The sequence below is a fragment of the Symphalangus syndactylus genome, chromosome 7 (genome assembly GCF_028878055.3).
Source record: "Symphalangus syndactylus isolate Jambi chromosome 7, NHGRI_mSymSyn1-v2.1_pri, whole genome shotgun sequence".
Taxonomy (NCBI): domain Eukaryota; kingdom Metazoa; phylum Chordata; class Mammalia; order Primates; family Hylobatidae; genus Symphalangus; species Symphalangus syndactylus.
Window position 1 is genome coordinate 64,811,624 of NC_072429.2, and position 144,179 is coordinate 64,955,802.

Sequence of the window (144,179 nt, forward strand, 5' to 3'; positions counted from 1 at the left end):
TATTTTATTATTATTATTTTTTTGCTAGTCCTTGATTCAGGAGAAAAATCAATTGACTTTAAACTTAGTTCATTTCTGGACTTTTTTTTTTTTTTTTTTTTTTTTTGAGACGGAGTCTTGCTCTGTCCCCCAGGCTGGAGTGCAGTGGCGCAATCTCGGCTCACTGCAAGCTCTGCCTCCCGGGTTCACGCCATTCTCCTGCCTCAGCCTCCTGAGTAGCTGGGACTACAGGCGCCCGCCAACACGCCCGGCTAATTTTTTGTATTTTTAGTAGAGACGGGGTTTCACCGTGTTAGCCAGGATGGTCTCGATCTCCTGACCTCGTGATCCGCCCGCCTCAGCCTCCCAAAGTGCTGGGATTACAGGTTTGAGCCACCGCGCCCGGCCTGGACTTTCAATTCTATTCCATCTGTCTGATCTTATGCCAGTACTACACTATCTTGATTACTGTGACTTTGTAGCAAGTTTTGAAATTGGGAAGAGAATGTTTCACAGATTTTTTTTTTTTTTTTTGAGATGGAGTCTTACTGTGTTGCCCAGGCTGGAGTGCAATGGTGCAATCTCAGCTCACTGCAACCTCCGCCTCCCGGGTTCAAGTGATTCTCATGCTACTCAGCCTCCCGAGTAGCTGAGATCACAGATGCCTGCCACCACGCCCAGCTAATTTTTGTATTTTTGGTAGAGACAGGGTTTCACCATGTTGGCCAGGCTGGTCTCGAACTCCTGACCTCAAGTGATCTGCTTGCCTTGGCCTCCCAAAGTGTTGGGATTACAGGCATGAACCACTGCGCCTGGCTTCTCTCAATTGCATTTTAATTGTTTATTGCTATTGTACAGAAATACAACAAAATAATTTCAAGTAAAAACAATACTTCTGAAGCAGTTATATGAAATAGGAAAAAGATAATTTTTTAAAGTCACTTAATGTGGACTTTAATATTTTTACTTATTTTGAATCTGTACTACCCACTGTGTTGAGGACATATCGTTTTTTTGTTGTTGTTGTTGTTTTTTTTTGAGACGGAGTCTCGCTCTGTCACCCAGGTTGGAGCACAGTGGCGCAATCTCGGCTCACTGCACCCTCCGATTCCCTGGTTCACGCAATTCTCCTGCCTCAGCCTCCCAAGTAGCTGAGATTACAGGCATGCAGCACTACGCCCAACTAATTTTTGTATTTTTAGTAGAGATGGGGTTTCACCATGTTGGCCAGGATGGTCTTGATCTCCTGACTTCGTGATCCACCCATCTCGGCCTCCCAGAGTGCTGGGATTACAGGCGTGAGCCACCGCACCTGGCCTCATAACTTCTTAATAAAGCCTAGCTGAACCTCCTTCCAGAAAACCTGTCATTTTCAGTTCATTCCTTGGTGATATTGAATATTTTTTTTTAAAAAAATCTTCTTAAAACAGGAGTATAAAATTGCTCTTGAGAGCCTTAAATATGGTAGGGAAAATACAAGCATTTCACACAAATATCTCTTTGGTCAGCTTCCAGAACTCTGGGAGTAGAAAAAAATGAAAGGAGAGGAGAGAAAAAGTCTGTAACATGAATGTAAATGATAAGAAAGATGTAAACTTTAAAAATATTTTATGGCAATTCTTTTTACAAAATGTTTTAAATGTAACTAGATGTTTGTACTAAAATACAAGCACTTTATACATTTTAAAAACTACTGGAGTTAGATTTTTCAAAAAGTGTTGATTGGCTAATGTATACTTTCTGTAGGGACCGTACAAATGTCAGAGCTACAGTATGTTTTACATGCAATTTTTCATTTTAACCTATAGAGCAATGTGAGGTAGCTAAAGTAGATATTGCCAACACAGTTTCAAAATGAGGAACTTGAATTTATAGACGTTAATTTTCCAAATCCAAATGAGGTCCCAGATTTTCCAACTCCTAAATGCAGCCAACTTATGATGTATGTGTATAAACTATATACACATATTTTTAAAATTAAGGCACATCTGAGAATGATATGAGTTCAAATTAATCCATAATAAGCATACAAACACATGGAAAGCTTTGTGTGTAGATTAGGATTTTTCTGAAGAGCTTATTTCAAGGGAGGGGTGACATCTACTGACAGAAAGAAGATTTGAGCAGGACTGTGAGGATTTTTAGAAATTTAGTCTTGTTTCTCAAAGCCATTCCTTGTATTAGAATTCCCCCTAGAACTCATTAAAAATTGAAGAGCCCTGAGCCCTGCCAGTGGTGAAGTGTATTTGACACTCAGAGTACATAATTTTTTAACAGCCCATTCCTCTATAGTTTCAGTAACAATGGAACAACAACAATAATAACGGTTAGAACAGAAATTGACAGCAAAATTTTTTTAATTGAAACTTTAATCAAGGCAGTCAAAAATCTAAAAGTTAAAAAAAGCCACACAAATATTACAAAACCAAAAAGAACAAATCTATACTACTTGATAGTTTTGAGATCTGCCTAGGAGTTTTAACTTTGATCCTTTGTTAAAAAGTCATTTTATGTAAACAATTGTCCGGCAACTAATAAGTGAATTTCAATAAGATAACATCTACAAGATATAATTTGTTTCTACTAAATCATATTGATGATACAGTGTTTTACTTCTTGATTTTTAATTTTAAATGAATAAACAATGAGGATAAATTTCAATTTTAAAGATATTTAAGTTTTGTAAGGTATGTCACACATGAACTAAATTTTGTACTTAGTAAGTGGTTCCACAGAATGACAGAATGAGATGGTAAAATGGGATGGAGTCAAAAACCCACGACTACCTTAAATAGAAGGGACAGAATAGTGATTGTTGGAGAGAATTTGTGGATGCAAATAGGTTTGCAGATTTCAGGGCAGAAGAGGAAGTTCTTTTCTCATGGCTTCTATTTCCTCAGTGTTGTAGGAGGTGAGATTATTTACCAAGGAGAGAACTGGGAAGGGGTGGGAATTAGGGATTCAAGAATAGTGCAGACAATCTGATGGAGAGTAGGAAGAGTGAACTACCAGGGAAACAACACAGAAGGCTGAGGTAGAATTGGAACCCACGTTTCCAGACATTCAGTTCAGTGGTCCTTTTAATACATCATACTGAAAAGGAATGACTATTGGGAAAAGTATTTTGCACGAATAGATAGCAAGTAGGGTTGATTAAAACAAAGGGATCATTTGAGGAAGAAGGCAAAAAACCAAATGGTGTTATTAAAATAAATGGACTTCAGAGAATTGGAAAAAAAGCATTCATTTTATATGATAAACAACAGAGAACTCGTTTTAAGTTACAAAAGACTAATGGTACATTTTTCAAAAATGTGTAGTCTGGGAAATGAAGAAAAATATACACACAGAAAGTAAAAATCACTTAGAATTTGATTTTGTACTTACTTAAAAAGCTTTCTTAGACTTCATTAGACACATTTTTATTATATTGCCCATACATAAAAATGAAAATACAAGCAAATTACATTGGTAAAGGTATTTCTAAAATTTCATCACTTTTGAAATATTACTTCCGACTCAGAGATTGTCTGGGTTTTTCCACAGAATTTATCCTTTGCAGCACTGAAAGCACCGGCAACAAGCATTTCCTTACAGAATCCATAAAAGAACTAAAGCTGTGGTGCTAGGTACCTAAGCTGTCTTTGGGAATGTTGTACAACGTATCTTATTCATCACTTCTCTCACCATTATAGTTAGGATTTTTTTCCAATCTAGTGTTTTTGATGTCTTATAGTAAGCACAGGAAATGGATGGCATTGATTGACAAGCTTGGAGGACCACTATCCATCCACTGTTAAATGGACCCAGATTTCAGAGATGTTAAAATACGAAACATAGTAAAATAGAGTAGCTTGCTAATTTGTTTTCCTTTGTCTTCAAATATTTTTTGGTTGGGCAGAGTGGCTCACGCCTGTAATCCCAACATTTTGGGAGGCTAAGGTGAAAGGACAGCCTGAACCCAGGAGTTTGAGACCAACCTGGGCAACATGGTGAAACCCTGTCTCTACAAAAAATACAAAAATTAGCCAGGCGTGGTGGCGGGCATCTGTAGTTACAGCTATTAGGGACAGTGAGGTGTAAAGATTGCTTGAGCCTGGGAGGTTGAGGCTGCAACGAGCCGTGGGTGTGCCAATGCATTACAGCCTGGGTGAGAGAGTGAGACCCTATCTCAAAACAAACAAATAAATAAATACATATTTTTATAATTTTTTAAGAATAGCGTCTCACTTTGTTGCCCAGGATGGAGTACAGTGGTGTGGTCATGGCTCACTGTAGCCTCAAACTCCTCAGCTCAAGCAATCCTCCCACCTCAGCCTCCCAAGTAGCTGAGACTAGAGGAGTGCACCACCACACCAAGCTATATTTTTACTTTTATTTTTTTTTGATTCTCACTCTGTCGCCCAGGCTGGAATGCAGTGGTGCGATCTCGGCTCACTGCAAGCTCCGCCTCCTGGGTTCACGCCATCCTCCTGCCTCAGCCTCCTGAGCACGCCCAGCTAACTTATTTTTGTACTTTTAGTAGGGACAGGGTTTCACCATGTTAGCCAGGATGGTCTCGATCTCCTGACCTCGTGATCCACCTGCCTTGGCCTCCCAAAGTGCTGGGATTACAGGCGTGAGCCACCGTGCCCGGCCTATATTTTTACTTTTATTTTATTTTTGTAGAGACAGGGTTACGCTATGTTGTCCAGGCTGGTCTCAAACTCCTGGCCTCAAGTGATTCTCCTACCTCAGCCTACCAAAGTGCTGAAATTACAGGTGTGAGCCACCACGCCAGGCCTGTCTTAAATATTCTTCTAAAATATAATATTAATGGCTGCATAGTATTTCATTATATAGATGTACCACACTTTTTCCTTGAATTCTGAGAAAGGGGTTGATTTTGTCCCTCTGGGAACATTACAAATGTCCGGAGGCATTTTTGATTGTCATAACTGGGGTGCTACTGGCATCTAGTGGCAGAAGCCAAGGAGGTTCAACATGCTAAAATGTACAGGACAGCCCCTTATAACAAAGAATTAACTGGTAGGTATGAGATTGAGAAACTCTGTAGCCTGTTGCTAGACATTTTTCTTTTTTTGTTTTTGAGACAGGGTCTCACCTTGTTGCCCAGGCTGGAATTCAATAGTGCAATCTTAGCTCACTGCAACCTCTGCCTCCCAGGCTCAAGCAATCTTCCCACCTCAGCTTCCCAAGTAGCTGGAACTACAGGCGTATGCCACCACATGCGTGGCTATTTTTTTTTTTTTGTATTCTTGGTAGAGATGGGGTTTTGCCACATTGTATAGGCAGGTCTAGAACTTCTGAACTCAGGGCTATCCGCCTGCCTTGGCCTCCCCAAATGCTGGGATTACAGGTGTAAGCTGGGAGCCACCTTGCTCAGCCAACCTTTTTTTTTTTCTAACCCCTGCAGGACTGGCACCAAATTAAGGGGTAGCATAGGACATGTATGCATAGGATATATAGGATATAGCCTGTACAACTGGATTACCTGGGTTCAAATCCTGGCCCTGACAGTTACTAATCTAAGAACACTAACTAGAAGGAAGTACATTGAATTAGTAACTTAATCGCTCCATGCCTTATTTCCCCATCTGTAAAATCAGAGAAAATTTACAGAAACTGCATAGGGCTGCTAAGGCAACTAAACAGGTTGATAAATGTAAAACCCATGTCTGGCATCTAAGATACACCCATAAGTGTTGCATGAGCTTCAGTTAGGTTATGCTTTTTAAAAAATACATTTATTGACCAGGCGCGGTGGCTCACGCCTGTAATCCTAGCACTTTGGGAGGCCGAGGCGGGCAGATCACCTGAGGTCACGAGTTCGAGACCGGCCTGACCAACATGGAGAAACCCCATCTCTATTAAAAATATAAAATTAGCCGGGTGTGGTGGTGCATGCCTGTAATCCCAGCTACTTGGGAGGCTGAGGCAGGAAAATCACTTGAATCCGGGAGGTGGAGGTTGCAGTGAGCTGAGATCGCGCTATTGTACTCCAGCCTGCGCGATAAGAGTGAAACTCCCATCTCAAAAAAAAAGAAACATTTATTTATAAACACTATTGAGGCACTGACAGAAATAGGAAGGCACTGACAGAAAAATCAGGAACAAAGAATCTCAAGGTTTGGGGCCTAAGTCATTGAATCTAATGTCTCCGAAACCATTGAATGGTAGTAAAATCAATGTAATGTGTAAGACTAGCAAGAGGAAAAAAAAAGAATAGAAGGTATCAGAGTATATCACAAGCAGCAAGTACTTTTTCCTATATGTATACCAGGTCACAATGTGAAACTGTATTTCTTAATGTGGATCACAGTAAAAGTTAGAAAGTCACCACCTGAAGTCCAACTACCACTTGACATTTGAATCAGTTCTGTATCTGTGTCTACATGACTGATTAATTTCTGCCTTAAGGCATTTTATAAACAGTGCCAGGTCTATTTTTGGACATTTTGCTAGGCAGCTCTTCAAAATAATGAAAGACAAGAACCTAATAAAATATGATGCAAAAAGATATCTCTTTCAATCTGAAAAATGACTACAAATGTTTTATCTTAATCTATTGGTTTAAATCTTTCAGGAAATTAAGCATTCTAGAAGTGTTTTCTTGACTATGTTGCTGCAGCATTGGAAACAGTGTTGCTTATGAGCTCATCAAGTCATCACTAGCTTTGAAGATGGTCATTCATAAGTTAGCCATCATCATTATTACCAGTAGCATGTGTGAGTACCCACAGACCAGCTGAGGAGGGCAGCTTTCAGGTCTGTAAGTAGTACTGAAAACATTACCTTAATCATCATAGTGCCAGCAGCCTCTAAATAGTACATAATCATATACACCAAATTAGTTACAGTTTTAAAAACAAAGCCCAAAACATACATCTTTTTAACCCTTTTAAAAATGAACAATAATTGTGCCTCATACTTTGAAGAAAGCCAAATTATGTGAATTGTGGTTGCTGGTTGTTTGAACATCGCCTAAAAGAAAATTAGGGTAATGACACTAAGTTGTTTGAGAAATATTTAATACATGTGCTGAATGCCTCAGGCAGAGTTGACAAAATTAAGATGTTTACCATGATCTTCCCAATAAACTGAATGTACTTTGGTAAAGAATTAATATCATATAAATTTGTTACTGCAATTATATTTATTTATTTATTTTTTCTTTTTTTGAGACGGAGTTTCGCTCTTGTTGCCCAGGCTGGAATGCAATGGTGTGATCTCGGCTCTCCGCGACCTCCGCCTCCTGGGTTCAAGCAATTCTCCTGTCTCAGCCTACTGAGTAGCTGGGATTACAGGCATGCGCCACTGGCTAATGTTGTATTTTTAGTAGAGACGGGGTTTCTCTATGTTGGTCAGGCTGGTCTCGAACTCCTGACCTCAGGTGATCCACCCACCTCAGCCTCCCAAAGTGTTGGAATTACAGGCGTGAGGTGTGAGCCACTGCACCCAGCCTGCAATTATTATTATTATTCTTTTTTGAGATGGAGTCTCATCCTGTCTCCCAGGCTGGAGTGCAGTAGCATGATCTTGGCTCATGGCAACCTCTGTTCCCAGGTTCAATCGATCCTCCCACCTTAGCCTCCTGAGTAGCTGGGACTACAGTTGGGCACCACCATGCCTGGCTAATTTTTGTATTTTTAGTAGAGACGGGGTTTCACCATGTTGTCCAGGCTGGTCTCAAACTCCTGAGCTCAAGCAATTTGCCCGCCTCAGCTGGTATTACAGGCGTGAGCCACTGCACCCTGCCTTTGTTACTGCAATTGTTTTGAATGGTCCCCTTTACAAGCCTATGAGATATTTGATGGCAGAAATCTTCCACAGTGACTTTCTAGTCAACCATCAATACAAATATAAAAATTTGCAGTATTTATTACATACAGCAAATCTTGTATTAATTGCTGACTGCCAAGCTCTCCATAAAGTTCCAGGAATTTAAAAATTAATAATGCATAGTTCTTAATCTTAAGAGTTTCACAGACTAAGAGGGGAGAGAAAAATTTACAGTTGTGAGATACAGAGCAAAGCTAATAGAAGAGTGGAGACTCTAGAAGTTAGAAGCTGCTAACATCCAAGCTGTGCTTTAAGGGATGACTTTGAAAGGTGAACAAGTGAGGAAGAACATTCCTGGATGAGGAAACTCATATAAAGCACGTATAAAGGGGAGAAAGTGCTGGGAGATACAGCTGGAGAGATGGGTTGGTACCTTATCATGGAGAGACTTTCATGCTAGGTTAAGAAGTTTACCCATGCCCAGGGCTGGGCGCAGTGGCTCATGCCTGTAATCCTAGCACTTTGGGAGGCCAAGACGGGTGGATCACGAGGTCAGGAGATCGAGACCATCCTGCCTAACATGGTGAAACCCCGTCTCTACAAAAAATACAAAAAATTAGCCGGGCGTGGTGGCAGGTGCCTGTAGTGCCAGCTACTTGGGAGGCTGAGGCAGGTGCATGGTGTGAACCCGGGAGGTGGAGCTTGCAGTGAGCCGAGATCGCGCCACTGCACTCCAGCCTGGGCGACAGAACGAGACTCCATCTCAAAAAAAAAAAAAAAAAGTTTAAATTGTATCTAGTATACAAAACAAAACCAGTGAAAGTTGTTAGGCAGGGAAGAGATGTGATTAGACTGGTCTTGAATGGAGTAAATAATGGAGACGGATAGGAGGTCAATTCAGGTATAAATTGAGGACCTGAACAAGCTGTGGGGTACTGTCAAATGTTTGTTGAGTGCATACCATTGTATACCAGGTACAGTACATCTTTTAAAAAGGAGCTTATAGTCAGCAGGTTAGATGACACTGAAAGATACAATGTGAGAATCTAAAGAAATTACAAGCATGTGGCCAGGTGCTGTGACTCACTCCTGCAATCCCAGCACTTTGTGGGAGGCTGAAGCGGGTGGATCACTTGAGATCAGGAGTTCGAGACCAGCCTGGCCAACATGGTGAAACCCCATCTACTAAAAGTACGAAAAGTAGCCGGGAGTGGTGGCGAGTGACTGTAATCCCAGCTACTAGGGAGGCTGAGACAAGAGAATCGTTTGAACCTGGGAGGTAGAGGCTGCAGTGAGCAGAGATCGTGTCACTGCACTCCAGCTTGGGCAACAGAGTGAGACTCTGTCTCAAAACAAACAAAGAAACAAACAAACATGGTAGGGAATGACTCCCAGAGTAGGTGATATTGAAGTTGAAAAGTGAAGGAAAAATAGGATTTTAAAGATCTGAACTTATTTGAAGTACTTAGGGTATTTATTGTACATCCTGTATAATCCCTCCATACTCCTAAAGAAAACCATTTTCTTTTGCCCTCACTGTAAATCTACTGAAGCACCTAAAATAGTTATTAAATTTAAAAAAACAATAATGTGATGAGGCCAGAATTAGGTTTCTCTCTTCTGTTCTCCCACGGCACATTACCTTTGCATCATTTGCACACTATTATAATTACTTGAAAATTTGAAAGAGGTCCAAAGAAAGGACAGATATTTAGGAGCGCCAGGAAGGAGACAGCACAAAAGAGAAGGAGGAGTATAAAAGTTAAATAATTTAAAATGGCAAATGCTTTAGAAAGTTCAAATAAAATCTCAGTACTGTAATTTACTGTAATTTGGAGGCCCTTGTTAATGATCTGTTTGCAAGTTAAGTAAGAAATGCACAGTAGGCCAAAAATGAGATTGGACTGAGGACTTCCTATCAGAAAGCTTGGTTGAGAAGTGATGCTACAGAATTTTTTTTGTTCTTTTTTTTTGTTTTATTAAGGAAGGGAGAATAGAGGGTGTCTAATAGGCAACAAAGGTAACTTTTCAAGACTTACTACCATGGATACATGTATTAGTAACTTATAAACAGTATTTCCTCTAGATATTTGCATATATATAATAGAATTAATGTTAGTACATTTTCACTTATCCCTAGAAAAGAATTACTGATGCATACAGACTCTTAACATTTACACTGGAGGTGTATAAGGTATGAACCAGTCGTTTCTGGTAATTTATTGCAACCTGTGATTAAGAGAGAAGGTTAGGACTGAATTAAATCATTTTCCAGCAATTTTTTTTTTTTTTTTTTTTTGAGACAGGGCAACACTCTGTTGCCCGGGCTGGGAGTGCAGTGGTGCCATGATGGTTCACTGCAGCCTCGACCTCCTGGGCTCAACTGATTCTCCCACCTCAGCCTTCTGAGTAACTGGGACTACAGGTCTGCACCACCACGCCCAGCTAAGTTTTGTATTTTTTGTAGATTAGGGGTTTCACTACATTGCCCAGGCTGGTCTCGAACTCCTGGGCTCGAGCAGTCCTCCTGCCTCGGCCTCCCATAAGTGCTGGGATTACAGGTGTGAGCCACTGCACCGAGCTCCAGCAAGATTTTTACATTCTAAATTGGGTTATATTTGTAATAATGAATGTCACTAATAAGAGGAAGTGCAAGTACCAATATGTTCTTTACAGGCCTCATACTGCTGTTTTTCTTTTCTTTCTTTTTCTTTTCATTCTTGGTCATACTGCTGTTTTTCTTAGCCAATTTTCTGGCCAAACTCCTCCTCACCACTTATTTTCTGTGTGCTGATGACTATGCTCTACTACTAAATTCGGCTCTTTTGTCTTGCCAGTTCACACCTTCCCCTAAGGCATAACCATTTACTGCTTAATTTTTGCTTTTCTCCTCTATCTTGCTGGAGTGGTGTAATAAAATTCCAGCTTAACCAATAAGTAAAATGGCTTGCCAATGATGATAAAGACCAGATTTGTTTGGGATATGTAGCAGCACAAATTTAAAAGTAAATAAATAAAACAAGCCCATCTCAATCCTAACTTTCAGATACTGGTGTGACTGAAAACTTAAATTGTTCATGCTAACCAACGTTTTTCAGTTTCCACCTAACATTTTGTTCAGTTTGGTGCCCTCTTGTGCCTCTTATTTTTACAAACACAACTCGGAAGTCCTGGTGACTTTAGAGAAGGCACCTCCAAGTTTTTACTCATACCAGATATTCCTGGATATAACAGGAATTTGAAAACTATTATGTAATTATTCTACGTGTAACATCTGCTCATCAGATTTTAATATTCAAGCCTTGTGGCTTCAAGTCATTGCCTGTGACTGATCATCTTCACAAATGCAAGAGTCCCCTGAAACTGTCTCCCAACCACTAGGGTGCTCATGCTAACCCCTAACCCACTAGACCCACTACAAGATTCAGTATTTGTAAAGCTGAAAACGTGGTTGTGGCGTTTACATTTTCATTCCGATCGGCCTAACCTTCCCTCTCTTCTCTCTTGGATGTTTTCTTGCCTTACCTGGTCTGAGAAATTGTGCCGCCCTACCCTTGCAGAGTTAACAGGGGGACGCTTGCCAGCTGCGTGCAGTCCCGGCGGTCCGGATATGCGGGGAGGTGGCAGCAGGAACGCCTGGGCCAGGCGCTGGTACGTTATCCTGTTACAGACCTTGGCCTAGTCCGTAGGTTGCCCCTGGAGAGGCGACGGGGACACCAGACCCTCGACTGGTTCCGCTCCTCCGCGACAGGCTGAGGGGCACAAGCTCTCTTTCGCCTGGGGACGATCCAATGTTTGGTGGGTCGACCTTAGTCAGGGCCTACTCGCTGTCGCAAAGAAGGTCAAACTCACCTTGGGAAAGTACGCACCGGGACGCAGCTAGCACCATAACAGGCGGTCCCAGCGGAGTCTTCCAGGGTCAGGCCAGGACAGCCAACATGCCCGGCAGGCCGAGAGCCGGAGGCGGGGCCGCCCCCTTCCCGGCAGGCTGCCGACTTCCGGACCTGCGTAGATGCCTCTCTGCGCCTCCAGGCGCGCCCCTCCCCCGGCAGGCCGTTTCCCGGCATGCGCCGCGGAGGAAGAGACGGAGTCGACAAAAACAAACCAAGCCGCGGCGGTGTCCGCGGCCCTGCCGAGCCCTCGGCGTTGCCTCAGGGTCCCCCAGTCGCCTGGGCCCCTCGGCTCTGACAGGCCGCGGCCTTCTGTCCCCCGGCCCCAGACCCAGAGCCGAGGGGCCTGCCTGCGTCCTTCTCCGCCCGGACCCCTCCCTGCCTCCTAGAGTTCGGGGCCGCGGCGGGCGGGCGGCCGGGACGCCGGCGGTTGTGTCGGCTTAGCGGTGCCGAATGGGCGGTTGGTAGCCGCCGCCAAGGACTGGGCGGCGGCGGAAGATGGTGCCGGGGGTCGCTGGCTCTGCTGCTGCCGCCGGGGAAGGAGGAGGCGCTGCCGGGTAAGTGTCGCCGCCGCCCGTGTCCCCTTCCCCCATCTGGCACAGCGGTCGCGCGGCGGGCCCTGACACGGTGGGCCGGGGTCGCAGGGTCCAGAGTTCCGGCCGGCCTGAGCTCGGCCCACGCGCAGGTGTGTGCACCGGGGGGCCCCGGCGCCTCCCGCCCCGGCAGGTGTTGCCCACTGGCCGCCTTCCCGGCGCGACAGCCCCTGTGGAGACAAAAGCGGTTCGAGTCGATGCTCCACCAGGCTGCGGGAGGTGTGAGTCGGATCCTCTCGCTGCGGGGCTGCCTGCGGCTTCCTCGGCCGGAGCCTTGGGATCCCTCCCTTTGCGCTGCCGGTCAGCACCCGGCCTAGTTGCGGGAGTGGCCGAGGGCGCGGGACCTCCGAACCCCCCGAGACGCATCTTGACTTGTGCTCATCGCTGCCAGGGATCAGCCCTTAATTCTGTGTTGGACTTGAGAAACGGGAGAGTGGAGTTTGGCCGAGGCCGAACGAAGCTTACCGAGTGGGAGGAACGGAGAGATGATGTCTTTGTCCCGACCCCAGAGTGCGAGGATTCTACGGTATAAAGTTACTCCTAGGAATGACTCAGCCTGCGCCCGCCCCACGGATAGATTTGGGATGGGTGTGCACGCGGATTTCACAGCTTCCTTGGTAGAAACAAAAATACATTAACCAACAGTAGAAATGGCAGCTTCTGAATGGAATCTCTCTATAGTTTCTTCCACCGCCTGGTGGATGTGCTGTGTTTACTGTTTATGGTTTCGTAATCTAGTCGTTTCCATCATGACTCTTTAAAGTGTGGTCATACCTTGAAGTAGTGTAGACCTGGCTGCCAAGGAAGACTCGTGCTCACTGTTGATAAAGAGTCACGTTACTACGAGACATTCAGCCAGATGGGAATGTTCTCAAGTCTGCTGCAAACATTTAAAGTGTACCTATTTGCAAACCATTTTATTGTGTAGTTTCTTAAGTTTTTGTGTTTTGGTGAAGCTTGTATGATTTATACATAGGTTTGGGCAGTTAGCAATTTAGGAAGAGACTTAAGTAGACCTAATTGTGTGTTTAATCAAGAATGTATTACATTGTGATAGACGATAAAAAGAGGGTCCTTCCACTTATGATCAGATAAAACGGAGAAACCAAGGGACTACTGAGGGAGGTGGCTGAATTTATTTTTTGTATTATTGGATTTATAAGCAGACCATTGCTAGGAATGTGAAAATATGTTCACTTTTTATATTTGTTGTAACAGAATTTGTCCCTAATGAAGATACTTTCTCAATAACATTCCTGTCATGTCTTTTAATGTTTGTGATTGTGTTCAAAACCTGGATAAAGTTTTATGTCAGGGATGCTTTATGTGCTTTATAAGCACATAATGCTTATGTTGAGAAACCTCTGTTGATGGAAAGTGGATATTGACGTAGTTCGTTTTTAAAGTAATTTTATTTAGTCTATTTTGAACTTTTTATGATAATCAAGATATGATTGTTTATGTACTTAATCCTTTATATGTTTGTTATTGGACGACAGGGAAGACAATGAAGCGGTACTTTTGTCCCTGAGTTTTTTTTTTTTTTGGCTCTTGCTGCCAAACACAAGATCAGGATGCGTGGCAGATTTACTTTTAGCAAATCAAGTTCATAAAGGCAGAGGACACAAGACTTTTGTTTTTCGAAATTTTGAACCTAAATTTTGATTATGTTAGCCTGAGAAAAGTTTTTAGACTCTATATAAAGATTAACTTAAAATTTTAAATCATACATTCAGCAAATATTTGAGCATCTACATACTTTACTTTTCAGATGTGTATGTCTTATGAATATCTTTTTAAAAGAATGGCTGATAAAATTTTCTCATTCAGGTAATGATGTTTTCTAACTCCAGTTACACTTTTCTTTTGTAGTAATACTGGCCTAAGACACTTAGGTGAAAATCTAGCAGTCCCTTTCAACACACTTTCATGATTCTTTTATTATCTTTTTACCACTGTGAGGTTTTTGAACTAGTTACATGAGGAACATAAAAATGTTTAAGTAATTGTTCTTGAGTAGAGACTGGGTTTTACTATGTTGGCCAGGCTGGTCTTGAACTCCTGACCTCAGGTGATCTGCCTGTCTCGGACTCCTAAAGCCCGGCCACTGATTGACTTTTGAATAAAGGCCCAAGAGAAGTAAGGGGTCTAAGTGTGTGACTCTCGAAAGGAATTTTTGGCGGAAGAAACAGTAAATGGAAAGGCTCTGATATATATGGCATATACCAAGAAAAATGAAGCTGGACTAGTATGAGAGAGGGGGTAGTAATGGTAGATTGTGGGGCTCTATGTATCCAGATTTGGAAGCCATAGTAAGGAAACTAATGTGCTGTAACTCACAAAGGTCTGCAGATGAATTCAAGTAAACCCAGCATGGCTGGAAAGCAGTTGAAGCCAAATTCACCTCATTTATTCCTGAAATGCTAATTGAACCCCTGCAGCATACTCTTTTAGCTTCAACAATGCAACAATGAACAAGAAAGACATATATGTCTATGTGTGTATATTTATTTATAGGAAATGGGCAACCACTGGAAATTTTCATGGAGGTAAATGACAAATGCAGATTACGTTGAGGATGTAGAATAGATAAAAGGCTAGCCAAGCCGATTGTATAGTGCTAGGTTGATGAGTTTTTGCTTAACTCACATAGATAAAAGGATGTAAAGATTACTTGTCTCTGATTCTTTATTTATTATGGACCGAATCAACTTAATTTGACTGTAAACTGTACCCCCATCATTTAGGGTCCTGAGAGGATGGCATTTCTTTCCATCCCTTTGTAAAGTTCCAGTTCTGTTGGATTACTTTTTGTAAGTTTGCCTCCAAGTACCCTCGTTCCTTGGTTAATTTGTTTCTGCTTTCATAGCTGTTTAGTGAGTGCTCTGAGGATTGTGGAATAACAATCCTCACCCATTTTTTTCATCCATGATTTTTTTCCACCCGTCAGTTTGCTCTTTTGAATTCTCATATTTTATTGGCTTGTAATTGTGCTAGGAGATGAAAATAATTGTGATCCATTTCCTTTTTTTGTCACTGATTTGAGACTGTCCACTCATTTTTTCCTTCACATTGCACACATTATACTTGTTTAGTAACTGTCCAGCATACCTGTTGAAATATTAATTCACTACCATATTATTAATATTACAGTAATATAACGGCTTTTAGTAATTGTTTTACTGCAAATGCCAGATTTGGGCAAGCTGGTTTAATAATTTGGTTGTATGTTTATAGATAATCTTGGTTTAATAGAATGCAGCTAATTCTACATTTTCTTTTGTTTCCCCATCTTCCCTGTCTTATATAATTCTATATTTGCTATATAGATAATTTTGGTTTTACTCTTAGTTTCCATTATAAAATAAAACGCAACTAGAAAATTTTCACTAAAATCATGCATTTTATATAGTTTTTATAAACGATAGGGACACCAAAATGTGTAATGCATTTATATGTACTGATACAGAAAGATTTCTGTTATTTTATGCCGTTCAAGCAAAGTCCATAGAAGTAGGTAGGGTGTTACCTCATTTTTATAAAACCATATTGCCTGAATATACACATATTTCCTGTACACCTAGGGAAAAAACTTGAAGGGTGTGCTCCAAAGTATTTTTCATTTTTGTTTTAAAAGTATTCCTGTTCTGCTATTTTTACCTCGTTTGCTGTCTTTGGGCACTACGTTTCTAAATGCTCGCTTCATTCTTTTGGTGAAGTTGCTTGTCTAGTTTGTAGACAAGGTGTATATTTAGGAAGTCTGAACTTTTATGAAAAAGGTTTTCTTTCAGGGAAATGTGAGGAAAATGCCTGACCTACTCATCTTTCATTCTTTTTCTTGGCAGAGAAGTGGTAGGATCAGATTAGAATATATCTGATTTGGGGAGACTGATGCCCAGTTTTCAGTCCCTGGGCAACGTAGACACTCCATTTGTGGTGGACATTATCTCCATTGATGCAGTAGCCCATGACCCCTCAATGAGGGAGAATTGCTAATAATTGCAGTTTACAGAACTAGAGATCAGGCAAAATTATTTCCAATCATCTTTTCTCTCTGAAGCTTTTAGTCCACTTTAGGGTTATCTAAGTCTCATGTCTTCTATTCAGCTGGAAAGCATCTTGAAGATATTTGTATTCCAGGCACCTAGCAGTGTCTGGCTTATGTTTAGATGCCCCCAAAATAGTGGATGAATAATGAATGTGTCCAGTTTTGAAGGTCAGAGATTGTCATTGGGGTGTCCCCCTTTCACCTTATCATATAAGGAAGCGAATTCTGTTTTGTTTGTTTGTTTTTGTTTTTTTTAGGCAGAGTCTTACCTTGTCGCCCAGGCAGGAGTGCAATGCTGTGATCTAGGCTCACTACAACCACTGCCTCCTGGGCTCAGATGATCCTCCCACCTCAGCCTCCCAGTAGGTGGGATTACAGGCATGCACTACCACTGCCAACTAATTCTTGTATTCTTAGTAGAGACGGGGTTTCACCATGTTGCCCAGGCTGGTCTTGAACTCCTGGCCTGAAGTGAGCCACCCACCTTGGACTCCCAAAGTGCTGGGATTACAGGCATGAGCCACTGTGTCTGGCCTAATTCTAAGTTTTGACTTAGTATTAGAATAGTTGACAGTAGGGCTGGGATAATTGACTTTATCATCATGGTGGTAATCTCTCAAGAGAAAATTGTAAATTAATCTCCAGTTGATAAGTTGGATAGATATTAATGAGTATGTGAGATACTTTCTGGTTCTTTTCCTCAAATATGGGTATATATGGATTCAATTGTTATCTCTGTACATCTGGAAACAAATGCAGTGGGATCAATATATTTTTATTTATTTTTTTGAGATGGTTTCACTCTTGTTGCCCAGGCTGGAGTGCAATGGCACGATCTCAGCTGACCGCAACCTCTGACTCCCGGGTTCAAGCGAGTCTCCTGCCTCAGCCTCCCGAGTAGCTGGAATTACAGGCATGTGCTACCACACTCAGATAATTTCATGTTTTTAGTAGAGATGGGGTTTCTCCATGTTGGTCAGGCTGGTCTCGAACTCCCGACCTCAGGTGATCTGCCCACCTCGGCCTCCCAAAGTGCTGGGTGGCATATAAAGTGGACTAAAAGCTTCAGAGAGAAAAGATGATTGGAAATAATTTTGCCTGATCTCTAGTTCTGTAAACTGCAATTAGCAATTCTCCCTTATTGAGGGGTCACAGGCTACTGCATCAATGGAGATAATGTCCACCACCCTGTCGGATCAATATTTTTTAAAATACAGCTCTCTTCTCCCCTTCATTTATAGCTGACTGTATCCCAGGAGGATTTAGGAGGAACAGATGTCCTCATAATGAGAGATAGGTTTTTTCCCCCCAGATAAGAGAATTCCTGCTACCTTATATTAACTACTTAAGAGTTCTGTAAATTCAGAGAAAGGAGAAAGAATAGGCCACCTGTGGTAAGGGAAGACTTCCCAGAAGTGGTAATAGGACAATACTTGGACTTTGTTTGTTTGTTTGTTTTTGAGACAGAGTCTCGCTCTGTCGCCCAGGATGGAGTGCAGTGGTGTGATCTCAACTCACTGTGAGCTCCGCCTCCTGTGTTCATGCCATTTTCCCACCTCAGCCTCCCAAGTAGCTGGGACTATAGGCACCCGCCACCATGCCAAGCTAATTTTTTTGTATTTTTAGTAGAGACGGGGTTTCACTGTGTTAGCCAGGATGGTCTCGATCTCCTTACCTCGTGATCCACCCGCCTCGGCCTCCCAAGGTGCTGGGATTACAGGCGTGAGCCACCGCACCCGGCAATACTTTGACTTCTGAAGATGAATAAAATTCAGATAAGCAAAGTTGGGGGTATTTTACCTGGCAGGAGTATGTAAAGTGAGGGTATAGGTTTGTCATGTAAGGGAGTAGTTGATGATACTGCCACAAAAATAAACTGGGGTTAATTATGAAGTTCTTGAGTGCTGGAGTTTAATTAAAGTCATAATTGCCACCATTTTTAAAGCTTTTAGAATATTCCTAGCACCGTAAAGGACTCTGAAGTACATTATTGCTATCCTTCTCATTTCTGTGAAAGGTATCGTTGCAATTTATAGATTGTCAACTGATACGTAGAGGTTACCTGAGCCTCAGTGAGTTTGATGGTATTCAAATACAAGTAAATTTTGTTCCTAAGTCTGCCATTTTTATGTTAATCTAGCCTATATCAAGTTGGCAAATTCACATGCTAAGAGGGGTGGGCAGATAGTACAATTAAGTGAAACTGAGTACTGAACCAGAGGTGACAAGGAGAGTGTAGCTGTAAAGAAACCACAGATTTGTGCTCTGCTGTAGGCAACAGTAAGGTGCTAGGGAAGATATTTGAGGGAAGCAGCCTGACTACGTTGGTTGTAACTGGTAGGGAGTATTTAGGAAGGACTGAAGCTGGATAGAGATTTAAAGGCAGAGAGAAGAGGTTGCAGGCTCCTAAGTAAGGGTTATGTCATCGGAAAATGAGGGGTTGGATTAGAAAGGAAAAAATGGGTAGGACTTGGACAGAAATAACTGAAGCCTGGTCCATTGTCACTTTGGAAAGTTTGTAAAAAAGGAAAAAGAGAAATAACTGAAGTTTGGGGCAGTAGTAGAATGATAGTTTATTGACAATGAATAAATTAGGGAATAGATTTAAAGGAAAAGCACCGAATTTAAATTTAGACATGTTGAGTTTGAGGTAACAGTAGGATTTCCAGTAGGAAATATGTAGCATCAGTTACTGCTAGCTCTGAACTCAGAACAGAGATCTGGATTAGTTAATAACAGTAACTGATGTTTGTATTTCACTTTATGGTTTGCATAACTTCCATATATGTATAGATTATTCGTTAGATCCTGACCACAACCCTGCAAGACAGGCACTTTTTCCTTTTTGTAATCAAATGAAAAAACTTGTTAGGTGAAGTCAATTCAGGTCACATTGGGCTAGAACTTGAATATACTTCTTTTGATTCCAAATCTCATGTTCTCTTCACAGTTCTATTCTCCCTCTTAGGTTTACATAAAGATAACAATTGGGGCGTGGTGACTCATGCCTGTATTCCCAGAACTTTGGGAGGCTGAGGCAGACAGATCACTTGGGGTCAGGAGTTTGAGACCAGCCTGGCCAGCATGGCGAAACCCTGTCTTTACTAAAAATACAAAAAAAATTAGCTGGGTGTGGCGGTGGTGCCTATAATCCCAGCCACTCTGGAGGCTGGAATTTTTTTTTTTCAGACGGAGTCTTACTCTGTAGCCCAGGTTGGAGTGCGGTGGCGCGATCTCGGCTCACTGCAAGCTCTGCCTCCTGAGTTCACGCCATTCTCCTGCCTCAGCCTCCCAAGTAGCTGGGACTACAGGTGCCTGCCGTGCCCGGCTAATTTTTTGTATTTTTAGTAGAGACGGGGTTTCACTGTATTAGCCAGGATGGTCTCGATCTCCTGACCTCGTGATCCGCCCCCCTCGGCCTCCCAAAGGAGAATCTCTTGAACCTGGGAGGCGGAGGCTACAACGAGCTGAAGGCTGCAGTGAGCAGAGATCGCGCCACTGCACCCAGCCCCTGGGTGGCTGAGTGAAAGTCCATCTATTTAGAATGAGAGTGGGGCAGAACTCCCCTAGGACCTCAGATTGGGACTGAAATAGGGAAAGCAGGTGGGAATCTTTGTCTTGCTCTCTTGGTGGGACTAACTCTTTTGGGGCAACAAATTCAGGTTCTTTATTTCTTTGTAATGTATAGGGTGTCATCTTTTTTTTTTTTTTTTTAAATGAATATAAGTGTTTTTCCCCTCTAATTATAAAATGTGATTTTTAAAAGAACTGGGAGAAAGTAAAAGTCTGGCATCCAGAGATAGCCAGTGTTAAAAAGATTGCTATTAAATTGATCCAGACTTTCTAAGTGCTTGCATATACGTATGTCCTCCTGCATTAGTTGTAAAAATAAAATCCACAAACAGAATCACATAATATATACTGTAAATTGCTTTTCTTACTGATCAATATGTATAGATCAAAACATTTTTAAATGTCTAAAATTTGATACCTTATGGGGTTGTGTCATAATTTATTTTTTTTTAGAGAGAGGATCTTGCTGGGTCACCCAGGCTGGAGTGCAGTGATGCCATCATAGCTCACTGTAGCCTCCAGCTCCCAGGCTCAAGCAAGCCATATCCTCCTGCCTCAGCCTTCTGAGTAGCTAGGACTATAGGCATAATTTATTTAACCAACCTCCATTGATAGTTTTTAAATTTATCATTTTAAAAAGTAATGGTATAATGAAAATCATTGCATGTGTATACCTTTGTACACTTGTTTCATTCTTTGCTCCCAGCAGTAGAATTGCTGGTTTGTACATTTTAAATTTTGATACATAGTGCCAGATTAAATTTCCTTAAAAGTTGTACCAGTTTGTATTTTTGTCAGAAATGTGCCAGTGGACCCACACTGTTAATCTTGTCAACACTTAGCACTCATTTTAATCATCAGTAGTAATCTGAAGGGTAAAAAGTGGTACCTTGTTGATGTTTTAGTTCTCATTAGTGAATATGTACTTCCAGATAGTTTTATTTTTCTTCATGCTATGGATAGCCATTTGTCATAATACCATTGCATGAAAAGTTGATCCTTTCTCCGCAATTTGAAATCCCACTATTATTGTATAGATATACATGTGCATGTATGCATGTATAAAGATCAATTTGGATCTGTTCAGTTTCATGCATTATGTTTATTAATGTACCATGATTCCTACTAACTTGTTAACTACCGTGTGAGTTATGAGTATGTTTGACATGTTTTGACAATTGTTCTATCCTACAAAGTCAATATATATGGTAGGCAGTTTATAGTAATTCTTAGTGGGCAGAAACTAAAGACTGTTTAAGCAGAGGGTCAAATAATTTAAGAAAATCTTGTGTCAGTTGTTGAGTTACTAACCTGTTACTTTTAATTTAGAATTGGCTTGTGTTAACTTGTATAGTATTAAATATGGTTTCATTTTATAAAAGTTAAGAAAGGACTTTGTATAAAACGAGCATCAAGTCAAATTTTAGGAAATCGTGACTATTTGGTGAAAAGTAATACTTATGTACTAGGCTTATTTATATAAGGCTTATAAAGTTACTTTATAATTCCTTGAATAGCAGTTCATTTCTATGCTTGTACCTTACTTAACAATTACATGCAATAACTTTAGTTCTAGATCATAGAGATTCAACCCACTTACAGGATTTAATGGATTTTACGTAAATTAGGGGGACATGTACATAATAAGCATTCCGAAAGTTGCAAGTTAATAAAAGAATTAGCTCCTTTTAATGATTGTTTTCTTAAAAGAAATCATTGGTTTATTAAGTTTATCCTCTTAAGTTTTAGTAATGTGATCAGTGAGGGTAAACTGTCAGTTTCTAGTTGGAACTTGATTTTACATATACTTTTGTGTTGGGTTTTTTTTTTTTTTTCAATGTCACCTCTGTGTGAATTCTTGTCCATTCTTTCTCAGTCTAACATTTGCAGACCTCTCTTCATATTAGTATTATTGAACTTTTTGGAAGACAGGTAATATGCTTTTTATTACTCTTCAGCACTAGCACACAATAAGTTTCTTAAAATTAGTATTTGTTCAGTGTGTTAGACTCATGTTTAATGTATGATTTGACTATTTATAGAAGATCAGAAGAATAATCTAGTGTACCCGTTTATGTTTTAAGATGAGGAAACTGAGTTTCAGAGAAATTGGTTAACTCCTCAAAATCACAGGAGTAAAGATGTGAAGCTAGGACTAAAAACCAGATCTCTTATTTCTTTCCAAGTATTTTTTATTTCGGGGTGACCAAATATGTACTTGATTGCTAATGTCCCTTTTTGCTGAATGTTTTTTAACAATTGTGACATACAAAGGAGAGAATTCAGTTTCATGGGATCATGTTATTTTGATAGCATATAGGAGTATGTAACAAAGTATACAGTCTTGTGAATAGAGACAGTGTTCCTGTGGATTCTCTTTGAGCAACTTTCTGATTTCGCAGTTTTGGTTGCCGTACTCCTTATCCATGGTTTTGACCTCAAACATGTATTGACTGTTCACTGTCTCTAGGTAGTATGTTAGGTATTGAGGTATAATATGTCGTGACCAAAATTTTTTTTAGCCATTTACAATACAGCTTGGGCGATGTAAGTTATTTGGCAAGTGGCAAAAAAGTGTAGCAGGGCATTTATATATGTTCTGAATACCAACAGTTACTTGAAAGTTGGAATTTGAAGTATGGGCTGTCAGTACTTCAGGAACAAGACCACTGACAGCCAGTACATTGAGGAAGACTTCACGACAGAATATTTGTGAGTTCTTGGTTACATAATGGAAGCTGTGGAATGACATGAGTAGAGGCATGAAAATCCATTTATCCATGCACCTCATTTCAGGAGATCAGCCTAAATGGTAGGGAGCTTCATGTAGGGACCCAAATAAAGGAAATAGTGGAGTGTCAGTCTAAGGAATTTATACTTGAGTAGAAGTTATGAAGCATTTTTAGTTTGGGGAGAAGTAAACATTAAAAGAATCTAAGATTATGTAGTTGGTGGTGCCATCTTAGATGGAATCCGCAGGTAGTAGGTGCTCAGATAGGTAATTGTTAGAGCCCGATATGCAGTAGGAAGATCTGAATTAGATAGCTTAATGGGAATAAAGTGGAAGAGAGGATACACATACTTAGTAACTGTTTATGTGGAACCAAGGAGTACTTATTAATATATGATGTTAAAACATATTAAACCAAGCTGATTACTTTTCTTTTCTTTTTTTTTTAATATAAGATACTGGGAACACATTGGCTGATAAAGAAACTGCTGAAAATTAGCTACCTGCATGTGATCTCTCTCTGTTACTAAGTTACTATTTGGATTCTGCTTTGTCATTTGCTTAGAGTACTGCTACTAGAACCCCAAGAGTACATTTGCTTATGAAACCCTGTTTATTCAACTGATGCTTTTGAGTGCTTTTTGTTATGTCACAGAGTTATTTCCTGTCCCTAGAGAATATTTTGGGAATATTTACTGTGATTTCTTTTTCTTTCTGCAATAGCCGTATGAGGTAGGTATGATAAATATCCACATTTACAGATTAGAGAATGGAAATTTAGACAGACGTGTATTGATGAAGAAAGTTGTTTTATTGTTTTATCTACATTTTTTCTTCTTTTTTTGTTTTTGAGATGGAGTCTCACTCTGCCAACCAGCTGGAATGCAGTGGCATGATCTCGGCTCACTGTAACCTCCACCTTCCGGGTTCAAGTGATCCTCCTGCCTCAACCTCCTGAGTAGCTGGGATTACAGGCGAGAGCCACCACGCCCAGCTAATTTTTGTATTTTCAGTAGAGATGGGGTTTCACCATGTTGGCCAGGCAGTCTCGAACTCCTGACCTCAAGTGATCCACCTGCCTTGGCCTCCCAAAGTGCTGGAATTACAGGCATGAACCACTGTGCCTGGCCTGTTTTATCTACATTTCTTTTCCTGATAATAAAGCCATGCAGCTCGTGGATCTTCTGGAGAAGATTCATTCAGTAGAATTTTATAACTTTGACTTAGATTACACAAAATTGGTCTATATAGGTCATATGATATTTCTTTTAATAAGAGAATTTAAAACATTAGCATGAATAGGTATATTTTATTCATCCTGGTACCCATACAGAATATTTAACTAATTTTATAAACCATACATTTCGATTAAAATCTGACCAGCTTTATTACATGGCCACATAAAGATTAATAATCCAGGGTTGAAATAACAGCTCAAGATAGAAATAGATTTTTTGGCTGCACAGGGTGGCTCACGCCTGTAATCTCAGCACTTTGGGAGGCCGAGGCGGGTGGATCACCTAAGGTCAAGAGTTTGAGACCAGCCTGGCCAACATTGTGAAACTCCATCTCTACTAAAAATACAAAAAGGAGCTGGGTGTGGTGGCAGGTGCCTGTAATCCCAGCTATTCGGGAGGCTGAGGCAGGGAGAATTGCTTGAACCCAGGAGGCGGAGGTTGCAGTGAGCTGAGATTGTGCCACTGCACTACATCCAGCCTTGGGCAACAGAGTGAGACTCCATCTCAAAAGAAAAAAAAAAAGAAAAAGAAAAGTGATGATCTGGCCAAGCATGGTGAGTCACACCTGTAATCCCAGCACTTGGAGAAGCCAAGGTGGGAGGATCACTTGAGAGGGCTGGAATTCATGACCAGCCTGAGCAACATAGAGAGACCCCATCTCTTAAAGAAAAAGAAAAGAAGAAAAGGAAGTAATGATCCTTGTGAGGAAAAATAGGTCAGTGTCCTCTTGTTTTGACTGGATCAGAGTGTTCAGGCAAAGGAGTAATCGAACTCCTTTACCATTTACTGTTGTATAGATCTGGTCCTTTGGCTGGTGGCAGTGGCTCAAGCCTGTAATCTCAACACTTGGGGAGGCTGAGACGGGTGAATTACCTTACCTGAGGTCAGGAGTTTGAGACCAGCCTGGCCAACGTGGTGAAACCCTTTCTCTACTAAAAAATACAAAGAATTAGCTGGGCGTGGTGGTGGGTGCGTGTAATCACAGCTACTTGGGAGGCTGAAGCAAGAGAATTCCTTGAACCCAGGAGGCAGAGGTTGCAGTGAGCTGAGATCATGCCATTGCATTCTAGCCTGGGCAACAAGAGCAAAACTCCATTTCAAAAAAAAAGAAAAAAAGATCTGGTCCTTCACACATTGTTATATACATAAGATTGTACAGCCCTTTGAGAAAGAGACCAGTTATGTCTGTTTCCCTAAACAACTGGCTTGAGAGTCCAATTTATACAACTTACTTGTAGAATGTTTAGTAATTAGGCACTTTGCGTGTCACCTAGGTCAGCCTCCCTCTTAATGCAGTGACAGGTCCGGGGAAATTCAATTCAAGTAAAGATTTCATGTTTCATGCCTGTAGTGATTGTTGTTAAACATTAAGATTGAGAGTGTAGTCTGAGAATAAGAAAACCTTGAATATCCTTTATATTGGTTAGATGTTGGTGCAGTTTGTTTTCGTGTATACGTGTTTACTTATAGGAAACTGTAATTTTCATTATTGGCAATTGTTTCTGTGTTCCCTTTATTTAGTAAAGCATATTTAGTGTTTATGCCTTGCCATGGATTACAGAGTGGTCACTCTGTGTATTAGACATTGTTTGTATGTTCTGCTCGTGTTAATGGATTGGCTGCAAATAAGATATGCCAATGACCAATAGGATATGCTTAGTCCACACTTAATTAAGAACATGTGCCCTTGCTAAAACCTACAGTATAATAATAAAAAATAAAAAAAAAAGAAGAAAGATTAAAAAAAAAAAGAACATGTGGCTGATTTTTCTTTTCTTTTTGTTTTTTCTAAAGATAGTCTTGGCTCTGTTGCCTAGGCTGGAGTGCTGTGGCACAATCTCTGCTTGCTGCAGCCTCAACCTCCCAGGTTCAAGCCATCCTCCTGCCTCAGTGCCCCCACCCCACCCTGCCGTAACTGAGACTACAGGTGTGCGTCACCACACCTGGATAATTTTTGTATATTTGTAGATATGGAGTCTCACCATGTTGCCCAGGTTGGTCTGGAACTCTTGATCTCAAGTAATCCACCTGCCTTGGCCTCCCAAGGGTGCTGCCAGTGCACCCAGTATGTTGCTGATTTTCTTTGAGACATAATGGGAAAGAAAATTTTCTCAGCTCTGTCTTACCACAGTGAAAGACTGCCTTCAGAGTGTTTCAGTTACCTCTTCCCATCAATATGAGAAAAGATGAGTGTGAGGAATAGGTAGAGGGAAAAATTAAAGTTTTTTGTGTAGCATGAATTATGGGAGGGGATTATATAGGTAATTTCGAGCATGCACATAGCTCTTGTATAGGCACTGTGCCAGTAGGTAGGTATTAGAGTAGACATGGTTCTTTATAGTAGCCTTATATAAAATGGACTTGCTTTGGTGAAACAGCTCCTGGCATCATTCAGACATTTTTATCCTGTTGTGTGGGTGCGGAAACACTGGGATTGTTCTATGAACTTTCTTTTGTTTTTGTATTTTTATAATTTTTTTTTTTTTTTTTTTGAGACGGAGATTCACTGGAGTGCAGTGGCGGAATCTCGGCTCACTGCAACCTCTGCCTCCCGGGTTCAAGTGATTCTCCTGCCTCAGCCTTCCAGGTAGCTGGGATTACAGGCATGCACCGCCATGCCCAGCTAATTTTGTATCTTTTCTTTTTCACTACAGACGGGGTTTCACCATGTTGGCCAGGCTGGTCTTGAACTCCTGACCTCAAGTGATCCACCTGCCTTTCCCTTCCAAAGTGCTGTGATTACAGGCGTGAGCCACCATGCCCGGCTGTATCTTTATAATTCTTACAGAAATCAAAAACACAGAAAGATAGGCAATAGAAGAATGAGCTATGATGTACCCATTGTTTTGATTCGGTTGTTATCACCTCATGGCCAATCTTGTTTTAGCTATACTTCCATCTGCTTCTCATTCTCTTGTTACTTTAGACCTGTAAATTTTGAAGAACAGATATCCCCTACAATAGCCCTGTGAGGAAGATGTCATCCCTACTTTTGAGATAAGAAAATTGAATGCTAGGATAAATTTCTTTTCTAAAATCACCCAGCTTGTAAGTGGCAGAATAAGAATTTTAACCAGGTCTGTTAAGTTCTTCCTCTGCAGTCAGTTGTTTTTTCTTCTGTTTAGGTCAGATTATAACCAAGGAGTGTGGTGTATTCTGACAGCAGCTAAATGTTTTACTGGAGTATTACCAATTCAGTACCTACAGACACTTGTTATTAATTGTTTTGGGTTAGGGTTAGCTTAGAGTTAGATTTTTTTCCTTTCCTCTGCATTCTTTTTGACCATCTAAAAAATCATATTGAAGGCCGGGTGCAGTGGTTCATGCCTGTAATCCCAGCACTTTGGGAGGCTGAGGCAGACAGATCACCTGAGGTGAGGAGTTCCAGACCAGCCTAGCCAACATGGCGAAACCCTGCCTTACTAAAAATACAAAACAATTAGCTGGGCGTGGTGGCAGGTGCCTGTAGTCTCAGCTACTCCCGAGGCTGAGGCAGGAGAATCACTTGAATTCGGGAAGGGGAGGTTGCTGTGCACTCCAGCCTGGGAGACAGACCGAGACTCTGTCTCCAAAAAAACAAACAAAAAAAAACCATTACATATACTGTTTTTATTAATACTGTAAGCTTTATTAAAAGTTATTCTCTGGCCGGGCACGGTGGCTCACGCCTGTAATCCCAGCACTTTGGGAGGCTGAGGCGGGCGGACCACAAGGTCAGGAGATCGAGACCATCCTGGCTAACACAGCGAAACCCCGTCTCTACTAAAAAATACAAAATATTAGCTGGGCGTGGTGGCGGGCGCCTGTAGTCGCAGCTACTTGGGAGGCTGAGGCAAGAGAATGGCGTGAACCTGGGAGGCAGAGCTTCCGGTGAGCCAAGATGGCGCCACTGTACTCCAGCCTGGGCCACAGAGCGAGACTCTGTCTAAAAAAAAATAAAATAAAATTATTCTCTCATATTTTAAAATTTCTATTCAAGACAACCCTGGGCAACATGGAGAAACCCCGTCTCTACAAAAAATTAGCTGGGCATGGTGATGCATGCCTGTAGTCCCAGTTACTTGGGAGGCTTAAGTGGGAGAATTGCTTGAGCCAGGGGGGGTTGTGAGGTGCTGTGAGCTGTGATCCCGCCACTATACTCTAGCCTGGGTGACAGGACGAGATCCTGTCTTAAAAAATGTATAAATCAAATTTTTAATTTTTATCCATAACATTTTAAATCCTGTCTTATAATATGAATAACAAAAGAATGAGTAGGCAAATATTTGTTACTAATAAATGTAGGAAAGTGTCTTGTGTATGCTTTAACTATTTCAAATTTTTTCCCTAAAATTGAGTTCATGGTACAGTTATTGGCTTAAGGAAATGTGATTTTATAAAACCTTTGCTTATCTACCTCCACACACACAGTTGCTTTCCAGAAACATCATAATTATTTAAAGTACATTCCGACCTGCAATATGAATGTTGAATGTGATTAAAATAATACGTTTTCTAGTGTTTTATTAAGGAAATTTGCAAACATATACAAAAGTAGAGAGAATGTTACAGTGAACCTAATATAACCATCTCACTTGGTTTAATAAATACCAACATATTGCCAATCTCACCTTTCTACTGCCCAGCTAATTCTGTTCTTTCCTTCCAGCCTTCCTTCCTTCACTTATTTTTGCTGGACTAGTTTAAAGTAAGACTTAGGCATCATTTTACACACTAATTTTTCAGAGTTCATTTTCTGTTACTACAATGCCATTATCATCCAAACAAAAGTAATCGTAATTCATAATCTGATACCCTGTCCATATTTAGATTTGCACATTTATCCCAAAAATGTTTTTATACAGTTGTTTTGAGTCGGGATCCAGGATCCAAACAAGTTCACACATGGCATTTGTTTATTTTGTCTCTTCCATCTTTTTTAGTTTATAAAAGTCTTCTCTCTCTTTTTTTTTTTTTTAAGAAACCATTTGTTGAAGAAACAGAGTCATTGTTCTGTGGAATGCTTATTCTGAATTTAGCTGTTGATCATAATGTTTGTCTTTGTCTTTATACTCCATGTTTCCTAGAAACTGGAAACCGTAGGTACATATAGATGCTTGGTTAAATTCAGGTTTACTTTTTCAGAGGTGGTCTGGGGTGGAAAGAAAACTTTATACTTGGTCTGTGCCCAGTTGAATCACTGTTAGCTGGAGGTTTTCCATATAAATGGACTGAAATACCTATCTTTTTTGTTTTGTTTTGTTTTGTTTTGTTTTGAGACGGTCTCTGCCTTGCCCAGGCTGAAGTGCAGTGGTGTGATCTTGGCTCACTGCATCCTCTATCCCCCAGGCTGAAACAATCCTCCCACCTCAGCCCCGCAAGTAGCTGGGAGTACAGGTGTGCACCATCATACCTGGCTAATTTTTGTATATTTTGTAGAGACAGGGTTTTGCCATGTTACCCAGGCTGGTCTTGAACTCCCGAGCTCAAGTGATCAGCCTGCTTCGGCCTCCCAAAGTGCTGGGATTACAGGCGTGAGCCACTGTGCCCAGCTATCCAAAATACATTTCATATAGGAAAGACAGTGCTTAATTTCTTTGCTTTTTAATTTTTTATCATGGGTTCTATCTTAGCTCACTGAGGTTTTTTGTTTTTGTTTTTTTGAGTATCATTATGCAACATGGATTTTTACGGGTTTTTGCCATTCAGTTATTTGTACTCATTCTTTTGATGCTCAGAATGTCCCATCATAGCCAGTAGAAGCCTTTTTAAAGTTGTTTTCCTTGCCTTTTTGACCTAATCTCTTTAGTCTTTGATAGCTGTCTTGCTTTATGGCATATTAAGATGTTCCAAGCTTATGTGATTGGTACATTTTCTACTTTAGACATTTAGCATTAGCCACTTCTCCAAAGGTTCTTTCTAGAAACCATAGTAGGCCGGGCGTGGTGGCTTACACCTGTAATCCCAGCACTTTGGGAGGCCGAGGTGGGTGGAACATGAGGTCAGGAGTTCGAGACCATCCTGACCAACATGGCAAAACTCTCTCTCTCTAAAAATACAAAAATTAGCCAGGCATGGTGGTGGGTGCCTGTAATCCCAGCTACTTGGGAGGCTGAGGCAGGAGAATCGCTTGAACCCAGGAGGCAGAGGTTGCAGTGAGCCCAGATTGTGTCATTGCACTCCAGTCTGGGCGACAAGAGCAAGACTCCGTCTCAAAAACAAAACAAAACAAAAAAACCATAGTATGAGTGTGCAATGAGGTTAGCCAACTCTATAGTTAGAAGGAACAGTCCCACAAAACTGCCCTCATTTCGGATACTAGCAGCAAGTTCGGCGGTACCCAGAACCCACCCTCACTTCAAACCAGCTGACTACAAACTCACAGGTTCCCCATATCCACCCTCTCTTTGGAGAATTCACTGGAACAGGTCAGGGAACGAAGGAAAGCACTATACTCACAATTACACTTTTATTATAAGAGGATACAAAAATTAAAATGAGGCAAAAAAAAAAAATAGGCAGAGAGCAGAATCTGGAAGGGGTCCAAACTCAGAGCTTCTGGCCATCATTGCTGGTGGAGTCATAGACAGCATTACCTTCTCTTGGCCACAATATGTGGCAATATACACAAGAGTATTGCTCACTAGGGAAGCTCACGTGAGTCTTTGGTGTCCAGAGTTTTTATTAGTGCTTGATCCTGTGCTGTCCACGTGACTGACCTTTAGTCTCTAGCCCTTTCTGGAGGTCAGACCAATGTCTTTAGTCAGTAGTTCCTCTGGAGGTCAGAACTGAACTGACACATGAGTCACATTGCTATACTGACGTGACTGAAGCCCTGAGGCAAACAAAGATAGTTCTATCTGTCAGGACATTACAGGGCCTAGATATCACCTCCCAGTAGCGAAGGGCAAAGGCCAGACCTTTCTTTGGTTAATGTTAATTTTTCACCGCCTGTTGTGCTATGGGTACTTTTGGCTCTAGGTCTGTCAATGCCTTTTTTTCAGTGGAGCTATGGAATAAATGTTTTATGGAAAGAGAAAAATTCTTGTTTATACTAGTATTTCTAAAGTAGTTTTTACTTTATACATTTTATTTCTTTTCTCTTGGGTTGAAAACCTTGGAATCTTAGGTCGAAAATCTTGTTTGCTTGGTAGGTGAAAAATACTGTCTTCTTTTTAGATTTGTATTTCTTTGATTACTGAAGAGGCCTCAAATACTTTCCACATTTGTTAACCACTTGATAACCTACTCATGCCCTTTGCCTATTTATCTATTGTGAGTCTTTGTGATTTTCTTATTAATTTATAGGAACTCTTACTAAAAAGCTAATAGTAACCCTTAGTCACTTGTTATTGTCATTCTCACCAGCAATCACATCTTTGGATATTTGAATTAAATGATGGGTGGCAGGTATGGAAAATAACTTCCTCTTTTTGGTTTTCTACCCTTTCCTCTCCCCCTAAGCTAGAATACCAGTCATTCTGTGATCAGTCCTGGGTCTGTCATCTGCTAGAAAGAAAACTGGGAAATTGGGCTTGTCTCCGGGCAGGACTTCTTTGTATTGTTGCTGTCACTTCCATATGATGGAAGTGCCGCTTACCAGGAGGTTCAGTCCTTCACTAGTAGATGCCTGGTATTAACTAAGGTATGTGCAGCTCTCCCTGAAGTGGCTGTAGTTGCTTAAGCTTTGGAGGAAGAGGCACACACTTTCTCTCAAAAGGACCAGATAGTTAAGTATTTTAGGTTTTACTCTCCAAGAGGCAAAATTGAGGCTATGATGTGTAGATGTTTAATGTAATAAGAGAGAAAACTCCTGCTGCATCCCATTTGTCCGGGATGAGCCATCCAGGATGGTGGGCCTGTTTTATGCCCAGTTGGCATCAGTTCGAGACTATCTCTGGATCCACAGGGGACTACCTGAGGGGGATGAGCCTGGGAGTAGAGGCCAACACCATGTTACTTTCTGCTTTGAGAGCAGATCCTGAATTACCCTCCTCTTCTTCCGGAAAGCCTGGTGGGAGACCACGTGACCTGTTGGGTCTTCCACTCTAGAGCCAAGATTATACTCCTCACTGCCCTGCGGTTGCCAGCAGTAGCAGTGGAGTTCCCTATTTGAAGGTGGCCCCAGTGTGTGCCCTGGGAGTGAAGTGTGTAAGGATGCAAAGAGGTAGCTGTGTGTGTTAAACACTCAGCTCTGTTCTTGGCTACGATAGGTAGGTTCTCCTCTATATGTTTCTTTAGCTATGAAGTGTTCAGTATGCACATTTCTAGAGAATTCCACACTGCCAGGATGACCAGGTATGGAAAAATTTCTCTCTGCTACATGCCGAGATCACCTTTTCTTTTCTTAAATTTTAAGTTATAGGGTACATGTGCGGGATATATGAGTTTGTTACATGGGTAAACATGTGCCACAGTGGTTTGCTGCACGGATCATCCCATCACCTAAGTATTAAGCCCAGCATCCATTAGCGATTCTTCCTGATGCTGTCCCTCCTCCCACCCCTTACCCTCTGACAGGCCCCAGTGAGTGTTGTTTCCCCATCCTACGCCCGTGTGTCTATATGTTCTCATCAGTAACAGGATTGCTGGGTTAAATGGTATTTCTGCCTCAAGGTCTTTGAGGAATCGCCACACTGTCTTCCACAATGGTTAAACTAATTTACACTCCCACCAACAGTGTAAAAGCATTCCTTTTACTCCACAACCTTGCCAGCATCTGTCTTTTTCTTTGACTTTTTAATAATGTCCATTCTGACTAGTGTAAGATGATATACCATTATGGTTTTGCTTTACATTTCTCTAATGATCTTTGATGTTGAGCTTTTTTTCATGTTTGTTGGCTGCATGTATGTTTTCTTTTTCTTGTAAAATTTGTTTAAGTTCCTTGGAGATGCTGGATATTACCTTTGTCAGATGGATAGATTGCAAAAATTTTCTTCCATCTTGTAGGTTGTCTCTTCACTCTGATGATAGTTTATTTTGCTGTGCAGAAGCTCTTTAGTTTAATTAGATTCGATTTGTCAATTTTTGCTTTTGTTGCAATTGCTTTTGGCTTTTTTGTCATGAAATCTTTGCGGTGCCTATGTCCTGAATGGTATTGCCTAGGTATTCTTCTAGGGTTTCATAGTTTTGAGTTTTACATTTAAGTCTTTAATCCATCTTGAGCTGATTTTTGTATGTGGTGTAAGGAAGGAATTCCGTTTCAGTTTTCTGCGTATGGCTAGCCAAGGCTCCAAGCACCGTTTATTAAATAGGGAATCCTTTCCCCATTGCTTGTTTCTGTCAGGTTTGTGAAAGATCAGGTGGTTGTAGGTGAAGATCACCTTTTCATTTATGGACACAAGGAAATCTTGTTCTCTCAGGATCTGGGTCCATGCCATTTCTTGGATGATGACTTTGCTTTTCGTTGAAAACCTTACCTTGTCACATTTAAAGTGTTCTATTATTCCACTCTTCTTACTTCATATTGAAAGAGGTTTTTTTTGTATTATATTTAGTAAAGGAAATTTTTTAAAGGGTCATATAAAGGAGAAAATCTGCAAGGGGGAACAAGTGTTCCTATTTCTAAAGGAACAGTAAAGTCCCAAGTCATAGAATATGCTTACTATATGTAGTCTTATATAAGGGATTTTAATGTAGTATGTTCATGTTCTTTTTTTCCTCGTGATCCAGCTATGGATTTTAAGTTTTTACGACTTTCTGTCTATGTGACTTTAGGAAACAACTTCTTTGAGCCATAGTTTTGTCATTTGAATGATGCGGATAATTCTTAACCTCTCTCACTATAGGATTTGTGAGAATATCATATACTTCATACAGTTCTTGCTCATGTTTCCAGTCAATGGAAGCTATTGCTATGCCAACAGTATCATTATCTCTAAAGAATAAAAGCAAAGTGGAAGTATGTATTTTGGAATTTCAGGTTTGTTTTTACTTTAAAAAATGAATTTTTGTAGCTTTTTCCCACCTGGAAGTAGGTATCATGGAGTTTTATATAAATATAAAATTTTCATGTTGCTCACTATGATATTAAAATTCATGAGAGCAGATAGTTTTATTATTTTGTATTTTATTCCCAAAGTTAAGAAAATGCCTGGTACCTAACTAGATTCTCAGGTGATATTTTTATTGAATTAATGAATTTATTGACCTGTGTTCACACCCCTGGCTAAGTTTACTTTTGTTTTGGTTTACTAAGTTGATTCCTTTAGAAAAGTTTAATCTGAATTGTAATTTCTCATCTGCAAATGGAAACCCTAATGATATGAATGTATTACATGTAATGATAAATGAGGTCATGCATGTAAAACTACTTAGCATGAGTGGTATACAATGAATAACTCGATAAGTATTAGCAATGATTATGATTATGATTTTATGTGCCATATACTTAGGACATGTGGAGAAAAGAAGAGCATTTGTAGCCATGAAAGCAATGAGAGTCACATTTCCTCACAGGTTACCAGTACTGGTAGACCCATGGGAAATGATGCCTTGTGTTAGTAGTTGGATTTTTCTCCGCTGTTCTTGGGTAGACTTTTGGTAGCTGACAGTTAGTGAGGATGTAGAGAGTGAAAATGTTTAGAAGAAGCTTCTAATTAAAGATGCCAGTGTTAGGACTGTACACAATGGATGAAAACATGGGAAAATGATATTGTCATTAACATCCACTTAGGAGCCGTTAGAAATTTGTATACTACAAATTTACAAGAAAAAACAACCCCATCAAAAAGTGGGCGAAGGACATGAACAGACACTTCTCAAAAGAAGACATTTATGCAGTCAAAAAACACATGAAAAAATGCTCATCATCACTGGCCATCAGAGAAATGCAAATCAAAACCACAGTGAGATACCATCTCACACCAGTTAGAATGGCCATCATTAAAAAGTCAGGAAACAACAGGTGCTGGACAGGATGTGGAGAAATAGGAACACTTTTACACTGTTGGTGGGACTGTAAACTAGTTCAACCATTGTGGAAGTCAGTGTGGCGATTCCTCAGGGATCTAGAACTAGAAATACCATTTGACCCAGCCGTCCCATTACTGAGTATATACCCAAAGGACTATAGATCATGCTGCTATAAAGACACATGCACACGTATGTTTATTGCGGCACTATTCACAATAGCAAAAAGTTGGAACCAACCCAAATGTCCAACAGTGATAGACTGGATTAAGAAAATGTGGCACATATACACCATGGAATACTATGCAGCCATAAAAAATGATGAGTTCATGTCCTTTGTAGGGACATGGATGAAACTGGAAAACATCATTCTCAGTAAACTATCGCAAGGACAAAAAACCAAACACCGCATGTTCTCACTCATAGGTGGGAACTGAACAATGAGAACTCATGGACACAGGAAGGGGAACATCACACTCTGGGGACTGTTGTGGGGTGGGGGGAGGGGGGAGGGACAGCATTAGGAGATATACCTAATGCTAAATGACGAGTTAATGGGGGCAGCACACCAACATGGCACATGTATACATATGTAACAAACCTGCACATTGTGCACATGTACCCTAAAACCTAAAGTATAATAATAAAAAATAAAAAAAAAAGGAAATTTGTATATTGGAGTCAAATTTTAGGTTCTAGAGTCACAGTTATCAAAACTATCCTTGAAGTAGTTTAAATTAATTTTAACCTAGGTTCTGGAGCCAGTGTAATCAAAACTATCCTTAAAATAGTTTTAAATTGTTCATCAAGTATGTAGACAAACTGATTCTCAAGTAGGTTTATTTCTTTCAGCTTTTTTTGGTCAGCATTGTTGATGATTGTGGTTTTTTAGGGTGAGGTGTGTGCATGTCAAATGAAGAGATTAGCATTTGTTTAAAGGCACACAGCTGCTACAGCTTATTGGAGTTTCCCTCCATTTGCTTTAAGTATCATGGAAGAGGAGAATGGAACTGAGGTCATCTTTACTCTTTAATGATTTCTAAAGCTTCTGATTGAAAGCAATGTATTGGCTGTAGATCATGCAAAGGAAAAGCTGAACTGTCCCAGATTGGAGGAGATTAAATAGATATTATAGCTAAAAGCAATATGATGATCCTAAAATAAATCCTGGATCTGAGGGGGGGGAAAATACAAAGGATATTATTGAGGCAGTAGTTTGAATATGGACTATAGATTAGATAATAATAGTGCATCAGTGTTAAATTTTATGATAAATGTACTTTGGTTATGTAGGAGAAAGTTCTTGCTGTTAGGTAAGACATTCTGAAGTATTTATGGATAAAGGGAAATTCTGTCTGCAAATTACTCACAGTAGTTCAGGAAAAAATATATCTCTGTGTGTATACGTATGTGGAGAGAGAGCATGTATGGAGTGTGCACTGACACAAGTGATAAATAGAACACAAGTGTTCACAGTTGGCGATCTGAGTAAGGGGGACAGGGGAGTTCTTTGTACTATTCTTGTAATTTTTCTCTAACTGTGGAATTATATCAAAACAGAAGATAATATTCAAAGGAAAACAAGAAAAGAAAAAACAATACAGTGATTATTACTGAAGATTTTGTGTTTAGTCTCACAAAAATGGTGTGTCTCCTTGTACTGCTTTACATCTTCTCATTTCAGGCCTTGTCTTATCCCAACAATACCATTTAAATGTAACCCACATAGAGGCCTCCTTTGATCACGTAAATCTGAAGTAAGTCCTTCTTCCTACCCACTCTTTTGTGTGTTTATTACAACTTATATCATGTTTACTTTGTTCTTGTTTAATGCTGCTTTCTCCTTCAAGACTGTGAACTCCATGAGGACAAAGATTATGTCTGTTTTTTTTCCCCATAGAATACCCAGTCCTGGCACATAATACATGTGTTTTGGATTTGGATGAATGAATGAATGAATGAATATTCCTTCCACTTTAGTCAGCATCCCTTAGCTATCTAATCTCTGAGAAAACAAAATGCCTCCTTTTAAGCTGTAAGATAAAGCCTATGTTTTTGGATTTGGTATTCATTCACTCATTCATTCAGCAAATCTTTATTTAATACAGTCATCTGATTCCTGCTTATCTCTAGCTTCCTTTTGTTAACATCTCTCAGATCTGCATGACTTTTCTAGGTCTGCACCTTCTGGCCAGTCTTCTGTCAATCTGTTAAGTGCCTTTCATAGTTCCCTGTTACTCTCCACATATTTCTTAGAAAGTATCACATTTATGATAATTATGCCTACTTTCCCTGGCTGTAGGTACTGCCTTTTTTTTTTCTTTTGAGAAAGAGTCTGGCTCTGTCGCCTAGGCTGGAGTGCAGTGGTGGGATCCCAGCTCATTGCAACCTCCACCTGCCAGTTCAAGCAATTCTCCCGAGTCTGAAAGAAGATATGTGTGAGGGTAGGGCAGGTAGAAGGGATGATCATAGCAAGCAGGGCAAATACAATCCTAAGCGTGGAGAACTGCCCCATGAAGACTCAGAGACTTTAGCAGCTCGATTTGTTTAGGGAGTTTAAGCAGTGTGATATTTGGGACGGATAAGTTGGGGGAGAGGTAGAGAATGAAGGTAAAAAGTTGTGGTGGAAAGGAAGAGCATATTATATTTGCTGTCTTGGGTGTTATTGTCATTTAATAAAGCATTTAGAATACTTTCCTGGAGGTTGACAGACTAGTGATTGAGGAAATCAGTGCAGGTTGAAAACAGCGTCTGGTTTAAGGCAGTAGGGATAGAAATAGGGATATCGTGTCATTAAGTATTTAAATGTTAGAATTTACAGGACAGATTTGCTGATGTTTATATGTCTCTTAGGAGGAAGACAAATCTAGGATAATATGTGAGAGATTGGATGAATCTAGACTTCAACAAAGAGAAATGAAAAATTAAAGTAAGATTTAAGGGGCAGAGCTCAGTTTTAGAAACAATAATGTTGAAGAAATGCATATAGGAGATTGATGTGGATTTGTTGAGTTTGAGAGGGATTGGATAGATAGTTTAGGAGAGATTTGGGAGTCAACAATCAACAGTGGTGGTAGCAGCAGCTATGGGAGTAAGTGAGCTCTACTACAAAGGTAAGGCGGCTGAGATCCCTCCCAAACTTTGGAGAGTGCCAAATACCACATTTTTTCTTTGACATCCTATTGGGGGAACCCACCCCCAATATTTCAGTGTAGGTTCTATTTTCCATTAGTGTCAGCCAGCTGAGAAATAAAGAGAGACAGTATAAAGAGAGGAATTTTACAGCTGGGCCGCCGGGGGTGACATCACATATCAGTAGGACAGTGATGCCCACATGAGCCTTAAAACCAGCAAGTTTTTATTAAGGGTTTCAAAAAGGGAGGGAGTGTAAGAACAGGGAATAGGTACAAGATCACATGCTTCAAAGGGCAAAAAGCAGAACTAATAAGGGTCTAACAAAGATCACATGCTTCTGAGGGAACAGGACAAAAGACAAAAGCAGAACTATTGATAAGGGTCTATGTTCACCCGTTCATGTATTGTCTTGATAAACATTTTAAACAACACAAAACAGGGTTTGAGAGCAGAGAACCAATCTGACCACAAATTTACTAGGACAGAGTTTTTCCCCACCCTAGTAAGCCTGAGGGTACTGCAGGAGACCAGGGTGTATCTCAGTCCTTGCGGCCGTTTATAGACCTCCCCCCAGGAATGGATTCCTTTCCCAGGGTATTAATATTCCTTGCTAGGAAAAGAATTTAGCAATATCTCTCCTACTTGCACATACGTTTATAGGCTCTCTGCAAGAAGAAAAATATGGCTCTTTTTGCCTGACCCCGCAGGCAGTCAGACCTTATGGTTGTCTTCCCTTGTTCCCTAAAAATCGCTGTTACTGTGTTCTTTTTCAAGGTGCACTGATTTCATATTGTTCAAACACACGTTTTACAATAATTTATACAGTTAACACAATTATCACAGTGGTCCTGAGATGACATGCCTCCTCAGCTTACGAAGATAACAGGATTAAGAGATTAAAGACAGGCATAAATTATAAAAGTATTATTTGGCAACTGATAAATGTCCATGAAATCTTCACAATTTATGTTCCTCTGCTGTGGCTCCAGCTGGTCGCTCTGTTTGGGGTCCCTGAATTCCCACAGCAACATCCTCCTAATATCCCTGTGATATGGTTGTTATATTAATCATCTATTGTTGAATGAGAAATTACCATAAACTTGGTTGTTTGAAGCAGCATAAATCTATTATTTTATAGATTCTGGGTATGACTTCACTGGGCCCTTTTGGGTCTCTGCAAGACTTCAGTCAAAGTGTTGGCCAGGGCTGAGGTCTTGTCTGAGGCTCAACTAGGAAAGGATCTGCTTATGGGCTTGTGGTGGTTGTCAATATTCAGTTCCTTGAGAGTTGTCAGACTGAGACCTTAGCTTCTTACTAGCTGGCCATCTTCAATTCCTTATCAGGTAGGCCTGTCTATATTGCAGCTTACTTCATCAAAGCTGGCAAGAGAGAGAGAGTCAGCTGTCAAGATGGGAGTTATAATCTTAAGTAACAATTACCTACATGATATCACATCACTTTTGCAATATTTTTTTGGTTAGAAACAGATCACAGGCCCTGCCTACACTTGCGGGTGGGGATTTCACTGGAGTATGAATACAGTAGGTGGATGTGGTACCGATACTTGCTGCTGTCTTAGAGGCTGTCTGCTACAGGTGCCATTTTTATTCCTATTTACAAAAGAGGAAGCCGAAAGTTGTCCAAGATCATATAATTGCAAGTAATGGGCCCCAAACCAAACCCAAGCTTTCTAACTCCACTGCCTGGATACTTCTTTACCATAATATTTTAAGGAATGAGAAATTGTTGTGGAAATGGCAGTTTTGAGGAATTTATTGGTGACTTTTGTTTGATGCCACGGAGTGATATGGGTTGAATTCATGTGGTAGGTATTATAGTGAATGTGCAGGTAGAAGGGCCTGAGTAGAGATTATTCTTACAGATGGTAGTTTTAAAAGGAAGAAAGGAACAATAGCCATATGTTGTTTCATACTAAATTGTTTCTCTTTATAACCAGAAATTTTTCTTTTCCAGTTCTCTGAGTTTAACCAGTAATGCCATTCAGTTGCCAATCTCAAGCAAAGCAAATATAAGCCAGTTTTAATCTACTTTTTAAGAAAAGTGGTAGTCCTTTTCACAGTGCCTGACGGTAAGTCACAGTTTCTACCTGTATAGCAGAGTTTTATCTATTGCCTTTAAAATAATGATTCTGGAAATCTTAATTTTAAAACCTTATTTGCATTTTCCTTCTCTAATAATTCTCTAAGGCTTATGTGGAAAGAGCATAAGTAAAGGTACCTACTACTTTCTGGGAATTTATTTATAGTTATCGTTCACCAGTTTCATTAATCTTATGGATCTTTTCCTCCATTTGTTGAAAATAAAACGTTAGGCCGGGCGCGGTGGCTCACGCTTGTAATCCCAGCACTTTGGGAGGCCGAGGCGGGTGGATCACGAGGTCAGGAGATCGAGACCACGGTGAAACCCCGTCTCTACTAAAAATTACAAAAAATTAGCCGGGCGTGGTGGCGGGCGCCTGTAGTCCCAGCTACTAGGAGAGGCTGAGGCAGGAGAATGGCGTGAACCCGGGAGGCGGAGCTTGCAGTGAGCCGAGATCGCGCCACTGCACTCCAGCCTGGGTGCCTGGGTGACAGAGCGAGACTCCGTCTCAAAAAAAAAAAAAAAAAAAAAAAAAAAAAGAAAAGAAAACGTTAGACCATGAAATCTGTCCCCTTTATATGTCATTATTGTAAGTTTTTTTCCTTTCTCTTTTTCTTTTGAGACAGGACCTTTCTCTGTTGCCCAGGCTGGAGTGCAGTGGCACAATCGTAGCTCACTGCAGTCTTGAACTCCTTGGCTCAAGCCATCCTCCTGCCTCAGCCTCCCAAGTAGCTGGGACCACAGGCATGCACCACCAAGTATGGCTAATTTTTTTTAAACATTTTGTGCAGACAGGGTGTTGCTGTGTTGCCCAGGCGAGTCTTGAACTCCTGGCCTCAAGTGATCCTCCTGCCTTGACCTCCCAAAGTTCTGGGATTGCAAGCATGAGCCACTGTGCCTGGTTGTGTATGTCATCCTCATTTTATAGATGAAGAAGCTTTATTTTCTAGTTGAGGTTTTTCCTTGGGCATGTTAATCGCAGAGTTTTAAATATTCTGATTTCCAGACCTGTACACTTGCTACTGTTATACAAAGTGATGGAACTATTAAGGAGTTTCTTATGGAGGATTTCTAGCTCAGTGTAGAGATGAAACACAGATCAACAGGCAGCTGATGGAAGGAATTGGGATTCATTTCCCCTAATTTGCAAGTAATGGCTACTCTTAATTTGCGATTAGTAAGTTTAACCTTAATACTAATCTGTTTTTTATTATGTTGAGGAAGAAGTGGGGGGAAAACTCTCAGGGATAAGATGTTTGACCAACTGTTTTATTCTTAATGTAAAACACTGAGTGAAATATGCACATAGCAACCTTTACTCTAGCTACTGGCCTTTTACTTCTTGAAAAATCAAACTTTTTTTCCTATGGCAGAACAGTTACACTTTTCTTTTCACTAAACTCATTACTATTTATTTTTATTTTTTTTAAGCATTTTTACTGAACTATCCAGTTAGCCATCCTAGACATCAAAGCCCATTTTGATATTTTTGTTATTTATATAGTAATACTGTACTGTGTCATAATGATGATAGTATTTGTGATTGTAGTTGCATTTGTAAAATTGATCACTTTTCTTGTTTCTTCTAGTAACCGTATCAGAGGGTGAGGTATAAGCTCACAGAATTCAGATAAATCATCATGAAGTTATATGTATTTCTGGTTAACACTGGAACTACTCTAACATTTGACACTGAACTTACAGTGCAAACGTGAGTTGTATTTCATTTATTTTTTTTTTGCATTCTGTCTGCATGCAGAAATTTTAAGAAATATTATTCTACCGTTTAAAAAGTAGCATAATGGTGGCCGGGTGCGGTACCTCACGCCTGTAATCCCAGCACTTTGGGAGGCCGAGGCGGGTGGATCACAAGGTCAAGAGATCAAGACCATCCTGGCCAACATGGTGAAACCCTGTTCCTACTAAAAATACAAAAATTAGCTGGGTGTGGTGGCACGTGCCTGTAGTCCCAGCTAATCCAGAGGCTGAGGCAGGAGAATCACTTGAACTCTGGGGGCAGAGGTTGCAGTGAGTCAAAATCGCACCACTGCACTCCAGCCTGGCAACTGAGCGGGACTCTGTCTCCAAAAAAAAAAAAAAAAAAAAAAAGTCACATAATGGCAAGTCTTAAATCTTTTATCCCAACATATTTTATATATAATTGTTATCTTTCTCTAAAATACTAGTTACATTCTTTAAATTGTGCTTTGTCCTGTTGGCATGAATATAATATTCATGTAAACAGTAAACAGATCAGTAAACAGATCTACCCACACAAAACAAACTGATTTCCATTGTTGTAAGTACCTATAGTCAATTGCTGTTCTATGTTTCATAGGCCATTGTTAAGGGAATTATTGGAAGCTTCATAAAACAATGTATATCACTTCCCTGATTTTTGGTCATTTGTTTTTATTCAGTTTATGAAGAAATGTCAATAGGTTTATTTTGTTTGTTAAGGAGAGAAAAAATAAATTTAATATTTTCAGCCAAATTTAGTGGGACTCAGGTATCTAATAATTCTCTAGCTTGACAGGAAGGAAATAGAAGTAGTAAATATTATTTCCAACGCTGTTTATATTTTTGTAGTGGCCATAATAGCAAAGACTTGATGGCAATGCAGAATAGATCTGACACTGGAATTATTATAAATAATGTGTGAAATAATAGTTTTTGTTGTAAAATTTGAATTATGGATTTTTTTTTCAGAATTAGTTTTCATTAAACTTGATTTTACCCTTACATGAATGATTTTTTGGAAGATAGGGATAGGAAGGAATCTTCACGTGTTAGACTTAATGTAGTTTCTAAAACGTGTGGAGATTTTAACAAAAATTACATAGCCTGAGGATTTTAATAGACATGATAACCAGTTTGAGCATATTCTTTTGCTATGTTACATAGATAACTCAAAAATAAATGTGTCTACTGCCTCCATTTCATAGACTCACTTCTAGATACGACACATGGGTGAATTATTTACCCAAGATCAGCCAGTTGTTATGGCATCCTGTTCATTAAATAGGAAGCTTATATTTTTTATTACTGTTTTTGGGGAAAGTTTTAGAGTGAAATTCATTAACCTCTAAAGTGTTTTTATATAGTACTACTTGGAAAATAAAGTCATTGGGCAAATATAAACAACTGATTTATTTCATTTTTTGAAGTGTGGCAGACCTTAAGCATGCCATTCAAAGCAAATACAAGATTGCTATTCAACACCAGGTGCTGGTGGTCAATGGAGGAGAATGCATGGCTGCAGATCGAAGAGTGTGTACCTACAGTGCTGGGACGGTAGGTATTCAAGAGTCCTTTCACACAAGAATGCACCACCTTTACATCACATTGGGAACTCAGTGTTCAAAAGTAAGGTTTATTTGCTTCATATATTGAAGGCAATGTGCACGTTCAGTATTTATAACATTTTATTTTGGTTATTTCTCCTTTTTTAAAAAATATAGGATACAAATCCAATTTTTCTTTTTAACAAAGAAATGATCTTAAGTGATCGTCCACCTGCTATTCCTAAAACTACCTTTTCGACAGAAAATGACATGGAAATAAAAGTTGAAGAATCTCTTATGATGCCTGCAGTTTTTCATACTGTTGCTTCAAGGACACAGCTTGCATTGGTAAGATATAAACAATTATTTTAACTAACTGATTGCTTCTAAAAGCATTCGGATCTAAATAGCACAGTAGTCTAAATTGCATAGGAAGTATGCAAAAAGTTTGACAAACTTTAAAAATATTTTCTGGTTAATATATCTAGTTTTAAAATTTCTGGGTCATACATTGCTAGTTATTCTACTTTGATAATGACAGTATTTTAGAGTGGAAAAGCTGTCTTAACATGATTTGGTCACCTTCTTTCCTAGATAATGGTATATAAATAGTTATTTTTGAACATTAATTAATAGAGGACCTATGTTAGAGTAGATATTAACAAAGAGAACTTAAATAGCTCTAAAAATGTATTTATTTTTTCCATATTTATGGTTAGTTCCTGGAGGAGAATCAGGCTTCTTTCTAATATATAGTTCTTAACACTGCTACTTGCAGTTCCCACAGATTGTTTCCCAGTCATTTGATTTTCCTTTTTAATTTGCTATTTACCTTCTAGTAATATCATTGACATTAAGCTATCAGTAGTAAGCTACATTTTTCTTTTAATAATGGAAAAAATGTGTTAGAACCAATGAAATAATAGTATTTTCCTTTTGTAAAAATAAATAAGATTACTGAACATTAGCTTTAATTAGTAAAACTCTTAGAGATTTGTTTTAAGCAGTATATACATTTGTACAGATACCCCCATTTTTCACATAGGATGCAACATTAAAAGGAAATAACCTCATCTGTGTGAAACATATTTAATAAACATTTAAGAGTCCAAAAATGCTTTGAGAGGACAAAATTTTAAAAAATATACTTCTGTAAACTGAATTTACATAATAGAATCTTTTAGAGTTTTTTTGATTTGGTTGAAAAGTATACATACTACATTTTGATAGAGAAAGTATTAAACATGATAATAAGTTAAAAGATTTGTAGGATATGTAATTTTCAAGTGATTAGAAAGAGCAATTAAAACTATATTCAACTATATTAAAACTATATTCATTCAAAGAATGAAAACAAGAAAGTAAAAAGAAAAGAAAATGTCAGGAATATGTATATCAGGAATTAAATATAAGCTGGCATTATTTCTCTTTTAATGCATCATATTTAAAATATTTTTTAAATACATAAATGAAATGAGAAAGATGATTATTGCTGTTGAGATCCTGAATTAGTAATCTGAGATTCAAATACCAAGCATTCTATATCAGTCTGTTTTCATGCTGCTGATAAAGACATATCCGAGCCTGGGACAAAAAAGAGGTTTAATTGGACTTACAGTTCCTCATGGCTGGAGAGGCCTTGGAATTATGGCAGGAGGCGAAAGGCGAAATTGGCCAAAACAAAGGGGTTACAGGGTCCCATGCAAGTTTGAAAACCAGCATGGCAGCCAAATTTTAAAGCTCCAAAATGATCTCCGTTGAGACTCCAGGTCTCACATCCAGCTCTTACTAATACAAGAGGTGGGTTCCCATGAACTTGGGGCAGCTCTGTCCCTGTGGCTTTGCAGGATGCAGCCTCCCTCCCGGCTGCTTTCACGAGCTGGCAATGTGTCTGTGGCTTTTCCAGGTGCACAGTGCAAGCTGTTGGTGGGTCTTCCATTCTGGGGTCTAGAGGATGGTGACCCTCTTCTCAGAGCTCCACTAGGCAGTGTCCCCAGTAGGGACTCTGTGTGGTGGCTCCGACCCCACATTTTCCTTTTACACTGCCCTAACAGGTTCTCCATGAGGGCCCTGCCCCTGCAGCAAACTTGCCTGGGCATCTAGGCGTTTCTATACATCTTCTGAAATGTAAGCGGTGGTTCCCCAACATCAACTCGTCATTTACATTAGGTATTTTATTGACTTATTATATAGAGACAGGATCTCACTATATTGCCGACGTTGGTGGCAAACTCCTGGGCTCAAATAATCCTCCTGTCTTGGCCTCCCTAAGTGCTGGGATTATAGGCGTGAGCCAGCATACCTGGCCTCTTTTCAGATTTATAAAATACCTTGAGCCACCATGCCTGCCCTCTTTTCAGATTTATAAAACAAATTCTAAAGCTGCTATAACCAAAACAGTAACATAGGTCTAATCCATTCATTATGTGAGGAATTAGAGGTGGTATTTCTTCATGGTCTGGGATGTGGTCTCTAAAGTCAGATTTTCTGATTACTTCATTTACCTGTGGTGTGACCTTCTATTCATTTACCTTATTGGTAAATTTAAGAACAGATTTTTGTTTATTGAGATATATACATATTGAAAAATGCACAGACCGTAATTGTACATCCATTCTTAGTGAATTTTCACAATGAACACATAAAAAAAAATAGTTTCAGCCAGGTGCGGTGGCTTATGCCTGTAATCCCAGCACTTTGGGAGGCCAAGGCAGGTGGATCATGAGGTCACGAGTTTGAGACCAGCCTGACCAATATGGTGAAACCCTGTCTCCACTTAAAAAAAAAAAATGCAAAAATTAACCGGGCGTGGAGGCATGTGCCTGTAGTCCCAGCAACTCAGGAGGCTGAGGTAGGAGAATTGCTTGAACCCAGGAGGCAGAGGTTGCTTAGGACTTTCTCCCCATCAGTTTTCATCCTCCCTGTTCATTAATGCTAACGAGTATCCTGACTTCTAAACCAAGATTACTTGGTCTCTTTTTGAATGTAAATAAATGGAATAATGTAGTTTCTGTTCTTTTGTGTCTAGCCTCTTTTATGCAACACAATGTTCCTGAGAATGATTCATGCTGTTGCATGTATCGGTGGTTTGTATTCATTGCTGCATTGTATTCTATATTGTACAAATATACCACAGTTTTTTTTTTAAATCTGTTCTGCTACTAGTGGGTATTGAGATTGTTTCCAGTGTTCAACTATTGTGACTAAACCTGCTGTGAATACCCTAGTACATTCTTTTGACTGCTGTAGTGTAAAGAAATCAGAACACTTTGACAATGTTAAATCTGTCTTGTCTTCTACTTCTGCAATCTCTTCTGTACCGAAATGTCCATAGTTCTTTCAGATTTCATCTTGAAATGGATTCAGTGCACACTGTCTTTTTTCTTCCATATATTAGCTATCATTTACATGGTAATTCTATTTATTTCACTTGGTTGTTAAAGCTTGATTTAGACTTCTCTGTTTTCAGCAGTGTCTTCTTCCAGTGTAGCCTTCAATCAGTGATATGTTTCTTTTTAATTTATTTCCTGAGCTAAATGTCTGTGTTGAGTTCTTTTTTGTAAAGCAAAATTAGACCAAGTTCTTAGGAAAAGAATTTCGTTATAATTTCCATTTGCTCTTGGAGAAAGTTTTTCTGCATTTAGTTTTTTTTTTACTTTTAATTCTTTTTTTTTCTTAGGGTAATTTAGTGTAGATTTCATATGTTAAAATTTTTGCTTGTGTTTGAATGAGTAGAATTATTCCTCTACAAAACAGTGTAGGAAAGGGTATAAGATAGCACTTCCTGGTGAGCAGGAAGCTGCCCTGGGTCACAGGGGATCCCCAGTTAGAAGCAGAATCTGTATGTGTAAGAGAGGGACAGAGATAACTTATTTTGTCCTTCTCCTTAGACAAAATTTAGCAGTTCTAGGGCTTTTTCTCAGTTTTTCCTTTGGCTTTTTGCAAGTATGTAATATAAATAGGTATTATTTCTTCTGCTACTCTCTAATTTCAGATAGGGCCCCAAGAGGTTCTTGCTCTCCACCCAAGCTTCCCACAAGGAGTATTCGGTTCTCCCAAGTTTTGCTAACTGTCTGCAACAGTGGTGTGAACCTAAATTATCGTGCGAGAGGTCACAATCAATTTAGAAAATTTATTTTGTCAAGGTTAAGAACACACCCAAGACATAGCTTCAGGGGGTCCTGATGACATGTGCCTAAGGTGGTCAGGGTACAGCTTGCTTTTATACATTTTAGGGAGACATGAGACATGAATATGTGTAAGAAGTACATTGGTTTGGTTCAGAAGGGCAGGATAACTCGAAGTGGGGTCTTTGGAGTCCTTGATCAGCCTTTCACTCAATACATAATTTAGTCTGGCTCAATGCATCTGCATTTTTACATAAACAATAAACAGTAAGACAGAGGAAGCAGATAGGCCTTTGTTTCAGGTGAGCAGAGGTGTGACTTTCTGTCCCGCACATGTGAAGATATGCTGTCAGTTTACATTGCCAACGTGAAATTTAGCAGAACTGTTTTAGGTTAAAGATCTTGAAGCCCACAAGAAATTTCCTTGTGGCAAAATTGTGAGGGAGGTATGTAGCTTTCTTATATTCGTAGCCATCTTATTTAGGAATAAAATTGGAGGCAGGTTTGCCTGACATAGTTCCCAGCTTGGCTTTTCTGTTGGCTTAGTGATTTTGGGTTCCCGAGATTTGTTACTCTTTCACAGTGGGTGCCCTTTTTATTTGACCCAAGTTGATCAGTTTTCGTATTCTTCACAGGTTTGCTGCATATATTGTATGTGTGGTGGTGGTAGTTGTTTCCTGGTTTCATCAAGATGGTGTCTTGTTTCCCTTTTGTATTTGGTTGGTTTCATGAAGGAGAAGCAGGCAAAGACATCTTTACTTGATTATCTTACAACTGAAACTATTAGCCCTTTCTTATATACATATGGAATTAAGAACAGGTGAAGATAAGTAATTTCTTCAAGGCCAGATAGCCAGGGAGAAGAAGAACCTCTTTTCTCCAAGGCCAGTGCTGTTTACATTCATATCATTGTACTTCCAGAAAGTAAACTTTCCTATTTTACCTGTAAAGATATTTCTTTTCACCTAAATTTGTTCATTAACAGTATTATCTTCTAAAACAGAATGGTCATAATTTTGGCATGCTTATCAGCAAAATATATAGAGAAAATACTTCCTTTTTCGTTGCATCCCCCACTCCATCTTAACGATGGTAGAACATTTGATTTGCATTTTCCTAGACTTTGATATACACACAAAATGCATTTCTATCTCATACCTGTATTGTTTCCCATTTCTAACTGACCTTAGCCTCCCCAAATAAATGAAAGCGTACTATACTTTTTTTTGTTTGTTTTTGAGATGGAGTTTCGCTCTTGTCACCCAGGCTGGAATTCAGTTGTGCGATCTTGGCTCACTGTAACCTCTGCCTCCTGGGTTCAAGTGATTCCCCTGCCTCAGCTTCCCCAGTAGCTGGGATTACAGGTACGTGCCACCACGCCCAGCTAATTTTTGTATTTTTGGTAGAGATGGGTTTCACCATGTTGGCCAGGCTGGCCTCAAACTCCTGACCACAGGTGATCCGCCCGCCTCAGCCTCCCAAAGTACTAGGATTACACTGCACCCAGCCCATACTATATATATTATTCCTTTTTCATTGTTGCAAGGTACTCCCGTTTTTGAAATATCATAAGTTTATTTTCCTAGTAAACAGTGCTACAGTTCAACTTATTTTACATTTATAAATTTTAACAATTCAAAAAATTGAAACATTTGAATATTTTATATCCTCCATCTTTTGTGTGTTTAAGAATCTTCTTCCTACATTTTCTACATGCGCTGTGAGAACTTCTTGCTTTAATGTACCCAACAACTCTTTTACTCATCATTTCAAGGGTGTCACCTCTTTCATCTGTTTAAAAAAATCTGAAAACATTTTATTACTGGTAGTTCATAATTCCAGAGTTTTTTCCCACTCTATTTTAGTGGCAGCGTGATTGATTAATTGACATGGCACATAATCATTTTACTGACATTCCTACCCCATAAAGACCATCTTACTTCTTATTTACTTTGGTAACTAGATAACTTACAGTAGCTTTTTTACAGTTTGCCTGGACAACTTAAAAATAATCATTTTACATCCATTCTTTCAGGTGCCTTCCTGTTCCACCTTATAACATTTTCCGTATTATCAGTCTTCTTAAAGCTTCTATTTGATTACATTCTTCATGTTAAAGAATTCTTTAGGAGGTCTTTTCTGAGTAAACTCCAATTCCTCCTTCCTTACCTTAGTATTTTCTGGGTCTTTGATCATCTGGCCCTCTTTCTCTCGCTTTTTCCTCCAGACCATTTGTTCTTAACCAGTAGCGCTTTATATTTCCTGTCTTTGCCACTTCATCATGTTCCACTCTTTTGGAGTACTTCTTTCCCTATCTTTGTTCATATTCTTTTCACACCTTGATACTTAAATGCCTTCAGTTAGCTTTGACTTCTCATTTCCTGTCTCTTTTGTGACTTTTATATCTGTCTCATACCAGTTAACAAAGGTAGAATGATCTGTCTTATTTCCTTGCCAACTAAAATATTTTGTAACAGTGGACTTCTTTATATATCTCCATATATAAAGCAATCTACATTGCTGTCTTGTAATTTATCCTTAATAAATATTTTTGTACTTCATTATTTGGAACTGAATGTCAGATGTCTATTTTCTGAAGGTATTTTCACTGCTTAAATAAATATTTTCTAGAATCTCATTTAGGGTTACTAAATGTGTTATAGTTACACTAATCTAGAAGTAGATGATGTATTTTAGCTTTGCCTTCACCAAAAAATTGTTTTTAACATGTATGTCTTGAGATAATACCAGAGGACAGTGACATTTGAGATGACAGATGTTGATCATTAGTCAAATAATTGAAAGCCCTACTCCTTTGTCTTTCAGAGGTAGCATCTTATGGATTCTTCTTTTGACTATCTCTTAGGATGCCTGCTCGGAAACACCTTACTTATGTTATAGGTTATAACACCTCTTTTATATTAAACACCTCACTTATGTTTAGGCTGTCTTTTACAGAAGTGAACAGAGATAAACTAAAACAGTCCTTTGAAATACTTTGTTAAATGTGCTCTACGGCGCATTTACACATACGTGTTTGTAAACATATGCAAACTTCTGCAAACAAACCATTGCCTTCTTTTACTTTCTTTTGTATTCTTTTTCAATATAGGAAATGTATGAAGTTGCCAAGAAACTTTGTTCTTTTTGTGAAGGTCTTGTACATGATGAACATCTTCAACACCAAGGCTGGGCTGCAATCATGGCCAACCTGGAGGACTGTTCAAATTCATACCAAAAGCTACTTTTCAAGTTTGAAAGTATTTATTCAAATTATCTGCAATCCATAGAAGACATCAAGTTAAAACTTACTCAGTATGTTTGCCATTAAAATGGATAATATTTCTTTAAAATGCCTTTGAAATTTTTCAGTAGGTTTAATTATTGCAAATTTGTTTCTTATAGGCCGTATATTTATTATAACTGAGGTTTATTCTTTGAGCCTTTTCTGATAGTGCTTTGTAGGTTATAGTTTTTAACTTAAAAAATGATAATTATGTTTACATGTATGAGTCTCCCACATTTCTTTCTCTTGGGTTGTTTTACTTGTAAGAAGGTCCCAAATACTTTTGAAATCATTTATAAAACCAAGAATCTTTGCTTATGTCTTGTCCACTAAACAAAAGGCAAGATGTGAAAAATAACATCTAACAGAAATAGGCACATTACCAAACACTGGACAATGGAGGAAAATTTTAAGTTCTATGTAAATATTGCCATCCTGATACAGGTTTGATGAGGTGGGAAAAAAAGCCCTTGTGTTTTCTGTTTTCTTTTCTTTTCTTTTTTTTTTTTTTTCTGAGACGGAGGCTCGCTCTGTTGCCCAAGCTGGAGTACAGTGGTGTGATCTCAGCTCACTGCAACCTCCGCCTCCCAGGTTGACTCCGTTCTCCTGCCTCAGCCTCCCGAGTAGCTGGGACTGCAGGTGCCCGCCACCACGCTTGGCTAATTTTTTTGTTGTTGTTGTATTTTTAGTAGAGACGGGGTTTCACCGTGTTAGGCAGGATGCTCTTGATCTCCTGACCTCATGATCCACCCACCTCGGCCTTCCAAAGTGCTGGGATTACAGGCGTGAGCCACTGCACCCAGCCAGCCCATGTGTTTTCAATGCTCATTAAAATGGCAAGTTTTAGTTCTTTGCATAGAAGTACATTTAATACACATTGATTCTTTTTTTTAAAGGGCTATAGTTAACGTGCAAATATAATGGTAATTCAGCATGAAACTAACCCTTATTGTGTGTGTGTGCATATGCTTTTAGCATTTTGTGTTCAGGTTTTTCGTTTTGGATCTGTAGATTTTTTTTCTTTTAATTATCTTGACCTTGAATTAGAGGCAAGTAGCATGTTCTGGTTTTGATCTTTGTCTTTTCTTTTTGTTTCTTTAAATTTGGGTAACCTTTTAAATTCAGATTTCTCTGTTTTGTGTTATGAATATTAGATAGATTTTGGCCTTAAAAATGGAAAAATCTTGAGAGGAAAGAGAAGGATTCATTAAGAATAGAAAGATCTTTTTAAAGTTTAAATGAGAACCTTTTCAAGTAACTTTTTCTAAGGGTTCTATTAGCTATATCAATTTGAAGTAGGGACCTACATCATATTGTGTATGATTTTATAGAAGTTAAATCACCAAGATTTCATATTTTCCCCATGCTTTTGACAACATAAACCTGTTTTCAGGGTGTTACAAGTACAAGAGTTATCTTCATTAGGACTGTTATTTTTATCCTGTGCTTTGAATATATCAAATATATTTGATTTACTTAAGGCCATAAGGTTATATTCTAAGATACTGCTATGGTGAATCTTTTTGTAAATTTAAATTTGTTACGTCTTTAAGGTTTTATAAAAGCCCAGTGTTCACTTGTTTAGTACAGCTAGCTTTACTTTAGAGTGTTTTTTTATTTGTTTGTTTTTTTGAGACGGAGCCTTGCTCTGTCGCCCAGGCGGCTGGAGTGCAGTGGCGCCATCTCAGCTCACTGCAGCCTCCGCCTCCCAGGTTGAAGCGATTCTTGTGCCTCAGCCTCCTGAGTAGCTGGGATTACAGGTGCCTGCCACCACACCCGGCTAATTTTTGTATGTTTAGTAGAAATGGATTTTGCTGTGTTGGCCAGGCTGGTCTCGAACTCCTGACCTCAAATGATTTGCTGGCCTCCACCTCCCAAAGGGCTGGCATTACAGGTGTGAGCCACCACGCCCAGCCCTAGAGTGATATTTTAATGTGTTAACAATAGCCTCTGTCTGCTAAACTAGACTTTTAGTGAATAGCTAGCTCATAGACTAGTTTATGTATGTATAATGTTACAGAGAAGTGGTGAGATTTGTGTATATAATAATATGTGAATTCATTCAAACATGCGAATTCCTAATTAGAGCTGTCTCATAGTTTTACTGACAGATCTTTTGTATTTTAAGTTTAGGAACTGCAGTTTCAGTAATGGCCAAGATTCCACTCTTGGAGTGCCTAACCAGACATAGTTACAGAGAATGTTTGGGAAGACTGGATTCTTTACCTGAACATGAAGGCTCAGAAAAGGCTGAGATGAAAAGATCCACTGAACTGGTGCTCTCTCCTGATATGCCTAGAACAACTAATGAATCTTTGTTAACCTCATTTCCCAAGTCAGTGGAACATGTGTCCCCAGATACCACAGATGCTGAAAGTGGCAAAGAAATTAGGGAATCTTGTCAAAGTACTGTTCATCAGCAAGATGAAACTACGATAGACACTAAAGATGGTGATCTGCCCTTTTTTAATGTTTCTTTGTTAGACTGGATAAATGTTCAAGATAGACCTAATGATGTAGAATCTTTGGTCAGGAAGTGCTTTGATTCTATGAGCAGGGTAAGTAACGTTAATTTGATGTTTGTTTTGTCATTTTACTACTTTATATTATTTATCCTAAATATTTTATGTACTGAGAGAATGGGTATTACCTTTTAGTAGTAATAAATAAGCCTTGGAGTGAAACTTTTAACATAGGTTGAATCAATTTAATTCATAATTTTATTTATGAATTGATTGTAAATTTGTGAAGATTATTTGAGATAGAAAAAATTTCTAGTGCAATAAGAATAATTTACATACAGTAAACTACACAGGTCTTGAGTGGTTCATGCAAGGAGTAACCACCACACAAATTAAGATAATGAAAATTTTATTGCCCAGAAAGTCCCCTTATGCCTCTTTCCAGTCACTATTTCCTTACTGTCAACCTCTTTCTGACTTTTAAAGAAGAAATTTTAAATGCTGCATCTGCCTGAGATCTTTAAAATTCGAAACGTAGACACTGTGTTTTTTAGTTGTATTTTATAGTTGTAGTGAGCTTGTATTTTGGATTAAGGTCTTCTCTGGCACACCTGAAAACCTTTTAAACCTGAGGAATAAATACCCCTTCATATCTGATCTGTAAACTGATGCAAAATCTTTGACACCAGGAAGGAAGTTGATGGGGCATGTTTCATTGTTTTGTCTGGGATGCATAAAAAAGAATACATACATTGCTCTTAAAGTTATAGGATATAGTAAAATGGAAAACTAAAAATCTAGGTTTTATCATTCTTTCAGTGTCCAGTTTTTTGATGACATTCTGTAGGCTAAGCATTTCTTTCAGTTAAGACATGTTTGCCAGAGAAGTATGTAATATGTTATACAAAGATTGATCACTGCCAAAAATGAATGAAAGTTAGTGTTCCTGCTTAAACTGTTGACATTGTAGTGGCCTGAAAATTCCATTTATGATTGTAGATAATTTCTTATATGATTGTGATCAGAATAAGTGAGGTATTTTGTTCTGTTTTGTTTTTTGAGATTGGGTCTCACTGTGTCGCCCAGGCTGGAGTGCAGTGGCATGATTATAGCTCATTGCTCCTCTACCTCCCAGGCTCAGGCAACCCTCCCACCTCAGCCTCCCGAGTAGCTGGGACCACAGGCACACACCACCATGTCCAGCTAATTTTTTCATTGTTTGCACAGACGGGGTCTTCTTCCTATGTTGCTCAGCCTGGTCTCAGACTCCTGGGCTCAAGCAATTCTCTTGCCTCAGCCTTCCAAAGTGCTGGGATTACAGGCATGAGCCACTGCACCTGGCCTATCATTTTTTCTATAATTAAGCTGTGCCAGATATCAGAACAGAGTTATATATATGAAGAGAACCTGAAATCGGCTTTGTATTTCCATGTTTATTGTGAAATTTCACAGAGTCTTAGATTTTTTTCACTTTGTATGACTAAAGGAAAGGAACAATGATTCTCTGACTTAATGAAAAGTCAGCCAGGCACAGTGGCCTGTACCAGTAATTCCAGTGACTTGGGAGGCTGAGGTGAGAGGATCACGTGAAGTAAGAAGTTCAAGACCAGCTTAGGCAACCTAGTGAGACTCCATCTCTAAATAATGAATGAATAAATGTCAGAAATATTTATACCTTCAGAAAATAGAAGGTAGCTATAGTGTTATTACTAAGCAATCACTTTTTTCTTTTTAGAGGTTAATGCTACTTTGAATAGGGTATAGCAACAACATCTGAAGTCTTTGTGATATTTTACATGACCATTATATTACAAAAGCAAAATGCAAACTTTTATTTGGTTATTCTTGTTTGTTATAAAATTAGCTAACGTGACTTTATAAAATAGTGCCTATAATATAGTATTCACTAGTTGCATATGCCCATTAGATTTTTTTTTTTCACTTGCTCTATCAGGAGGAGTAGCTATTGGATGCTGGGCTTAATACCTAGGTGCTGGGATGATCTGTGCAGCAAACCACCATGGCATACATTTACACGTTTATGTAACAAACCAGCACATGCTGCACATGTATGCCAGAATTTAAATGTTTGAAATCAAAAAATATATTTGTTCTAAAGCAGTTAAAATCCAATTTGGAAAAATTTATTTATATTTTACAAAGTATATGACCTGTAAATGTGATGTATTGCATAACGAATGGCACTTTGCCATAATGTTTTTATTAGATCAGTATTTTTCTCCTCTCAGACGTACTATTCTTTTTCTTGATAACACTAGTGGCATTTCTGAAGATGAACCGAGTATGAGATTTCTCTCTGATTGGAGATGGTATTTTATTCTCATTTTACTAAACAGTTGTCCAAAACAGCTAACCTACCTGATATCTGATCACAGTAGCACTGTTTGCCAATGAAGTAATAAAAACATATGCCAAGATTTTTTTTCCATGAAAGGAAATTCAGTTTAAATCTATCATTTTTGTGGATTAATTCCAATTGTAACAGTATTTGTAACATGTACTTTCAACTGGCAAATTAAAATGTCTTTCTCGGGAAATTAGTCAAGACATAGGTATTTTGGAAATTAGGATTTGGAATTGGAATAGCAGGGGCTCAAATCTGGGCATTGACATTCATTTACTATTTCTGTCATCCATAAGTCACTTAACATGGGATTCCTAGTTTTATATTTTTGTGGATTAAGAGATGCTAGTTTTATAAATTATTGTTTTTCCCCCCATTTTATCTATCAGAAAAAATTTAGAATTGTTGCTGCATTTTTGTAGACTCACATTTTTAAATTTTATTGTATTCTTGCTGAAAAGACTTTTTTTTTTTTTTTTTTTTTGAGATGTAGTCTTGCTCTGTCACCCAGGCTAGAGTGCAGTGGCACAATCTCGGCTCACTGCACCCTTCACCTCCCAGGTAGCTGGGACTACAGGCACCCGCCACCACACCCGGCAAATTTTTGTGTTTTTTTTTTAGTAGAGATAGGGTTTGGCCATGTTGGCCAGGATGGCTTTGAACTCCTGACCTCAGGTGATTCGCCTGGCTCTGCCTCCCAAAGTGCTGGGATTACAGGTGTGAGCCACTGCACCCGACCTTAAGATGACTGTTGAGTGTTCTGTTTCAGATTATACTACAAAAGGCACACTGATTTGTGTTTCTAACAATTAATAACTGGAAGCGTCTGCATTTAGCACATTTCTAAACTGTCCAGGTTAATGCCAGCATAATTTATTGAGCTTTAGCATTTCTTTCAGACAACTTGTGATCTTAAGAAATCTATACAGGGGAGTGGGTTTAAAGGTGGGAGGTTTAAGAATAGAAAGTGTAAGAAACTTTGTTTTATAGTTTTTTTCTCAGTTAAAAATAATGTTAGCCTTTTAGATGCCAAAGAGCCCGAGAGTAAAAATTAAGTATCACTGACTGTTAATTATTGAAAATTGCGTAAATAATTACTAATGAGATTCTGTGGTTTCAATATATGTAATTTAAAACATTTCTTCAAAGATTTTTATTATCTGTGGACAAATGGAATAAAATATTAAGTGCAGTGAGATTTTAGGAAGTCAGCTGGGCACGGTGACTCATGCCTATAATCCTAGCACTTTGGGAGGCCAAGGTGGAAGTCCATTGCCTGAGCCCCAGAGTTTGAGACCAGCCTAGGTAACAGGGCGAGACCCATGTCTACAAAAAATTAGTTGATTGTGGTGGCACATGCCTGTAGTCCCAGCAGTTAGGGATGCTGAGGCCGTAGGATCGCTTGAGCCTATAGTGAGCTGTGATCATGCCACTGCACTCTATCTTGGGCAACAGAGCCAGAACCTGGCTCAAAAAAAATTTTTTTTAGGAAGTTGTGTAAACTATTTAGTGAATCATAAAATACTCTCCTATGTTTGTCAGTGCATTTATACTTTCAATGAATTATTAAATTCGATACGTTGTATTCAGGAGCTCTTGTTTTTGGTTTAAGTTGTTGCTATGTTAAGTTTATGTATAATTGTAATTTTGTGCAGGTTGAACGTTTGAACCAGTTTTCATCTTTATCATTCTAATAATTTGTAACCAGGCTTTGATGTGCATAGTACTCTGGTGTAGAAATATATACACATTGGACTCAGTTACCACAAAATTGAGAAAAGTGAGAAAATGTTCACAAATGTACAACTTGCAGTTGAGACAACATTGTGCAAAACTAGTGGTGCCTATTCTGAAATAATGGTTTTGTTAATTTTTTCGGTGGTGTTAGACATGCACCCTCTTATTTAACTACACTGGATTCTTGATAATAATAAAATAGTTTAGTTTTAATTGCTTTTGTATGTTCTCTGTGTACAAGACTCTATGCATTAATCAGTTTTTTTCAGTTGTAGAGAAGGCAGCATGAAGGAGGTAGTATTTGACTAGGATCTTTAAATAGAGGGAGAGGTTGACTTAAACAGTTAGTATAAGAATTGTGAACAAAGATCAGAGATAGAAAAACGTGGTTTATCTTGAAATGATAGACATTTCAGCTTGAAAAGATGAGAGGCTTGAAAGGTTTTCTCTGATATCAGATTAATGAAGCCTTTATTATATTCTACATTTATTGGATATTATCTGTGGGCAGAAGAAAGTCATTTGGGGGTTTTGTTAGAAACAAGCATAGTAAGTCAATAATAGAAGGTTTCATGGTTGCTACCCACATGTAGATACTAGTAAACAGTCAGAAACACAGTTTGAGAATCTGTGAGACTGATCAGTGATTGAAGTAGACTTGGGAGTTATCTCCAGAAAAGTTATACTTAATGCTGAAATCATATTGAGAACAGTAAAAATGGGCTAAGGACAAAATCCTTCTGAATCATCTATTTTAGAAAGATTAGACAGAGCAAAAGGAGCCAGAAAAGGATGCTATGAAGGAACCAGTAGAAGTAACTTCCCAGAGCCTGTAAGGTTGGGAAAAGGTTATCTGCCATGCTAACTGTTGAAGAGCCTCAAGTGAAGCAAAGTCATTGGTAGTTTTTGGCTGAGCAGTTTTTATGGAAAACGCAGACAGAAAGGCTGCCAGGTAAAATATTTTTTTAAGGGACCAGGAGCATTATTGGAAAATTTTATAGGTTCCATGAATTTCAGCAAATGTGTATAATTACAGCCAGGGAACAGGAGAGATGGAAGAGTGAGAAAGCAAAATTGAGCAAGCAGATTTGTTGAGGAGATAGAGATAGAGAATAAGGAAGTTTTATCTTCTGTCTCCAGGAGGGAGATAAGTTTGCCGAAGAAGTTTATATGTTTTAAAGAGAAGTTGCATTGATAAGATAATTAATGATATTATGCTGACATTGAAAATACCTTTTTCTGAGAGATACTGACAAGTGATTAAATTGTAGCACTGATTGAAATGTGTGATTCCTGAAACTGTATTCCTAATTATGTATTCTAGTGTAAATTCAGTGTTGTCTAGGATGATATTTATCCTCTACTTGACCTTCTCATGAAAGTATAACTTAGAGTTCCCATGCTTTTGCTTTTTTATATCTTTTATCACTTATTTTCTGTCTTAAGCTGTATGTCAGAATAGCATGCAATACATTTTAAACTGTTTGCTGAAAATTGTATTCATATGTGTTTCCTTGTCATTTAGCTTGATCCAAGGATTATTCGACCATTTATAGCAGAATGCCGTCAAACTATTGCCAAACTTGATAATCAGAATATGAAAGCCATTAAAGGGCTTGAAGATCGGCTCTATGCCCTGGACCAGATGATTGCTAGCTGTGGCCGACTGGTGAATGAACAGAAAGAGCTTGCTCAGGTACCTATTTTAGACTTTTCTCAGGAAAAGGAATTTGTAGTTTTTCTGTACACGTTTTATGTGCAATATCAATTTGGTGTGCACCGTATTTTCACTTTATCCTTGAATATTTTTAATGTATTAATATTGTTTGCTTGTAATAAAGCAGAAAGGCATGTTCTTAATGATTGAATTTCCTATAGGTAAACCATGAAACCGCTACTTGAAGCTGGGGGTAGAAATCAACATTTTTTGATATGTTGAAAGCATATGATCGTATCAGTTATTGTGCTAAAAATTTCAGTGCTTCCTACTACACCCCATAGGACAAAGGATAAGAAATGAAATTTTTTAAGAATAGAAGGAGAATACGAAATCTTGAAGAATTTACTAATACTTCTAATAGTAATACCTAGGTTTTAGATCTGATTTAATGGCATAGTCCTAGAACTGTTGAAAAAGTGGATTTTAAACCAAAGGATGGTGATGGAATGGCTAAGTAAGAGTGGTAAATGTGGACGTTTCTAAGCAAACCAGCGCCTCTCTTAAATTCATGATTGCCTGTCCTTCACCCACCATGGCTAGCATTGTGGCAAAACCACCCATAGCTGAATAGTTGAATGTCATAATCAGATTCTGACAGCTGTTTTTCTAGTTTAATTTTCCTTGCCAATATTTTTCCTCTAATTGTGTTCTTTCATTGGAACATATAAATAATTGCATCCCCCATATTAACTTTTCCTTTTTTTTAAGGCAAAACGTACTTCCTTGATGTTATAGTTAAGGCTGATGTAAATTAGAATGTCCTTTAGTATTCCCTTTTTGTGATAAGTTCAATTTTGTTGTTTGAAAATCTCTTTAAATCACCTTGATTTCTGGATGATATTTTTACCTGGTTCATTTAAAATGCTAAGTTGTTAGTATTTTACTTTTGGTCTTTTCTTTGCCTTTTAGCAATTTTAGTATGAGGTGCCAAGATGTGGCATTCTTTGTATTTATCCTTTGGGCTTGTAGTGCATCTTGAATCTGTGGCTTAATGACTTACACCATTTGGGAAAAATCTGAGTCAGTTTCTCTTCAGATCTTGCTTTTCCCTCACTTGCTTTTCCTTCTCTTTCAGTGATTCCAGTTAGACGTGTTAGACCTTTCACCATATCCATTTCATTTACACTTGTTTCCTGTATTTTCTGTCTTTTTATCTATCTGTGCTTCATTCTAGATATTTACCTTTAACCTACATTTTAACTTTTTCTCTTTTTTAGTGGCTAACTGTAGCTAACCATTTGCTCATTTCTTATTTTTGTTCATTTTTCAGCTCTACAATTTCAGTTTGATTCTTTTGTATATAGTTTCATATTCTCTACCCAAATATTTAGTCTTAGCCATTCATCATCTCTTTGATCACATTAAGCACATAGCAATTCGAAAGTCTTTATCTGTTGACTGTATTGCCTGTTCCTGTGTGTCTGTTTATATTTGGTGGTGTTTCTTTTTTGAGAGGAAGTTTCGCTCTTGTAGCCCAGACTGGAGTGCAGTGGCACTATCTCATCTCACTGCAATGTCTGCCTCCTGGGTGCAAGCAATTCTCTTGCCTCAGTCTCCGAAATAGCTGGGATTACAGGCATGCACCACCACGCCTAGTTAATTTTGTATTTTTAGTAGAGACAGGGTTTTTCCATGTTGGTCAGGCTGGTCTCAAATTCCTGACCTCAGGCCTGCCTCGGCCTCCAAAAGTGCTGGGATTACAGATGTGAGCCATGGTGCCCAGCCATATATTTGGTGGTGTTTCTTATAATTCTCACTCTTACGGTCTTGGCTTTTCATGTACCTGATTTTTTTTTTTTAATAAGAAAAATCAAAGAAATATTATGAGGCCCAGGATAACATTTTCTTCTGCAGATAATTTATGTTTGCTTTTGGTATGTGCTTTGGGCAGTTACCATCATAAATTACTTTAGTTCAGTTTCAGAGATTTGGATGATTGGAAGTTGGTATTCTGGTTCTTGGGATGGCCATTGTACTTTTAGTTTACCCTTAATCATAGGATATAGGTTTTAGGGATCTGAACGCAAACAAACTCTGTTCCGTTGTACTTTCCCTTGGCTGGCTCTGGTCTTCAACTTTTAATTTTCTAGCTCTTCAGGGAAGTCAGGACTGCTGACTACTTATTTTTAATTTTGGACTCCTCTTCAAGAATCAGCAGAATTCCTCAGAGCAAAGCATTCCTAGTCACCTAACTTCTCTCTCTCGGTTTCGTTCTTCTCGTGGATCCTAGCCCTTTCACTGTGCCTGACTTCTTCACTGCCTTCCTAGATCTCCCATCCCTAAAGCCACAGGGAGCTTGTTGACATTACAGGCTACCATTACTAGAGACAGAACTCTGCATTCCTGATCTTTTGCTTCTTCTGCAGTGTAGTTGTTTTTTAACTTCCATAGAATGAATCAAACAAAATTTATGTAAGCATACTTCTTTTGGTGATTATTTAGTTTCAGTTTTTCCATATTAGAAATATTCATTGAGTATCTCAATACACCCATTTTTACATGCATGTTCTAGTATTTCTTTAGGCACAATCTCCAATAATGGGATTGTTGGATTAAGGTGTTTGTTCATTTTAAATATTAATTAATAATGTTCTAATGCCTGCCGTAGAAGCAAAACCGGTCAACACTTCCAGTAAGTAAGAAGAGTAATTTCTCTATTATCAGTGTTTGCCGTGTATTTACTCTGAATTGTCATTCGCCACATTTTCTTTTTCATGTTTTTGTTAGAATTTATCATATATTGTCTAGATAGTTCTTTGTCTATTATAGATCATACAGATATTGTCTGTGTTGATAATTTATATGGATCGAAAAACAGAAGCTTTAAATTTTGATGCAGTCAAATTCATTCCTATATTTATTCGTATTAAATTTTATGAACCCATCATTCTATAAAATCGTCTAGATTTCTTTATACCTGTTTCTCAGATTGAATAAACCAGGGCTTTCAATTCTCTTACCTTAGACACTCTATTTTTCTGTCTCTACTTTTTCTTTGCTCCCCTTAATCTCTCAGTATTTTAAAATATTGCTACTAGTCCTCCTGCTTTATATCACTTGAACAATCAGGCAGGTACATTGGATGGTTTTATATTTGTTAGTAATATAAAAAGATATTTATTGCTGATATTGCCCCCAAGTCTACTTGGTTTCAGCAAATGAAGTTTTGTCATACAAGGAAAAGTCTTTTTCTGGGAGTATGGTTGGGGTGATAATACTATTTTCTCAAAATAGAAGAATGCATTATTTGCATATTTGAGCTTTTCTTGTTTGCTTTCTAAATCTGACCATTTAACCTCCTTGAATCCAAACTGAAGTAAAATTCAGTGAAAATTTCTTACGCTGTTCCTATGAAAATTACAGAATTAGTTTTTTTTGTCTTATGCTCATAGAGCATCCTGTTTCAACATCTTCATTCCGTCTAATTTATTTGTAGTATTTTGCTATTGTTTTAAACTATGGTAGCTCATGGAATATAAAGAACACCAAATGAATACTACAGGTAATACTGCTACTTTTAGAAAATATCTTTTCTTTCTTTGATACCTGAGTGGTATAGTCCTTTTAAACATTTCGAGGCAATTAAATATTTAATTATTTAAGTTCTCCAATGGATATTTTTTGGTACTCCTCAGTATTCATAAGAAGTCATCTACATTGTCTGGTTGTATATTGGGAGCAAAATTGTAAGACAGAAATGTTGTCCCCAAGGTAGACAGTTTTCAATTGAGTTTGCCTGAGTGAATCTGAATGTGAGAGGATTCAGTTTAATAAGATTATTTTCAGTAAGCGCACGAGAGAAAAGTGATACCCAGTTGAAGCTAGGAGGTATATGGTGAGTGAGACAACTTTTCACACCTATATTGTCATGTATTTGGCTGCCAAGGGATGTACAGAGTCAAGGTTTTAGCAGAAGCATCACTTCCTCAGCCAAACTTTTCTGATCTTGAATTCTTGGTCACATCATCAGGTTTATTTTCTCTTAGTATGCTGTACTTATCCTGTACCACAGTTGTAATTATTAATTACGTGCTTTTTAGTACAGTCTCTTCCCAGAATATAAGCTCCAAGGAGGCAGGACACTAGTCTGTCTTCCATTGCTCTATCTACAAGGCCTTACCACACATTCCTGATACGTACATAGTAGGAACACATCAATACTTAATAAAATGAGAATTTGAATTTGTGTTTTTTTTGAATTTGAGAAATGTTACAATTCTATCTAGTCTCTGGCTGGTCTGGAATTTTTATTTACAGATGTCTCATCAGTTGCTTTTGTTGCTGCTAATGGTATTTCCTTGTTGCAGATAGTTTGTCAGTACTTCCTTTAGAATGTGTTTGGTGAAAAGTAGATAAATTCAGATTATCCAGTTTTAGGAGTTGATTTTACATCTTGCTAAACACATTTACAACGTAGTATAATACATTCTAGCTACATAGCAATTAAAACTTAAAACCACTCCCGATTAAAAGGGAAAAGAAATTGTGGAAAGGGATTTATTATTTATCACCTGAACATCTCATAAGATAGAGACCATCTCAAATGCCTTTGAAGGAGTAATTTCTTAAAACCACAACATTTATGAGGATTGTTGTAGACCCTTCTACATGGTTTTGGCAAAAAAAAACCTCACTCACCAAACCTATGAAGCTCTGTAACACTGGAGCCCTGAATATTCATTCTCTAGCCATTCGTTTCCTTGAGGGTTATCAGCAAAATTAGGAAATATGAGGGAGTTTTCTTCCTGAACTAAATTTGGCAGAATGCATCTGGAACAGGATTGTGAATACTATAGTGCTATCATGTAGCTCGTGTAGCTGTGAAAACCTTATTTGCGTGTATAAAAATATTAGTAATAAATTAGTACTAGATGATTTGTGAAGATTTTTTCTGTTTAGTCTGAATTATATTGAAGATGGGTGAGCAAATATGGAATTCAATTTATTGAAAAACTGTATTTTTTCCTTCTTTTAGCAATACAGTACTTACATGCTTTTGGTGTCAGGAAATCCTTTACTAGTGGTATAGAATTTAGATATGGGATTGATTCTATATTTTTCATGGATTCAATAAAAAGTAATTGAGGCCAGGTGCGGTGGCTCACGCCTGTAATCCCAGCACTTTGGGAGGCCGAGGCGGGCGGATCACGAGGTCAGGAGATCGAGACCATCCTGGCTAACACAGTGAAACACCATCTCTACTAAAAATACAAAAAATTAGCCGGGTGGGGTGGTGGGCGCCTGTAGTCCCAGCTACTCGGGAGGCTGAGGCAGGAGAATGGCATGAACCCCGGGGGGCGGAGCCTGCAGTGAGCCGAGATTGCGCCATTGCACTCCAGCCTGGGCGACAGCGAGACTCTGTCTCAAAAAAAAAAAAAAAAAAAAAAAGTAATTGAAAACCCAACTTTGCGAAAGGAGATAAAAGTAGCAAATTGTTTTTTAATAGATTACATTATAGAAAAATTATAGTTGCAGTTAACCAAAGAGTATATTGAAAGGGAAAAAAAAGGCATACAGTTACTATGAAAATTGTCTTCCTTTCAGATATTGAACCAGTTTGACTTTAATATACATCATTCAAATCTAAATGTCACGATATTTAGGAACACATGAAACAGAGAACTACCAGAAAATTGGAAGACACACTTGTCCTTTAGCTGGTCATAAAGTTAAGTTCCTAGGAGGATAATGATTTATTTACAGTATCAATACAGCAATCAGATGGATGTACAAAACCTAAAACATTATTACATATAAGCCACTTAGTATATAGCATAGGAAAAAACTTTGTGGTAGCAGTAAAGTATGTAGTAATAATCTTATTATCTTTGGACCACATATAAAGAAAACTAAATATACTTGAGAGATAAATGAAGGAAGATTATGGCAGATCTATCTAAATTAATTAGTAACTTAAACAATCCCTACTTGACAGACACACTGTTCACCTACAAAAACAACTGAGTAAGGACAGCTAAGAAAAACAGAAAAAAGGTTTTTCTACCAAATAATAAAGTATAAACTGTGTGCAAAATCACACAATTCAGTCATTGTCATAGCGATGGGAGCACAGATCAGTGGAACAAAATATAGTTAGGAGATAACTGGAGAGGGCAGTGACTTTTCGATACATATTTTAAGGGCATTTTATTATTTTTATATTTGGGAAAGTGTCTAATATACTATTGTATGATGTTTGCTAGATTAAATCCCTCATTGTTTTTCAGTGACCTTGTTTTGTTTGTGCTGTGACTGACCGATAGTGTTATAGGATTCTAGAAAAATAGCTTCTAGTTCTCATCGACTATTAAGTATGTCCTTGGCTAAGTGGCTTTATCTTTCCAGCCTTTGTTTTCTTCTAGTTTGAAAAATGAAAGATGAGCATAGGATTCTTAAAAATTCTAGGTCTTGTGCCATTTATGCGTCTACTACATTCAAGAAAAATAGAGGATTTAAAAATACTGTTAGAAGGCGCAAAACAGGTTGTGTTTAGCATAAAGATTTTCCACTTAACTGAATGTCCATACCTTACATGAAACAAAATTAATGTCCTCTGAAACATTTTTTTTCTCAAAGGGATTTTTAGCTAATCAGAAGAGAGCTGAAAACTTAAAGGATGCATCCGTATTACCTGATTTATGCCTGAGTCACGCAAATCAGTTGATGATTATGTTGCAAAATCATAGAAAACTGTTAGATATTAAGCAGAAGTGTACCACTGCCAAACAAGAACTAGCAAATAACCTACATGTCAGACTGAAGTAAGTGATTCATTTATATCTGTTTTAAGATGTTTAGAGTTGGTGTTTATATTTATTTCTCCCAAATGATGGAGTGATTTTTCCCTCCCATTTTATTGAAATACCTTATTGATGAACTATGGAATTAGACTATTTTTGTAGAACTTATATATCTTGATTTCTTTGGCTTAACTAAGTTAGTAAACTTACTAAGTAAGTAACTAAGTTAGTACAAGTTTTGTGAATGTTGAAAATAATGGATTTTATTCTCTAGGTGGTGTTGCTTTGTAATGCTTCATGCTGATCAAGATGGAGAGAAGTTACAAGCTTTGCTCCGCCTCGTAATAGAGCTGTTAGAAAGAGTCAAAATTGTTGAAGCTCTTAGTACAGTTCCTCAGATGTACTGCTTAGCTGTTGTTGAGGTTGTAAGAAGAAAAATGTTCATAAAACACTACAGGGAGGTATGCAAGTTGAATTCTGTTTTAACTATGTATGAACTTTTAACGAATTGGTGTATGTTTATATTTAACATAAGCTTTCCTGTTCTAGTGGGCTGGTGCTTTAGTCAAAGATGGAAAGAGATTATATGAAGCAGAAAAATCAAAAAGGGAATCCTTTGGGAAATTATTTAGTAAGTGTTCATTAATAATTTTAATTACTTTTGTAAAGGATAAAAGTTTTTATAAGCTTGGATTTTCTGTAGCATACTTCATGTATATGCTGTTAATTACCATTGATGTCTAGGAAATATTCCTTTTAAAGTGTATAGAATTGAATCCATTGTTAAATTTTAAACTTGAAGTACTGTCAACTTTTTATTTACTTTTTCAAAAACCAGAGATATTTTTTTGCCTTAAATAAAGCTCTAAAATAACCATATTGTTAATTTCTTTATACAGGAAAGTCTTTTTTAAGAAATCGTCTGTTTAGGGGACTGGACTCCTGGCCCCCTTCCTTTTGTGTATGTATTTATTTTCTAACCATGACTAAATTCCGTTATGTTTTAAAACCTTTTTTCCAGAAGTAGAGGCATTTATCAGAAACTTGCAGAAATTGTTGTGGTTTAAAAAAAAATCAAAATAAAAGTGTTTTTGGCTTTAAAAGCCAGTTAGCATAAAGCTTTAAGATTGATACTTGTATTCATAATTTTTTGTAAAGAATCTTCATAATGCAGGAAGATACCTTATACTGCACTGTTAGGATTGGTAGAAATAGATTCACTTGGTTTTTTTGGTTTCTTGTCTCTTCCTTTTTTTCTTTCCCCCCTTCCCTCTTCTTTATTCCACTGCTCTTCTCCCTCCCTCCTCCTTTACAGCCTCCACCTCCTCCTTGCCCTTCTATATTTCTTTTCACACCACCCCTCTTTATATTTTGACAAATCAGAATAATATAGCCTCAGTTAGACTTCACTGGAATTAAATGTTAGTTTGGTATATTTCTAAACCATTATCTGGGGTCATTAATTTTATTACATGAGAAGAAATGTTTCCATGATCAAAGCAATATGGGGGCTTTTACCCCCATCAGATGTACTGCTTAGCTGTGTTTGTTGTTTTTTTTTGGAGACAGAGCCTTGCTCTGTTGTCCAGGCTGGAGTGCAGTGGCACAATCTCATCTCACTGCAACCCCTGCCTCCTGGGTTCAAGCTATTCTTGTGCCTCAGCCTCCCAAGTAGCTGGGACTAGAAGTGCCTGCCACCACAAACAGCTAAGTTTTTGTATTTTAGTAGAGACGGGGTTTCACCGTGTTGGCCAGCTGGTCTCAAACTCCTGGCCCCAAGTGTTCTGCGCATCTTGGCCTCCCAAATTGTTCAGGTTACAGGCGTGAGCCACCACGCCCAGCCGTGCTTAGCTGTTAAACATGTTTCTGTACTGCAGGATTTCTTAGTGTTTTAAATGTATGCATTTCTTAATATCTAAGAATTGGTGACATAGCGATTCCCATACTTATTTATCCGAGAACTCTTTTTTATGAAGAGCATTTTGGCATCTCCACATCTGCTTGAGTAATGATTTAAAACAATTGAAGTTTTTTTTTAATGCAACTCTTGGCAATTTTATAAATAATGAATTGGTAGGATTTACCAGTTAATATTTTTTATAGAAGCTAAAATTGACCAAAACTTTGTCTTTTGCAAAATGTAATGGAAAGGTCAAGGCAACAGCAAATAAGAAAGTGTTACATGGAAAAAAAATACATGTGTGTATTTTAATATATTAGTGGCTTTAACATGGTGTGTGTGTGTGTATGTGTGTATATATATATATATACACACACACACATATATATATACTTACATATGTATTTACCATATGTATATATACATACATACACATACAGGATAGGAATACTGTAATTCCCATAAAATGATGCTAAAAGCAGAGAAGGGGAGGAACAAGTGCATCCCTTGATCACTAGCAGTTCATGTCCCAGTTTACTAAAGGCTCAGAAAAATAATATGCCATGTCTTTATTGAATGGTCTTTTTTGCTTTCTTAATCATTTAAAGCACTTTAGTTTGTTTGGTATAGTAAATTTAATTATAATAAGAAGTCATAAATTTGGCCTCTATGTTTTTGATTGAAAAAAATTTTTTAATTAATTTATTTTTTGGTACAGACTCAGAAGCCTCGAAAGTTTGACTGTGAACTTCCAGATATTTCATTAAAAGATTTACAGTTTCTGCAATCATTTTGTCCTTCGGAAGTTCAGCCATTCCTCAGGTAAATGTCATTAGTATTTTAAATTAATTTATAACCTTAAAGTGTTTTTATTATTCTGGAGTTGTGCCAGGTAGTATCAGTAATCTTAAGAGGTGCCAAGATAAGAAATATTTAAGATGGACTGGCTTTCCTGTGACTGCTTTGAGAAATTTCTGGGGAATAAAAAATGATCGAAAATGAAGGTAAAGTAAAGGAAGGTATGCCTTACATGTAATTATTTTTTTCTAGTAGTTACTTTTTGCATGCTGTTGGGAAATTTCTGACTTTTTACATTTTTTTTTTCTTGAGACGGAGTCTCGCTCTGTCACCCAGGCTGGAGTGCAATGGCATGATACCGGCTCATTGCAACCTTCACCTCCCATGTTCCAGCAGTTCTCCTGCCTCAGCCTCCTGAGTAGCTGGGATTACAGGAGCCCACCACCACGCCCTGCAAATTTTTGTTTTTTTAGTAGAGACGCGGTTTCACCATGTTGGCCAGGCTGGTCTCAAACTCCTGACCTCGTGATCCACCTGCCTAGGCCTCCCAAGGTGCTTGGATTACAGGTGTGATCCACCACACCCGGCCCTAAGTTCTTACTTCACTGATTATGACACAAACTTCTTAAAATACTTCTGGTATTAATTTAAAAAGGAATGATAAGGCTCTTGTTATTTTTGACATATCAAAATATTTGGTAGCAGTTATCTACTATTTCATTAAAAAATCAGAAGTCTAATTTCATTGCATTCCGTTTCAGGGTTCCCTTACTTTGTGACTTTGAACCTCTACACCAGCATGTACTTGCTCTACATAATTTGGTAAAAGCAGCACAAAGTTTGGATGAAATGTCACAGACCATTACAGATCTACTGAGTGAACAAAAGGCAAATTCAATTCTTTCAAACAGTTTTCTTCATTAGTGTAAAATGTTTGTGTTGCTGCAGCTCTTTAAGCCTTTCTTTCTGTTTTCCAGGCATCTGTGAGTCAGACATCCCCACAGTCTGCTTCTTCACCAAGGATGGAAAGTACAGCAGGAATTACAACTACTACCTCACCGAGAACTCCTCCACCACTGACTGTTCAGGATCCCTTATGTCCTGCAGTTTGTCCCTTAGAAGAATTATCTCCAGATAGCATTGATGCACATACGTTTGATTTTGAAACTATTCCCCATCCAAACATAGAACAGACTATTCACCAAGTTTCTTTAGACTTGGATTCATTAGCAGAAAGTCCTGAATCAGATTTTATGTCTGCTGTGAATGAGTTTGTAATAGAAGAAAATTTGTCATCTCCTAATCCTATAAGTGATCCACAAAGCCCAGAAATGATGGTGGAATCACTTTATTCATCAGTTATCAATGCGATAGACAGTAGACGAATGCAGGATACAAATGTATGTGGTAAGGAGGATTTTGGAGATCATACTTCTCTGAATGTCCAGTTGGAAAGATGTAGAGTTGTTGCCCAAGACTCTCACTTCAGTATACAAACCATTAAGGAAGACCTTTGCCACTTTAGAACATTTGTACAAAAAGAACAGTGTGACTTCTCAAATTCATTAAAATGTACAGCAGTAGAAATAAGAAACATTATTGAAAAAGTAAAATGTTCTCTGGAAATAACACTAAAAGAAAAACATCAAAAAGAACTACTGTCTTTAAAAGATGAATATGAAGGTAAACTTGACGGACTAATAAAGGAAACTGAAGAGAATGAAAACAAAATTAAAAAACTGAAGGGAGAGTTAGTATGCCTTGAGGAGGTTTTACAAAATAAAGATAATGAATTTGCTTTGGTTAAACATGAAAAAGAAGCTGTAATCTGCCTGCAGAATGAAAAGGATCAGAAGTTGTTAGAGATGGAAAATATAATGCACTCTCAAAATTGTGAAATTAAAGAACTGAAGCAGTCACGAGAAATAGTGTTAGAAGACTTAAAAAAGCTACATGTTGAAAATGATGAGAAGTTACAGTTATTGAGGGCAGAACTTCAGTCCTTGGAGCAAAGTCATCTAAAGGAATTAGAGGACACACTTCAGGTTAGGCACATACAAGAGTTTGAGAAGGTTATGACAGACCACAGAGTTTCTTTGGAGGAATTAAAAAAGGAAAACCAACAAATAATTAATCAAATACAAGAATCTCATGCTGCAATTATCCAGGAAAAAGAAAAACAGTTACAGGAATTAAAACTCAAGGTTTCTGATTTGTCAGACATGAGATGCAAGTTAGAGGTTGAACTTGCATTGAAGGAAGCAGAAACTGATGAAATAAAAATTTTGCTGGAAGAAAGCAGAGCCCAGCAGAAGGAGACCTTGAAATCTCTTCTTGAACAAGAGACAGAAAGTTTGAGAACAGAAATTAGTAAACTCAACCAAAAGATTCAGGATAATAATGAAAATTATCAGGTGGGCTTAGCAGAGCTAAGAACTTTAATGACAATTGAAAAAGATCAGTGTATTTCCGAGTTAATTAGTAGACATGAAGAGGAATCTAATATACTTAAAGCTGAATTAAACAAAGTAACATCTTTGCATCACCAAGCATTTGAAATAGAAAAAAACCTAAAAGAACAAATAATTGAACTGCAGAATAAATTGGATTCAGAATTGAGTGCTCTTGAAAAACAAAAAGATGAAAAAATTACCCAACAAGAAGAGAAATACGAAGCTATTATCCAGAACCTTGAGAAAGACAAACAAAAATTGGTCAGCAGCCAGGAGCAAGACAGAGAACAGTTAATTCAGAAGCTTAATTGTGAAAAAGATGAAGCTATTCAGACTGCCCTAAAAGAATTTAAATTGGAGAGAGAAGTTGTTGAGAAAGAGTTATTAGAAAAAGTTAAACATCTTGAGAATCAAATAGCAAAAAGGTAAGAATTAAGTTTAGTCTGTAATTGTAAAATTAAAATATCAGTGATTCATGTGTGTGTGTGTGTGTGTGTAAGTGTGTGTAATCATAGTACCTTGATTTACTCATTTACCTTGGGTAAATGTAGCAACTAGAGTATTTTCATGAAGTAAAAACTTACTTTTTAGTCAATGTTTCTTGCAAACAGAAATAACAGACTAAATCCATGAGTGGCTTTTAAAAAATGAATCAGCAGTTTGGATTTTCAGAGAAATGTTTTGTTGAAAGTTTGAAATGTTTTAAAGAGCTCTTTGTTTTTCCTTAATTCATAAGTTTCTCTCTTGATTTATTTGCAGTTTTTTTCTAAACTCTTCAGTAGAAAATTATATTCTCTTTAAATTTAGTATATATATTAAAGACTACAATTTTCTTCTGTATATTGTTTACTAAAGGCTAAATCATAGATAGGAACATGTGGAGTGTTCCTTATTGTTATTTTCTTAATACAGTTTCAGTTATTTCCTCTGTGTTTGAAAGATGTTTTTAAACTGCAGGTTTGATACTGTGGTTGTGGATTGGTGTTATTGTTACATTTTTTTTATTGTTACTGTCTGATGTTACTGCCGTTTGATCACAGAAGATGGTTTTTAGTATTTTTACTTTTAATCTTTGAAGGGGGTTTTGTGACCCAATAAACAGTTTCTAGAACATAATTAATATGTCAATTCATTCTATCATTAATTCTCCAAGTGAATACATATATATTTCAACCTGTGTCTTGCCTTATCACTTTTATACAATCTCTTGTGATTGTCTGCTATATAATACTCATATGTTGGTATACTGTTAAACCTCCCATTTTGGCTTGAAAGTAGAAGCTCTTTAGGTATTCTGGGGGGATTAGAGGGTTTAATAGAGGAATTAGGGTTTGCATGTATGTTTAAAGGCTGGGTGAGAGAAGGTTAACAGAGTCACTGCCAAAGGCCAGGAGAGCTTGTCAAAGAGAATCAGAGATGGACAGTACTTAAAGCAGTAAAAACAGATTATTTTCAGACACTACTGCAGTATGGAAAATAGACCTCATTATAGAACTAGGCTCAGTTCTAAATACAGCATGAACAAGTTGAGATTTATAGCCACGGAGGGTAGGGGTCAGTGGATGGAAAATGACTAAGAGGAAATACAAGGAGTAAGGGGAATTTTGGTTAAATTGATCTAACAGGGTTCTTACTGATGGCAGGCCAGGGCAATAAAATACCAAGGGTGGGGACGACAATTTGTTCAGATATTGATGGAGAGATGCTCTCTAAACTGAGTTAGCAAGACTCTTGCTACAGCTGGGCAGTGTAGGCCCAAGAAGAATGGATGTCAAGGTCGAAGCCTAGAGGAGCCTGAGTGAAGTTTAGTTCAACAGAGCCCTTTTCAAGCTCAAAGTGAAATAAGAGGAAAACAGAGGCTGAAGCACCCACCAAAGCTGATGGTTCTCCATGGCTCACTGGGAAGCTGCTACAAGATTCAAGAATCTCTTCAAAGCACCAGTCTGACTCAATCTGCATCACAAAATGGATAGTTCTCAGTTACTTGCCAGGAAGCTACTGTGAAACTGCATCTGGCTACAACCACCTCTGGAGAATAAGCCTGTGCTGCTTTTCTGCCTTCCAAAACCGTCCAGATCTTCTTTTCATTGGCAAACTGGAAGCTATACCTGGGAGTTTGGGCAATGTAGGATCTCTGTATTGCAGCACATGTGAGATCATAAAAGAGGGGCAAGGGCAATGCCTATGGAATCCTAGACAGTCCAGCACTTTATACCCCATTTAAAACTCAGCAGTCAGACAGATAAATGCCTTTTGCCCATATTGAGCTTCCAAATAAAGACACTTAGAAACCTCCCTCCCCTGTGTCATGTGAAGTGAGAGTTTTAGGAATTTTACTTGGCCTTTTCTACCATAATAGTCCTTGTTCCACAAGTAAGGGAAGCAACATGGGGATTCTGCCAGTTTCTTCTGTCTATTTCAGTAAAGATTCTGGATCTAAAGGATGTACCGGGTGAGTATCCCAAATCCAGCATGCTCCAAAATCTGAAACTTTTTGAGCCCTGACATGATGCTTAAAGGAAATGCTCATTGGAGCATTTTGGATTTTGCATTTTCACATTTGGGATACTCAGCTGGTAAATATAATGCAAATATTCCAGAATCTGAAATTCAGAACACTTCTGCTCCCAAGCATTTCCAATAAGGGTTATTCAGCTTGTTCCTGTCTCGATGAGGGAACCACTGGGCCCAAACTCTTATCACATGAGCACCAATAATCTCCTCCTCCTAGTGGACCACAGTCACTTCAGTCTTCTCAGAGCCAGTATTTGGGTGAAGGTTAGAATTCTCTTGGTAAGTTAAGCCTCTGATTACTAGATTTAGAGTTTTCTGTTTTGTCTTGTTTTTATAGTTTTAGTAGGTCTTTAACCCGTTCATTCTATTAGGGCCTACGGACAACCACTACCACAGATTTCTCTGGGTCAAAACCTTCTAATTACTGCCCTGGCTCTGTTGCCTGTGATAGAGCCACATTATGTTTCTGGTGGTGAAGTGCCACTAATTGGCCTCTGCCACTCCAGAAGCCTGTCATTCCCATTAAATTCATTGAATTTCAGTGTTCTCATCTCCCTCTGCTGTTTCCTGCAGAGCACCACTACAAAGCGTTTTAAGCTTGTATTTTGCAAAGCCTTGGTAAAGAACATATTCTCTGGGCCCTCTGAGGGTATAAGTAATAAATCCCTTCCAGTATACCTGCCTTTGGATGCCTTCCTTGTAGATCAGGAGTCAGCAAACTTGTTTTTTTGTTTGTTTGTTTGTTTGTTTTTGAGACAGAGTTTCGCTCTTGTTACCCAGGCTGGAGTGCAGTGGCGTGATCTCTCTTCACCGTAACCTCCGCCTCCCAAGTTCAAGCAATTCTCCTGCCTCAGCCTCCCGAGTAGCTGGGATTATAGGCATGTACCACCACGCCTGGCTAATTTTGTATTTTTAGTAGAGACAGGGTTTCTCCATGTTGGTCAGGCTGGTCTCGAACTCCTGACCTCAGGTGATCCACCTGCCTCAGCCTCCCCAAGTGCTGGGATTACAGGTGTGAGCCACCACGCCTGGCCAGCAAACTTTTTTTTTAAAGGTCCAGATAGTAAAAATGTTAGCATTTGCAGGTCACACACAGACTTATTCATATAATCCTGTGTGCATGTGTGTTTACCATCTTTTAAATATGTGAAAAACAGGAACAGTGGCTCTCTAACTTCTGTCACAGTATCTTTTTACACTCTCAAAAATTGACTCTAAACTGATTTTGTTTATAGGGATTATGTCAGTATTTCTGTACTAAAAATTAATGCCAAGAAATTGAAACTTAGTCATTTTCAAATAGCCTCATTACATGTTGGCATACATAAGACTTTTTTTTTTTTTTTGAGACAGAGTCTTGCTCTGATGCCCAGGCTGGAGTGCAGTGGTGCCGTCTCGGCTCACTGCAACCTCCGGTGTTGAAGTGATTCTCCTGCCTCAGCCTTCCGAGTAGCTGGGACTACAGGCGCGCGACACCACGCCCAGCTAATTTTTTGTATTTTTAGTAGAGACAGGGTTTCACCATGTTAGCCAGTATGGTCTCGATCTCCTGACCTTGTGATCTGCCCACTTCGGCCTCCCAAAGTGCTGGGATTACAGGCATGAGCCACCATGCCTGGCCATACATAAGATTTTTTAATAAAAACTTTTCTGAAATGAAAACTAGTTAGAAGAGTACCATTGTTCTATGTATTTGCAAATCTCTAAAGTTTTGGTTGAAGTATATGAAAAAAAATCCAACCTTATGCTGAATGCAATTGGAAAAAGAAAGGAATATTTAAATAGCCTTTTCAGATGATTGTCGATATTCTTCTTTGCTACTAAATCAAAATTCAGCAAGTGGTAATTTCTGAACATTAGTTTTTATTGTGGAATATGATGCTATTAGTGGATTTTCTCATAATCTTAACATTTATTGGTACATCTCTTGTACTTGACTCTTTTACTCATGCATGATTTTATAGTATCATGAGTTGGTCATTTGGAAAACACGAGTTCACTGAGTTAATGCAGATCTTCCAAATGTTAACATATGATTTTTGATATGTTAATTTTTACTATATCAAGAATATTCTAAGAAAAAACAGCCTCCCCTTTTTCCTCCCCACTTTGAGTGCCTTGTGGTGAAAGATAAAATGACTACAAGTGAAGTTTGGTGCTCATGTCTTTGTGTTCAGGTGCCAGCAGTTTGATCATCAGTGCCAATATCAACAAGGTGAAAAAGACAACACTTGGTGTTACTATGAAAACAGTTCTGACTTCACTTGTTCTCTGAATGTGTTTGGTTAACCCCAGGCTTCTGTGGATCACTCTTTGGGAATCATTAGCCTAAAGAAATGGTTGGCAAATTTTATAAAGGCCCAGATAGTAAATATTTTAAGTTTTGTGGGCCGAATGGCCTCTATCCAAACTACCCAACTGTACCATTTTAGCAAGACAGCAGTGAGACTGTATATATGAACAATTTGGCTGTGTTACAGTAAGACTTTAATTATAAAAAAAAGCGGATTGGATTTACCTGCCCTTGGTGTAGAGTATCTCATTTTGCCATCTCATTTTCATTTAATGTTGGTTATTCTTAAGTCTACTTTCCAGGCAGTCAACTTAGCAAAGTATTAATAGCCAATACTGAGTCTGGAATCTGTTCATTGCACCCGTATAAATAATTTTTGCCTCACTCCACATTGTCCCTCCTCTTGTAACTCTTATTAGATCTATTCCCATACGTATGTTCCATTTTTCTGCCAGAATATATTAAAGATTCTGTAATTGCTTTGCAATTCCTTCTTTGTTAGATTTTTAACTCTCCAGAGATCTGGCACTTTGAGTGTAGCAATGAGTATGGAAGTAATTAAAAGGTTGAAAAGGATCATCTCATTGAGAAGAGGACTACCTCAAGTGAAGGGACACTGATTTCCTCAGACAAAGTAGAAAAAGGCTGTTGCTTCCAGGAAGGAAGGTTTGGTAGGATTTGGAGGCACAGCTGGGACATGTCTCAAAGCCTTGCCCTCCTTAGTCACTGGTTTTTCAAACAACTACAAGTGTCTGCTGATCTGCCATGTACTGCCCTGGTTTTCCATTGTTCTATTTTGCACTGGCAGTGAGGTCATTACTGCTTTCAGATCAGAGAATTAATCTCAGATTTCCAGGTTTTATGGGATTTTTTTTTTCCCCCTAGAGTCATTTTTTGTGTCAGGATTGAGCTTATAAAACAACCACTTTTAAATATTTCAGGATTAAAGGGATTAATACTAGATTTAGAGTTTACATGAATGTTGGGAGAACTAGGAGACAGGATAGTCATCTGGTGAACGCCAAGAGATCTATAATAGAAAGTCATCTGAAGCACCAAAGTTGGTGGCATAGGAAACTCATACAGTTCTTTGAAGACTTTCGTCAGTTGTCTACCAAGACCCCCAAACAGGTGGTTTACTTGGAAGTCTCTTATGAATCTCACATTGCCCACATGTTTGGCTAGAACCACCTCCAGAGTCTCTCTCTTAAGCATCCCAGGTCAGGTGTGGGTATCTTCCATTGGCAATCTCAAACATAGAACCTACTGAGGAGGGAATTCTGGATAATATCCCTGGCTTCTCTGTCATGCAGAGGAAACCTTTGAAGAAGAAAGATGCTTATGTGAGGACACACAGTCCGGCACATTTCCCTTTCACCACTTGGTTTTACATATGCCAGAAGCAACATTGAGAGGCCAGCTGCCAAGGAGAAACATTTCTAAGATATGAATACGTATATTAGCTATGTCTGTAGCTCCCACAGTAAGTCAGTAAGAAAAAGCCACACAATATGTTAGAAAAATGGACAGAGGATATGAAGACAAAGAAGAAATACAAATGGCCAACATGTAGATACTGTTCGGTCCACTTGTGATTAAGGAAATGCAAGATCAGAATATCTTCTATTTAATTTGGAATTATTAATAGTTTATATTAGTTTTGAAATGTTTAGTTTTGAAAATATAGGAGAAAGCTTTGTCCTGTACCTTTGTACAAAGAAATGAGAGTGGAACATGTGTATGTGGTTTTTGTGGGTCGGGAAATCTACCTACTACATGAATGATGGCCTTGCTCCCAGGAAGTAGTGATGTGGATCTGAGTGAGTATGGGTGGGAGCATTTTAATTTTGTAATTCTAATTTCAAAAGAGATTTTTATTTTATTTATTTTATTTTTTTGAGACGGAGTCTCGCTCTGTTGCTCAGGCTGGAGTGCAGTGGCACGATCTCGGCTCACTGCCACCTCTGCCTCCACGGTTCAAGCGATAGAAGAGATTTTTTTGAAAAAACAGTGAACTAATTGTTTACTAGGCCCCATTTTAATTTAGTCAGTGTTAAGAATTCAAGCATCAAGACAATCTAGTTTATGTTCAATGTAAATTTTCTAGTTGCTAGAAATATTTGGATATAATACAGTCCTTTGCTAGAACTGACATTTTAATGGTGGGAAAAACTGTCAGCCTTTAGAGATGCTTTTTTTCAAGTTTCCGTGATATTAAAGTTCCCAGCTGATAATGAATGTATCTGCTTCCTTGAGTTTCAATGTCCAGGCCTCTTTAAAGTATTCAGGTATGCAAAGACAGGATTATGCAAGTTTCTTTTACGTGGACAACCTTTATTGATGAATTTCTTAGGTTTCTGTGGTAGTGTTGTTAGATTAAATACAGTCATTCCCTCTTCTCTAGTTTCGTTTTATGTGATTTCACTCTTATGGTTTCACTTACCCCATGGTTCGAAAGTATTAAATGAAATAAACAATTCCTGAGTTTTAAATTGGACACCGTTTTGAGTAGCATCATTTGTCCAGTGTATCCACACTGTGGGCACTCTCCACACATAAGTCACTTGTTAGCCATCTGGGTTATCAGTATCGCAGTACTTGTGTTCAAGTAACCTTTATTTAATGGCTCCAAAGCACAAGAGTAATGATGTTGACAATTTGGATATGCCAAAAAGAAGCCTTGAAGTGCTTCATTTAAGTGAAAAGATTAAAGTTCTTGATTTAGTAAGAAAAAAAAATGCTGAGATTGCAAAAATCTACAGTAAGACCCAACCTATCTGTGAAACTGTGCAGAAGGAGACAATTCATTCTCTTTTTGCCATCACACATCAAACTGCAAAAGTTAGGACCACAGTGCATATATTGGAAAAAATACAGGGTTTGCTACTATCTGCGGTTTCAGGCATCCACTGGGGGTCTTAGAACATATTCCCTGTGGGTAAAGGGGGACTACTATATTTTTCTAACTAAACTGTGATACGCTGTAACCTTTCCTTCGTGACCTCCCTCCCCTCTACACAGCTTCTTGCTCCCCATAGAAAGCTAGGCAGTGATGCTAGTTAAAACACAAAACCTATTTTAGCTGTTAGCCTTTCATTGCTAGGGTTAATTCCCCTGATAGCAGGGCCATTTCAGATCCTAGGGTAATGTAAAATAAAAGTTGTGTGGCAGATAGTCACTTCGAACATTTTCTAATGGGAGTTTCAAACAATATGGCATAGTATGTACTTTGGCTGGATTAATACAGCCACAAGAAACCTGTCTTCAGTAGAGGATAATGATTACTTTTCATGTCATAACCTGTCCAATCTTTGCTTTTACTTTACGAGTCAGTAAATGAGATACCCTATGCTAATCATCTAGTGTTCTTATTCTGGTTTTGGGAATGATAGGGTGTTTACAGAGTGTCAGTGGTGTCTATATCTGTTTGTGTACCTGGAACTGTGTCCTCTTGTCCCTGTATTATCTCAGCACAGCCCTGACCCTGAAATGGAGTACCCCAGGCAATCCAAAGACGCAGGACACCTAGAAATTATAAGTACTGCCTGTGCATGGCCTCCCCTCCCTCATTTGCACAATTTGAACCACACTTTTTCTAATACAATTCTAGGATCTGTTATCATGTTGAAAGCTCTCCTTCAGGCTTCTTTACTGTGCCCCATTTCTTACTAATATCCTTTCTCACAATAGTCTTTTCAAAGCCTAGATTCACATCATATCATTCTCTAGACCAAACCTTTCAATGACTTTATATGCTACTTGCAATAAAATTCATAACCTTTACTGTTCACTATCTGTCCTTCACTTCTCCAACCTCAGTGCTCTCTTGATTGCCTCCTTAAACCTGGCCTTATTTTTTATTCCTAAAAGTTTCAGCTTACCTTAGAAGTGTGGAGATTTCTTCAAGGAAGAAATTGGCCAAACAGGATTATTTGTAAACCCTGCCTGTACCTATTTTTATTCCAAGCACTTCATTGTTAGTAGTCTTGAGTCTCTTTTTGTAAGTCTTTTTTTGTTCCTTAATAAGACTTTGATTTATGTAGTATGTCAGTTTTCCAGCCATGGAATAGTTTAAACTTGCACATCCCCCTCTTCTTCAGCCCCAAAGGAGAAACTTTAAAAGTAAATCCTTTGCCTTAATTAATTATATTATGGAATATATATCCTGTCCTTTAATTAACTATATTATGAAATAGGGGATTCCTATTCCAGCCTTCCTGGGAACTAAGGAGTCTCAGACTTTGATAGAGATACTATGTTTCAAACTGCATATTCTGCATTTGGCTATTTAAAGCTATCCCTTTGGAGGAAAGTTTATCTGAGCAGCAAGTTTAAGTTATTAGATTTTTATCAGTAAATTTGGAAGCATGAATAAAAGGATTCCAATAATTTTTTTGTATGATTATTGGTATAAATAGTGTATTCCTGTCATATAATTAGATTAGGAAATTACATAAGATACGTGTAGAGTGAGCATTTTAAATACATGCCCATATTAATTGCAGAACACACCCTGATTTCAAAAACATTAAAATACCATTTAAAAAGAAATGGACATTTAAGCCTAAAAATTGACCTGGTAAAGTGGTTTTTAATAACAGCAACTTCTTGAGGCTTAGCGGCATGTTTTAATACTAATGGGATTTTTCATCTGCTTCTTGGAGAAACCTTTTTTTAGTGCTAAAGGATTAAGTTGAAAGTAGATAAGATTAATACTTAGAAGTTATAATTAGAAGTTAGAGTTATTAATTAGAAGTTAAAATGATCATTAACCAGTGTTTGTTCATTTCTTCTTACATTGTCCTATTCCCATCTCTAGCACTTTGTCAGCAACCCCTAAGAGGTTAGCAAGTCTTGAGGAAAATGAGTATGAGTTCAGGAATATGTAGATTTGTTGGTGTAAACGCTTTTCAGTTTTAGCTTTGTGTTACCTACTTGCTAGCAAAAATGAACCAAAGTCTATTTTATGGAAATTAAAGCATTTCAACATATGCAGTCTTTAGGTGTTTCTTTTTTCCTATGTCATTGTGTAAATTTCATGTATAGGAATAGCAAAACTGACATTTGAAGTTGAGTTTACCTATCTCCTATGTGTATAGTCCCTTACCAGAAAATACTTTTTCCTTATGTTGCCCAGGCAGGATTTGAACTCCTGGGCTCAAGCAGTTCTCCTACCTCAGCATGCACCACTGTGCTTGGCTGTTGTTTTTTTAAGAAACGGGGTCTCACTTTGTTGCCCAGGCTGATCTCAAACTCTTGGACTCAAATGATCCTCCCGCCTGGGCCTCCCAAAGTGCTAGGATTACAGGTGTGAGCCACAGAGCTCGGCCAAAGAATAAAAGAATGGCTACTCCATGGACAGAGCACTCTCTTGATTTTTATGTATGTTGATATAAACAAATTATCTTGAATTTATCTGCTATACTGATAAAAATCAGTAAACCTTGTTAGTGTCAGCATCTAATCTGTATTAAACTTTTACTTATTTCCCTTTACTTTTTAGATTGAAAGAGAGGGTTCACACAAATACCCTTTCATGCTACATTATTGGGCTTAAGGAAGATAAATTTCCTAAATATGATATTTGGTATATTTGTGTGTCTGTAATTTTTTTTTAATTTAATGCGATATTTAATTTGTAAGTCCTGCCATTGACTCTACCAGAGAAGATTCTTCAAGCTTAGTTGCTGAACTTCAAGAAAAGCTTCAGGAAGAAAAAGCTAAGTTTCTAGAACAACTTGAAGAGCAAGAAAAAAGAAAGAATGAAGAAATGCAAAATGTTCGAACATCTTTGATTGCGGAACAACAGGTCTGTATCTCTTTTCCCATTTCATTTAGTTGAGAACTAAAGAAGGTAGACATAAATTAACAAATATAATTTCTTTATGTAGCTGAGGGTTTCTTATATCTTAGATGTGATTTTCCTTACATTAATCCTGTTAATAAATTTCCTCATGACAAAAGCATGTATTTTTAAGAATGTTTTATTTTTTTACTCATCTGGAAAGTAATATTTTTCATGTTAATATGTCACATGACAATACCACGTGCTTCAAAATGAGATAGTCTTAGATTAGAAGCAAGGGAATGTGAATTCTGTATTTCTAGTAGAGATGGGGTTTCACCGTGGTCTCGATCTCCCGACCTCGTGATCCGCCCGCCTCGGCCTCCCAAAGTGCTGGGATTACAAGCGTGAGCCACCTCGCCCGGCCGGGAATGTGAATTCTGTTCCTGGTTTCTTCACTACCTGTGTGATCTTGGGTAGATCATTTAACCTCTTTAGAACTAAGATTAGTTTTCTATGAAATGATTTTTTTTAATTTAAAAAATTTTATTTTTTCTCTAAGCTTCAAATTCTCTACTTTGTTAGCCTAAATTACATTCAGATCAACATAAATATCTTACACTTTCTGTAATTCTTATCCTTCTGATAGGCTGGTGGTAGATTAAGATGGAATATTGTTGAATTTTGTTAATGTACTTACTGTTGTTGGTTAATAGTAAGAGGTAGTGCTTGTGAAGTATGTTGGGGCTAGATCAAAAACCAGATGCCTTGTTAGAGAGCTTGTACTTTACCTAAAGTACTGGACAGCAACTAATTCCAATGGCGTAATTAGATTTATGCTTAATGCAGATCACCCACTGGAACATGGAGAAAGATTGGAGAACTGCAAAGCAGTCAGCTGGAAGAGCAATTTGGTAGCTACTGCTCGAATTCAGGCCAGGGATAATATTGCAGTTTGGGGGATACATTTTGAGGGATACATTTCTGAAACTGCATATTATGGTTGTTGTACACATGTAATATTATGTAGTATTTTTCCTTTTCCTAAAATGTTATGATTAATTAGTGTCTTTGTAGAATTTGAAAAAATGTAAATCGGAGAACAGAAAGAAAATAAAGTGTAGTTCAAACCTCATAACAATTTTAGATTGTTAAGGCCTAGGGAACTTGGGAAAAGGGAATGAGAAAAGCACAACCAGAAAAAAAAGTGTGTGGCTTAAGGGAAGCCAAGGAAAGTTAAGTGTTCAGGGAGGAGGAATAGCCAAGTTTTAAGTAAGAATTAACAATGAGGAGGTCATTAGTAACCTCTCTCTAAGAATCTGGATTTGTAGATTCTTCTCTGATTCATTCTGCATATTGATCTTTTTATCTCTTTGTTGCATTGTCTCTTTGTGTGTTCTTTTATAAGCACATGTACGATTTCTAAAATTAAGTAAAGAATGAATTAACTGAAACCAAAAGTATAGTATTGACAGCTATCTAATTTAGTTCTTCATGTTTTAATGCCTCTTTTAATATTTATAAAATAAGAGTGGGAGAAATGACTTCTAAGGTACCTTCGAATTTTCCATGATGTGTATGTTAAGTTGTATTTATTTAAGGTGATTTGTACCTAGCTCTGTATAGGTGATTTCTGAGTTGGAACTAATGGTTCTTAACTAGCCCCCTTTTTTCATATGCCAATTACAAATTGTGATGATCTTCCTAAAAATTCATTTCAAATACAGAAATGGCAAAGATCATGAAAATAAACATAATGGTTTATATGTTTTTGTAAGTGTTTATTTTCTATATATAAATACTTAGAGATGGCTTAATACAAAGCCATATCATAAATGTTTTTGAGAGATTTTCCTGTATGCTTTGTGGCCAGAAATTGTATTTAATTCAATATTTAATGAATTTATTAAAGTTTTATTAAAAATGCTGTATTACTTTTCCTAAATCTCCCTATTGCCAGCATTGTTAGCATTATTCATTGATCCAAGGACCATAGAGCTCTTAAAATTTTGGACTCAGAAATGCTGGGCAGATGAGAAGAGTCAGTTTAGATCATTTCATCTTTCATCTATTGCTTTTACATTTCAAGAAGCTCAGAAATCTTGTAAGTAAATTTTTTTTTTTTTTTTTTTTTTTTTTTTTTTTTTTTTTTTTTTGCCTCTTAGAGACAGGGTCTCACTCTGTCATTCAGGCTGGAATTCAGTGGTGCAGTCATGGCTCACTGTAACTTGGAACTCCTGGGCTTAAGCAGTCCTCCCACCTTAGCCTCCCGAATGGCTGGGACTACAGGCATGTGCCACCACACCCAGATAATTTTTTGTAGAGACTCAATCTTGTGTTGCTCAGGCTGGTCTCAAACTCCTGGGCTCGAGCAGTCCTTCCACCTCGGTCTCCCAAATTGCTGAGATTACAAGCATGAGCCACCAAGTCCGGCCTAAGCAAAATTTTTATACAAATTCAGTCATCTTTATTAAATAAACTGTGCAGTTAAAATTGCCAGATTGTCTCATGAGATCCATGCAGGCAGTTGGATATGTGAGTTTCATATTAGAGTTTATAAAAGGGGAGTAATAAGTCTAGCCAATATAAATCAGCATTCCAGTGACCATTGCTGATATCCAAATAAGAGAAATAAGGAAGATAGAGTCATATCTAAAATGTTAGGGTGGTGATCAAATGCTAAAGACAAAAGGAAGGTTTCAGAGGCAGGATGATTACTCCAGGAAAGAAGTACGTGTCTAACAGCACTCTAAGTTATTGATTCTTCTAATTCTTCAAAATTTCAAAATCTCTGACAGTAAATATATGGACAATAATAAGAAAATAGGATTTGCTTTCAAGAGACTTAAATTGGAACCAAGAAAGTAGAACCTTTGCCACAGTATGTTGCATTTTCATTTTAAAAACATTTCACAAGTCACACCCCATCATCTCCATGTACAAATGTGCCACAGAAAAGAATATTTGCAAGTTTATTTTCTAAGTCCTAGCTGCTAAGTACATGTAGATAAATTTAAATAATTATTATTCTCTTGTTCCAGACCAATTTTAACACTGTTTTAACAAGAGAGAAAATGAGAAAAGAAAACATAATAAATGATCTTAGTGATAAGTTGAAAAGTACAATGCAGCAACAAGAACGGGATAAAGGTTTGTACTGTTTTGTACTATTTTTTTAAATTTTTTAAAGTGAAAAAGATACATTCATGCAAAATGGTTTTTTTAATTACATAATACCTTTTTTCAATTTGGGTGTCTTTCAGATTTGATAGAGTCACTTTCTGAAGATCGAGCTCGTTTGCTTGAGGAAAAGAAAAAGCTTGAAGAAGAAGTCAGTAAGTTGCGTAGTAGCAGTTTTGTTCCTTCACCATATGTAGCTACAGCCCCAGAACTTTATGGAGCTTGTGCACCTGAACTCCCAGGTGAATCAGATAGATCCGCTGTGGAAACAGCAGATGAAGGAAGAGTGGATTCAGCAATGGAGACAAGCATGATGTCTGTACAGTAAGTATGGCTGTTTTCAACTGTTATTTAAGGCTAGTGCAATTCCAAAGGTTATAAAGCTCTGAAGAGAGGAAATATTTTTAGCATTACTGGTTGTCCACAGCCCATATATCTGAAAGTTGTGCTATTTTAATTCTTTAAACTGTAAATGTGAGAAAACATTACTGAATGAATTATTTTGGGGTACTCTCATACTATACAAAGTATGTGCGCCAGAATTATCCTATACTGCCAAGATAAGGATCGTGGCAGTAGTGTTGAGCCATTCTTATTTACAAGGAATGTTGACATTTTGGGGTCCATTACCTATAAAGGGGTTATTGTAGTAATGAATATATTCATTTTGGTGAGGAAAGGCAGGGAAGGGTTTTTTTTATTATTGTTATTTGTTTATTCATATATAGCAAATGTTTACTACATTACATTGAAATCCTGGCAGAGCTTACTGGAATTTAGAAATTTCTTACCAGTTCTCCATTGAATATAGTGAAAGACCACTAAAATTGTGCTTACAATTATACCTATGGGAGAGACAGAATTGGGAGGAGAAAGTGCTCCTCTCCAAAGGTCCTTGCAAGTAGAGTTTGCATTTCTAGTTGCACCTCTGGGATTTCAGATATGGGAACTGAGATTCCAAGGGCAGAAAGTCCAGATCATTATGCCACACAAAGAATTATGCCCAGTGGGTCAGTGAACACTACACCCCCATGTGAGAAGAGGTAATTCGAACAAGTGATTACCAAAAGATATCATAGAATCAACATGGTCCCCTCGTTTAGACAGATCCAGGTTCAAGTCCTGAGTCTGGCACCTGCTTGGGAACTTGAGGAAGTCATCTTCCCTTATTTTTCCATCAAGATAACAGTTATGATAACAAGATAACAGTTATGGGGGGTGGAGCCAAGATGGCGGAATAGGAACAGCTCCGGTCTCCAGCTCCCAGCCCCAGCGACACAGAAGACTGGTGATTTCTACATTTCTGCTTGAGGTACCGGTTTCATCTCACTAGAGAGTGCCTAACAGTGGGTGCAGGACAGTTGGTGAAGCGGCCTGTGCGCAAGCCGAAGCAGGGCGAGGCATTGCTTCACTCGGGAAGCGCAAGGGGTCAGGGAGTTCCCTTTCCTAGTCAAAGAAAGGGGAAACAGACGGCACCTGGAATATCGGGTCAGTCCCATCCTAATACTGCGCTTTTCCAACGGGCCTGGAAAACGGCACACTAGGAGATTGTGTCCCGCACCTGGCTCGGAGGGTCCTAAGTCCACGGAGTCTCGCTGATTGCTAGCACAGCAGTCTGAGATCAAGCTGCAAGGCGGCAGCCAGGCTGGGGGAGGGGCGCCCGCCATTGCCCAGGCTTGCTTAGGTAAACAAAGCAGCCAGGAAGCTCGAACTGGGTGGAGCCCACCACAGCTCAAGGAGGCCTGCCTGCCTCTGTAGGCTCCACCTCTGGGGGCAGGACACAGACAAACAAAAACCCAGCAAGAACCTCCACAGACTTAAATGTCCCTGTCTGACTGACAGCTTTGAAGAGAGTAGTGGTTCTCGCAGCACGCAGCTGGAGATCTGAGAACGGACAGACTGCCTCCTAAAGTGGGTCCCTCACCCCTGAGCAGCCTAACTGGGAGGCACCCCCCCAGTAGGGACAGACTGACACCTCATTCAACCGGGTACTCCTCTGAGACAAAACTTTCAGAGGAACTATCAGACAGCTGAATTTGTGGTCTCACGAAAATCCGCTGTTCTGCAGCCACCGCTGCTGACACCCAGCCAAACAGGGTCTGGAGTGGACCTCTAGTAAACTCCAACAGACCTGCAGCTGAGGGTCCTGTCTGGTAGAAGGAAAACTAACAAACAGAAAGGACATCCACACCAAAAATCCATCTGTACATCACCATCATCAAAGACAAAAAGTAGATAAAACCACAAAGATGGGGAAAAAACAGACCAAAAAAACTGGAAACTCTAAAAAACAGAGCACCTCTCCTCCTCCAAAGGAACGCAGTTCCTCACCAGCAACGGAACAAAGCTGGATGGAGGATGACTTTGATGAGTTGAGAGAAGAAGGCTTCAGACGATCAAACTACTCTGAGCTACGAGAGGAAATTCAAAACAATAGCAAAGAAGTTAAAAACTTTGAAAAAAAATTAGAAGAATGGATAACTAGAATAACCAATGGAGAGAAGGGCTTCAAGGAGCTGATGGAGCTGAAAGCCAAGTTTCGAGAACTACGCGAAGATTGCAGAAGCCTCAGTAGCAGATGCGATCAACTGGAAGAAAGGGTATCGCTGATGGAAGATGAAATGAATGAAATGAAGAGAGAAGGAAAGTTTAGAGAAAAAAGAATAAAAAGAAATGAACAAAGCCTCCAAGAAATTTGGGACTATGTGAAAAGACCAAACCTACGTCTGATTGGTGTACCTGAAAATGATGGGGAGAATGGAACCAAGTTGGAAAACACTCTGCAAGATATTATCCAGGAGAACTTCCCCAATCTAGCAAGGCAGGCCAGCATTCAGATTCAGGAAATACAGAGAACGCCACAAAGATACTCCTCAAGAAGGGCAACTCCAAGACACATAATTGTCAGATTCACCAAAGTTGAAATGAAGGAAAAAATGTTAAGGGCAGCCAGAGAGAAAGGTCGGGTTACCCACAAAGGGAAGCCCATCAGACTAACAGCTGATCTCTCAGCAGAAACTCTACAAGCCAGAAGAGAGTGGGGGCCGGTATTCAACATTCTTAAAGAAAAGAATTTTCAACCCAGAATTTCCTATCCCGCCAAACTAAGCTTCATAAGTGAAGGAGAAATAAAATACTTTACAGACAAGCAAACGCTGAGTGATTTTGTCACCACCAGGCCTGCCCTAAAAGAGCTCCTGAAGGAAGCACTAAACATGGAAAGGAACAACCGGTACCAGCCACTGCAAAAACATGCCAAACTGTAAAGACCATCAAGGCTAGGAAGAAACTATAGCATCTAATGAGCAAAATAACCAACTAACATCATAATGACAGGATCAGATTCACACATAACAATATTAACGTTAAATGTAAATGGGCTAAATACTCCAATCAAAAGACACAGACTGGCAAACTGGATAAGGAGTCAGGACCCATCAGTGTGCTGTATTCAGGAAACCCATCTCACGTGCAGAGACACACATAGACTCAAAATAAAGGGATGGAGGAAGATCTATCAAGCAACTGGAAAACAAAAAAAGGCAGGGGTTGCAATCCTAGTCTCTGATAAAATAGACTTTAAACCAACAAAGATCAAAAGAGACAAAGAAGGCCATTACATAATGGTAAAGGGATCAATTCAACAAGAAGAGCTAACTATCCTAAATATATATGCACCCAACACAGGAGCACCCAGATTCATAAAGCAAGTCCTCAGTGACCTACAAAGGGACTTAAACTCCAATACAATAATAATGGGAGATTTTAACACCCCACTGTCAGCATTAGACAGATCGATGAGACAGAAAGTTAACAAGGATATCCAGGAATTGAACTCAGCTCTACATAAAGTGGACCTAATAGACATCTACAGAACTCTCCACCCCAAGTCAACAGAATATACATTTTTTTCAGCACCACACCACACCTATTCCAAAATTGACCACATAGTTGGAAGTAAAGCTCTCCTCAGCAAATGTAAAAGAACAGAAATTATAACAAACTGTCTCTCAGACCACAGTGCAATCAAACTAGAACTCAGGATTAAGAAACTCACTCAAAACCGCTCAACTACATGGAAACTGAACAACCTGCTCCTGAATGACTATTGGGTACATAATGAAATGAAGGCAGAAATAAAGATGTTCTTTGAAACCAATGAGAACAAAGACACAACATACCAGAATCTTTGGGACACGTTCAAAGCAGTGTGTAGAGGGAAATTTATAGCACTAAATGCCCACAAGAGAAAGCAGGAAAGATCCAAAATTGACACCCTAACATCACAATTAAAAGAACTAGAAAAGCGAGAGCAAACACATTCAGAAGCTAGCAGAAGGCTAGAAATAACTAAAATCAGAGCAGAACTGAAGGAAATAGAGACACAAAAAACCCTTCAAAAAATTAATGAATCCAGGAGCTGGTTTTTTGAAAAGATCAACAAAATTGATGGACCGCTAGCAAGACTAATAAAGAAGAAAAGAGAGAAGAATCAAATAGATGCAATAAAAAATGAAAAAGGGGATATCACCACCAATCCCACAGAAATACAATCTACCATCAGAGAATACTACAAACACCTCTATGCAAATAAACAAGAAAATCTAGAAGAAATGGATAAATTCCTCGACAAATACACCCTCCCTAGACTAAACCAGGAAGAAGTTGAATCTCTGAATAGACCAATAACAGGTTCTGAAATTGTGGCAATAATCAATAGCTTACCAACCAAAAAGAGTCCAGGACCTGATGGATTCACAGCCGAATTCTACCAGAGGTACAAGGAGGAACTGGTACCATTCCTTCTGAAACTATTCCAATCGATAGAAAAAGAGGGAATCCTCCCTAACACATTTTACGAAGCCAGCATCGTCCTGATACCAAAACCTGGCAGAGACATAACCAAAAAAGAGAATTTCAGACCAATATCCTTGATGAACATTGATGCAAAAATCCTCAATAAAATACTGGCAAACCGAATCCAGCAGCACAGCAAAAAGCTTATCCACCACGATCAAGTGGGCTTCATCCCTGGTATGCAAGGCTGGTTCAACATACGCAAATCAATAAATGTAATCCAGCATATAAACAGAACCAAAGACAAAAACCACATGATTATCTCAATAGATGCAGAAAAGGCCTTTGACAAAATTCAACAACCCTTCATGCTAAAAACTCTCAATAAATTAGGTATTGATGGGACGTATCTCAAAATAATAAGAGCTATCTACGACAAACCCACAGCCAATATCATACTGAATGGGCAAAAACTGGAAGCATTCCCTCTGAAAACTGGCACAAGGCAGGGATGCCCTCTCTCACCGCTCCTATTCAACATAGTGCTGGAAGTTCTGGCCAGAGCAATCAGGCAGGAGAAGGAAATAAAGGGTATTCAATTAGGAAAAGAGGAAGTCGAATTGTCCCTGTTTGCAGATGATATGATTGTATATCTAGAAAACCCCATTGTCTCAGCCCAAAATCTCCTTAAGCTGATTAGCAACTTCAGCAAAGTCTCAGGATACAAAATTAATGTACAAAAATCACAAGCATTCTTGTACACCAATAACAGACAAACAGAGAGCCAAATCATGAGTGAACTCCCATTCACAATTGCTTCAAAGAGAATAAAATACCTAGGAATCCAACTTACAAGGGATGTGAAGGACCTCTTCAAGGAGAACTACAAACCACTGCTCAATGAAATAAAAGAGGATACAAACAAATGGAAGAACATTCCATGCTCATGGGTTGGAAGAATCAATATCGTGAAAATGGCCATACTGCCCAAGGTAATTTATAGATTCAATGCCATCCCCATCAAGCTACCAATGACTTTCTTCACAGAATTGGAAAAAACCACTTTAAAGTTCATATGGAACCAAAAAAGAGCCCGCATCGCCAAGTCAGTCCTAAGCCAAAAGAACAAAGCTGGAGGCATCACGCTACCTGACTTTAAACTATACTACAAGGCTACAGTAACCAAAACAGCATGGTACTGGTACCACAACAGGGACATAGATCAATGGAACAGAACAGAGCCCTCAGAAATGATGCCGCATAGCTACAACTATCTGATCTTTGACAAACCTGACAAAAACAAGAAATGGGGAAAGGATTCCCTATTTAATAAATGGTGCTGGGAAAACTGGCTAGCCATATGTAGAAAGCTGCAACTGGATCCCTTCCTTACACCTTATACAAAAATTAATTCAAGATGGATTAAAGACTTATATGTTAGACCTAAAACCATTAAAATCCTACAAGAAAACCTAGGCAATACCATTCAGGACATAGGCGTGGGCAAGGACTTCATGTCTAAAACACCAAAAGCAATGGCAACAAAAGCCAAAATCGACAAATGGGATCTCATTAAACTAAAGAGCTTCTGCACAGCAAAAGAAACTATCATCAGAGTGAACAGACAACCTACAGAATGGGAGAAAATTTTTGCAACCTACTCATCTGACAAAGGGCTAATATCCAGAATCTACAATGAACTCAAACTAATTTACAAGAAAAAAACAAACAACCCCATCAAAAAGTGGGCAGAGGACATGAACAGACACTTCTCAAAAGAAGACATTTATGCAGCCAAAAAACACATGAAGAAATGCTCATCATCACTGGCCATCAGAGAAATGCAAATCAAAACCACAGTGAGATACCATCTCACACCAGTTAGAATGGCCATCATTAAAAAATCTGGAAACAACAGGTGCTGGAGAGGATGTGGAGAAATAGGAACACTTTTACACTGTTGGTGGGACTGTAAACTAGTTCAACCATTGTGGAAGTCAGTGTGGCGAATCCTCAGGGATCTCGAACTAGAAATACCATTTGACCCAGCCATCCCATTACTGGGTATATACCCAAAGGACTATAAATCATGCTGCTATAAAGACACATGCACACGTATGTTTATTGCGGCACTATTCACAATAGCAAAGAGTTGGAACCAACCCAAATGTCCAACAACGATAGACTGGATTAAGAAAATGTGGCACATATACACCATGGAATACTATGCAGCCCTAAAAAATGATGAGTTCGTGTCCTTTGTAGGGACATCGATGAAACTGGAAAACATCATTCTCAGTAAACTATCTCAAGGACAAAAAACCAAACACCGCATGTTCTCACTCGTAGGTGGGAATTGAACAATGAGAACTCATGGACACAGGAAGGGGAACATCACACTCCGGGGACTGTTGTGGGGTGGGGGGAGGGGGGAGGGACAGCATTAGGAGATATACCTAATGCTAAATGACGAGTTAATGGGTGCAGGAAATCAACATGGCACATGGATACATATGTAACAAACCTGCACATTGTGCACATGTACCCTAAAACCCTAAAGTATAATAAAAAAAAAAAAAAAAAAAAACAGTTATGATACACCAGCAGGGTTGCTTTGGGCATTAAAATTTTATTTTATTTTATTTTATTTTTTTTGAGACGAAGTCTCACTCTTGTTCCCCAGGGTGGAGTGCGATGGCACACTCTCGGCTCACTGCACCCTCTGCCTCCTGGGTTCAAACGATTCTCCTGCCTCAGCCTCCCGAGTAGCTGGGATTACAGGCGCCTGCCACCACGCCTGGCTAATTTTTGTATTTTTAGTAGAGACGGGGTTTCACTGTGTTGGACAGGCTGGTCTCAAACTCCTGACCTCAGGTGATCCACTTGCCTCAGCCTCCCAAAGTGCTGGGATTACAGGCGTGAGTCACCATGCCCGGCCAGGCATTAAACTTAACGAGCACCCGTGAGAAGGTCTGGTACACAGTAAGAAACCAGTAAGTGCAGGGTCCTTCATACCCCACCCCTGCCCACTCAGAGGAAAGCAGTTAGTTGCATTTTCATATAAGCCCATTATCTGTCTGACTTTAGAGAAACTTCGGTAGGGGAGTTTTTTGTTTGTTTTTGAAAAATAAAATTATTTAGGTTTCTGTCTGGTTGAAAGGAAAATAATAGAAACTGGTTACTTTTAGACTTTGAAAAGTATAAGGCTTAAGAATGTATATTAAAAATAAAATAAAATAGAACAAAAAAAGTAATTCAAAAAAGCAAATCAAGAAAACATGGTTAAGCAAATCAAAAAAACAAATCAAGAAAACATGGTTATTTAGCAAACATGAATGACATATGTCTGGACATGTGTAAAAAAAGTGAACTACCTTATGAAAACCTCTCAAAAAAAATATATCCAACTTCGTTCTACATATAGGAGAGGTACCTAGAGCCAAATGATATAGAAAGTTTACTATAATGTGATTCAGAAAGATAGAAGGAAAAAATATAAAAGCAATTCAAAGGAAAAGGCTTTAAAAAGCTTTAGGAATTTAAGGCTTTTTTGATTGACACATAAATTATACATATTTATGGTTTACAGTGTGATGTAGTTACATGTATACGTTGTATAATCAAATCAGAGTAATTAACCCATCACCTCAAACGTTTATTATTTCTTTATGGTGAGAACATTCAAAATGCTCTTTTCTAGCTATTTTGAGATAACTGCAGTACATTATTGAACACCAAAACTTATTCCTCCTATCTGGCTGTAGCTTTGTACCCGTTGACCAACCTCTCCTCATCTCCTCTCCTCTGTACTCTCCCCAGCCTCTGGTAACCACTATTCTGCTCTCTGCCTCCATGAGATAAACTTAAGATTCTGCATATTAGTCAGATCATATGTAAGTTTTTTTATAAATATGAAAATTGAGTTATTCAGAACTAAAGTATCAAAAACAGATATAATTAAAGTGGTACTCTGAGAGAACTGTATAGTTCCTTTATTTTTAAATGAATTAATGAAAGCAAATGAGCCACAATAAAATAAAAGTTGTTTAGTAGATATTGAGATAAATAGAAGGTACAAATAAATATATGTAATGAAAAGAGGGACATAACCTTAGGTATAGTTTCAAAAATTACAGAGAACATGATACAAGTTAATCTCACCTGTGAATTATAAATACAAGAAATCCTAAAGACAATTTTAGCTTATCAAATGCCTTGTGGTTTTATGATAATATAGTCATCATGACCCAGTGGAGTATTTTAGGAATGCCAGAGTAATAACTAAACAGTAGAATACCTAACCATACTCACTGATTACTTGAGAAGGTTTATAGAATCATGTCAGTAGAAGCTGAAATGACAATTGATATAATGCAGTGCCTATTTATTTAATAATTTAACAAAAAAAAATCCTTAGCAAACTAGGAGTAGATGGGAACTTCTTATTTGTAAGTGTATGTGAGAGACATAGCAAGCATCATATTTCATATTGAAACATTTAGAAGTATTTTTCATAAATTCAGGAAGAACACAATGCCAGCTGTCACCATTGCTATTCAGCAAGACAATAAATAAAATTTGGAAACAACTTTTTCTATCCTCATTTTCAGACAATATCCTTTACAAACTAAAAGACCTAAATACGTATTAGAATTAACAGAGTACATCAGAGTGTAGGTCATAGATATATCCAAAGAGGAGTAGTTTGCATATTTACCAGCAAAAGCTGACTTTAATATGTATAAAAGATCCCAATAAAAATTTAAAGGAGTAACTTATTTGTAATTAATTTAACAAAAATGCCCAAGACTTCGTGAAGAAAACTAAATTTATGAAGAGGCCTGAAAGCTATATGTGGAAAGATAGATGGAAATGGACTATTATTAAGATATCATTTTTCTCCTCAGATGTATTCAGTGATTTAATCTATTACTCAATTAAAATTCTAACAATATGTTAGGTAAAAAGTGATGTTTGATGCTAGAATTCATATTGAAAAATGTGTAAAAATAATTGATAGCATTTCTAAATAACGATCAGAGAGTAGAGATTTGTCCTGCTAGGTGTTAAGATATAGTCTTAAACTAGATAGTTAGTATTTAATTCAGTACATTATTGGTATAGCCACAGGCAAATAGATTAATAGAGTTAGTAATCTTGAAACAAACCAGTGGCTATATATGGAAATCTACATGTGGCATTTTAAATCAGTTTGGTAAAGGATGGACTCCTCAGAATGGGACATTAGAGACATTGGTTATCTAGGTGAGAGGTGAGCCATATTTTACATTGTATATATAAACAAAATGATAGGTGTAGTAAAGACTAAATCTTTTTTTGAACTTACAGAGTTTCTTAAAGAAAATAAAAGACTACTCTGAAGTCAGAGTAGGAGAGCACTTGGAAAACAATAATCAATATTACATTGAAATTTAAAACTTGAGTACAACAGAAAACATAAACAGCAGAAGTGGTGGTGAATATTTTTAATAAATAAAAGATAAAAACCAAACTTTTAAATAATGCCAGTTTTTTATAATCTCTTTTAAAAAATAGGAGAGAACTCTTCCCAACTTATCCTCTGAGGCCAGTATTATATACTAATACCAAATCAGACAAATAAGAGAAGAAAATACATCTTCTGTAACTATTGACACAAATATTATCGGCAAAATACTAATAGATCCAGTCTGGCAGAATACAAAAGGAATTCCAATTGGCTTTATTTCAGAAATGCAAGGTTGGTTTAACATCTAAAAGTCAATTTATGTCATACACTGTATCAGTAGAATGAAAGGACAGAAAAACACATGATTATCTCAATAGATGAAGAAAAAGCATTTGGCAAAACCGAATAGCCTTTCATCATAAAAACACTCAGCAAACTAGGAATTGACTTCCTCAACCTATTGAAAGGCATCTGTGAGAACCCACAATTAACATCATACTCAATGGTGTAAGACTGAATGCTTTTCCCCTAAAATCAGTATGAAGATGGCCTGCTCTTGCCACTGCTGCTCAACATTGTACTTGGAAGTTCTATCAAGGGCACTTAGGCAAGAAAAAGAAATTAAAGGCATTGGCCGGGCACAGTGGCTCTTGCCTGTAATCCCAGCACTTTGGGAGGCCAAGGTAGGCAGATCACCTGAGGTCAGGAGTTAAAGACCAGCCTGGCCAACATGGTGAAACCCAGTCTCTACTAAAAATAGAAAAATTAGCTGGGCATGGTGGTGGGCACCTGTAATTCCAGCTTCTTGGGAGGCTGAAACAGGAGAATTGATTGAACCTGGGAGGCAGAGGTTGCTGATTGCGACCCTGTCCTCCATCCTGGGTGACAGAACAAGACTGTCTCAAAAAAAAAAAAAAGAAATGCATCTAGATTGGTAAGGAAGAAAAAACACTCTATTTGCATACATAGCCTGATCTTTTATTTAGAAAATCGTAAGGTCTCCTCTAAAAAAATACTGTAATTAATAAACCAGTTCAGTAATGTTGGAGGATACAGGTTCAGTGTGCAAAAATCAATTGGAGCTGGCTGTGGTGGTGCACACCTGTAGTCAGTCCCAGCTACTCAGGAGGCTGAGGCAGCAGGATCCCTTGAGCCTAGGAGTTTGTGAACCAAGATGACATAACAAGACCCTGTCTCTTAAAAAAAAATTGTCATTCTTTCTACTAGCAATGAATCATCCAAAAATGATATTTAAAAGACATTTTCTTTTCTGATGGCATCAAAAAGGTAAAAATACTTAGGAATAGATTTAACAAAAGAAGTTCAATACTTGTACAAATTACAAAACATGGAAAAAAGTTAAGACAGAAGGGCATCCTGTGTTTACTGACTGGAAGACTTAATCGCCTTAAGATGGTAGCCCTCCCCAAATTGATCTGCCACTTCAACACAATTCTTATCGTAATCTGTACTGTGTTTGTTGCAGAAAAGGGCAGGCCGATCCTAAAATTCATATGCAATTGCAAGAGTCCTATAATAGCCAAAACAATCTTGAAAAATAACAAAGTCTCACACTGTTTGACTAATTTTAAAATTTGTAAGCGAGGGTAATAGGACACTGTAGTGCTAGCCTGACTGTATCAATGAAATAGAATTGAGAGTCCAAAATAAGCCGTTGTATTCATGGTCGGTTGAACCCTTGCATTATGGTTAAAGGTACTGAGACAGTTCCTTGAAGGAAACAGCTTTTTCAGCAAATGGTGCAGGGATTGCATAGCTGGATATTCTGATGCAGAAGGATGAAGTTGAACCCTTTCCTCACCATATGCACAGGTTGACTTAAATAGATCATAGACTTAAGTGTAAAAGCTAAAATTATAAAACTCTTATAGAAGTCAATCTTTATGACCTTATATTAGGCAAAGCCTCTTCCTAAAGAATTAGCATGTTGAAGAAGACAGAATACCTGCCTTGCATCAAGTTACTTGAAATATAATTCGGGGATTATACCTGTAGATGAATTTTAAAACCTAAATAATAATTGTTTTCCTCTTTTCTAATTTTATAGCATTTTTTAAAATTTTCTAATTTGTTTTTGGATGTTTTAGTGTATTGGGCAAATTCACACCTGGCATAGTAACTAGTGAGTACATAGCATCCACTTAGTAAATCTACTGAAGTGTTTAGCCACTCAAGAACTACGACTTTATGATGGATTCACTCACAAGTAGAAAGAAGAGTGGTTCTTACTGCCTGGGAAAAATAAGAAAGTTAAAGACATCTCTAGATAAATGCATACACAAAGTTTTACTCATTATTTCAAAAGGTTTAAGATCTAGGTCTGCTACAGAGAATATCCAACATTGAAATTACATGCTAACTGAAATAAGCTACTTTTGAAAATTTATGAAAACCCTTAAATTGTTAAAGTGATCTGTATTAAAATTTTAATTTCTAAAATCTTGAAGAATGTAAAGTTTAGAATTTCAAACTGAAACTCAATTATTCTCACTTTTAGAGAGAATATTCATATGTTGTCTGAAGAAAAACAGCGGATAATGCTGTTAGAACGAGTAAGTAAATTCTCTTCTTGAAGTACCATGTTTAATATGTTCACTTTTGGATAGAGTTAAAGAAACTTCATTCTGGAAACATACAATAGACTATTTGTGTTCATAAATTAAGCCTTTTTATGGTTAACTTATTTTTGTGGTCACTGTTTTGGGAAGTCTTGTCATTTTATGATCTTACTAGCTAAACAGTTGACAGTATTTCAACCCTCCCATCTGTTGTAATTTCCCAATGAATGAAGTCTGTATGAGAGGAAAAAGTTGGTAGTTTTTATTAAATCAGTGTGTAAAGTCATAGTTTTACCTAATTGTTGAGAATTCAGCAAAATAACATAAATAGCAATTTTAAAAATCTGTTTCAAAAACAAAGTGTTAAATACTTTTCAGAAATTGGCAAAAATGAAAATAAGTAATGAAGGGAGTTATGTTTTAAATAAAGAATTGAAATGGACAAGATAAAACTGATAATAAAGGGTTTCCTTTATTAAGGGTAGTGTAAGATCAAATTGGTACATATTTGGCAGATCATTGTTCATAGATTACTTTTCATTCTTTAGGCCTATAAGATTTTCAACAATGCCTTTTTTTCTTTACAAGTGTAATTGTCTGATAAAAATCCAAATTCAGAATTGTACAACTTCATTTGAATATAGCATGTTTTCTATTATGAAAGGGTTATGTGATTTCCTACCTCAGCATAACCTGAGATGTATATTACAGATGCCAGATGTATTCTTTTAGGCACAACTTAGTTAACAAAGTCTCTGGGGTTAGATCTCAGATTTTACTACATATTTATATATTCCACAGGTGTTTCTAATGCGTATTAATGTTTGACAGTCCTTGGTAAATGTATCTAAAATTGCTCTGGTTCTCATTTAAGCTAGTAGATAATGAAAACATTTGGAAAGGATTCATAGAAAATAATATCCCCATCAATTTTTCATACCCGAACCAAACATTTTTGTCTGATGAAAACTTTGACAATCACTGTTTAGATTTATTTGAGTATGTACAAGGATAAACCACAGGTCTCTTTTTTCCACCTGCAGACATTGCAATTGAAAGAAGAAGAAAATAAACGGTTAAATCAAAGACTGGTAAGATTTTTCTTCTTGGTAAATTGGTCTTAACATTTTTAAATGATTTGCATTATATTTCATTATGAAGATATTCCATCAGAGGATGTATGCTTTGATTGACTTATCTATAGTAGGTTTGTTGGTCCGTGTTGGTCATTGAATCCTATTGATTTTCAGAATGCTGAAGTCAGGCCAGAGTTATGTCCTGACTATAGAGTCAGACTTTTTTCTTAGCGTGAAATTAAGTAATGTCTTGGAGAATTTACGGCTGTAGGTATGACCAGTTGAAGCACCTAAGATTCTTAAAATCATAATCAGTTTTGAGCTATGCTTCCTAAGTCTTTTGAAGATTAATATATTTACTCACAAGTGTGCGTAATTTTAATACATTATATCTTTTCATGAATCTTTTTTTTTTTTTTTTTTTAAGACAGAGTCTTGCTCTGTAGCTTAGGCAGGAGTGGTGTGATCTCGACTCACTGCAACCTCCACCTCCCGGGTTCAAGCGATTCTTGTGTGTTAGCCTCCCGGGTAGCTGGGATTACAAGTGTGCGCCATCACACCCAGCTAATTTTTGCATAATTAGTAGAGACAGGATTTCTCCATTTTGGACAGGCTGGTCTCAAACCCCTGGCCTCAAGTGATCTGCCCACCTTGGACTCCCAAAGTGCTGGGATTTACAGGTGTGAGCCACTGTGCCCAGCCCTTTTCATGAATCTTATTTTTAAGTGAAAATGCCTGAAAGGCAAGAGATCCCATGTGGTACTGTAAATTGCCCTGGTTTTTATTGTTTTGTTTTGTTTTTAATGAAAAAAAAATCGAGACAAGGTCTCTCTCTGTTGCCCAGGCTGAAGTGTGGTGGTGCGATCTTGGCTCACTGCAGCCTCAACCTCTTTGGCTCAAGCAATCCTGTCTCAGCTCATCAAGTAGCTGGGAGTGCAGGCGAGTGCCGCCGCACCCAGCTAATTTTTGTTTTGTTTTGGTTTTAGGTTTTGTTTTTTTGTTTTCGTAGAGGTGGGGTTTCACCATCTTGTCCAGGCTGGTCTCGAACTGCTGAGCTTAAGCGATCCACCTGCCTCAGCCTCCCCAAGTGCTGGGATTCCAGGCAAATTGAATTGCCTGGAATTTTGCTGCACCCAGCCAAACTGCCTTGGCTTTAACCTGTGAATTTAACCAATTATTTGAACAGCCTATTTTACAGCCAATTATATGTTTTAATAAAGCAATAACTTTATTTTTTCAAGTTCTATTAATTACAGTTTACAAGGTAGTAGGAACAGTTTAAGGCTTCTGTTCAGTACTTTTGAAAAGTTTTGAAATACTTTTTAGAATTTAGTTTGTTTAAAAAATAAAAATATCTTGTAGTGAGACATCTCCTTTCTTCTTTATACCTTAACTTGAACAGCAAAAATCACATATTTTGTAGTGATTATACCGTGAATCATTAATTTTATCACAAAGACTTAGAAGAATGGTCTGTCTCAGACATGACTCAATATGTGTTTTATGTAGTATGCTTTATTTATCCTCAATAGAATATAAGCTCTGTTTGGCAACGATTTTAATCCGTTTTGGTCACCGCTACATTCTTAGCATCTAGAATGCTAACTTGTATACTATAGATGCTTGGCATATGTTTGTAAATTAATTGTGAACCCAAAAGTATCTGAGACAGGTCTCAATCAATTTAGAAAGTTTATTTTGCCAAGGTTAAGGACGAGTTCATGACACAGCCTCGGGAGGTCCTGACATGTGCTCAAGGTGGTCAGGACACAGCTTGGTTTTATACATTTTAGGGAGACATGAGATATCAATCAGTATGTGTAAGATGTTCTGTCTGGAAAGGTGGTACAACTCAAAGCTGGGGAGAGGGCTTCCAGGTCATAGGTAGATAAGAGACAAATGGTTGCATTATTTTGAAACTGTGATTAGCCTTTCACTGAATACGCAATTTACATGTCAGAGGATGGTAGAGGAATTGTCACTTATGCTTTAGTCTGACTTAGTGAAGCAGTGGGGCCGAGAGAGCAATCAGATACGCATTTGTCTCACGTGAGCAGAGGAACAGAGGGATGACTTCAAGTTCTGTCTGTTCTTTGTCCACAAGGAATTTTCTTATGGGCAAATTGTGAGGTCTTTGTAGCTATCTTATTTTAGGAATAAAATGGGAGGCAGGTTTGCCTGATGTAGTTCCCAGCTTGACCTCCCTTTTCCTTAGTGATTTTTGGTTCCCAAGATTTATTTTCTTTTCACAGAATAAATTGCCTTTCAGACCCAGAGAGCATCACAGTCACATTCAGAAAGGTGTCCAAATGTAAATCACACTTTCACATGGATGTACAGCTATGTTCACAAATTTTTTCTTCCATTGTCTTCATTTGTAATATATAAAAAACTTAAGCTTTTAAAAAACTAAAGTTGAATTATGGTCTTAAAAATGATGGTCAATCTTATCTTCACTGGCAGGATATAGACCATTTTAGTAAGTTGCTATACAGTTTTAGGCCTTCCTAGTTATTATTTGTTGTTTTATTTCTCTTTTTAAAAACACCTATTGAGAACGCTGCATTGTACCGGATAGTGTTCAGAGGGAAGTGGAGGAAATTCAGAGCATCAAAATTTGACTTAATAAACAAAAAAAATCCTTATCTGTCCTTGGTTTGTGCAACCATGCGTTGGGCTCATTTGCTTGGGAAAAATAGGTGTTTTTACCACCCTTTCAAGCTTCAAAGAGCTTGGTTTCCATGCTCCAGGTCTTATGAGATGGTGTGGATAAATGGATTGAAGCTTGTTTGAAGAGCAGAACAGTCTCGGCTGAGCTATGACTATAGCTTATCAGCTAGCAAGTACCATTTCATTGTGCTCATCATCAGTAGAGGAAATGGGTGGCTATCACAAATTTCTTTGTTTTTGATTGTTCACAAATTTTTTTAAACTGAGACATCTCAGAAGTTGCACTGAAGATGAGAAAAGAGGTTTGTTCTCAACCTTCAGAACTTTATGCTCCCACCCCAGTTTAACCAGAGTAGTAGTGTTTGCTAGGCAGGGTGTCAGAGCGCTGGCATTGCAAAGTGGTTGACTCTGGTTTGGTAAGAAGAATTTACTGACAACAGTATAGATTTGAAAAAGGAAAGTTTTATTAGAGCGAATGCTGCTGAAGAGTGTAGCGGGGCACCTCAGCAAGAGAGGACTGAGCGTGCTGTGGTGAATTTTCTTACGAGCATATATGGACCTTAAGGCGGGATCTTAAGGGTAGTTTGGACCAATGTTGGCCATGTAGGTCATGATAAATGATTACATTTGTAGACATTTTAGTGTCTCGATGTCAGCAAGGGTTGCTCAGTGAGTTTTGGCATGCATACATTCTGGAGATGTATAGAAATTCTAGTTACTTACAACATTTTTGAAAGAGAGCTGTAACCACATGCTAGGAAAGTTTAATTACTTCTAAATTCCTCAGATAGCGTTCTGCCTCCAGATGGCCTGTTTGATGGTCACCAGGTGTCTTTGCTTGCTGCGTTATACTTCTAACCTCTGCCTCCCAGGCTCAAGTGATCTTCCCACCTCAGACTTCCAAGTAGCTGGGACCATAGGCGCTTGCCATTACACCCAGCTGATTTTTTGTATTTTTGGTAGACACAGGGTTTCACCGTTTTGCCCAGGCTGGAGATTTTAAGTCTTTTTGTTTTTTTTTATTGTTGTTGTTTGTTGGGACAACTAAGTTCCTCTTCAAAGACTCAACTTCCTGGTCATAAGTTGTAAGATTGTAAATCAACCCCATCCCCTTCTCCCCCCTGCCTTCTCCTTTTCTCACAAATCACACATTTACCTTATTTGGAAAAAGTTTAGGTCTAAGCCAACCGGGATCAGCTTAGATTGTGTGGTCCAACCCCAGCCAATAGGGGAAGGACACAGAAACAGAAACTGCATTAGAGATAAAACCCCTTCCTTCCTTTGTTTGATGTTCTCTTGCAATTGTGACAGCTGCAAGCAGCAGCCTTCTGCAGAAGTAAATTTGCCTTGCCAAGAAATTTTCTAAGTGTGAGTTTCTTTTGGCTACGCTGAGCACTTGTTTCCAACATTGTTGTTTTTCCAAAATGAAAGATTGTGAATCTAATGCATTAGAATTTTCAAAGTCTTCTTGAAAAACTTGTCCTTTTCTCTGTGTTTTATTTTTAAGATTAAATATGTAATATGAATAAAATGTGATTCTAAAATCAATTTTTAATCTAACCAAATTTACTAACTGTTGAAGTAAAGGAATTATTAATGAACATAAGAACTATATTAGTGTGGGCTCTTTAAAGCTGGACACAGGCTTGAATGTGTGTAACAGTGGGTGAAATTTTTGCAGTAAGAATATATATGGTACTCAAATTGTGTGAGTTCATAGGCTTTTTTTTTTTTTTAGATGTCTCAGAGCATGTCTTCAGTATCTTCAAGGCATTCTGAAAAGATAGCTATTAGAGAGTAAGTATTTTAGTTTTGTGTGTATTTTTCTGTGAAAAACATTTACTGAATTGTTAATGAAAATGTATTTCAGTGACAGTAATTCAGGTCCAGGTTCATTGAGCTGAGTGTTTTGCACTCAGTAGTAGTAGAAGTTTTTTATTGGAAAGCAGGATTTTTCTAAATTGTTATTCTGGAAACATTTAGATTGCCAAAACTTTCCTATTATAGCATTATGATTAACATAAATATCCTTGAAGCCTTTTCCTCCAGTTAACTTTTCAGCATGTGCTACCTCTTTTAAATCCCATTTATATCCTTAGTCTTGTTAATCTATATTGGAGAGTTTTGATTTGTTTTTAAGTTGCAATGTTTCCTCATTTTTAGTTTTTAGATTTCATTTTATTAATATTCTTCAAATTCATAATAAATTGTCAATGAAAAAGTCAAACTCTGTAAAATATTTGAAGAGATTTATTCTGAGCCAAATATGAGTGACCATGGCCTGTGACACAGCCCTCAGGAGCCCCTGAGAACATGTGCCCAAGGTGGTTGGGATGACGGTGAGGGGAAAGCTTGGTTCCATACATTTTAGGGAGACATGAGACATTGAAGATACAAGTTGGTTTGGTCCAGAAAGGTGGGACAAGTGAAAGCTGGGAGGGTAGCTTCCAAAGTATAGGTAGATTTTTAAAGTTTTCTGATTGGCAGTTGGTTGAAAGAGTTGTCAGTAGAAAGGAATGTCTAGGTTAAGATAGAGGTTGTGGAGACCAAAGTTTTGTCATGCAGATGAAGCCTGCAGGTAGCAGGCTTGACAGATAATAGTTTGTAAACGTTTTTTATCAGGCTTAACCTCTGTGTTAGTGTTAAATTCTTGTTGACTTTTCCTGAATTCTAAAAGGGAAGAGGACATGATGACACAAGTCCAACCCCTGCCTTTTGTCATGGCCTGAACCAGTCTTTCAGGTTAAATGTATAGGGCACTGGCCTAGGGGAGGAAGTTCATTCAGATGGTTGGTTGGGGGGGCTTCAAATTTTATTTTTGGTTTACAGAATTTATCAATTGAATGGTTTAATAATTTTCCTGCACTGTATTACCCCATAGTTAAAATTTTTCTTTAGCTTTGGTTATTTAAATGGAGCTCTGGAATAATGAAAGCATTGTTAGCAACTTATGAATAGTGTTCAGCCTTTTATCCTGACAGGAAGGTTGTGAAAGTTAAGACCCTTTATTTAACTTCTTGTATTTTATTTCTAAATTTCTAAATTTGTTGACCACATTTTTGGTTGTCAGGTATCTGTGATTCTGACTTTTCATGTCTCATTAAAATTTCATCTTCTCTCAGTGATTTGAAAGGGCTTGGTGGTATCTGTCTTTACCAGCTGTATGTCATGTCAGTGGGCAGTTCATTAATTGTCTTTCAGAGACTAGAGAGAGAGAGGAGCTCCAAAAATACTGCCTCATAGAGGCCCCATCTCCCATCTCCCCATTTTAAGTTATTAGCTTTTGGCGTTTAGCCAAAACAGTGCCTGCCACATGGTTGTTAGGTAATCACTAAGTATTTGTAGGGTCTTAATAAATAAAAGACATTAAAAGTTTCCCCAGCTGATTTTGATGATTTATTAGGTATAGGATCTACCAATTTAAATGATCTTGACAACTGAAAAATATGACATTGATTTTCAAGGCCTTTTGATGTTTTGAACAACAGTTCTAAAAAAGGCTGTAAAGAGACAAACACCACTTAAGCATGTAATTGGTTGTACCCACTTCTGTCTTTCCCTGTCTTCTTCTTTCAGGCTTATACCCCAAAACAGTAATATCTGTTGACTTGTTAGACCTAACTAAGCACCTGACTTCTGGACCTAGCTCAGTTGCTTTTTCTTGTAAATTGAAGAGCACTACGCTTGGAGACAAGATCTAATTTTTCTTTGACACTGTGACTGTATATGAGATGTCTCTCCGAATTTTTAGTGTGAAATGAAAGATTAGGAGAAAAAAATCTTGCTATGACTGGATAAACTATAATGGGTGCTTTTTCTGCTTTTCATCCAGTTTCTTAACGTTAGATAATGGAAACTTTATTAAAGAAATTTTTGGTCTTTGACAGCCCCTGACATCATCCTTTGAATATCTGTGCATGACCAGCAGTCCCATTAGGACCTGGGCAGAATGCAAAAAGAGTATCATGTAAATGTGAAATTTAATATTGCATTAATATCTTAATATGTAGTTGATCATTAAGTATATATGCTAAGTTTTCAGAATAGGGGGATTGAAAGTAACTGTAAGTCAATAAAATTGCATTTCTTTATCAGTTTTCAGGTGGGAGATTTGGTACTCATCATCCTAGACGAACGCCATGACAATTATGTGTTATTTACTGTTAGTCCTACTTTATATTTTCTACATTCAGAGTCTCTACCTGCCCTGGATCTCAAACCAGGTGAGGGTGGTAAGTGTCATTCCATGACTAAAATATAAACCTGGAATGGAGGAAATTATATAAGTAAAGTTTTTTTTCCCTATTTAATTACATAAGAATTAAGTCACTAAGAGGGAACCCTGTGTAGTCTGCTTTTTTATAAAATCTATATTATCTGGATTATTTTCATGGATTCCATTTACAATTCAGAATTAAGGAGTGTAGCTTATACAAGGGACCAGTTGATCAGAATGGGCAGTGATTCCGACATCTCATAACCCTAGCAGTTGGATAATTATATTGTCAAAATTCTCATGTACAGACTATTCAAGATTAATGTATGCTTATTTGTTTATATAAAAGCATTTTTTTTGGCAAAAAAAGTTTTCTTAAATTATAAAATGTCTAGTCTATCCTATATCATCCTATGTTCCTACCTTGTTTATCATTATACTGTTCTATACCGTTATTTTTTTTTAAAAAGGAAATAAGCTTTGTTAAAATATACCAAGTAACAGTGTCTATTATCTATTAGATTTTTAAAATACTAAAAAAGAACAGAATAGATATCCTGGTATACTTAGCCTAAGTAGAATTACTTTTAACACTAAAACAAAGTAAGTCCATTTAGATTGATGTTCCTAATCTAATTGGACTGACTCGCAACAAAGTCAAGTATCTATCTATATATTTATAGATAGATTTTTTTTTTTTGAGACGGAGTCTTGCTCTGTCGCCTAGGCTGGAGTGCGGTGGCACGATCTCAGCTTACTGCAACCTCTGCCTCCCAGGTTCAAGCAATTCTCCTGCCTCAGCTTCCCAAGTAGATGGAAATACAGGCGTGCACCACCATGCCCAGCTAATTTTTGTATTTTTAGTAGAGACGGGTTTTTACCTGTTGGCTAGGCTGGTCTCAAAACTCCTGACCTCGTGATCTGCCTGTCTTGGGCTCCCAAAGTGCTGGGATTACAGGCTTGAGCCACCGCACCTGGCCCTTGTTTTCTTTAAGACAAGTTTTTGCTCTGTTACCCAGGCTGGAGTGCAGTGGCATGATCATTGGTCACTGTAGCCTTGAACTCCTGGGCGCAAGCAATCCTCCTGCCTCAGCCTCCTGAGTAGCTGGGACTAGGTACTATAGATGTGCACCAGCACTATTCCCATTTTTTTGTTTTGTTTTGTAGAGGCAGGGTCTCGCTTTGTTGACCAGGCTGGCAAATTCCTAGTCTTGAACTAGGCCACTTTCCCATGACAACTCCATCATGGCTATTTGTGGTTGGCTGTTTAGAGTATCCATGAAACAGTAATCATGTAACCATGCAAAATGAGAAGATAGCTAATAACTTACTATTTTTACTTAGTACTTTTTACCTTGAAAATAATGAACCTGATACTTCTTTTGTCTTTTATGGGGTTTTTTGTTTTTCAGTTGTTTAAACTTCTTATTTGAATATTATTTTTAAACTTAGAAAACGTTGCAAAGATTAATATAGTACAAAGAAAACCTATATTTCTTTACCCAGATTCATCTGTTATTAACATTTTACCCCACTTGCAATATCTCTTTATGTGTATGTATCTAATATATAAATATACACAAATGTGTGCACACTTTTTTCCCCCAGAACCGTATGATGGTAAGTTACATCTTAGCCCATTACCTTTCAACATTTCCATGTTCATTTTGAAGAGTTCAGTGTTTAAATCTGGGAAACATTAAAAAACTTTTTAAAAAATGCACACTGCCATTTTAAAGACTTTCGCAAGTACTACAGAAAAGAATTTATTTATTTGACAGTCTTAACCATGAATAACCTGCCCCCACCCTTCCTTTTTCCCTTTGAGGAATGCCAGTTGGGATCATGCTACCCCTGTGTTGTTGCTTTGGGAGAGTGCGGATTACCAGAGTGTTTTTATGCCTTCTGATAGTGGGGCTTATTATTACTCTTCTGGCATCATACAAGCATTTAGTTTTAGATGATTCTTTTTGTATGTTAGTAATTGGCTGTGAAGTGCTAGTTTACTCTTCAGAGAATTCACCACATACTATTGTCCAGGATCTTTTATGTTTCTGTCATGTGATCGTATTCTTCAGGTTCATTTCTGATTATTTATTAGGGATATCTTTCATGTATATCTTCCCAAATTATTTTTATGGAATAAAAATCCGTATGCCTTCTTTCAAAGGCTTTAGCCTAAACAAAATACAGACAGTTCCCAACTTATGGTAGTTCTACTTAAGATTTTTTGACTTTACCATGGTGTGAAAGTGATATACATTCATAGAAACGCTACTTTCAGTATCCATACAACCATTCTGTTTTTCACTTTTAGTATTCAGTAAATTACATGAGACATTCAACACTTTAAAATATGCTTTTTTTTAGATGATTTTGCCCAACTGTAGGCTAATGTAAATGTTCTGAGACTAGGCTAAGCTATGTTGTATGGTAGATTGGAAGTATTAAATGCATTTTCAACTTAGATATTTTCAATATAGGATGGGTTTAATCTGGACATAACCTTATCATAAGTTGAGAGGCATCTGTAGTTTATTGCCTGAATACTTTTGAAGTCAACTTTAATAAGACAGCTTCTTTTCTGATGAATTTAAAAAGAGAATGGGTACCACTTGGCTTGTCACATTTTGACTTTATGAGGACTAGGATTATCCTGTCTTCTCTCACATTTTTCAGCTTTCCTTCATTCACACAAGTACTGCCCTTCTAGAATTTTTTGGTTCTTAGCCCTTATTAGTTATTTATTGAGTACCAACTGTATACACACTACTGTGCCAAGCACTGTGGCATAGGGATGTGAGAACTGTTCAGTTGCTGCCTTTGAGAACTTGTATTAAAAATACTGCCCATCAAAAATGAGTGTTTTGCTTTGAACCTATACATTTTGTTTGCTTAAAGAAATGGGAAGGGTCATCTTTATTAGTTCTTTCAATAGATGGCACTATTGAGTTAGCCTAGAATTCCTAGATACTTGTTCATGATTTGTACTTAGATTATTAGTGTTTCCTGAACTGTTATTTCTGTGATTTGACATATCATGTACATTTAACGAGTAACAAGAGCTACACACACATTACTGGTTGAAAAGGAACAAATTTAGTTTTGTAAATTGTTAAGCATTTCAGTGATTTCAGTAGTTTTTAAAGTCTTACATATTCTTCCACTCATGAGAGCTTTTTTAGTCTGTTTTAATTCTGGCAGTTATGTTTCCATGAATAATTATAATCATACTTTCAAAAAGAGATTAACTATTTAATTTCGTTAGCTTCAGGTGCCTCTAGAAGACCCTGGGTACTTGGAAAAGTAATGGAAAAAGAATACTGTCAAGCCAAAAAGGTAAAAACGACATCATGTGATACTAAGCCTAGGAACGATAAAGAAGATTTTAATACTGCTTTATATAGAAATCATTACCACTGCTGTTCTTGGCCTTTATGCTCATTTGAGTTAGAGCTTGAATTTAATGAGAGTGAGTTTGAACTGGCAATTTATAAGTATTCATGCTGTCCTTAGATAGTAGAGATAGATTAACTACAACCTATCAACATATAATGGAAAACTACTACAAAGTCTGTGTTCTATGACTGTTAGGTTACTAGTGTAACTAATTTGCAAGAAAAAAAAATCCCTGTATAACTAGAGACAAAAAGGGAATTTTATTTATAAATACAGTTGATCTTTTATTATTTTCATACTCTACCCCCATTGAAGAAAGGTAGTGTAAAGTATTTGGTGGCTTAAGTGGACTGATTGTATAACAGTATCAGTGCTTTAGAGTCAGTGAAATCTTCTGAGCATTCTTCCTGACTCACTGTAATTTGGGGCCTCAATGTACAAAACACGAATAGAACTTGAACCATATAGTATTGAGGTTTCTTTGATACTTAAAATAATGATGTATGGCTCACTTTGTATTATATTCTTTAGCAGTATCTACCAACTTTGGCTTTCCTATTCACTCAATATATTCTCTGTTGGTGAGGGGTAGATCTTACATAGTTTGATAAAGACCCCCACATCCCTCCAACCCCTCAATACTCAGCAATGAGTAATATGATAGGAGGGTACTTGTGTGATGTGGTTTATTTTTTTTGTTTGTTTCTTTTTGTTTTTTTTTGGGGGGGGTGTGTGTGTGAGAGATGTGGTTTAATCACTCTAGTGATTCCATTTTTTCTTTCCCTCTTAGGCACAAAACAGATTTAAAGTTCCTTTGGGGACAAAGTTTTACAGAGTGAAAGCCGTATCATGGAATAAGAAAGTATAACTTATGGACAAAATTAATACATTCTATGACATTTTTTTCTGATTTGTCCTGCAGTGGTCATTCGTCACTCCAAAAACAGCAGGCCATCTTTTTATGCAAAAGTCAGCGTGACAGTATACTTCATTGGTGTACATCATTTACTTTTTAACTGGCTTCATTTTAGGAATAATAAATTCATCAAAATCCTTGGCTGAAATAAAATGGTTTTTGTTTTTTGGTTTTTTTTCACCCAGACAACTCTAGAAATGCGGACCAAACTACTTCATTTTCTCAAAGGGCATACCTTGTGCATTGTGGCTTATGATGAGCCATATTAATTGCCTGTTAAATATACACTAGCTTGAACTTAGATGTTAAATGTTATTATTACCAGCATTTGTCCTTTTGTGAAATCAGTATCAGAATACTTGCACTCTTTAACACATTCTTTATAAAATGTATAAATTATTCAAAACTATTTAAAATAAAGAGGAGTGTTATTGCATGCCGATAATCATTTCGAGTTTGCCTCAGTAGATACTAAAGCAAATTGTTTCAGTTTTTTTAAATGCCCTTTGATGTTTCAAAAAAAAAAAAAAAGGAACTGTAATTTGATTGACTGATTTTAAGATCAGCCATAAATAATCAGCAATCTTCAAAAGCACTTTCAATGGATTGGTCATCTGGGTTCTAAAGGGAAGAGTCTGTGCTACTAACCATTTCAAATGCAGGCTCAAACCTTCCCTACATCTTTATGACTCTAGAATAATCATATTGATGAAATCGTAATTCATGGTTGAGTTTCAGAACAAAAGATATTCATTGCACATTAACCATTTAGAGGTCATTTAAATAACAAAATATTGTATTGTAAAAGAACTGTACAATTTTAAAACAATAAAGATTTGAACCTGTAAATGTGTGTGCCTTTTAAAGAAGGATACATTTTTAATATATTTGAGTGATTGCTGGGAAGTGTGAAAATATTGTTATGTATCATATCAAAGAGAAACATGTTTATTACAAAAATGTTCTTTAACTATATACTGTGTAACAGGGTAAACAGTGTTATGTAGAATAGAATTGTGTAAACTAGAGTTGCCATCGAGCAGAGTTATTTAAATGAGTTAGTTGAGTTGGATGAGAATTGTTTGAGGTTTGTTGCTAGAGAACAATAATAAAATAATTCTTTTTCAGAAAATATTTAATTTCTTCATAAAAATAAGTTAAATATTTTTTTAAATATGTATATCTAATAGTACAAAATGGAATAAACATCATAGTGTATAGAAAACTGAATTTGACAAGTTAATGAATAAATGAACAAACGATTTCACATGTTTCTATTTAATCTTTCCATGACATCTTTATGCAAAGACTGTTAAAGCAATAACTTTATATAGAGGGTGATTTTGTTAAGCAGATCTGGTTAGGTCAAAATGAATCTGCCAGGTAGGCCATTTTAACTTAATTGGTACCCTTCAAATTTCATATGTGGTCATTGTGCTGTGGAATTTTTGTGACACATGATATCAGATCAAATCATTATCTTATTAATATTGCTGTTGAAGATTGTTGCCTATAGTTTCCTTATATGCTGTTTTGTGTCTGTCTTGTCATTGTTCACATGTGTCTTTATAAAGCACAAAAAAACCAATACTTTTCTTAGTTAAAAAGTTGAAGAGAAATGAAACTTGGAAATCTAAACTTGTCAACTGAATTATTAGCTTTGGGTAAAGGTGGTGTACCCTGATCTTTGGCATTAGGATACCTCACTTCCAGTTCTAATTATAACTTTAATTTTAGGTGAGTTCCATAAACTCTGAACCTCAGTTTTCTCATGTCTAAAATGGGGTAATAACAGGACCTGCCTCAGAGGGTTATTTTGCAGATTAAATGAGAATTATAACTGTAAAGTGCTTTAAACAATTTCAGGCATATGCTAAGCACTCAACGTGTGTTAGCTATTTATAAAGATTTCTTTATGTAATACAGTCAAACCTGTAAGGTACTATTCAGACTTGCATAGAAATGTAGATCCATTTATTACGTAAGTGAAGATTTAAATCACATTTTACTGCAAGTAAACTTTAAGCACACATGAATTACATAGATTTAATTATTCTGGCAAAGGTGAGTGGATATACTAAGAACAAAATGAGCAAAAATCATGAACGGTCATTTTTATTGATTTTTTTAAATTGTCAAGGTACAAACACATGCACATCCTTTCCAAAAAATAATACACCCCAAGATCCGTGTCCTATTTCCCAAATTTTGCCACCTAGAGGCAATTACTTTTAATTGTAAAGACATTTGTATATGTAGTGCCAAATTACATGGCTATACTGACATTTTGATAAATCCATGTGCATTTTTAATTGACTTTCTCATATAAGATTTAGTTCTTTCATAACTTTACTTTCCCACTTCTGTCTTTCCTATATACTTTATTGTGTTCTAGTTTGTTCATTAAACATCTGGTAGCTCTTTAAGCTGACTATTTCATATTCTAGAACTTTCCTTAACATTTTTGTTAGGAAGCTGCATTTCATGGACTCTCATCTTTCTTACTAGAGGTTTTGATCAAGTGACTTCCTAGGAAAGAATTAGTGAAATAAATTTTCCGAACCGCTGTAAATAGGTTCATGATTGATAGTTTAACAGTGTCATTTTTTGGCAGACATTGTCTTCTGTCGTTTAGGGTATTGAGAAATCTAATACCATTTCATCTGTGCTCTTTTATAGATTATGTTTGATGATAATGTTTTGCAGTTCCCAACCCCAACCATTCTTGGTACTAGGCAGTCAGAGAACCCTGTCAACCTAGAGATGTATGTCCTGTAGCACTAAGGAAATTTTTTTTAGAAAATGTCTTTTTATATTATCTCCTACATTCTATTTAACTAATATTTTAGTGTCGTCTGGGAGTTTGCTCAATGTGTCTTTTAAGCCATGTCATTGAATTTTGTGTTGACAACTATGGCTTTAACTTCCAAGATTGCTGATCACCTTTTCATGAATCCTATGCATCTGTTCTTTTTTTAACTCGGAAGATACAAATTAGTGTTTTTTAATTTTTCTTATATTCTCTCTATTGTCTTCCATGGTTTTTTTTTTTCTTGTTTAGTCTTTATTTCATGTTGGAAGTGTTCCTCAAATATCTTATGATCCTGGCTTATCTCCTTATATTCAAGAGTAGGGCATTAAACTGCTGAACTTTATTTTTAACCCCTTCCACCCTGTATCCAGAAAATAAGGAAGAATTATAGACTTATGATTTTAAACCTTTATGAAACCTTAGAAATCATCTAACCTAATCCTTTTTGTTTCATTTTTTATATTGAGATGAAATTCACATAAAGTTAGTCATTTGAAAATGAACAATATCAATACTTCATTTTTATGGCTAAATATTCCATTTCATATGTATGTCATATATTTATAAAATATATCCCATAATCTGTTTATTCATTCACCTCTTCATGAACATTTAGGTTGTTTTTACCTTTTGGCTGTAGTTACTAGTGCTGCTATGAAAACACGTATGTACATGGGTACCTGTTTTCAATTCTTTTGAGTATGTCCTAAGAGGAGAATTGTTACAAAGTATGGTAATACTATGTTTACCTTTCTGAAGAACAGCCAAATTGTTTCCAACAGTGGCTGAACCATTTTACACTCTCATCAGCAATGTATAAGGGCTCCAACTTTTTCATATGCTTGCTATCACTTCTTGTTCTTTTAAAAAAAGAAGAAAAAATCATGGCCATTTTAGTGAGTGTTACTTGCTTGTGGGTCATTTGTGTGTCTTCACTGGAGAAATACCTATTCAGGCTCTTGGCCTGTTTTTTAGTTTGTCTTGTTTTACTACTGACTTGTAAGAGTTCTTTATATTTTCTGGATGCTAAACTCATGATTTAGAAGTATTTTATCTTTTGTAGGTTGTCTTATTAAATCTCCTTTGATGCACAGAAGTTTTTAATTTTGATAAAGTTCAAGTTACCTGTTTTTTCCTTTTTTGCTTGTGCTTTTAGTGTCACAAGAATCCATTGCCAAATCCATATTTTCTTCTAAGAATTTTATAGTATTCTCTTTTATATTTAGGTTGTTGATCCATTTTGAGTTAATTTTTATGTATGATGTGAGGTAGAGATCCAAATTCATTCTCTTGCTTGTGGCTATCCAGTAATCTCAGCACCACTTGAAGAGACTATTCTTATAAAGAATGATAGTGTTTTTATTACTGTAGCTTTGTAATAAATTTTGAAATCTGAAAGTATGAATTCAACTTTTTCCCCCAAGATTGTTTTGGCTATTAGGGGTTCCATCACATTCAATATGAATTTTAGGGTTGGTATTTTTCCATTTTGGAAAAAAAGTCATTGGTGTTTCAATAGGGATTGCATTCAGTCTGTGGCTCACATTGGGGGGATGTTGACATCTTAACAATATTAAGTCTACCATCCATGAACAAAATATTTTTCCACTTGTGTCTAATTTTTTTCACCAAAATTTATAGTTTTAAATGTAGAGGGCTTTTACCACTGTGGTCAAATTTATTCCTAGGTATTTTGTTCTTTTTGATGCTGTTATGAATGAAATTGTTTTCTTAATTTCCTTATATTATTCATTGCTTGGGTAAAGAAACATAACTGATTTTGTGTGTTGATCTTGTACTCTGAAACTTGCTGAATTTATTAACTCTACCATTTGTGTGTATATGTGTCATGTATTCTTTGGGATTTTCAGATTATCTACAAATTCAAATAGTTGTACATCTTCCTTTTTGGTTTGGATGCCTTTTATTTCTTTTTCTTGCCTTATTTCTCTGGCTAAAATTTCAATAGTGTGTCAAACAGAGATGGTGAAAATGTACATCCTTATCTTGTTCCTGATCTTACAGAAAAAGCTTTTAGTCTTTCACCATAACAGTACAATGATAGCTTGGATTTTTCACATATGATCTTTTAGTTGAAGATGTTTTCTTCTATTTTAAGTTTGTTGAGTGTTGTTGTCATCTTTTTCTATCATGAAAAAAGTTGAATTTTGTCAAATGCTTTTCCTGCCTAAATTGAGATGATTATGTGGGACTTTTTTCTGTTAGTGTAATATGTCAATTGATTTTTGTATGTTGACTCATCCTTGCATTCTGTGAATAGATCGCACTTGGTCATTATATTATCCTTTTGATATGCTGCTGAACTCAGTTTGCTAGTATTTTGTACAGGACTTTTGCATCAGGTACTTTAAGTGGAGGGACCAATTATGAGGGTCCTAATCTGCTATTTTCTGTGACATTACTACTGGCCTAATCATTTTAAAAATAAAACAGTCTCAGAGACTTTAGTGACTTGGCCACTGTTGCAGAATTATAATCTCATCTGGGAGTCAAATTGATCACTTCTGACTTCTAACAGTGATTTTCCAATTAGGGGGAAAAATTTCAGTGTGTACCTTAATTTCTTCTAGTGGTTAAAATAGTTGAATCACTGAATGTCATTACTATAATGCATGGGCCCAAAAGAACAAAAAGGGACTAAAGGATACATTTGCTGAAAATTAATACTGCAGCATTTGCCTCAGATGCTCTGAGGTTGACCCATACAATAGATTGGTTATTTCCTGTTTGTTCAAAGTTGGGGGCCTTGAGGCCCTTTTCATTTTGAAATATCTTTGTATGTGTTCAGCAAAGTATAGTTTCCTTAAAAACTTTGGGTTTCCTATAAAACTAACAGAAGTTCTCTAAAAGTTAAGTCGTAATTCACACAGACTTCTCTCTGGAAGGCTAGTGTACTATGGGAAAATACTCAAGATTCCTAGGAGCACCTCTTGTCTACATAAGAAGGTCTATTAGGTTTATGACTTAAACCTGAAGTCATAGCAAAGGGCCTAACAGCCACAGGCTTGATTCTATCCTTACCCTGAAACTGTCTTTGAGAATTTTCAGCTTGCTGCAGAGACTGGATGCAACCCAGCAGAACAGTTTCTTCTCTGTTTCATCTCTTCCCATGCCTTACTATACACAGCCAAAATAAGCCAATTGATGCTTTGAACATTTCCCGGAAACTACCTTAGCCAGAATCACAACTTCATAGTTTTGCCAGTTGTTTTGCCACCACAAGATACAAGTTCCTATCTTTCCAGCTTTCAGTAGCAATATCTTTACTTTTCCAGCCTCTGCTATACAATTCTCTTCACTATTCTTGTAGCGTTTGTGAGGCAGTGCCATGCGTTCTAAGTTTTTGTTAGGGCAGCAGTCTGACTGTTGGTGCTAAATTTCTGTATCAGGTGTATATTGTGTAACTGTTCATTCCTACATTTACTGGCTTAAAATAACCATTTGCGCATGTGACTGCAATCATGTTTGGAGATAGTTAAGGATGCCTTGGTTCCTTTTGAGCCTCTATCAAAATGCCTGGGGTTTCTTAAAACAGTGGCAGCAGCATTCCAAAAAGAGTGACAGCAAAAGAAGCTTGGAAGTCATGTCACTTGGTCAAAGTAAGTCACAGAGCCAACCCAGATTCCAAGTATAAGAGTAGCTGCAAGGAAATTGTGATCTTTTTAAAATCACATTTTTTTTAAGTTAGGTCTAAAATAGCTATTGCCCTTTAAGATTTAGATAAAAATGTATAGGTATACTTGGAGTTTTTTTTTTAAGCATATGATTTAATGATGCCTAAAGGCAACCAAATTTGGTAATGTTTACTTTAAAATCTAATTTTCATAGATTTATCCATTTTACTTAGAAGTAAAAACTGGAAAGCTGTGAAAACTCTTTATTAATGTCCACTAATTAATAGCTCTTATGTTAGTCATACTCTTAGGACATAAGCTGTCTTTGGCCATTTTTTAAAAATGCTTTGTATAGTTTATAATCTTTATGGGTAAGATGGAAGTTATTTCAAACAATTCTTAACATAGTGGTAATGAGACTGAACAGTCAGCTGTAAGCTATTTGGGTTTACATATTTCTTAGGTGTCTCAGACTTGGAAACCAGTTAGAGCTCCACCTGCTTGTTTCATTCCCACCTTAAAATGAAGCTTAATAGCAATACCAATTCTAATGTTAGTAGAAACAAGTAGCAAGCCTCAAGACAACAAAATGCAAGATTAGTCCTCCATGTACTCTTCTAATCAACTCAGTAATGTACATGTCCTGTAAGAATACACATAGGACTGCCTCTTTACCCAGTATCTATGCCCCATTGAAATACTGTGCCAGTGAACCATTTTAACGATGTCACCCTTTGGCCTTCTAGAGACAGGAATCCCTCTAACTGTACTAAACCATCACTAAAGTTTTAAGTGCTGACAATTTAAGAATTTGCAACACTAGGCTCTCAAGAGTTATTTTTACAAATGTTATGTTTTGCTTTGGAATGAACTCTCCAGTTTTGTAGGACCTAATAGCAAAGATGCTTTTGACAATCTAGTTCCAAACCAGTGGTGTAATACCCTTTTCTTAGACTGCTCTGGAAATACCATCAATTAATTCCTCTAATAGTCGTAGTATTAGTGAGGAGTTAACGTAGGTGTCATTTGTAATCTCTTTGGAATTCTACCAGTGGGCTCCTTAACCAGCCCAGGCTTCTAACATGAATTGCCTGGTTTCTTAAAGAATGAGTTCTTAAACTTCTCCAAAAGTACAAAGCTTATCTTCACAATCATACACTATAACTGCATTCTTTCTGCAATTTCTGGCCTAGTCATTTCTTAAAAGTTTATCTACATTCTACCTGATTGAGAAGCAAGACAACTCCTGGAGTTGTCAACATGTCACCTTTAAAATAGGCTATCCATAGTCCGGTAAAAATCTGTTCCTTTTCCTTTCTGTTTTCATGCCACCATATGCTTAATTAGATCCTTTCTAAAAGTAACGCATTTTTTATTAATATTCCTCCAGTTCAGTCTATAGCATCAAAGAATACAGGGAAGCATGAGTGGGCTACTTACTCTTTAAACGTTGACAATGGCCTTTTCACACTCTGGAAATCTTACTAGAGGGCTCTTCCTATTAACAATTAGTACTAAAGGCAACTGTGCATATTTAAAATATTTTGAAGTGCCTTACAAATAATAGTATTTTATTAAATAACTTCATAAGAGCATTTAAAAATGCTACTCCATAAGAGAATTCTCTCACCTCTCTGGTCCTGATACTCCCATGTGAAGCGGGAGTATGACAGAGGTCACTGCCTAACTCTGAAACGTTATTTCCCAAATGACCTCCACATTAACTAGCAATGACCATGAGCAACTGTGCACTCCTAAGATATCAGAGAGGCTTTTCAAACAATCGAATGTTAATTTTATTAAACAGCCATTTACTGTTATTAATAAAGAGTATACTCAGTTGAGGTAGTTGAAATCCCACATCATGAACTAGCAACAGTCCCTAGTTCAGAGGATTGGAAGGTGAGTAGAGGCTTGTGAATATAACTGGAATGTCAAGATGTTTCTCCACATTTAGAGCACATGTGTGTGCATGTATAGTTATCTTTTTGCTTGAAAGATAAATCTCATTCCTTTTATAAGTATGCCAGTACTGTGTGTTTTCTAAACATCTTCAAACTTTTGTGAAATTGAAAAATTTTATAATTTACTACTAGTTTTTCCATGTTGTATATGTGCAGGGCGTGTCATGTGGGGTATGATACTGGTATAAACCAAAAAGATGTAGTTGCCAAGAAAAACATACTAATAAATGCATTCTTTCTTTTTGTTGGAAAGCAGAATTATCAAAACGTTGACTGGAAAGCTGGAAATGGGAGCAAGAGTTAGTAGTCAGGGGCCCTAATGGCCCAGCTGTGGTAGCCTAATGTGGGCGGACGTGTCTTCTCAGTGTAGCTCACACATGTCTTCCTTCCCCCAGCACCCTTCTCTAGGTCACTTTCTCATTCCTGCTGGGTCCATGCTGTCTTTTTCAATTTTTCATGTGTTAGCTCTTTTGAGACTATAATTATATTCTAGTTATATCTCTGAGACTACAGCTGAGTCCACATTATCTTGGTTGGACTGCTCATTGTTTTAAAATCCTAGCCACACATCCACAGTCTCTTAGACTGTTTCTTTAGATAATTGTTGATATTTTTTTAAAAACTTGTCTAATGTTATTCCGGCTGTAGGGAGTGCCTGATTCTGTTTGTGTATTCTCTTTAGCATTTGTCTATTAAACTATCCTGGAATTGGAAATAGCCCAAATTGTTAACATAAATGTGGAAAATTCCAACTTTCGACATACTGAAATACCTGTTCAATGCCTCACTACAATATTATTTCTAATTATTTTAGTTCAGGGCATATCACTAGAAGTTTATGATTAGAATGAGGTTCGGAAAAATCTTCTTTAAATAATGCCTGACATCAAAATAATCTTTGTACTCACATAACAGTGAAATTATTTTGCTTAGAAGGGCCAAAGCAAAATGCTTACAACTGCAAAATGGAAGCTGACTAGAATATCAATTCACTGAAGTTGTTTTTTTGTGATATTTTCTCACAAGCTTTTTTAAAATATTTTTTTCTTTTTTGGCATGGGGTCTCACTGTGTTGCCCAGGCTGGAGTGTACTGGGCACAGTCACTGCAGCTTTGACCTCCCCAGCCCAATAAATTCTCCCACCTTAGCCACCCGAGTAGCTGTGACTACAGGTGCTTGCCACTACGCCCAACTAATTTACTTTTTGTACTACAGACAGGGTCTTGCTATGTTACCCAGGTTAGACTTGAACTCCTGGGCTAAAGCAATTCTTCCACCTCTTTCTCCCAAAGTGCTGGGATTACAGGTGTGAGCCACTGTGTCTGCCCTTCTCACAAGCTCTTCAGACCGTTTCAAGAGATCGTATATTCAAGATTACTGTAATGGTAAGTTGGATGTTACTGGTGGTTGTCTTGACTCCTTCCTGGAGCAAGTACATTAATGTACACAGAGACAATCGAACATACCTTGAAAGGATATGGTTCATCACACAAATAGTGTGTTGACTATTTTCTGCAGTGGGCCTCTTGTAATATGAAATGCACTACTGCAGAAAGGAGTCCACATTTTCAGAGTTAATACCCAAGAAGTAATAATTTATTTGGAAAGCTAACCTTTGTCATTGTATCTAGTCCTTGTACTTGAAAGAAATACGTCTGCTCTAAGGAAAAATCTGAACCTAATCAAAGTGAATCCATTACACTTAACCAATAGACCACAACAATTCTGAAGCCTAATGCTTAGAAAAGTCACTCTGAGTGCACTCTGAGGGCAAGGCGAAACTGCCTGTGTCTAGGGCTTGCAGTCTACTTTCTGCTCATTAGAACTTCAGTACTGCACCTCGCCCAAGCTTATCAGTAGGTCCACATCATCAGTGTCCGTAGTTGAACCTCAAAAATGCTTGAGTCGAACATAGCCATCATTATTTATTTGGTAAATATTGTAAGCTTAGGCATCTCCAGAACCACTTTCCTCCAGAGAATTCCAGTGTTTTATGCAGCTCCTGCTGCCTAGAATTGTAGGTATGATACAATGTCACATTCTGACAAGGTGCAGAACACTTTTGGTTTATAGACCTAGGTTGAAACCCTGATTCTAAAGGAAATTACTGGTTAGCCTATGCAACTTTTTTTTTTAGCTTTAATTTCCCTATCTATAACAAATAATCCTCACAACTTACTGTGATGTTCACAATGAGAGGAAGTTAAGTAAAAGTATTTTTGCATATTGAAAAGTGCTATAGAAATATTTACATATTCCTGGAAAGATTTCAAAAAGCTTCCACATACTTTCAAAACACTGATGAGAAGTTGCAGGGTGTCTTCCTAGGCTTCAATGTCAATACTGCTGTTATTATCTTTCTTTACAAAAAAAAGGCGTGTAAGCTCTCCACCCTATCTCACCCCATCACCAAATCCCATAAAAAGTTGCTCAGATGTGGCAGAAGACACCTGAGTATTTAAGAAAGCACTAAAATGCATTTCTACCCTCTTCCTTCTGTTTTTCTTTGGGATAAAGATTGTATTTATCTTTTAAAAATGAAAAGCGGGCCAGATGTGGTGGCTCACTCCTGTAGTCCCAGCAATTTGGGAGGCTGAGGGAGGAGGATTGCTTGAGCCCAGGAGTGTGAGACCAGCCTGGGAAAAATAAACACCATGTCTACAAAAAGCAAAAAATTAGCCAGGCATGGTGGCATGCACCTGTGGTCCCAAGCCACTCAGTAGGCTGAGGTGGGAGGATCACTTGAGGTGGGAAAATTGCTCAAGCCAAGGAGGTCGAGGCCACAGTGAGCCGTGAGTGATCACACCACTGCACTCCATCCTTGGCTACAGAATGAGACCGTGTCTCAAAACAAAACAAAAACAACAAAAAAAAGCTTTTACAAATAAAATATTTAACTTTTCATCCTAAAATTAATGGTGGTTTAGGCTGGGCGTGGTGGCTCATGCCCATAATCCCAGCACTTTGGAAGGCTGAGGCGGGCAGATCACCTGAGGTCAGGAGTTCAAGACCAGCCTGACCAACATGGTGAAACCCCATCTCTACTAAAAATACAAAAATTAGCTCGATATGGTGGTGCATGCCTGTAATCCCAGCTACTTGGAAGGCTGAGGCACGAGAATTTCTCGAGCTCGGGAGGTGGAGGCTGCAGTGAGCTGAGATCGTGCCACTGCACTCCAGCCTGGGTGACAGAGCAAGACTCCATCTCAAAAAAGTAAAATTAAATTAATGGTGGTTAGCAACATCTAAAGATTATTTAGTATCCACATTTCGTGTTTGAAAATAATTTTAACAGATATATTTTCAAATACTTTAATCTTTGTTTTAATTTAAATCATTCATGCCAGGCACAGTGGCTCACCTCTGTAATCCCAGCACTTTGGGAGGTGGAGGCAGGCAGATCACTTGAAGTCAGGAGTTCAAGACCAGCCTGGCCAACATGGTGAAACCCCGTCTTTACTAAAAATACAAAAATTATCCGGGCGTGGTCGTGGGCACCTGTAATCCCAGCTACTTGGGAGGCTAAGGCAGGAAAATTGCTTGTACCCAGAAGGCAGAGGCTGCAGTGAGCTGAGATTGCGCCACTGCACTCCAGCCTGGGTGACAGAGGGAGACTCCATCTCAAAAATAAATTAATTTAAAAAATAATAATTTAAATCATTCACTGGGAACAATCTTTTTTCACAGTTCAATTTTGCTTTTTTCTAAAACTAGTTGTTAAGGAAAACATGACATATATGAAATATAGAGGTTGTTCTCCCCCATAGGAATGAAAGATTTTAGAGAACTAACCTTAAAGCACACATTTATCTTTTTCTTTCCAAATGAAAGAAGTTCCTTAAACTGTGAGGATTACTTCTTAAAATTTAAATGAGCCCTTTTTGGATTGTTACAGAAGTGCCTCATAAACCTCATAAACATTTCTTTTCTTTCTTTTTTTTTTTTTTTTTTTTTGTTGAGATGGAGTTTTGCTCTTGTTGCCCAGGCTAGAGTGCAATGGTGCGATCTCAGCTCACTGCAACCTCTGCCTCCCAGGTTCAAGCGATTCTTCTGCCTCAGCCTCCCCAGTAGCTGGGATTACAGGCATGCACCATCATGCCCGGCTAATTTTGTATTTTTAGTAGAGATAGGGTTTCTCCATGTTGGTCAGGCTGGTCTCCGACTCCCAACCTCAGGGGATGTGCCTGCCTAGGCCTCCCAAAGTGTTGGGATTACAGGCGTGAGCCACCGCGCCCAGTAACATTTCTTAAGGTAGTTTACATGCTTCAAAAATAATTGAACTGAGAAAGTGATTAGCTTTGTCACTTCTTCCACATCTATCTCCTTTAGCTGTATTTGGCTTATCTTTAAAACAGATCTTCACAGAAAGATCTCAGGCAAAACTGAGGTTCCTTTTTGGTCTTTACTTTGCGTATGTGGTGGATGCAACAAACCGTAGACTTTCCACAGTGATAATTAGCCCAAATTGGCTTCTAATGAACAATGCCCAGTTACTTTAAGTTTATCTTAGCAGAACCTTCTTTGCCTAAACTATTGACATAGATGTCATTTACTCAGCTGCTCTCTATCAGTGTTTGTTAGGTGGAACCTTATAAGGGCTCATCTAACATTTCAAGGAAGCAAGAGTGAATCTAGGGAAAAGAGAAATCCATAATTTTACAATTAAAGCTGCACTTATTTCTTAATGTATTTGTCCTTATAGGAGCCAGGTGTATTCTGAGATGGACATTAGAACTTTTCAGAAGACATTAAGGGTTCAGTGACCAAGTACTTGTAGAGAATTGAATTAGGTATATTAGTTACACCAGATGCGTCAGGGAAACTGATTAATAATTAAATCAGGAGAGTTCCTTTTTTTTTTCCTTTTTTCTTTTTTTCTTGAAACAGAGTCTCGCTCTGTCACCCAGGCTGGAATGCAGTGGCACAATCTTGGCTCACTGCAACCTCCGCCTCCTGGGTTCAAGCGATTCTCCTGCCTCAGTCTCCCGAGTAGCTGGGACTGCAGGTGCACGCCACCACACCTGGCTAATTTTTTGTATTTTTAGTAGAGACAGGGTTTCACCATGTCAGCCAGGATGGTCTCCATCGCCTGACTTCGTGATCTGCCCACCTCAGCCTCCCAAAGTGCTGGGATTACAGGCGTGAGCCACCACGCCTGGCCAGGAGAGTTCTTTTTATTTGTCAGTTTATAAAGAATATGTGGAATTAGTTCATAAAAATATCACAGCCAAAGTGTATATAAATATTTCTTCTTGTAGCTCATGTTTTCATTCACAACCAGGAGCCAAAAATGTACTCTCCTAATTAAAAGATAATTTTAAATATTGTCATTGCAAATAGAGATTGCATAACTGTAATTGAATGCTAACATTAAAGTGATGTAATTTTTTCTTTATGCATTAAAAAATAGGAAAAGTTAAAGTTCTAGATTATCGCACTGATATTTCTCTCAGATCTCAAAACATTCATAGGATATTTCTAGATGTTCATATATACTGTCATGAATATAGAAAATGAATTTGAATTGTGAAAATGCAAAATAAAGTCTTCTTAGTACTTGTATAATTTCGCTTCCCTTTCTGTGTATTGGATTAAGCAACATATTAAATTTTATATTATTAAACTGTATGAGAAAAATACAACAGAACAGATGGAAAAAAATTCTAGGATTGCCAATGTCAGTGCATGTTCTGGAGCTCACTGCTATCTTTTTCCTTATAAAGAGATGGAAAGTAAGTAAGGGAAAAGAATCAAAAGAACTCTATCAAGACAAAACAATTCATGTTGCAACCTAAAAATAGCATTTTGGGAAATTACTATCCAGTACTTTAAATCCATCCTTGTTTGTGCTCACAAAGTAAAGTGGAAAACAGAGTACAGAAATAGACCCACATATATATGGTCTCCTGATTTATTACCAAGGCACCAGTGCAATTCAGTAGGAAAAGAAAAATGCTCTTGATAAAAGGTGCTAGGTGAAAAATAAATGAACCTTCTCCTTGACTGCATGCTATCCACGAAGTTTATTTAAGACATATAAAAATTTATTTGGAATGGATCACAGAACTAAATGGGAAAGATACAACAATAAAATTTTTGGGAGAAAACATAGACAAATACCTTCTTTTCCCTGGGAAGAAAAAAATTCTTAAGCAGGAAAATTTTAAAAATATAAAAGAAAATATTGATACATTGGACTAGATGAAAACTAAGAACTTCTGTTCATCAAAAGACCCCATTAAGAGAGTGAAAAGGCAAGTCCTAGACTCAAGATATATGCAATATATGGATTCAACAAAAGATTAGTATCCAGAACATATAAATAACTCCCATGAATCAATAAGAAAAAGACAAATAGGTGAATTTTAGAAATGGGCAAAACTGGGTGTTGAATGGATTCTTCATAAAAGAGGATACAAAATGACCAGTTTTAATGACTATTTTTAATAAGTGCTCAACATCATTAGTCATCAGGAAAATGCAAATAAAAACCACAATATGGTACCACTGCACACCCATTAGAATGCTTAAAATTCAAAAGACTAACAATAACAACTGTTGGCAAAGATTCTTGAGAGGCAGTTGGAATTCTCATACACTACAGGTGGGAAGTAATTTGAAAAATGTGACAGCATATTTCACAACTAAATGTAATCCTGCACTCTGACATGGCAATCTCACTGTTAAATATTTACCCAAGAGTAATGAGTATATACGTTCACCAAAAGCCATGTAAAATAATGTTTGTAGATAAAACCTGGAAACAACCCAAATGCTTTTCAATAAAATAATGCATAAATCTATTGTGGTATACTCACACAGCAGAGTATTATGTAGCAGTTTAAAAGAATGAATTATTGCTGGGTGTGGTGATGCATGCCTGTAGTCCCAGCTACTCAGGAGACTATGGTGGGAAGATCCCTTAGGACCAGGAGTATGAGGCGAGTCTGGGCAACATAGCAACCCTGTCTTTAAGTGAATGAATGAACTGTTGGTACACATGACATGAAGTAATTTCACAGACATAATAATGAGTTAAAGATAACAGATACAAATGATTACATATTGAATTACTTCATTTATATGAAGTTCAAGTATAGACAAATGAACTGTGATGACATAAGTCCATTTTTCAGGAAGGGGCATGAGAGGGATTTCTTAGATGCCAGATATAATGTACATTTTCATCAGAGTAGGGTTAACTGTGCGTATTCACAGACTTCATATGTGTGTTCCACCTCATTCCTTTTTTAAAAAAAACTAAAATGGTTGATTTATGTATTCTCACATATATATATATGGGTCTCAATACATACATATATATGCATATATATATGCTTTATATTTTCTTACGTATACATATATGGGTCTCAATACGTACATATATATGCATATATATATATATATATATATATATGCATGTATATGCTTTATTTTCCCATAAGTATCTATGGCTTCATTTATTTCTATCCATTCCATGCTTTCCCCTAAATGAAGTCTTAGCAAGCTCCTAAGTCCCTTTTGTTTCTGTTGACACTGTTCAGATTAGCATTGTTCAGAGTTTTAGCTCCAAATTATCTTAACCACCTGTTTCTTTCGTAGAATTTCAAAAATTGAGTTAAGTCAGTTAAGTCAGTGACAGAGCAAGAGCACCATCATCTTGGACAAACACCATCACTTTAAGTTCCAGCTCCCTTTCTAGCATCATGTATTTTAAGGAAATCACTTTTCTTCTAACTACAAGCAGCCAGAAAGAGCAGAGAGTAAAACACAGATAAGACAGCTTGGGCACAGAGGGAGGTGAGGGGAAAGTCTTTTGGGTAGCTGCCAAACTTCACCCTCATACACTGTGCCCCAGTAAAACATCGAACCTTAATAAGCACATTCCTTTCCCTTCAGGTGCACTGAAATAGGGAAGCTAAAAGCAGACTCAGGGGATTTGCCTGCAGCTGCGGAAAGATGAATGGGAACAGACACACAACTCTCCCTCCCAGATAAGCACCACAAAGAGATACAGAAACAGTCCAAGCATCTGATAAACTCTCCCACCCTGAATCCTTGAAAACTCTTTGTAAGAGAGTGTACCTCCGACCTAACACTGCCAGACACCCCTGTCAGGTTTGTTTTCTCTAAAATAAACCCATCTTGACTGGCAAGCCATCCTTTGTGTTTGTTTCCTCTTTCTTTAATTCTTATAGTCAGGACCTAGATTAACCATCTTTTTCAACCTGGAAAGAACATCAATCTCTCTCTCTCTCTCTCTGTGTTTTATTTATAAGGACACTGAAGTGTAGAGAGGTTAATGAACTAGCCCAGGGTCAGGACCATGAACTTTATTCATTATTCAGGCATTCAACTATTACAGACAAATGGAAATGACCTCGTCTCAAACTCCTACTCCTCACTTCCCATTTTTGACAACAGGCAGTATTATTCTCCCTTTAGCCCAGATGTAAAATCTATTTTATTCATAACAGATTTACTTTTAAGTATCTACTATGAAAGGAAAGGGGTATAGAGTTGAGAGGCTGTAGTCCCAATCCTCTACCCCAGTTGATTCTGACTCTTCTCATTCCAAAGTGGCCACTACCTTCCCTTTAGTTTCCCAAAATCAAACATGTTAAGCATCAAATTGGACCACTAATTTAAGGTATTTGCTAAACCTGAAACTGCCTTAGATTTTTTTTTTTTTTTTATTATACTTTAGGGTTTTAGGGTACATGTGCACAATGTGCAGGTTTGTTACATATGTATCCATGTGCCATGTTGATTTCCTGCACCCATTAACTCGTCATTTAGCATTAGGTGTATCTCCTAATGCTGTCCCTCCCCCCTCCCCCCACCCCACAACAGTCCCCGGAGTGTGATGTTCCCCTTCCTGTGTCCACGAGTTCTCATTGTTCAATTCCCACCTATGAGTGAGAACATGCGGTATTTGGTTTTTTGTCCTTGCGACAGTTTACTGAGAATGATGTTTTCCAGTTTCATCCATGTCCCTACAAAGGACACGAACTCATCGTTTTTTATGGCTGCATAGTATTCCATGGTGTATATGTGCCACATTTTCTTAATCCAGTCTATCGTTGTTGGACATTTGGGTTGGTTCCAACTCTTTGCTATTGTGAATAGTGCCGCAATAAACATACGTGTGCATGTGTCTTTATAGCAGCATGATTTATAGTCCTTTGGGTATATACCCAGTAATGGGATGGCTGGGTCAAATGGTATTTCTAGTTCGAGGTCCCTGAGGAATTGCCACACTGACTTCCACAATGGTTGAACTAGTTTACAGTCCCACCAACAGTGTAAAAGTGTTCCTATTTCTCCACATCCTCTCCAGCACCTGTTGTTTCCTGATTTTTTAATGATGGCCATTCTAACTGGTGTGAGATGGTATCTCACTGTGGTTTTGATTTGCATTTCTCTGATGGCCAGTGATGATGAGCATTTCTTCATGTGTTTTTTTTTTACTTATTGTCTGACTTTGCATGTGTTTGTCTAGAATTCAGCATCCTGTCTTTATGCCTGTCACATTAGGCTATGAGTCCAGGAAGGCAAGAGCAGCAGCTGGCAAAGGTGCCCAAAACAAGTGTATTTTATTTTGGAAACATTCTTTATGTCTAGCCTAAATCTATCCTGATGCAGTTTCAGACAACAGAACCCTTTGTCTTTGTCTACTCACAGGATAAATATGGTAGAAAAGGGGAATTCAAAGAAAGGAAATGGGGAAAATATGACACTTTGCAAGGGTGACATTTAAAAAATATGTACATTGCTGCAATCATTAACAGCACCCCAAGAAAAGATTCAGTGCTCAGAACAAACGATCCACCCTTTTAAAAAATTAAATGATGTAGCTTATAGCCTAGGAGGTATTTGCATGAAAAAGAGGAAGACAGTTTTATCTTTGTGGATGGTGAAAGGATGATAACAGGATGATTTATTTTGAGTGTTTAAAGCCAGCCCTTGCCAATCTGCCTGGTAGAACCTCTGAAGCATTATTGAGTGCACACCACCATCAGGGCATTCACTTCTTCCCATGACAACAGGTCCGCAGCTGTCTCTGCCTAGGGGCTGAAACCATCATTTTAGACCACAAGACCATTAAAAGAGGGAGGAAGCTGAGTCCACTGAATCCTTTTCATAAAGCATCAGAGGAATGAGACCAACTTAGCCAAATCAGCACACTTTATAAAATTAGTCAAGGGAGACAACTGAATTGCTTCTAAAAAAAAAAATCAATTTAGCTCTTCATCACATCAATACCCCAAAATAATATCCACATGAACTGAAGCTACGAATTGCAGACAACATTAAAAAACAAGAATCCTAGGATTAAATACTGTAAATTAAAAACAGGTGGATATTTCCACACACAAATGAAAAATTCTCTTTAGTACATATAATAATGAAAATGAAATGCCCAACATTGCACAAAGAAATATTATTTCTACAAATGTGAGAAAGGCTTACTATTTTATACAATTAAAAATAAATACAAATGAACAAGAAAATCACTACAATCAATAGATAAATAGGTCAAATTATCTCAAAAGATGCCACGAAATTTTGAGTTGGAACCTGTTTTCTTTCTTTTTTTTTTTTTGAGATGGAGTCTCGCTCTATCGCCCAGGCTGGAGTTCAGTGGCACGATCTCGGCTCACTGCAAGCTCCACCTCCCAGGTTCACGCCATTCTCCTGCCTCAGCCTCTTGAGTAGCTGGGACTACAGGCGCCCACCACCACGCCGGGCTAACTTTTTGTATTTTTAGTAGAGACGGGGTTTCACCATGTTAGCCAGGATGGTCTCGATCTCCTGACCTTGTGATCTGCCCACCTCGGTCTCCTAAAGTGCTGGAATTATAGGCGTGAGCCACCGCGCCCGGCCGGAACCTGTTTTCTTTAACTTTAGAAGAGAATGTATCAAAAGAGAAAGCAGAAACCAAAAATTGTGTTGCTCATTGGTCAAAATCACAGACTACTCTAAAAGTCACCTTAATAGTTTAATCCCACCTACTTCTGAGTGGCTTTTGTCTTCTGGGAAAAATTCAACTTTTTTTTTTTTTGCGACAGGGTCTTGCTTGGTTGCCCAGGCTGGAGTTCAGTGGTGTGATATCGGCTCACTGCAACCTCTCCCTCCAGGGTTCAAGCGATTATCATGCCTCAACCTCCCAAATAGCTGGGATTACAGGCACCCACTACCACACTTGGCTAATTTTTGTATTTTTAGTAGAGACAAGGTTTTGTCATGTTGGCCAGGCCGGTCTCCAACTCCTGACCTCAAGTAATCCACCAGGCTTGGCCTTCCAAAGTGCTGGGATTGATGCAGGATTTTTTGCTCCTGTTCAGCTAAAATCTGAGTTCTCATCCCATGACCGGGAAAAATTAGGCATGCAGACACATTGAAAGGTGAGGAGGGTGGAATTTATTAAGAAAAAGGAAACCTCTCAACAAAAAGAGGGGTCCTGCATGCAGCTTTTCCACCTTACAAATTGAATACCAGGCCACCACTCAGAAGCTGAAGAGGCCAGGCTCCTCCCCAGTATAAGGCATGAATGTGGCTCCAACCCATTCTTCCAGTGCACAGGTGAGCCCTTAGTCTGAGCCACTCCACATCAATGTATTTCCCTTACTGTGCATCTGTTAAGGGGTGGAATTTTTTCACTGTACGCATGTGTAGGCCAGGCCCCTGTGCACAATGACCTAGGTGGCATTTGGCTGTCTCCTGCCTCTATTATTCTCCCTCTAAAGAAGTACGTTTAACTGTGGTTAGAATAAGGACAAGGATGATGACTGATTTTAACTGCTTCCTGCAGACAGGAGGGGGCGCTGTTTTGGGAAATGGGCAGTCAGATCTTCCTCAGAGGCCTATCTAAGGGTCCCTGGTAAAAGGGGGATCATCAGTTGAGGCTCTGTTTGCATGACCGTTTGGAGTCTGATGGCCTGAAGACAAGATGAGACAAACAGGTTTATTAGAAGACATGTATTAAAATGAAACAAAACAGGGGTTAAGGACAGCTCAAAAATCCCGAGGCTGCCAGCATGCCCAGATAACTGGTGACTATAGTTATGCCTGCTAAGATTTGGGTGCATGGAGCTTGGCTTTGGTTAACTCCTTTGGTCTTATTTTCCCAACAAATAAACCTCTGGGTGATGGGTGCTCTGTTTACTCTCATCACCTGGCAGGATTTGCAGGATAATTGCACAGAACTTGAATACTGATCCAGATTTTTACATTACTTATCCCTTTTTACTTCTTCTGAGCTGCAGTCAGAGATTGCTGGTTGGTTCACAGGAATAAGCAGGGTTAGTCTAAAATGTAGGCAAAATAGCTTAAAAACAACTAATGTGTCTAGAATTTAATGACAATGTATGATAAGTTTTGACACATAATTTCTCTCCAGTCCTCATTTTTGTTAAAAAAAAAAAAAACTATGATAGGACTGAGTTGTTTGCAAAATAAACATTAGTCTAATATTTGGCCTGATTATTTGCATAAAGTGCAGCAAGAATAATTATTTTTACATAGGCTTTTTAAATTGGCTTTGATGGAACTCTGTTTCACAAGGAATCTCACTTGGGACTTTTTAAAGCCAACCCCAGCCATGGGGTTTTATCCTCAAGTATCTGTAAGTTGGGTGAATTCCTCTCTTCTTGAGGTCCCAAGAATATGGGGTTCCTGGGCCTGTTAGAAAGTGACATTATTTACTCACCACAGGTTACAAACCCTGTACAGGGACTGTGTAGAGAAGGTATGAGGCCAGTTTTCCCAAGGGGCTTTTATTGGCTCTGCAAGTTGAGCTTGACTCCTTAAAGATAAGCATACCCTTCTAGTCAAAGCCTTAGTAAAACAACCAGTTTCTCCAATTGCATCCTGTGGCAAAAGAAAATGGGTTCTTATATGGTTATTTGCACCAGTGCAAATAACCATATTGCCATAAGCTAAGAATATTCACAACTAGTTTTCAAATTCTGGAGAAACCAGGCAGAGAGAAACAAATATGCTCCAAACTTTTTTCACAGGATTATACCTTACTCAATTATTAAGGGTCATAAATAGCTCAAAATAAGTTTCCTTGACTCTGAAAAACAAAACAAGGATCAGCAATGTTTTAAACAAAAGTTTAAAAAGAATTACTTCATTTTCTATTAGTTGAGTCCATTCAGTTAGTTCTTGTTCTTCTTGATATTCATAAAAATTTCAGCTCTTCATGGTTCCTGTATGTTTTTTCTTTATTCTAATGTCACAATCTCCAATGTTATCAGAAACCTACATTTAAGAACACCTGTCAAAGTTCTATAGCTGATTATAAACCATCTTTTGAAGAAGATCAAAACAAGACAACAATTGTCTGTGAATAACAAAATGTCCAGGGTAGTTACAGTCAAAAACACGATTGACAAAGAAATTTGGTTATCTCTGTAGTTTATAATAACATAACAACCTTAATTGTGACTGATAGTGTATACTCAGACATTTGAATCTTTAGAGATCCCATATAGTTTTGGAGCATATATTAATATTATTCATGAAAATATAACCTGAAGAAGATTAAACATCATTTTGGCAATCCCATCTACCTAAACATATGAGGTAATCCTGTTTACCTCTCTTCTGGACACTCCAGGGGCCCCTCTGTAGCATCCAAAGGCTAGGGGTCAGGAAAGACAACCTTGAAGCTGAAATTTCATTTTGGAAAGCCTGTTAAATATGTTAGAGGTTGAAAACACTTGATGTTATGAAATGGAATTCTACATTACCGTAAGTGATTTATTTTGCCAAAATGATGACTCAAACATTTTAAGACAAGGCAAACACCTTTACTCATTAAGAGGGAAGACTTAGCTTTCCAAACAATTTGTCTCCTGTTTTCTCTTTCTTTTCTTTGGCATCCTACAGGCAAAGCAAATGGAAATCTTTCATTAACCTTTACTATTACATGAAAATCTTGTATGAGGGAGAGAAAGCCAAATTTTATGCTTACATTAGTTTACTATTAATGTCAACCCAATTTTTAAAATGAAACCTTATAGACTATTGCATCCAATCTTGACAAGTTTGACCATAAGGTAAGATTCTTATAAACCTTTTATAACCCTTTACAAATTTTGCTAAAGAGTAGATTAGTGCCTTAAGAAAAAAAACCTTATTGTGCTTTTATTTCAATGCTCAATTTACAGAAAAGCCATAATACCATTTTGAATTTAGTATGTTCACCACAGAATTTCTTCTGCAAGATTAATTTTTACAATCCTTCCATAACTTGTTTAAAGTTTTAGCTTTATCTTGTCTAATTCAAAAAAATCTTTTAGCCCTAGCCAAAAATTTACATTTCCATGCCTTCTTATAATCTTGTACTACAAATACATTTTACTATTCTTTTTTTTTATTGTTTGTAAATATTTAATGCTATATGCATCACAGGTACCAAGGTAGTTAGGAAATTTGAACAACTACATAAGGAGTATGACAAAATATACAGGCATAACAACTATTAATTTCTGTTTATGTAAATTTACTGTATACAATTTTCAATGAAATATATACTGTAGTAATTTATCTTTTTTTTTTATTATTCTACTTTAAGTTTTAGGGTACATGTGCACAATGTGCAGGTTTGTTACATATGTATCCATGTGCCATGTTGGTGTGCTGCCCCCATTAACTCGTCATTTAGCATTAGGTATATCTCCTAATGCTGTCCCTCCCCCCTCCCCCCACCCCACAACAGTCCCCGGAGTGTGATGTTCCCCTTCCTGTGTCCATGAGTTTTGATTGTTCAATTCCCACCTATGAATGAGAACATGCGGTGTTTGGTTTTTTATCCTTGCGATACTTTACTGAGAATGATGGTTTCCAGTTTCATCCATGTCCCTACAAAGGACATGAACTCATCATTTTTTATGGCTGCATAGTATTCTGTGGTGTATATGTGCCACATTTTCTTAATCCAGTCTATTGTTGTTGGACATTTGGGTTGGTTCCAAGTCTTTGCTATTGTGAATAGTGCCACAATAAACATATGTGTGCATGTGTCTTTATAGCAGCATGATTTATAGTCCTTTGGGTATATACCCAGTAATGGGATGGCTGGGTCAAATGGCATTTCTAGTTCTAGATCCCTGAGGAATCGCCACACTGACTTCCACAACGGTTGAACTAGTTTACAGTCCCACCAACAGTGTAAAAGTGTTCCTATTTCTCCACATCCTCTCCAGCACCTGTACACACCTTGCATGTAAATCCATTTTCAGTGGTCTCAATTACATGTTATAATGGTAACTCTTAGCAATTTTTAACTTTAATGTAAAATCTGGTAAGTTGTTTTAATTACGTACCAGGCAATGGTAAAGTGTGACTCCTTCCAGCATAGTTAAGGGTGTAGTTAATTCCACATATGCCCAGGCCTAACCAATTGTAAAGCAGGCAAGTCGAACCATTCTCAAAAGCCAGAGAAACAGTTTATAACCTTAAAATATTTAGCAAACCTAGTGTCTGACCTGCATAATTTAGACCACCTATTTATATTTTAAAGACATTTGCATTTTACCAATAATCTTCAAGACTTTTTATTTCTCAAAGATTAAAGTCATGTGAACTAAAAAGCATTACAAGTTTTATCTTTCCTTCAAAATATATTTGATCCAAGTGCTTATCCTTCTTTAAGCCAATTAATTAGAGCTTTTTTTAATAGACGTCACACACAACACATATATAACTACATAGACAGACAGAAGAAGGTCCAGTAGCTATAAGAGTTTTCAATTGCCAATCTCATAATTGGATTATAGGCCTCTGGGTGGAGCCCTTTGAGAGTAAGGCAAGGAAAGCATGCAGCTTCCAGGGCCCAATAAACAGGTGTGGCTGAAAGACAGAAACAGATTTTGAAAGAGATCTATCCACTTTTAATTCCTGGGTTTCCATGAGAAAAACAGAGGTTTCTCCCCCAAGCAGGGTCAGTGGCGCCATCTCTGTTTTTCTAAGAAGTCCCATGCTCTTAGAAGTTATCTTAGGGCCTCACATGCATGCACCAAGAGGGGCAAGACAAAATGGAGAAAAAAATTCAGTCAACTGAGAAAAAAACCTTTTTCAGGAAAACAAGATCCATGAAGAGAAAAACATACAGGCCTTTTAAATATACTTATAGCTTGGATATCCACTTCTAATTAAGCTGAGCACTCTTTAAGAAAGTCCTTTTAAATCTTTTATTACCTGACTTTAGCCATGCCAAGTGGCCAATATTTCTGGTTTTTGAATTTTAGCACAAGTAACCTCACAAGTGAAACCAATAATTCTCAATTAAGACAGGCAAAGCACACCAGATTTGCCACAGCTTAAGACCAACCTAATACATACTTTTTCATTGATCACAAGTTTACAGAGAATATAAACACTGATCCTTCTCATTTCTTTTACTGGTTGGCACAGGGAGAGGGAAGCCAAAAGTCTGACTGTCAAAAAAACTTTTACCCTTTTGCCAGCATGTCAGGCTTATGGGTTCCCTTTCTCCGAGCTCAATTCTAAGCCAACCAGTTTAAAGTTTGAGAAATTAACTTTACTCAGTTTGGAGGATGCATCTGACTGGAGTGTTCTGTAGTATGGGGACACAATTACCCCTCTGTGAAGAGAGAACAGAGGAAGAAAAAGGAAAAAAGAAGGCATTTTGGTTTTTTTTTTAAGGAGTCCCAGGGGTTCATGAGGCATCGAAAGGGGTACAGACTGAAAATGAATTGGCTACTCATCCAGAAAGACGGGAGCAAGGGGTCCCAAGTTCCCGTCTCTTCCCAGAAAATACCTGGGGTATGTGAGGGAGAGGTAGACAAGGCATCCCTCTTTCTTTCTTCTGTGCTTATATCCTGATAGAGGCAGGATATAAGCTTATGTGCTTATATTCCCGAGTCCCAGCAACCTTGACAGGGTGCCACCCCATGGGTGCCAATGTGACTTTCACCCATGTTAACAAGGGAGGCTAGGGAGTTGGATTATTTGCTCTTACCCACATATGCCCTGTCCCCACTGCTGTCAGGAGCCTTTGAGTTCTGAAGCTTGGAATTGAGTTTGGGACAAAAATGTGTCTCGGGGGTTGCACAGACTCCGTATCATAAGCCAAATGCTAAGGTGAAGCTGTGGAATTGAATCCTCCTCCAACAAGGGAGAGATAAAGGGTTTCCCGTGAACTGGGGTCCTGGTCTAATGAGATGCCTTCCAAAAGGAAAAAAAAAAAAAAAACCTCTCGCATGGAGAAGCTCCCTCTCCTTGCAGGGCTGTGTGATTAGGTTGTTGCAAATGCAATCATGGTCCCAGCTATTCTAAGTAATGGCAAAAACCGCAACTACTTTCGCACTAACCCACTAACTCCTGATCTGGTGGAGAAAACAACAACAACAACAACAACAACAACAACAACAACAACAACAGCTTAAGTACAGAGCTGTGTTAACTGCTGACAGGGTAGAGAAAAGAAAAGAAAAAACAGCTTAAGTACAGCGCTGTGTTAACTGCTGACAGGGTGGATAAAAGAAAAAGATGCCTGGGGAAGAAACCTCTTATTCTTATGCAAATGAGTTTCTCCAACAGGGAGAGAAATTTTAATTGCTGTTGAACCAACCCGGATCCCTCAGCCAGGGAAGGTGAAGACTCTGTGGATGTGTGGCAGGGGACACTGGCCAGCCGGCCACATGGCCTGGGCCCCTGAGGCCACCTTGGGGCCTGGGCAGTGGCTGTGGCTCATTCTTGCCCTGCCTGGCCATTGGACACAGCACACACATGCAGCAGACATGGCCATGTGCTCCAGCTGGGAGGAAAGGGGGGCAGCTGTGGGAGTGGGGGACCCACAATTTGTAAAAGAAAAAATAAGTGCTATTACCATCCTGAAAAAGAAGGAAAATGCCATAGAGAAGACTGGGTTGGACCAAGGCTGACATTCCTGACCCCTGAGAGCAATGTGAGGTGGAGGTGGGGGGCAGATTCCCCTCCCCTCAGAAAAAAATCTGAGGATGTCCACATTTTACTCACCCTTCCTCACGTCCTTGTATGGGCTGCCAAAATGAATCAGGATTTTTTGCTCCTTAGTTCAGCTAAAATCCAGGTTCTTGTCCCATGACCAGGAAAAATTAGGCACACTGACACACTGAAAGGTGAGGAGGGCAGAATTTATTAAGCAAAAAGAAAGATCTCAACAAAAAAAGGGGTCCTGCATACAGCTTTTCTACCTCAGAAATGGAATACCAGACCATCACACACAATCTGATGAGGCCAGGCTCCTCCCCAGTATAAGGTGTGAATTCCTGGTGGCTCCAACCCATTCTTTCACTGCACAGGTGGGCCCTTAGTCTGAGCCACTCCACATCAATTTATTTCTCTTACTTGTGCATGTGTTAAGGGATGAAATTTTTTACCATGGTCATGTTTAGGCAAACCCCCTGTGCACAATGACCTAGGCGGCATTTGGCTGCTCCTGCCTCTTTCAGGATTAGAGGTGTGAGCTACTACATCTGGCCACAAAATTCAACTTTTACGTAGCATCTAAGGCATTATTTCAAAATGTTTAGTCTTCTTTCCATTTGTGATTTTAAAACTTTTGAACAATCAATATGTACTACGTACAGATTCTGTTACCGAACTGAACTTGGGTCCACTTGCCTGGTGCAGCAAAGTCAAACACTGACATCAGGATTTACAGCAAGAGAAAGTGAGACATTTATTAAAGTGCACCACATGAGGAGAATCAGGCAGCAAATGCTTAAGCTTCAAACTCCCAGATGGCCTACACATAAGTGGCTTTTTTTTTTCTTTTGAGATAGTGCCTAGGCTGGAGTGCAGTGGTACCATTTTGGCTCACTGCAACCTCCACCTCCTGCGTTCAAGCAATTCTCGTGTCTCAGCCACCCGAGTAGCTGGGATTGTGGTGTGCACCACCACGCCTGGCTAATTTTTGTATTTTTAGTAGAGATGATGTTTCTGCATGTTGGCCAGGCTGGTCTCGAACTCCTGGCCTCAGGTGATCCACTTGCCTCGGCCTCCCAAAGTGCTAGGATTACAGGCATGAGCCACTGTGCCTGGGCACATGTAAGAGTTTTCGAAGTAGAAGGCAGATGTTACAGGCTGTCATAAATCAATACATGGAGGCTACACATTCTTTTGGTGTAAAAAGGTGGGACATCTTAAGGAGAGGGCCCACAAGTCATAGGTGGATTCAAATATTTTCCAATTTGCAGTTTGTTAAGCTTTGTCTAAAATCCTGGGGTCAGTAGAAACGAATGTTGAGCTCTGGCCTGTGGGCATGACTTCGTCCAGGTCCCTCACAAAGAAATTTAGAACGAAGAACAGTGGTCAGAATTCAGTCCTCAATTTCCCTGCATCTGAGGTCTACCTGCCAGCAGACAGGATTTTCCATCTGATTTCTGAAAAACAACTCAGGGACATATGTTAAGATGTTATCTTTAGTTTCCATAGGGAACCAAACAGCTCGTGACTCTAACCTTCCTGGCTGTTGTTTTAAGCTACTGTTACCTTCTTGCTTATTAGGCTGCTCGTTTTCTTCTCAAGGCCAACTAGGTGCCTGGAATTTTCCTTGAAAGAAACTTAGGATTTTCTTTTATTTTCATCAGAGGGCCTGCTAGACCACTAAGAGGGGTCTCTGCTCCATCTCAATTTAAGCTTGCCCTTCATCAATGATTTATTTTATTTTATTTTATTTTATTTTATTTATTTATTTTTGAGACAGAGTTTAGCTCTTGTTGCCCAGGCTGGAGTGCAATGGCACAATCCCAACTCACTGCAACCTCCGCCTCCCTGCTTCAAGCGATTCTCCTGCCTCAGCATCCTGAGTAGCTGAGATAACAGGTGCGCGCCACCATGCCCAGCTAATTTTTGTAGTTTTAGTAGAGACAGGGTTTCACCATGTTGGTCAGGCTGGTCTCAAACTCCTGACCTCAGGTGATCCACCTGCCTTGGCCTCCCAAAATGCTGGAATTACAGGCATGAGCCACCGTGCCTCGCCAACCATTATTTTTTTGTGCCCCGTAATGTGTGCATCTCAGCTCTGTACTTAATGGTGTTTTTGAGCTACCTGAGAGACAAACACTACAGTTACATCATATGCTACTGCTGGCGGGAAATCTCAGAGCACTGAACCTTAATGTGGACAGAAAAAATATAATCAGGTATCATAGTAAATTCAATAATATTTTGGCAATCTCATCAAACTTGGACTAATCTGTGCTGTATACATTGTTAGATCATAGGTGTCAAAGAGTTTTTGGGAACTGCGTTTTAGTGAGCACCAAGTTCATCAAAATTTAAAGTACCCATGCTTTCAGGCCTTTCTACCTGACTTAAGCAGTTTATGCTCTTCTCAGCCAGACATTGAGCAGCATCTCTGCTGAGACTGTCCCTGGCTGCCTCATTTGCTCTCTGTCTTTAGAAATTCCATCTTAGGGCCTCCTCTCAGGCTCAGCTTTCTCATAGATTTTACCTGCTAAACTCACTGCCACCTCCCAAAAAAGGTCTGGAAAACAAAGGTGGTCTATTGTCCATTACTACTGATTCCAACTTGCAATGGCCGTTGGTAGCGACCCAGAAAAGTGTCCCACAAAGTCCAAGTTAGTCCTCAGATCAGATGTCAGTGAAGCTGGTGCATGCTCCTTCTGCATTGCTGAAGAGGGCTGCATGTGGAAATACTAATGTTGAAAACAGTGAAGGAATGTTTGTTTTATGTATGTCCTACATTGCATATGAACCATGATAAAATTAACATACACTGAAGACAAAAATGTTTAAGTTGCCTTAAATTAATAAATTATTCCATAAATAAATGTGACTTTGTAAACATCTCATGGTGGGACTAAATCTGATGAAAGCTACTCACTACACACTGTATTGTCCAACGTGACTGGATTGCCCACAGCCTGGCGAGCATGATGACTTAGAGTAGAAGGGGCTTGAGTGTCCCCTGACGACACAGAGGACTAGTCAGAATGACCACTGAGAACATGCATGTGGAATCGTGCTATTGCAGGGGAGTATGGCTTCTTAGATGATCACTGTTCATTTGAAATTCTGGCCCTTTTGTGGCTATTGCATTCTAACAGATAACTCTGCTATTGAAAAGTAGGAGTTGTTTATTATCTTAGCAGTTATGTGAAAATGCTTGCAGCCAAGCCAAGGAACTAATTGCAAATTTTGCAGAGGTGCAAATGTTCTTTCTGTAGACAAGGAAAGCCAAATTAATAAAAATATCTCAAGTATCATCCTAAAACAGGTCAGGGAAAAAAAAACACCTGTTGTGCAAAATCGGTGAAATTCGATTTGGTTTTAATGACTATGTTCAGTGAACAAATGAATGTAGAGTGAGGAAACTGACAAGTTACTAGGTGAGAGTTAAGAACACGATATCTAGAGCAGACTATGCAGTTCAAATTCCGACTCTGCCACTCATCAGCTCCGACCTTGGACCAGTGGCCTGCTGCATGATTCATTTCTTCATCTATACAATGAAGATGGTGATAGTGTTAGTATTAACAACTTGAAGGACAGCTGGGAGGATTAAAGTTGTTAGCATATGTAAGGTGCTTAGAATGGTGTTGGCAAAGATGGTGAGCTATTGCCACAGCATAGCCCTGCATATTTCTCTGTTATGTAAGCACAGGCCACACATTTAGTGTGTCTTTATCTTTTTTTATAATTAGCACATTGCCTCCAAAGTCATATAACAATGCTAACAATAGAAGGGTTCCATTACTAATTATTTCAGTAAAATTACTCTGCATTCGTATATCATGCCAGTGACAATCCTCAGAGTCATTTATTAATACTTTTTTCCTGGTGAGTATTGATTATTTTAAGGGGATGATCTATTAGAAATTGTGACTCAGAGCCGGGCACTGTGGCTCATTCCTGTAATCCCAGCACTTTGGGAGGCCAAGGCAGGCGGATCACTTGAGGTCAGAAGTTCAAGACCAGCCTGGCCACCATGGAGAAACCCCGTCTCTACTAAAAATACAAAAATTAGCTGGGCATGGTGGTGGGCACCTGTAATCCCAGCTACTTGAGAGGCTGAGGCAGGAGAATCGCTTGAACCTGGGAGGTGGAATCGTGCCACTGCACTCTAGCCTGGGTGACAGAAAGAGATTCTATCTCAAAAAAAAAAAGGAAAGAAATTGTGACTCTGAACCAGTAGAAAATAGCCTTAGATACTCTCGTTTTTGTACATCAAACTTAATATTGACAATGGTTTGTACTAAAAATGATCTGTATAATAAATAAATATTTATTAAATTTATACACTTTATTTATTAAAATTAAGTAATTTATGATACTAAAGACATTCTAAAACATAAGCCATACATTGATGATTCTCAAGAAAATGTTCATGGACATGTTCTAATTGGTTCTCTTATGATTTTCTTTAATTTAGAGATGATATTTAAAATTATTTTACCAGGAATAAAAACAAAACATTTTGCTTACAGGAATAAGTCACAATTCAAAGATAGTTTTATGTAATAAGACAACATTTAGTCCTACTCAGACATTTTTATTTTCATTCTAATTTCTTATCAAAGTCTGGAGGATCAATTTACAACAAGGACTTCACTCCACATCCTAAAGTATGTTAGCAGAAAGGTATAACAAAGGCCTTAATGCCAATTCTTGACTGTCAGAAAAAATAGTTGAGATTTTTAGCATCTGAAACAATATTCTGTGAATGACAGATGCTTCAGTGAAGGAAATCTCTATAGATATCAATATCTAAGTCATCTGAACTCCTCTAATAGCACAATAAGAAAATAAATAAGGGAAAGGACATTTAGATTTCGAGTAGTACACTTAGGAAGCATGTATTATTACTGCCCATCTGCTCCTCTGCAATATGCCTGGATATGTTTCCTAGTGGCAGAAGGTGAGACTAGGCAAAATCTCACAATTGTCAGAGTATGGTCCCACTGAAAACAACAATAATTATCTTCCTAAAGTAAGTGTGGTGTTTCAATTATTGGTAATCAAGTTTATGATACTCTATTTTCTGTCTTCAATTTGACATCTAGGAATGCTGGTTATAAAAGTGACAATTGCTTTAATAATTAGGGCATGAAAGAGCATATGAAATTAACCTTATCTTCTTGAAATTGGCTGATATTCATATGTGAAGTACAGCAAGCCTCTTTATCTTACATCTACTCAAATCTCTCTTTGAACTGAGGAACAGTGGATGAAAAATCTAATATGATCATGTAATTTTTTCAATTATTCAGATTTTATACATACAATAAATATTTGATGGATTCTTTTGGCAGTTGATGAGTTAAAATCTATTCTCTTAATTAAAAGACAACTTTCAAAGTGTTTTAATTTTTTTAGAGAGTGAGTAGACAACTTACCAGGGGAATCAAAATTTAATAGATGATTTATTTGAGTGGCATGTGATCTTTTTAGTTGCGGTTTAGGTACAAAGCATGAATTCAAACATTCACCTTAACCCCTGTATTCTAAAACTCAAACCTAGTATAAATCATCAATAGAGTTGTGTAAAATCTGACTGATGTCTGAATTTCTCCAGAGACAGAAAAAGTTACTACCAACAGGAGCAATTCATTTCATCTTTGCATAATCTCTGATTCTTGAAATGTTCTCCCTTTAACTCCAACTCATTAGTTTTCTTGAAGGCACACAGAAAAATTCTGATTCATAGAGAAAACCTTCAAATATGGGCAATAACTATCCTAAGCTTCATGGTTCCACCATTAATTTGGATAAATAATTTAAGTTCTGTGAGATTTAATTCCTAGATTGAAGAAAATTGAGAAAATACATATTACGTATTCTGAAAAACCTTAAAGTACAACTCAGAAATTAGTTATGTGAGTGTTTTGGAAGCACGTAATTTAAAACTAATTATTTGAGCACTCTTTATTAGATGTAAGAAAACCCTGGATAAATATGAGGTCATAGGACAGCTGGGTTCTGAATGAGCCCTATAAATTACATCAGAAGGTGATGAAACAATCTTTGCACAGTTGGTGATAGGTAGAATCAAATTTGGAGAGACTTTCAGAAACTTGAAGCAAAAGAGTTTTGTCTTATTTTGCCTTGTTTGCTAATGAATTACAAAATCTTTAATCCAAAAGAGGGACTTGCGGTGACACCATTGTAAGTCCTCTTGATGAGTGACCCTATTAAAAAATAATTGAGACAGGATGATTAAACTTGCATCACACAGACTTCTGAGTCTGGAACAAGATGCAGTAGACACACTTCTTTTCTACCATAAAGTACAGCTAAAAACTCCTGAATGTTATATATATGACAAACATAAGAAGTCTCTGAAAGACTGGGAGAAGGCAGACCCAGCTAGGAGCTCCAGGACACAGGGTGAGTTTCCTGAGTTTTCTTTTTGCCTCATATAGCTCTGACTGGATGCAGGAGAAGGTGGAAACAAAGAAATGCCAAGAGGGTACAGAAAAGCAAAGCAAAACAAAAAAACAAACAACAACAACAACAACAAAACTCTGCCTTGTAAAGCTTGTTCTAGGTAGTGAGAGAATCAGGAAAGGGGAAGCCTAGCAAGTGAGAGAACTTTAGATAACAACCATCGCACTCAAGCCAAACATGATGGAAGAAGCGGCATCCTGATTAGCAAAATTAGCATATATTTTCATTCTTAACTAAATGTCATAATGCAATTCTTCTCCTGTGCTGAGGTGTCAGAGAAGACTTGAGTGAGTATCCCGTTTTCACTCCTACTCAGCAATAGTGAGATGTATACCCACTTAAGATGTTAATAGAGGCTTAGGGGGAAATCTGGATTTCCACCCCAACTAACAGTAACAAGGTAGTGCCCACCTTACCCCACAAGTGTAATGTCAGAGGAGGCCTGCTTAAAGAGAAGATTTTTAATTTTTAATTTTTTTTAAAGACAGGGTCTCACTCTGTTGCCCAGGCTGGAGTGCAGTGGCACAATCATAGCTCCATGTAGCCTTGAACTCTTGGGATCAAGTGATCCTCCCACCTCGGCTGCTTGAGTAGCTGGGACTACAGGCATGTGTCACCATGCCTGGCTAATTTTTAAAGTTTTTGTAGAGATGGGATTTCACTATGTTATCCAGGCTGGCCTCAAACTCCTGGCCTCAAGCAATCCTCTCACCTCAGCTTCCCAAAGTGCTGGAATTACAGGCATGAGCTACGACAGCTGGCACTTAAACAGAAGGTTTAAAAAATATCTGGAGTATCATAACATAATACTCCAAATGCCTATTTGAAATTCACTCTTCATTAAAAGAAAAGAAAAATTTCAACCTTAACAGGAAAAACAACCAACGGACACCAAGATGATGCAGCTGTTGAAATTTTTGGTAAAAGATTTTAAATATTTATCATAAAATGTGACAACAAGTAATTACAGTCATGTTTGAAACAAATGAGAAAATGGAAAGTCTCAGCAAGGAAATAGAAGATATGAAGAGCTAAATAAAAATTTTACTCTTACTCTTTTTTTTTTTCTTTGAGACAGAGTTTTGCTCTTGTTGCGCAGGCTGGAGTGCAATGGCACAATCTCGGCTCACTGCAACCTCCACCTCCCAGGTTCAAGTGATTCTCCTGCCTCAGCCTCCCAAGTAGCTGGGATTACAGGCATGCGCCACCATGCCCAGCTCATTTTGTATTTTTAGTAGAGACCGGGTTTCACCACATTGGCCAGGCTGGTCTCAAACTCCTGACTTCAGGTGATCTGCCCGCCTTGGCCTCCCAAAGTGCTGGGATTACAGGTGTGAGCCACCATGCCTGGTCAGAAATCTTACTCTTAATTACTCTTAATATAATTATTGACATGACTAGGTTAGGCCTACCATTTTATTTTGTGTGTGTGTGTGTGTGTGTGTGTGTGTGTGTTTTCCAGAGACAAGTTGTCACCGTGTTGCCCAGACTGGAGTATAGTGCTATTCAAATAATATCAGAAATCATGGGAGCTAGAAGGAAGTCGCACATGTTTTTCAAGTGCTAAGAGGAAATGACTGTCAATCGTGATTTTATATACAGTAAAAATATTCTTTAGACATTAAGGG

At 37.9% G+C, this 144,179-nt stretch overlaps 1 protein-coding gene across 10 annotated transcripts; it reads left to right on the forward strand.

Annotated features, from left to right (window-relative positions):
* The first annotated feature begins 11,775 nt into the window (after nt 1–11,775).
* On the forward strand, nt 11,776–110,975 carry RB1CC1 (RB1 inducible coiled-coil 1). 10 transcript variants are annotated; one of them, XM_055286420.2, is made up of 25 exons: nt 11,825–12,208; nt 39,837–39,951; nt 40,969–41,139; nt 41,552–41,673; nt 43,130–43,256; nt 43,424–43,594; nt 50,486–50,688; nt 52,788–53,217; nt 58,749–58,919; nt 65,520–65,704; nt 65,958–66,144; nt 66,233–66,314; nt 66,583–66,644; nt 68,302–68,405; nt 69,143–69,269; nt 69,359–71,259; nt 81,285–81,450; nt 84,468–84,576; nt 84,690–84,930; nt 97,371–97,425; nt 98,475–98,522; nt 102,916–102,974; nt 105,273–105,409; nt 108,662–108,732; nt 109,583–110,975. In XM_055286420.2, the coding sequence occupies exons 4-25, from the start codon at nt 41,603–41,605 to the stop codon at nt 109,658–109,660; spliced, it is 4,785 nt and encodes a 1,594-aa protein (XP_055142395.1). In that variant the 5' UTR covers nt 11,825–12,208; nt 39,837–39,951; nt 40,969–41,139; nt 41,552–41,602; the 3' UTR covers nt 109,661–110,975. The 10 variants fall into 10 exon arrangements, 9 of the variants coding, with proteins under 9 accessions (XP_055142394.1, XP_055142399.1, XP_055142400.1 ...); XM_055286422.2 differs by lacking the exon at nt 40,969–41,139 and adding an exon at nt 36,412–36,484 and having other exon boundaries at nt 11,832–12,208; XM_055286419.2 differs by lacking the exon at nt 40,969–41,139 and having other exon boundaries at nt 11,776–12,208.
* Nucleotides 110,976–144,179: the final 33,204 nt, after the last annotated feature.

What these genes read in the sequence shown, in the direction of transcription:
- RB1CC1 (XM_055286419.2), top strand. Translation starts at nt 41,603, where the DNA reads ATGAAGTTATATGTATTTCTGGTTAACACTGGAACTACTCTAACATTT. An exon ending in ATCAAGTTAAAACTTACTCA is followed by an intron (nt 50,689 to 52,787) that starts GTATGTTTGCCA and finishes TTGTATTTTAAG; the next exon opens with TTTAGGAACTGCAGTTTCAG. An exon ending in ATCTACTGAGTGAACAAAAG is followed by an intron (nt 69,270 to 69,358) that starts GCAAATTCAATT and finishes TCTGTTTTCCAG; the next exon opens with GCATCTGTGAGTCAGACATC.